This window comes from Phyllostomus hastatus, unplaced genomic scaffold (genome assembly GCF_019186645.2).
Source record: "Phyllostomus hastatus isolate PE091 unplaced genomic scaffold, TTU_PhHast_1.1 phas_scaffold_177, whole genome shotgun sequence".
In the NCBI taxonomy this organism is placed as follows: domain Eukaryota; kingdom Metazoa; phylum Chordata; class Mammalia; order Chiroptera; family Phyllostomidae; genus Phyllostomus; species Phyllostomus hastatus.
The window spans coordinates 957,105-1,088,168 of record NW_025334012.1 but is presented as its reverse complement, the minus strand read 5'-3'; the positions used below and the strand labels follow the sequence as shown (position 1 = coordinate 1,088,168).

The window sequence follows — 131,064 nt, the reverse complement described above, 5'->3', positions numbered from 1 at the left end:
GGGTCTGGCTCGGTGACTAATGTGTATTTGCCAACAGCTTGGCACCAGCTGGGGCTTGTTCAGTAACAGTCACTGGGCAAAAGGGTTCCTATTCTGGGCTCAGAGCCATGTGGAAGGAGGGAGCAGAGCACATGGGGTGGCAAGGCAGTGGGGTGCTGTGGGGGGAAGGACAGGGAGGGACCTGATCAATTTGTTTGTCATCCTACCCCATCACCAGTGTGACCTTGCATGGGCCACTTCCCCGCTACACAGCAGTTTCTTTGTCAGGACTGTTGTTAGAGTTAGAAATTAGGTCAAGTACCTGCACGGGGTAGGTACTCAGCAGGTCACAGCTGTCCTTACAGTTAGTATATTAAATTCAGAAAGGATGCTGAATGTCCACCTAGTGGTGGATGGAGAGTCAGAGTGTGGTCGATGCACACAGGGGAGCATTAGGCAGCAATACAAAGGTGATGGAGCACTGACACGAGCTATGGCATGCATCAGCCTTGAACACTTGAGGCTGAATGACAGGGCCAGTCACAAGAGTCTGCACATGGTATGATAGCCGTTGCTTGTGAAGTGTCCAGAGTAGGCACAGCTCTAGAGGCAGAAAGTAGAGTAGGGATTTCCCGGGCAGAGGGGGCAGCTAATGACTGCCAATGGGGCAGGGGTTTCATGTTAGGGAGACGAAAATTTTCTAAAATGGACAGTGGTCATACCATTCTGAAATATACTAAAAACTACTGAATTAACACTTTAAATGGGTGACTTGTGTGGTATGTGCATTATATCTCAATAGAGATGTTCCTTAAGACAAAGAAGATGCCTGGATTCCTCAGGAAGGGCAGGGAGCACACATCCAGAGTCAGAGATGACTTCTGGCCAAGACGAGTAGGGGAGGAGAGCAGCCGCCCACGTGCACAGTCTGGAGAGCCTGCCTCCTGCAACCTCTTCCATAGCTGGGACCAACTGCTCTTTCAAAGGAGGAAGGAAGCAACCAGGAGTTTCACAAGTCTTGACCTCCCTCTGCAACAGACTCCTAGAGGAACCCTCCTCTCCCCTACCAGCCCCAGCAGAGACTGGCTGGAGCAAAGCTGTCCCCTCTGCAGGAGGCTGCCTGCCAGGCAGGGCCATCCCCGGGGGACAGAGGACACTTCATGAGCTGGAGGGCACCTGTCCTTCCAAGGACAGCTGACAGCATGAGTTAGGGACTTTGTGTGACAGTCTCGGTCCTCATGCCCTGTTTGCAGATGAGGCAAGTCAGGCTGCGAGTGGCCCATGGTGTCCAAGATCATCCAACTAGCAGGTTGTGCGGCTGGTGTTTGAACCCAGGTTTGTCTGACTCCTAAGGTCGGGTCTGCTGCAGGTGTTCCCTTCTCGTCACATTCACCCTTACATACGAAACACCCGGGGGTCATAAGACAGGTCGGAAAATACAGAACTAGGTGAAGAAGAAGTCCCACCACGGAGAAACAACCGTGGCTCACACGTTGGCACGTGTCCCCCACAATCATGTGAACATGTGCAGGTGACACTGGAAATAATCCTGTAAGCTTTTCTGGGTGGCATCCAAGAGTTGCCAGAAACGTGATTGTAAACAGCTGCTCACAACCCATCCCATGGCCACATCACAGCCAGTTTATCACCCACCCACCCGTCCTGGCGGGAGGTCCCCCTTCACATAGGAGTTGGGACACTGTGCCCCCCTCTTCTGCTGACCCCCTCTGCTGCCTGAGCAGGGCTCCCAGATGACAGTAGCCAGGAGAGCCACCCAGGTCATCAGACGGGAGAACATCAGAGATAATAGAGTCCAGGGGCCAGCTGCTGCCAAAGAGCCACTTTAGAAGTTTCTAGGGACTGACGATGCATCCATTAATCATTGTTGGTTAATCTAGTGTTTAGCTGAAGGTGTTGGCTGCTGGCTTCCCAGGGTCCCCGGACCCTCGTCCCCAGGTTGGAAGCTTGGGCAAGGACTCCAGTGGGTATTCCTGGAGCCCCATTTTCTGCCAGCCCCTCAGAGGCCCGAGGATTCCAGGTGCATCGGGTGTGGCTCGGGCACAGCAGGGACCACATGCTCTAGTATTCTTTGGGAAGGACACTTCCAAGCAGCTCCAAAGCACAGGCTCTGGTCCTTTGTTCAGCCATGGGGAGGTCCCCAGGTAGGGACATGTCTGGTGGCCACTGGGTACCTGGCAGGTTGCTGCCCACAGTGCAGGTACTCACCAGCAGGCAGGGTGATTACACCCAGGACCACCTCCCCAGGTCTTCCAGGTGGCTGTGATCTGCTGCCAGGAGGTTGGACTATTTTCTAACCATGGACAGTGGCTTCTTGACCCCTTGTGTTACCTCCCAGGCCTGAACATGGACTCCAGTAGCAGGTGCTGAAAAGGCTCTGGGCTTTGCAGGCACTAACCAGCTCTGGGCAGCCTCAGTTTCCTCTCCTGGAACAGAGGTAAGAAGTACCACAGGGCTGTGGGGAGGACCAGAGAGAAGCTTAGGAATAAAAAGTAGAGGCAGCTTGGGCTCTGACGTTGGGCTGTCCAACACCAACTCCCAACTCTTCCCTGTGCAGGCTCTGGCACTCAGGTACCTCAGTTTCCTCATCTGCAAAATGGGAATAACAGGGATACATCATGGAGCCATGAGGACTGGGTGAGTCAATGAACCTAAGGCACCACAAACCTGACACATCATTCCCGGGGCAGGCAGCAGGAATGTGTGTGGGTGGATGTGGCTGCACATGTTGTCGGGAACAGCTGTGATGGCCTGGGGGGAGAGCAGAGAGAGGTGTGCCCACCTTTTGCTCCCCATGCCATGCTGTGGCTTTGGTTCAAGACAGAAACCAGCCTGCAAGCATTTGTCCAAGCTGGCTTCTGCCTGAAAACATGGCAGAGGTTGTCTTGTGCTGTTTAGAATAGGAAATGTTCAAAGGCAAAATCACTCAGTCTTAAGCCAAAGTCAGTGATAGACATCAATCTTCCTGTTCAGTTTTAGTGCCACTCTTTGCTTCCCCAGCAGTCCATGCAGACACAGTCCATGAGCACAGACACGCCAATCACCGGGGCCAGGGCTGTGTGTTCCTGGTGGAGCCAGGGACTTGGGTGCACAGAGGTCTGGGGCACCTTGGTTCTCACCTTCTCAGGTCGCATGCCCTTGAATGAGTCTAGCTTCTCAGTGCCATGTTCCCTCACCTGAAATGGAGGTCAGGGTGCCCACCTCTGAGAGTGGTGAGGAAAAATGAGTCCCCACATGAAAAGTGCTTGGTCCTGGCACACAGTAGGTTCTTAATTAACAGCAGCTATTAATAATTTATTATAAACAAAATCACATTAAAGTTTAGAGTGCTATTTAAAGTGAACTGGTTTTATTTTCCTTGCCTGGAATGTGTGGTTCCGAACCCCTAGGGAACTCCTACAGTTCCTCTGCTCCCAGTTTGGATCTCTTTTTCTCTCCTTCTGGTCTGTTAAACTAGCAACAGGGTTTCAAAGCACCAGGTCCCTCTCCCTGAGAGAGCTAGTCACAGTGACAGTTTACATATGATTTCAACAAATCAGTGTCTTCCATTAGGCTGGGGACTCCATGTGGGCAGTGACTGTATCCTTTATCACCCACTGTATCTCCAGGGCTTTCCACCTGAATTGGCTCGGAATGGAGGCTCAAGAAATACTGAGTATAGAAAGGAAGGGTAGAGAGACAAATAGGGATACAGAGAGAAAGAGGGAGGAAAAGGAAAAAGGAAAGAGGGAACGTGAAAGAAAGAGGAAGAAAGAAAGAGAGAAAAGGAAGAAGAAAAGAAAGGGAAGAAAGAGGAAGGAAGGAAGGAAGGAAGGAAGGAATAGAGAAAAGAAGGAAAGAAGAGAGGAAGAAGCCTCCTTAACCTGCCCCCACCCTGAGATTTCTGGTCACCCACTCACAGGGCCTTGATTGCAGAAACTGCTGGCTGACCTGAGCCAGGAGGCCTTGCAGAAGGTTGGTATTTCTGGGGTGTGGTGTTGGGGAAGGGATGGAAGGATGGACAGTTTGAGTCAGAATGCTGTCCCCTCACACCTGGCCAACAGAGAATGGACTATGTAGGTGGAAGAGCCTGAGCTACACAGTGCCCTCTGGAGGAGTCTTCCTGTATCTGGCAGAAGCTGCCTCAGGGTGATGTGTGTGGCCAGCCTGGTGCTGACAGCAGCATACCAGAAAGCCCATCACCACTAACCATGGCCAGCCTGCCTTTCCCATTCATTCCACCAGCCTCTGCTAAGTGGGTGAGTCAGCTGTAAGGCATGGGCACAAACCTCCCTGCTGTGTCTGTGTGTGCCCCATGCCTGGGTTCTTCCCACTGATGGAACCTCCAATCTTGTCTCTGAGTTTCCAGCTGAGGGGAGCAGAGTTATAACTCCAAGTGCTCATGACTTGGCTCCCTTGGTGGGGGGCTGAGAGTTGTCCCATGCAGTGATGGGTATGTAGAGAATGATCAGAAAATCTCTTCTCTTGGGTGACAGATGAATTTCAATCTCCACCAATTGCTAGGATGAGAAATTTTAAGTATCACTTAACTCTTCTGAGCCTCCCTCTTTCTGGTCCTAGAATGGGGAAAACATGGAGAAGTGTTTGTTTACTGAGGACCTACCATGTGCCAGGCATTTAGTAGATTGTTGCACAACCAGCTTCCCAGTTCACCCTGCCCAAACACTGTGAGGTGTCATCCTTAACCAAACTCTCAGACTGGTCAATAGAGCCTGGGAGACGAGGTGTCTGCCTACTGAGCTCACTCCTGAGTAATCGAGCCAGGAATGGAACCAGGGTCCTTTTAATTCCAAGAAGGACACTCTTCATGCCTCCCAAGTTGTCACCAGCCCTCAGTAGCTTCTAGGGTCCCTATGAGCACTCTGTGCATTGATTCTGCACATTGGAAGGGAGCTGTGGAGGGTTAGAATGCAGGCTCTCCACTCAAATCCTGGTTTGATGCTTACCTGGCAGTAACATAACCAGTCTGAGCTTCAGTGTTTTTGTTTCCAATTTACAGATGACAGTGATACTTGCCACCTAGAGTTCTTGAGGAGATTAAATGATATGGAGCACCACAAATACTGAGCACATAGAAAATGCTTCCTCAGTATTATCTGCTGCTGTTATTGTTATGAAAATTCTTGCTTGTGATCTGATTTCAGGGTGTATTTGCCCAGCTCATTCTGTAGCAATCTTAACTAAGAATCACTTTCTTCCATCATTCATTATCTATGAGATTTCAGAGCATATTCTTTTCACCACTGGGATTCCACAGAGGAAACGTTGGCTGCCTCTGGTCCATGATCCTGTGGGGATGGGGCACTGTGGGGAGGCAGGCATATTCTTGGGTTCATTGTGAGGCATAGGACTGCAACCCAGTTGGGCATGAGGGAGTCCCAATCTCCAACTTCCCTTCCCACAGGAATGGAAAAGGGCATTCTGGACCCTTTCCCCACCAGGAAGGTGGTTAGAAAGTCTGGGGTCCATTGCCTGGACTCCTCAAATTCTGAAAATTCTGACGATTAAACATGGGACCAGGGTCATAGAGGGAGGCAAGTCAAGAATTTTCATGTTTTGAGTGTGGCCCAGCTCAGAGAAGCTACTTGCTCAAGGCTGCACATTCAGTTGGGGAAGAGATTGCAATCAAGCTGAGGCCAACTGTAGCTGTGCCACAGCAGGTTGCCGATAGCAGAGTTGGTGGAGTCATCTCTGAAATGCTGTGCGGGGGTCAGCCTCGTGCTGGCTGCTGTGCAGGGTGGAGCCAAAGTAGATGTGTCCACCTGCCACACCAGCCCTAGTGGACTTCACATCCTGATGGAGGAAGGCATTGCTTCCCTTTATTTGGTTATTGATGATCATGAACAAGAAAACATTGCATTTATTAAGCATTATCAGGTGCCAGGCTCAGTATTAAGTGTTAGGTAGACTTTGTCTTGTCCCTCATAAATCCTCTGTTGGGTGTCTTTGTTGTGACAGAAGTGTGACTTCCAATCCATAAGAATTCCTTTTGGGGCATTAATGGGAAGAAGGGGGCACGAAGGAGGAGTCTGCAGGTAATACTCTGTATCCCAACCTGGGCATGGTTACTGGGGTGCATTCATTCTGTAAAACTTCCCCAAGAACTTATGAGCTTTACTGGACACATATTACACATCCACAGAAAAAGATTTAAAATGTAAAATTAATGAAATAAGAGGACTGGCCTCACATCTCAAAAAACTGACTTTCCCCTTCTTCAACAAGGGGACAACTAAGCTTTGTGAAACTAGCTCGTGTCTTTACAATGGAATCCCTGGGGCTCCTGGCACCCAGCAAGCACGCTGCAGGAGGGCACTCGAGACTCAGTGCTCATTTGTGGAGAAGGGTCACGTTTCCAGTCCTGCTTCCCACCCCAGCCCCCTGGCCAGGCTCTGTCTTAAGAACGTTCCTGGAAATGATCTCCTTAGAGGTAGGATCTGTCCTTAGCCTCAGTTCACAGATGGAAAACTGAGACATGGAGGGGCTGACTCTGGGACTTGTCCTTCATTTGCATCACAGTGCACTGCCTCTCAAGACAGTGAGCGGGAAGCATCCCCTCCTTCATGTGGGACTGCACTGAATCCTGTGACAAGAGGCAGAGTTTGCAACCCTATGAACATAAACACAAAGAGTAAGCCAGACAGTTGGAGGTTCATGGATGCTGAAACATTGGCTGCTTGCATAGACTGCCTGTGGGTAATGTGGACTGAGGGACCAATCAGAGAAGCAGGTTCATAGGAGTCAGACTACAGTCATAACTGCTATTCCTTTCTAATTGTATGAACTTGGGCAAGTCATTTAACCTCTCTGAACTTCTCTGGAAGGTATGCAGACCAGTGAAGGAAATACCTAATTCATAGGATGATTGTAAAGATGAAGGTTAATGGATGTCAAAGCCTCCATGGAACGTAGTGTTTGGTCTGTGGAGGCCCTTCAAAAATGTTATTTCCAGTTTTAACTCAGACAGCACTGTGGTCATCAAAGCCATTGAAATATCTTTGCCTGGGGTTTGAGTGCAAAGAAAACAGGGGGGAAGGGAAAGGTTTGTAGAGAAAGGGAGATGAGTGAGAGGGGACAGAAGAAGGGTAGGTATGGGGACGGGGGCTTAGGAGCTGGAAGACCTGCTTTGAGACCTGTCTCTGACTTGCTGTGTGATCTGGGCAACTTGTTCAGGCTCTCAGATGCCCATTTCCTCACATGTAACACAGGTTGTTCAGATGAAACAGTGTGTGTAAAACTCATAGAGGGGCTTGCTCTTGAGAGCCACTGTCCCTGTTGGTCCTCAAAACCATGAGTGATGGGGTGCCCCTGGTCTGGGCCTCAGGAGGGAGGAGAAGGATGGGGAGGGGGTCTGGCCCTTCCGTCTCTTCCACCAGGGTGGCCTCAAGTTTTAAATTTCAGACCAAGAATTTGGGGCCCCAGAATTGGTCAATCCCCACCACCCATGTCAGGTTGATAAGCTGAGGGTCTTGTCAGTTGGGCTAGAGAGATAGCAGTCCAGACCGTTAGGGACTCTGCAATGAGGCCCAGCAGTGACCTCTCAGATACTTCTCCATTTGCAAGTGTCCTTAGAGAGCAAGGATAGAAAGAAGCCCAAGCCTCTTCCACCCATGGGGTACCTGTCCCTGGTGCCCTGATCCTGGAGGGCTGGGCTGGGGTTTGAAGAAGAAGTAGGCACTTCCCAGCAAGAATGTCACAGAGCTGAGTCAGCCACCCTGGCAAGGCCACTAGCTCCTGGCAGGGATATCCAGTAAAGTCAGGGCTCCACAGTTGCAGGGGTGTTTTGGGGCTACAGTGCACTTGTGTGGAGCTTGTTTGATTCAAGTTTTGATATTTTGTTCATCACAGATTTTTTGCATTTATTTTGATTTTTCAGAAAGGTTGCATTAAAGTACTTATCTTGACTACTGAATTCTTTGGTGCCCTCTTAAAACTTGCACCTAAAAGGAGTGCCTCACTCTCTTCCCCCAGTCCTGATCCTGGTGGTGATGGAGGGCTGGTGTGAGCTGGGGAGTGGTGGTGAGGGGGGGCAAGTGGCCCACAGGGTGTGTGAGTGATTCTGTACAAAGATTTCCAGTCCAGCTGTGGCCTTTTGGCCCAGAGATTTGCCTTGTGGTTGAACAAAATGGCATATTGTAGATCAGTGATCCTCAGTGTGGCAACTTTGCTCCCCAGAGGGTATCTGGAAATGTGTGAAAAGGTTTTCAATTGTCTTTGGGGGACAATGGGTTTACAATTTTTTAAAAAATTTTATTCTAATTATTGTTCAAGTACAGTTTTCTCCCTTTTACTCCCATTCCAGCCCACCCACCCAACCCTCCCCACTTCCCTCCCATTACCACCCCACACCCCCAGTTTTTGTCCATGTGTCCTTCAAATTTGTTCCTGTAAACCCTTCCCATTCTCCCCTGAAATTCCCTCTTCTCTCTCCTCTGGTCACTGTCAGCCTGCCCTCTATTTCAGTGTCTTTGACTATATTTTGCTTGTTTCTTTGTTTTGTTGTTTAGGTTCCTATTAAAGATGAGATCATATGGTATTTTCTTTCACTGCCTGGCTTGATTCGCTTAGCACAATGTTTTCCAGCTCCATCCACGCTGTTGCAAAGAGTAGGAGCTCCTTCTTTCTTTCTGCTGCATAGAATTCCATTGTGTGAATGTACCATAGTTTTTTGATCCATTCATTTACTGATGGACATCTAGGTTGCTTCCAGCACTTAGGTATTGTAAATTGTGCTGATATGAACATTAGGGGAGCAAAGTTTCTTTTGTCTTGGTGTTTTAGGGTTCTTAGGATATAGTCCCAGCAGTGGAATTGCTGGGTCAAAAGGGCAGATCTATTTTAGTTTTCTGAGGAAGTTCCATACTGATTTCCATAGTAGTTGTACCAGTCTGCAGAGGACAATGGGTTTGACTGGGTGGAGGTGCCCCTGATGTCTATTGGGTAAAGACTATGGGTCCTGCCACACTTTCTACAGTGCAGAGGACAGCTCCCACATCAAAGACCTATTTGACTGCAAATGGTAATAATGCAAAGGCCAGGAACCTTGATCCTGACCCATATAATGGAAGAAAGAGCATAAGTTTTCACACACTCAAGATGAAAAAAGAGGGAGGAGAAGAGTGAGAAAGAGGAAGAGAGGAAGGACAGGAAGGAGGGTGTGGGAAGAATGGGAGAGGGGGGAGATGGGTAGAGGGCGGTTTGGGAGCCAAAAAAAGACTTAGAAATCTCAGGCCCCTCACTTCCTGTGCAACCTTGGCAAGTGACTTTCCCTCTCAGAATCTCATTTTTCACACCTGTGAAGTGAGGATCTCATGCATGCTCATGGGAGTGAGGGTGAAGGTAGGATTCCGGGATGGGATGCATGTAAAATCCCTGGTGTAGACAACCACTCAGGAGAATGAGGCTCCCTTGGCCCCCTCCCTCCCTGCCTCAGAGTCCTTCAGCATCCTGGGATCCTCTACTTTATTTGCTTGGATATTGACCAGAGGGAGGTTGCTGGGGAGTAAAGGCCGGGGCCCATTTGGGGTGCCAATGGTAAGTAAGTGTGGACAGTAGACATGTGGGGTCTTCTCTAGCACCTGGGTGTTTGGACACCCATGTGTGCCAGTAAGCTCTGGGAGGCAGGTCCCTGCAGTCCCAGCAGAGAGCATGTGAGTTGAGCAAATGTCTTCTTATCAGCTCCAGTGACCAGCACCCCTAGCCTGAGGGCAATCATTCTAGTTTCTTCCTACTTCCCCAAAAGCCTAGTATAAGGGCTGCCTTGGATGCTCAGGAGCCAGAGGCACTGAGAGTGGAGGCACGGACTCTTGCAAGGTGAGTGGTCCTCCTGTTTCCCAGGCAGGGTGGGTCCACAGCTTGGAAGAGGGCAGAAGCCTATATGGCTTATCCTTCGGACCATGATGGCTGTTGTTCTTTTACTGCTCCCCCAGTGTGAGTGAAGGTGACTCTGATCCCTAGCAGACCTGCCCCTGCAGAGACAATGGTCTGGACTAAGTGCTGTCCCAGGGACAGTGATGGAACTCTCATGTACAAGGGACTTCTGTACTTGAGCTGACTCCCCCACAATCTTTTCCAAGTCTCCAGGTTAGGTTCTGTTTATTGGGTGAGATGGAAGCTCTCCAGATTGTCCTTTAATCAACTAATTAAACAAACAGTTGCATCTCTGTTAAGTGACAGGGCTGCACAGACACACAGGACATCCTCAAGGAGGGAAAGTGGTGCTGTGTCCCTGTCACAAGACTGAGTGGATATGAAACACCCTCTGCTCCTGCCCCCTTCTCCTGCTGGGGAGTGTTGCTGCTTTTCGTCTGGGTAAGTCCTCCCCTTCCCTTCTCATCCAGATTTTTCTTTCCTCCTCTTTCCTGCACCTTTGTGGCTATCTTGGGGCCAGGTCACAGCTTTTCTTCTTCAGCTGACCCAGCCCTTCTCTGGTAAGATTTCTCCTGGACTCAGAACTGTGACCTTAATTCTTGTCAGGCTCCTTCAGAAGGTAACAACCACTCACCTGTGAAGATGAAGGGCTTCATATCTCACCTCCCCACCCCCAAATACACATGTGTGTCAGCCAGTGGCAGGGTCTCATGCACTTGTGTGAGTTCTCACCTCACCCCACATGGAGGAGATCCTTCCAGTGCTGGCTCCAGACAGCAGCACTAGGAAGGCCCCATTGGGGCTGTGCAGAGCTGTCCACGGTCCTGGAAGAAGGCAAAACTCCACCTGATGGTAAGTTGTCTCTTCTTCCCAGAGAATCATGCTCCCCACCTGCACAGCCAAGACACACAGGCAGACCTGAGCCAGGGTCTGGAAGGTTCAGGGGATCAGGAGGGAGAGTTGGCCCTGACTGAAGAGAAGATTCAGTCAGAAGAAGAGCAAGTGGAGGCGTCTGGCTACCAAAATGACTTTGACGACGAGAAGGCTTTGCAGTTGGACCCAAGTGCCCTCGACACCAACTTGCAGTGCCCCAGGACAGAGGACACAGTCGAAATAGTGGGAAGTCCTGGGTGCAAGACCTGCCGCTACATCTTGGTGAGGACTCCCCAAGTCTTTACAGTTGCTCAGGTAAGTGTCAGCATGGCTACTGTGGAAGGAGAACCAGTGGGAGGGTAAGAGAGTGGATTCAAACTTCCCTATTTCGCTGAGACTAGTGGTTCTCAAAGCCTAAGTACATCAGGCTTTCCTAAAGTTTGCATTAACAATAAAGTCCCAGGTGATGATGGTATTTTTGGTAGGAGACAGCACTTGAAAATCACTGATTTGGATAGAAGGTTTGGTATTAGATGTACTTGTGTTAAATCTTTGCTATGCCTGCCATAGGCTGTGTTACCTAGGCAAGTCACTTCAACCTTTCGGAGCTTCAGTATTTTGTCTTTTAAAAAAGTGTATTTTACTCATTATGCTATCACAGTTGTCCTGATTTTTCCCCTTTCCCCCCACTTCCAACCAGCACCTGCTACTCCTTCAGGCAATCTCCACACCTTGTTCATATCCATGGGTCAGGCATATCAGTTCTTCGGCTACTCCATTTCCTATGCTGTACTTTACATTACCACAGTTATGCTTTAAATACTTGTTCATACTTCTTAATCCCCTCACCTTTTCATCCATTTCCCCACAAACCCCTCCCATCAGACAACCCTCAAAACGCTCTCTATGTCCATGATTTATGTCTGTTCTTGTTTCCTCAGTTTTTTTAGATGCCATTGTTGATATGTGTGTATCTTTGCCATTTTATTGTTGATAGTTTCGATCTCCTTTTCCTTAAATAAGTCCCTTTAACATTTTATAAAATAATACTCTGATGCTGATGAACTCCTTCAGTTTTTTCTTGCCTGCGAAGCTCTTTCTCTGCCCTTTGATTCTAAATGATAACTTTGCTGGGTAGGGCAATCTTGGCTGTGGGTCCCTGCATTTCATGACTGAATATTTCTTACACCCTGGCTGGTGTAGCTCAGTGGATTGAGCGTGGGCCTGCGAACCAAAGGATTGCAGTTTGATTCCCAGTCAGGGCATATGCCTGGGTTGCAGGCTAGTTCCCAGCAGGGAATGCATGAGAGGCAACCATACACTGATATTTCTCTCCCTCTCTCCTTCCCTTCCCCTCTAAAGAAAAATAAATAAAATTTTAAAAAAAACCCTTGCCAATTCCTTCTAGCCTGCAAAGTTTCTTTTGAGAAATCAGCTGAGAGTCTTATGGGACCTCTTCTTAGGTAACTAGCTTCTATTCTCTTGCTGCTGTTAACATTCTTGCTTTATTGTTAAACTTTGGCATTTCAGTTATGATATGTCTCAAAATAGGCCCCTTTGTATCTATTTCATTTGGGACTCTTTGTGCTTCCTGGATTTTCATGTTTATTTCCTTCACCAAATAAGGAAGTTTTCTTTCATTATTTTTTTCAGACAGATTTCCAATTTCTTGCTCTTTCTTTTCTTCTGGCACCCCTATGATGCAAATGTTGGACCCCTTGAAGTTGTCCCAAAGGCTGCTTATACTATTCTCATTTTGGGGGGGATTCTATTTTCTTGTGTTGTCTGATTGGTTGTTTTTTGCTTGTGTATGTTTCAAATCATTGATTTGCTTCTTGACTTCATCCACTCTACCGTTGTTTCCCTGTAAATTGTTCTCTATTTCAATTAGGGTATCATTTATTTCTGCCTGGATCTTTATGCTGTTGAGGTCCTCACTTAAGTTGCTTTAGCATCCTTATAACCAGTATTTTGAACTCTGCATGTGATAGGTTGCTTATCTTCATTTCATTTAGCTCTTTCTCTGGAGTTTTGATCTGTTCTTTCATTTGGGCCATCTTTCTTTGTCTGCTTGTTTTGGCAGCCTCCCCATGTTTGCTTCTATGTTTTAGGTAGAGCTGCTTTGAATCTATGTCTTGGTAGTATGGGCTAATGTAGTAGGTGTCCTGTAGGGTCCAGGGCACAGCCTCCCATTTCACCCAAGCTGGGTACTTGAGGCATGCCTTTTCCTGTGGGCTGAGTAAACCCTGCTCTTGTATTTGAGCCTTGATTACTGCTGGTAGGCCAATGGGGGAGATTTAACCAGGCTAGCCAGCTGCAAGGACTGGCTGTAACCCCTGACGATCAACCTCTGCCCTCCATGGAGCATCAGTGGTGCAGGGGCAGGGTGGTGGTGCTCAGAGCCTCAGTTTTTTTTCACTTGTACAGTGGAGATATACAGTATCAAACTCTTAGAGTTGTGGTGACAATTAAATAAGATAATACATGGAAAGCATTTGTAAAAGTCCCTGGGTTGATGGAAACTGTCAATAAATGGTAGCTATGATTATTCTGAGTATTATTCTTCTTTCCTGCAAAAAGATCCTGATGACAGATAAAGGACCAAGGGATGGGAATGAGGGGGCTAGTAGATCCCTGATTTCTGACTGGACAAGGGATGCAGAGCTGTCTGTCTCATGGAGACTCCAGGACTGGAGAAAAATCTGTGAATTCTCTACCCCCACCTTCTTTCTGCTTCAGCATACTTGCAGGAATTGCTACAGAGGTACCCTCGTCTCCATCCACAACATCGGCATCAATTACCATCTGCAGTGCATGACCAGTGCACTCAACCAAGGCCAGGTCTGGATTGGAGGTGTCGTCAGGGGCAGGGTAAGTGAGTGTCCAACTCCCAAATACAGGAAGGTCTCTCCCATTGCCTCAAGGGAGCACCTGCCTGGCATCAGGCTTCATTTCAGCATTTGAGGTGACCTTGTGTGGGTGCTGGCTTGGCTGGATCAGGAGAACCGGTGATTGTACACATCTCCTCTCAGCTCCTCTGTTCAGTGGCTTCATGCCTGCAGTATGAAATGTGCCACAGTGGGTGTGTTCACACCAAGGAAATTGGCAATTGTTACAAATCAGCATTCCTCCCACTCTCTGCCGTCTCGTCTTCCCCCAGAGCTGATTGTTGAACACTTGCCAGCATACCACTGGGATCAGGAGATAGGTTCCATGCCCAGCTTGGTCACTTTCAGGCTGAATGTCTTCCTCATGTCTAAATGGGGGTGCTTCTCCTCTCTGAGTAGCTCCGGCCTAGTGGGTAAATAAGTGCCATTGTATTTGCTCCTCAAGTGTGGTCCATGGACCAAGCAGTTATTAGCATCTTCTGGAAGCTTGTTAGAAGGGCACTATCTTGGGTCCCATCTGTGAATCCTGAATCAAGATCTGCCTGTTAAAAAGACCCACAGGAGATTCATATTTGCAGAAAAGCCTGCTCTGTGTGATGGCTCTGTTGGCCTTGCCTGCACAGCCTCAGGGGTGGGTCTCTAGGATTTCTGGCTCCTAGCTGGGTGAGCAGTATCCAGAAGGATATTAGTAGGCATTTTCTGAAACCCCTGAATCTGTCTTCCCGGACCTCTGCCTCTGACCCAGCTATTTCTTCTCCAGGGCCAATGCAGGAGGTTTTTCTGGGATGATGGAAGCTGCTGGAATTATTCAAACTGGGCTGCAGGACAGCCTAACTGTGGGGGTGGCAACTGTGTAACTCTATGCACCACAGGTGAGGAGAACTGGGCACCAGGGTAAAGGGAAGGGATGGCAAGATGGACTCTTACATACTGTCCCTTTGAGCTGCCTGAACACACTTTCCCAAACCCACAAGCTCCCCACAACTGGAGAACCAATGTCCAGTCTGTGAGGAGGGCTGAGTTGGAGGGTTAGCGGTTGCCCTGTGTGTGGGTTGGGTGGGGGCTCTCCATTCTCACAAAACTTGGTTCAGAGCCTGGGGGGCTCCATTCTTTCCTCTGTTAAGAGGAAGCCACTGATGTGACACATGAGAGTGACAGGTGCAAATGAAAGGTGTGGATGAGGGATGAAGGAGAGGTGTGGGAACTGGGGATGGCTGACAGTCAGTGTGCCAGCTTCCCCTGCCTGGTTGTGGGACATGTGGAGCTCAGTCCAGTGCTGAGGCCATGTGGGGGGAGTAAGGTGGCCACAGTCCATTCCCATCCCAGCTCTGCACTTGCCTCAGAGCCTCAGGCCCCCTCCCCTGTGAAAGGGGTTGGTGACTGACCCACCCCCTTGAATGGTTGTGAGGATTCACCAGGGGCCCAGACACCCACTTAGCACACTGCCTTCTGGGGTGAAGTCCCAGTGCCTGGAACTCGTGGGGATGTGTGGCCAATGTGTCCTGATGCGTGGTGACAGACAAGAAAGACATAGGAGGAGGGATGGGGTCTCTGGCCACACTGGGATGGGCAGCTGACATCTCTGTGCTCTCCACCCCCAGGGGGTCAGTGGCGACTCGAGCATTGCTGCAGACCTCTGCCCTTCATCTGCTCTGCCTAAGCCAGTGGTCTGGAGACCCTGCCCTGGACCTGCTGCCTGCACCCCTCCTGGTTGCCCCTACCTACCCTGGGCCCTGGCTGGGCCTCCAGCCTCCCCTGCTCATAAAGCCAAACTGCCCACTGCATTTCCTGACTCTTGTGTCTTCATTGTTCCTTTGGAGGACTCCCGGGGTTGGAAAAGCTCGCTCCTGCAGGGTGGGACTTGAGGGAAGTAAAAGAAGGCAGAATGCCCATCCCCCCACCCCCAGTGGTGAGTGAGAGGGGTGGCTGCAAGGGGGAAGGTGCTGAGGTGTTTGACTGCAGCGCCACCTGGGGGCGGGGCCCGGATTAGGTGGCTCTCCTGGTTCCCCTGTCAGCCCTGGCTGGGGCTTTCACCCCACCCCCTCCCCACTGGGGGAAGGTTCTCACGGGGTGGGCGTGGCTGAACTGCCGCCCCCCCCTCCCCCGCTTTGGTTGCTTCTCTTTGGGCTTCGGGGTGGGGTGGGAGTGGGGCGGCTATCCAAAAGGAGGGTGATGTCACTGATTTGAGAATTGGAGGAGTGTTAAAAAAACAAAAATTCAGCTGAGTGCATTTTAAGAGGAAATTGGCTTTATTCAAGGATTCATGAATCAGGCAGCGTCTCATCCAGCAAATAGAAAGGAGCTCTGAGGAGCTGTACAAAGGGAAGGCTTTTATAGGTAGAAGGGATCACATGGAATGTTCTAGCAAAGAACAGATGGTTGAGGTGAGGCCACCTCCGTTTGGAAGTGGTGTATCAAGAGGATTACCTCACTAGTTCTGACCAGATAGTTGCACATTGGCTGGTTAAAGGTAACATTCCTGAGAGAGGCTGAGACTGCAGTTAGGTTAGGTAGTGAGTCTTGGTTTGGGTGGGCTTAGCACAGGTGACTCTGTTTGGGGCCTGTGACTTCCTCCCTCCCTCCCTTCCTTCCTTTTTTCCTTTCTCATCCTCACTCAAGAACATGCTTATTGATTGTAGAGAGAGGAAGGGAAGGAAAGAGAGACAAACTTTGATGAGAGAGAGACAGAGAGAGAAGCATCGATCAGATTGCCCTCATATGCACCCAGGTGTGGGGACCAGACCCACAGCCTAGTCGAGTGCCCTGACGGGAACTCTAGCTGACAACCTTTTGTCTGTGGGACAACATGCCAACCAACTGAGCCACACTTGCCAGGGCCTGGTATATTTTTTCTTTCCTTTCCTTTTTCTTGTTTTCCTTTTCTCTCTCTCTCTCTGTCACTCTCTGTCTTCCTCTCTGTCAGTAGTGAGATCCCACCTGTGGTAACCACATGGGAGGGAAGAGAGAATAGCCTTGTGTGGCCTTGTGCCTTTTTGGCCTAACAGTGGCCCTTATTTCCCAATTCGCAGTCACCTTTGGGTGAGTTCCAAGGCCCCATCTTCTTCTGATATATGTTCCCTATTCCCAGGAGGGTGGCTCCTCCCCCCAATCCTTTTCCTTCTCCCCCAGTCTCTAGTCTAGGTACCTGGAGGGATCACTTTCTCAGGTGGGAGCTACCTCCCCCAGGAGAGCCCTGGGGGCAAAAGTCAGGGCATCTGGTAGCAGTGTGGGTCCCACCCCAGTTCTGTAGCCCCATGCCCCCCACTCCTGCCCCCTCCTCCCACTTTCTCAGACCCTGGGGACACTGAGACTGAACACTGTGGCTGCTGCTTGTGCCAGGTATGGTGTTGGGGTCCAGGAAGGATCTGGAGTTGGTGAAGCGGGAAGCTTGACCTGACCCTGGGTTTTCAGAGGGCAGAGAGCCCTGGGCTGTAGTTCTGCATGGGGACCAGGGAAAGTGTACAAGTATTTCTGTGGGTGCTCATGTGCACATGTGTGTATATGTATCTTGGTGTGTCCACAAGTTTTCTTTGTATACCTGTGTATATCTGTGTATGTGGGAATCTATTGGTGAATGTGCACAACCTGTGTGTGGGTGTGTATCTGTGTGTTGCTTGAGTGTGTGTACATTGTCTACATTCCTGGTTATCTGTGGATAGGCCAGGATGTCCATGTACATCTGTGAATGTGCATGTCTGTGTGGCTTTGCACCCTTACACACCTGAGCCTCTGTGTTCTGCATCTGCGTGTACCTGTGTGTCTTTGGCCAGTATATTTGGGAGTTGTGCATTCATGCCAGTGTGTGCCTCAGCACACCTGTGTACAGGCCTGTGTTTGAGTGTGCATGTGTGTGTATCCATATGGGCATGTGATGGTCCATGGAGTTTCAGGGATAAAAAGAGCAAAAAGGAACAAAAGACAGGTGTGCTTTGTTTCTAAAGACACTGGAGTCGATGCAACAGGACAAGAGTGAGGCAGCTGAGAGAAAGAGGCTGGTGAAGGAGCAGCAGGGATGAGTCCCTTGAACAGGAGCAGGCCTCTGGCAACAGGGCAATGGGCCTTGGCATGACCATGAGCCTCCCCGATGCTGGGCCCCAGGGGCTGCCTCTGGGTGGAGGCACCTGTCCTGTGTAGAGGGGTCCATCTTTCTGCCTTGGATGGAGATTGGGTCCAGAAGCTCCTAATTACAGCATGTCAGTCTCCCCAATGGCATGGAAGGGGAGCTGCCTGGGGGGTCAGCCCCCATCCCCAGGTCCCTGCATTGAGTACTGTCACAGCTAATTCTTGATGCTCTGCCTCCAAAAGGACAGCAAGCCTGGCTGTGGGGGGGGGGTGGGGGGTGGGAAGGGTCCACTGTCCAGGAAGCCCTGCATAGGGAGCTCTGGGACTGGTAATTCAACTGAAGGGTAAGCTCCCTTTTATTAGCCTCCACTCACATCTTTGATGGAAAATGGGCTTTAGCCAGTCCCAGGAGCCCAGTATCCTGCCAGCAAGACCAAGGTAGAGGGAGGGAGGAGAGACGAGGAGGTGGCTCAGACCCCTTCAGTCTGAAGCATGTCTGAGGGAATAGGGTGGATGTCTCTCAGATATCTAGTAGTGTTGTTATGGGCCTCAACTTCCACCATTACATATTCATTCCTTTGGATGTTCAAGGCCTTCCAGTGTTGACTAACCCTTGATTAAAAAGCAAACACTCTGAGAAGAAGAAACTCTTCACTGTATTATTTGTTAATTATTCTGGGAGACTGATTGGTTACTTGCTGAGAACAAGGTTTTGTGAGAAGGAACACAGAAGGGAGGGGGTACATGGAACTCTCAGTGGGCATGAGAGTGGGCTGTGGAGAAGAAAGACCATTAAAAGGAGATGACGAGGCAGGGAGTGCTATGTGCATGCTATTCTCTGCATGGCCACCCTGGGAGACCCTACTTTCTGGGACTCCTTGTAGTAAAGCTGTGCTCTGCACCACGCTGCTGAGTGTGGCCAGTGATATTTGGTTGGAAGTGATGCAAGCCCCTCCAGGCCTGGCCTTTAAACATTCCCCTATGACCCAGATCTCTCACTGTCCTTTTCACAGTGACCTAGGCATCCATGTGGCTTGGTGGCACAGCTACCAGAAGGAGGGGGTGGCCTGACCTTCTTTGCCATATTAAACCTTCAGATTTTGCAGTTTACTTGTCACTGCAGCAAAACCTGGTTTAGCCTAACTGAGGGAAAAGAAGGTGGCAGTTCAGGAGGAGGCATTAGGGTCTGGCTCGGTGACTAATGTGTATTTGCCAACAGCTTGGCACCAGCTGGGGTCTGTTCAGTAACAGTCACTGGGCAAAAGGGTTCCTATTCTCTTCTCAGAGCCATGTGGAAGGAGGGAGCAGAGCACATGGGGTGGCAAGGCAGTGGGGTGGTGTGGGGGGAAGGACAGGGAGGGACCTGATCAATTTGTTTGTCATCCTACCCCATGACCAGTGTGACCCTGCATGGGCCACTTCCCCGCTACACAGCAGTTTCTTTGTCAGGACTGTTGTTAGAGTTAGAAATTAGGTCAAGTACCTGCACGGGGTAGGTACTCAGCAGGTCACAGCTGTCCTTACAGTTAGTATATTAAATTCAGAAAGGATGCTGAATGTCTACCTAGTGGTGGATGGAGAGTCAGAGTGTGGTCGATGCACACAGGGGAGCATTAGGCAGCAATACAAAGGTGATGGAGCACTGACACGAGCTATGGCATGCATCAGCCTTGAACACTTGAGGCTGAATGACAGAGGCCAGTCACAAGAGTCTGCACATGGTATGATAGCCGTTGCTTGTGAAATGTCCAGAGTAGGCACACCTCTAGAGGCAGAAAGTAGAGTAGGGATTTCCCGGGCAGAGGGGGCAGCTAATGACTGCCAATGGGGCAGGGGCTTCTTTTTCAGCAAGATGAAAATTTTCTAAAATTGGTAGTGGTCATACCATTCTGAAATACACTAAAAACTACTGAATTAACACTTTAAATGGGTGACTTGTGTGGTTTGTGCAATATATCTCAATAGAGATGTTCCTTAAGACAAAGAAGATGCCTGGATTCCTCAGGAAGGGTAGAGAGCACACATCCAGAGTCAGAGATGACTTCTGGCCAAGACGAGTAGGGGAGGAGAGCAGCCGCCCATGTGCACAGTCTGGAGATCCTGCCTCCTGTAACCTCTTGCATAGCTGGGACCAACTGCTCTTTCAAAGGAGGAAGGAAGCAACCAGGAGTTTCACAAGTTTTGACCTCCCTCTGCAACAGACTCCTAGAGGAACCCTCCTCTCCCCTACCAGCCTCAGCAGAGACTGGCTGGAGCAAAGCTGTCCCCTCTGCAGGAGGCTGCCTGCCCGGCAGGGCCATCCCCGGGGGACAGAGGACACTTCATGAGCTGGAGGGCACCTGTCTTTCCAAAGACAGCTGACAGCATGAGTTAGGGACTTTGTGTGACAGTCTCGGTCCTCATGCCCTGTTTGCAGATGAGGCAAGTCAGGCTGCGAGTGGCCCATGGTGTCCAAGATCATCCAACTAGCAGGTTGTGCGGCTGGTGTTTGAACCCAGGTTTGTCTGACTCCTAAGGTCGGGTCTGCTGCAGGTGTTCCCTTCTCGTCACATTCACCCTTACATACGAAACACCCGGGGGTCATAAGACAGGTCGGAAAATACAGAACTAGGTGAAGAAGAAGTCCCACCACGGAGAAACAACCGTGGCTCACACGTTGGCACGTGTCCCCCACAATCATGTGAACGTGTGCAGGTGACACTGGAAATAATCCTGTAAGCTTTTCTGGGTGGCATCCAAGAGTTGCCAGAAACGTGATTGTAAACAGCTGCTCACAACCCATCCCATGGCCACATCACAGCCAGTTTATCACCCACCCACCCGTCCTGGCGGGAGGTCCCCCTTCACATAGGAGTTGGGACACTGTGCCCCCCTCTTCTGCTGACCCCCTCTGCTGCCTGAGCAGGGCTCCCAGATGACAGTAGCCAGGAGAGCCACCCAGGTCATCAGACGAGAGAACATCAGAGATAATAGAGTCCAGGGGCCAGCTGCTGCCAAAGAGCCACTTTAGAAGTTTCTAGGGACTGACGATGCATCCATTAATCATTGTTGGTTAATCTAGTGTTTAGCTGAAGGTGTTGGCTGCTGGCTTCCCAGGGTCCCCGGACCCTCGTCCCCAGGTTGGAAGCTTGGGCAAGGACTCCAGTGGGCATTCCTGGAGCCCCATTTTCTGCCAGCCCCTCAGAGGCCCGAGGATTCCAGGTGCATCGGGTGTGGCTCGGGCACAGCAGGGACCACATGCTCTAGTATTCTTTGGGAAGGACACTTCCAAGCAGCTCCAAAGCACAGGCTCTGGTCCTTTGTTCAGCCATGGGGAGGTCCCAGGTAGGACATTTCTGGTGGCCACTGGGTACCTGGCAGGTTGCTGCCCACAGTGCAGGTACTCACCAGCAGGCAGGGTGATTACACCCAGGACCACCTCCCCAGGTCTTCCAGGTGGCTGTGATCTGCTGCCAGGAGGTTGGGCTATTTATTTTCTAACCACAAACAGCAGGTTCTTGGCCCCTTGTGTTACCTCTCAGGCATGAACCTGGACTGTAGTAGTAGGTGCTGAAAAGGCTCTGGGCTCTGCAGGCACTGACCAGCTCTGGGCAGCCTCAGTTTCCTTTCATGAAACAGAGGTAAGAAGTACCACAGGGCTGTGGGGAGGACCAGAGAGAAGCTTAGGAATAAAAAGTAGAGGCAGCTTGGGCTCTGACGTTGGGCTGTCCAACACCAACTCCCAACTCTTCCCTATGCAGGCTCTGGCACTCAGGTACCTCAGTTTCCTCATCTGCAAAATGCGAATAACAGGGACACATCATGGAGCTGTGAGGACTGGGTGAGTTCATGAACCTAAGGCACCACAAACCTGACACATCATTCCTGGGGCAGGCAGCAGGAATGTGTGTGGGTGGATGTGGCTGCACATGTTGTCGGGAACAGCTGTGATGGCCTGGGGGGAGAGCAGAGAGAGGTGTGCCCACCTTTTGCTCCCCATGCCATGCTGTGGCTTTGGTTCAAGACAGAAACCAGCCTGCAAGCATTTGTCCAAGCTGGCTTCTGCCTGAAAACATGGCAGAGGTTGTCTTGTGCTGTTTAGAATGGGAAATGTTCAAAGGCAAAATTCCCCAGTCTTAAGCCAAAGTCAGTGATAGACAACAATCTTCCTGTTCAGTTTTAGTGCCACTCTTTGCTTCCTCAGCAGTCCATGCAGACAGTCCATGAGCACAGACACGCCAATTACCGGGGCCAGGGCTGTGTGTTCCTGGTGGAGCCAGGGACTTGGGTGCACAGAGGCCTGGGGCACCTTGGTTCTCACCTTCTCAGGTCGCATGCCCTTGAATGAGTCTAGCTTCTCAGTGCCATGTTCCCTCACCTGAAATGGAGGTCAGGGTGCCCACCTCTGAGAGTGGTGAGGAAAAAATGAGTCCCCACATGAAAAGTGCTTGGTCCTGGCACACAGTAGGTTCTTAATTAACAGCAGCTATTAATAATTTATTATAAACAAAATCACATTAAAGTTTAGAGTGCTATTTAAAGTGAACTGGTTTTATTTTCCTTGCCTGGAATGTGTCCTTCCCAACTTGTAGGCAACTCCTACAGTTCCTCTGCTCCCAGCTCAGATCTCCCTTCCTTCTGGCCTGTCAACCTAGTAACAGGGTTTCAAAGCACCAGGTACCTCTCCCTGAGAGAGCTAGTCACAGTGGCAGTTTACATATGATTTCAACAAATCAGTGTCTTCCATTAGGCTGGGGACTCCTTGTGGGCAGTGACTGTATCCTTTATCACCCACTGTATCCCCAGGGCTTTTCACTTGAATTGGCTCGGAATGGAGGCTGAAGAAGTATTGGGTATAGAAAAGGGAGGGTAGGGGGAAAGGCAGGGATACAGAGAGAGAGAAGGAAGAAAAGGAAAAAGGAAAGAGGGAACGTGAAAGAAAGAGGAAGAAAGAAAGAGAGAAAAGGAAGAAGAAAAGAAAGGGAAGAAAGAGGAAGGAAGGAAGGAAGGAAGGAAGGAAGGAAGGAATAGAGAAAAGAAGGAAAGAAGAGAGGAAGAAGCCTCCTTAACCTGCCCCCACCCTGAGATTTCTGGTCACCCACTCACAGGGCCTTGATTGCAGAAACTGCTGGCTGACCGGAGCCAGGAGGCCTTGCAGAAGGTTGGTATTTCTGGGGTGTGGTGTTGGGGAAGGGAATGGAAGGATGGACAGTTTGAGTCAGAATGCTGTCCCCTCACACCTGGCCAACAGAGAATGGACTATGTAGGTGGAAGAGCTCGAGCTACACAGCGCCCTCTGGAGGAGTCTTCCTGTGTCTGGCAGAAGCTGTCTCAGGGTGATGTGTGTGGCCAGCCTGGTGCTGACAGCAGCATACCAGAAAGCCCATCACCACTAACCATGGCCAGCCTGCCTTTCCCATTCATTCCACCAGCCTCTGCCAATTGGGTGAGTCAGCTGAAGGGCATGGGCACAAACCTCCCTGCAGTGTCTGTGTGTGCCCCATGCCTGGGTTCTCCCCACTGATGGAACCTCCAATCTTGTCTCTGAGTTTCCAGCTGAGGGGGAGCAGAGTTATAACTCCAAGTGCTCATGACTTGGCTCCCTTGGTGGGGGGCTGAGAGTTGTCCCATGCAGTGATGGGTATGTAGAGAATGATCAGAAAATCTCTTCTCTTGGGTGACAGATGAATTTCAATCTCCACCAATTGCTAGAATGTGAAATTTTGAGCATCACTTAACTCTTCTGAGCCTCCCTCTTTCTGGTCCTAGAATGGGGAAAACATTGAGAAGTGTTTGTTTACTGAGGATCTACCATGTGCCAGGCATTTAGTAGATTGTTGCACAACCAGCTTCCCAGTTCACCCTGCCTAAACACTGTGAGGCGTCATCCTTAACCAAACTCTCAGACTGGTCAGTACAGCCTGGGAGATGAGGTGTCTGCCTACTGAGCCCACTCCTGAGTAATCGAGCCAGGAATGGAACCAGGGTCCTTTTAATTCCAAGAAGGACACTCTTCATGCCTCCCAATTGTCACCTGCCTCAGTAGCTTCTAGGGTCCCCATGAGCACTCTGTGCATTGATTCTGCACATTGGAAGGGAGCTGTGGAGGGTTAGAATGCAGGCTCTCCACTCAAATCCTGGTTTGATGCTTACCTGGCAGTAACATAACCAGTCTGAGCTTCAGTGTTTTTGTTTCCAATTTACAGATGACAATGGTACTTGCCACCTAGAGTTGTTGAGGAACACCACAAATACTGAGCACATAGAAAGTTCTTCTTCAGTATCAGCTGCTTCTGTTATTGTATGAAAATTGCAGCCTGTGATCTGATTTCAGGGTGTATTTGCCCAGCTCATTCTGTAGCAATCTTAACTAAGAATCACTTTCTTCCATCATTCATTATCTATGAGATTTCAGAGCATATTCTTTTCACCACTGGGATTCCACAGAGGAAACGTTGGCTGCCTCTGGTCCATGATCCTGTGGGGATGGGGGCACTGTGGGGAGGCAGGCATATTCTTGGGTTCATTGTGAGGCATAGGACTGCAACCCAGTTGGACATGAGGGAGTCCCAATCTCCAACTTCCCTTCCCACAGGAATGGAAAAGGGCATTCTGGACCCTTTCCCCACCAGGAAGGTGGTTAGAAAGTCTGGGGTCCATTGCCTGGACTCCTCAAATTCTGAAAATTCTGACGATTAAAGATGGGACCAGGGTCACAGAGGGAGGCAAGTCAAGAATTTTCATGTTTTGAGTGTGGCCCAGCTCAGAGAAGCTACTTGCTCAAGGCTGCACATTCAGTTGGGGAAGAGATTGCAATCAAGCTGAGGCCAACTGTAGCTGTGCCACAGCAGGTTGCCGATAGCAGAGATGGTGGAGTCATCTCTGAAATGCTGTGCGGGGTCAGCCTCGTGCTGGCTGCTGTGCAGGGTGGAGCCAAAGTAGATGTGTCCACCTGCCACACCAGCCCTAGTGGACTTCACATCCTGAAGGAGGAAGGCATTGCTTCCCTTTATTTGGTTATTGATGATCATGAACAAGAAAACATTGCATTTATTAAGCATTATCAGGTGCCAGGCTCAGTATTAAGTGTTAGGTAGACTTTGTCTTGTCCCTCATAAATCCTCTGTTGGGTGTCTTTGTTGTGACAGAAGTGTGACTTCCAATCTGTAAGAATTCCTTTTGGGGCATTAATGAGAAGAAGGGGACACGAAGGAGGAGTCTGCAGGTAATATTCTGTATCCCAACCTGGGCATGGTTACTGGGGTGCATTCATTCTGTAAAACTTCCCCAAGAACTTATGAGCTTTACTGGACACATATTATACATCCACAGAAAAAGATTTAAAATGTAAAATTAATGAAATAAGAGGACTGGCCTCACATCTCAAAAAACTGACTTTCCCCTTCTTCAGCAAGGGGACGACTAAGCTTTGTGAAACTAGCTCGTGTCATTACAATGGAATCCCTGGGGCTCCTGGCACCCAGCAAGCACGCTGCAGGAGGGCACTCGAGACTCAGTGCTCATTTGTGGAGAAGGGTCACGTTTCCCAGTCCTGCTTCCCACCCCAGCCCCCTGGCCAGGCTCTGTCTTAAGAACATTCCTGGAAACAACGTCCTTAGAGGTAGGATCTGTCCTTAGCCTCAGTTCACAGATGGAAAACTTAGACATGGAGGGGCTGACTCTGGGACTTGTCCTTCATTTGCATCACAGTGCACTGCCTCTCAAGACAGTGAGTGAGAAGCACCCCGTCCTTCATGTGGGACTGCACTGAATCCTGAGACAAGAGGCAGAGTTTGCAACCCTATGAACATAAACACAAAGAGTAAGCCAGACAGTTGGAGGTTCATGGATGCTGAAACATTGGCTGCTTGCATAGACTGCCTGTGGGTAATGTGGACTGAGGGACCAATCAGAGAAGCAGGTTCATAGGAGTCAGACTACAGTCATAACTGCTATTCCTTTCTAATTGTATGAACTTGGGCAAGTCATTTAACCTCTCTGAACTTCTCTGGAAGGTATGCAGACCAGTGAAGGCAATACCTAATTCATAGGATGATTGTAAAGATGAAGGTTAATGGATGTCAAAGCCTCCATGGAATGTAGTGTTTGGTCTGTGGAGGCCCTTCAAAAATGTTATTTCCAGTTTTAACTCAGACAGCACTGTGGTCATCAAAGCCATGGAAATATCTTTGCCTGGGGTTTGAGTGCAAAGAAAACAGGGGGGAAGGGAAAGGTTTGTAGAGAAAGGGAGATGAGTGAGAGGGGACAGAAGAAGGGTAGGTATGGGGATGGAGGCTTAGGAGCTGGAAGACCTGCTTTGAGACCTGTCTCTGACTTGCTGTGTGATCTGGGCAACTTGTTCAGGCTCTCAGATGCCCATTTCCTCACATGTAACACAGGTTGTTCAAATGAAACAGTGTGTGTAAAGCTCATAGAGGGGCTTGCTCTTGAGAGCCACTGTCCCTGTTGGTCCTCAAAACCATGAGTGATGGGGTGCCCCTGGTCTGGGCCTCAGGAGGGAGGAGAAGGATGGGGAGTGGGTCTGGCCCTTCCCTCTCTTCCACCAGGGTGGCCTCAAGTTTTAAATTTCAGACCAAGAATTTGGGCCCCAGAATTGGTCAATCCCCACCACCCATGTCAGGTTGATAAGCTGAGGGTCTTGTCAGTTGGGCTAGAGAGATAGCAGTCCAGACCGTTAGGGACTCTGCAATGAGGCCCAGCAGTGACCTCTCAGATACTTCTCCATTTGCAGGTGTCCTTAGAGAGCAAGGATAGAAAGAAGCCCAAGCCTCTTCCACCCATGGGGTACCTGTCCCTGGTGCCCTGATCCTGGAGGGCTGGGCTGGGGGTTTGAAAGAAGAAGTAGGCACTTCCCAGCAAGAATGTCACAGAGCTGAGTCAGCCACCCTGGCAAGGCCACTAGCTCCTGGCAGGGATATCCAGTAAAGTCAGGGCTCCACAGTTGCAGGGGTGTTTTGGGGGCTACAGTGCACTTGTGTGGAGCTTGTTTGATTCAAGTTTTGATATTTTGTTCATCACAGACTTTTTGCATTTATTTTGATTTTTCAGAAAGGTTGCATTAAAGTACTTATCTTGACTACTGAATTCTTTGGTGCCCTCTTAAAACTTGCACCTAAAAGGAGTGCCTCACTCTCTTCCCCCCAGTCCTGATCCTGGTGGTGATGGAGGGCTGGTGTGAGCTGGGGAGTGGTGGTGAGGGGGGGCAAGTGGCCCACAGGGTGTGTGAGTGATTCTGTACAAAGATTTCCAGTCCAGCTGTGGCCTTTTGGCCCAGAGATTTGCCTTGTGGTTGAACAAAATGGCATATTGTAGATCAGTGATCCTCAGTGTGGCAACTTTGCTCCCCAGAGGGTATCTGGAAATGTGTGAAAAGGTTTTCAATTGTCTTTGGGGGGACAATGGGTTTACAATTTTTTAAAAAATTTTATTCTAATTATTGTTCAAGTACAGTTTTCTCCCTTTTACTCCCATTCCAGCCCACCCACCCAACCCTCCCCACTTCCCTCCCATTACCACCCCACACCCCCAGTTTTTGTCCATGTGTCCTTCAAATTTGTTCCTGTAAACCCTTCCCATTCTCCCCTGAAATTCCCTCTTCTCTCTCCTCTGGTCACTGTCAGCCTGCCCTCTATTTCAGTGTCTTTGACTATATTTTGCTTGTTTCTTTGTTTTGTTGTTTAGGTTCCTATTAAAGATGAGATCATATGGTATTTTCTTTCACTGCCTGGCTTGATTCGCTTAGCACAATGTTTTCCAGCTCCATCCACGCTGTTGCAAAGAGTAGGAGCTCCTTCTTTCTTTCTGCTGCATAGAATTCCATTGTGTGAATGTACCATAGTTTTTTGATCCATTCATTTACTGATGGACATCTAGGTTGCTTCCAGCACTTAGGTATTGTAAATTGTGCTGATATGAACATTAGGGGAGCAAAGTTTCTTTTGTCTTGGTGTTTTAGGGTTCTTAGGATATAGTCCCAGCAGTGGAATTGCTGGGTCAAAAGGGCAGATCTATTTTAGTTTTCTGAGGAAGTTCCATACTGATTTCCATAGTAGTTGTACCAGTCTGCAGAGGACAATGGGTTTGACTGGGTGGAGGTGCCCCTGATGTCTATTGGGTAAAGACTATGGGTCCTGCCACACTTTCTACAGTGCAGAGGACAGCTCCCACATCAAAGACCTATTTGACTGCAAATGGTAATAATGCAAAGGCCAGGAACCTTGATCCTGACCCATATAATGGAAGAAAGAGCATAAGTTTTCACACACTCAAGATGAAAAAAGAGGGAGGAGAAGAGTGAGAAAGAGGAAGAGAGGAAGGACAGGAAGGAGGGTGTGGGAAGAATGGGAGAAGGGGGAGATGGGTAGAGGGCGGTTTGGGAGCCAAAAAGAGACTTAGAAATCTCAGGCCCCTCACTTCCTGTGCAACCTTGGCAAGTGACTTTCCCTCTCAGAATCTCATTTTTCACACCTGTGAAGTGAGGATCTCATGCATGCTCATGGGAGTGAGGGTGAAGGTAGGATTCCGGGATGGGATGCATGTAAAATCCCTGGTGTAGACAACCACTCAGGAGAATGAGGCTCCCTTGGCCCCCTCCCTCCCTGCCTCAGAGTCCTTCAGCATCCTGGGATCCTCTACTTTATTTGCTTGGATATTGACCAGAGGGAGGTTGCTGGGGAGTAAAGGCCGGGGCCCATTTGGGGTGCCAATGGTAAGTAAGTGTGGACAGTAGACATGTGGGGTCTTCTCTAGCACCTGGGTGTTTGGACACCCATGTGTGCCAGTAAGCTCTGGGAGGCAGGTCCCTGCAGTCCCAGCAGAGAGCATGTGAGTTGAGCAAATGTCTTCTTATCAGCTCCAGTGACCAGCACCCTAGCCTGAGGCAATCATTCTAGTTTCTTCCTACTTCCCCAAAAGCCTAGTATAAGGGCTGCCTTGGATGCTCAGGAGCCAGAGGCACTGAGAGTGGAGGCACGGACTCTTGCAAGGTGAGTGGTCCTCCTGTTTCCCAGGCAGGGTGGGTCCACAGCTTGGAAGAGGGCAGAAGCCTATATGGCTTATCCTTCGGACCATGATGGCTGTTGTTCTTTTACTGCTCCCCCCAGTGTGAGTGAAGGTGACTCTGATCCCTAGCAGACCTGCCCCTGCAGAGACAATGGTCTGGACTAAGTGCTGTCCCAGGGACAGTGATGGAACTCTCATGTACAAGGGACTTCTGTACTTGAGCTGACTCCCCCACAATCTTTTCCAAGTCTCCAGGTTAGGTTCTGTTTATTGGGTGAGATGGAAGCTCTCCAGATTGTCCTTTAATCAACTAATTAAACAAACAGTTGCATCTCTGTTAAGTGACAGGGCTGCACAGACACACAGGACATCCTCAAGGAGGGAAAGTGGTGCTGTGTCCCTGTCACAAGACTGAGTGGATATGAAACACCCTCTGCTCCTGCCCCCTTCTCCTGCTGGGGAGTGTTGCTGCTTTTCGTCTGGGTAAGTCCTCCCCTTCCCTTCTCATCCAGATTTTTCTTTCCTCCTCTTTCCTGCACCTTTGTGGCTATCTTGGGGCCAGGTCACAGCTTTTCTTCTTCAGCTGACCCAGCCCTTCTCTGGTAAGATTTCTCCTGGACTCAGAACTGTGACCTTAATTCTTGTCAGGCTCCTTCAGAAGGTAACAACCACTCACCTGTGAAGATGAAGGGCTTCATATCCCACCCCCCAAAATACACATGTGTGTCAGCCAGTGGCAGGGTCTCATGCACTTGTGTGAGTTCTCACCTCACCCCACATGGAGGAGATCCTTCCAGTGCTGGCTCCAGACAGCAGCACTAGGAAGGCCCCATTGGGGCTGTGCAGAGCTGTCCACGGTCCTGGAAGAAGGCAAAACTCCACCTGATGGTAAGTTGTCTCTTCTTCCCAGAGAATCATGCTCCCCACCTGCACAGCCAAGACACACAGGCAGACCTGAGCCAGGGTCTGGAAGGTTCAGGGGATCAGGAGGGAGAGTTGGCCCTGACTGAAGAGAAGATTCAGTCAGAAGAAGAGCAAGTGGAGGCGTCTGGCTACCAAAATGACTTTGACGACGAGAAGGCTTTGCAGTTGGACCCAAGTGCCCTCGACACCAACTTGCAGTGCCCCAGGACAGAGGACACAGTCGAAATAGTGGGAAGTCCTGGGTGCAAGACCTGCCGCTACATCTTGGTGAGGACTCCCCAAGTCTTTACAGTTGCTCAGGTAAGTGTCAGCATGGCTACTGTGGAAGGAGAACCAGTGGGAGGGTAAGAGAGTGGATTCAAACTTCCCTATTTCGCTGAGACTAGTGGTTCTCAAAGCCTAAGTACATCAGGCTTTCCTAAAGTTTGCATTAACAATAAAGTCCCAGGTGATGATGGTATTTTTGGTAGGAGACAGCACTTGAAAATCACTGATTTGGATAGAAGGTTTGGTATTAGATGTACTTGTGTTAAATCTTTGCTATGCCTGCCATAGGCTGTGTTACCTAGGCAAGTCACTTCAACCTTTCGGAGCTTCAGTATTTTGTCTTTTAAAAAAGTGTATTTTACTCATTATGCTATCACAGTTGTCCTGATTTTTCCCCTTTCCCCCACTTCCAACCAGCACCTGCTACTCCTTCAGGCAATCTCCACACCTTGTTCATATCCATGGGTCAGGCATATCAGTTCTTCGGCTACTCCATTTCCTATGCTGTACTTTACATTACCACAGTTATGCTTTAAATACTTGTTCATACTTCTTAATCCCCTCACCTTTTCATCCATTTCCCCCACAAACCCCTCCCATCAGACAACCCTCAAAACGCTCTCTATGTCCATGATTTATGTCTGTTCTTGTTTCCTCAGTTTTTTTAGATGCCATTGTTGATATGTGTGTATCTTTGCCATTTTATTGTTGATAGTTTCGATCTCCTTTTCCTTAAATAAGTCCCTTTAACATTTTATAAAATAATACTCTGATGCTGATGAACTCCTTCAGTTTTTTCTTGCCTGCGAAGCTCTTTCTCTGCCCTTTGATTCTAAATGATAACTTTGCTGGGTAGGGCAATCTTGGCTGTGGGTCCCTGCATTTCATGACTGAATATTTCTTACACCCTGGCTGGTGTAGCTCAGTGGATTGAGCGTGGGCCTGCGAACCAAAGGATTGCAGTTTGATTCCCAGTCAGGGCATATGCCTGGGTTGCAGGCTAGTTCCCAGCAGGGAATGCATGAGAGGCAACCATACACTGATATTTCTCTCCCTCTCTCCTTCCCTTCCCCTCTAAAGAAAAATAAATAAAATTTTAAAAAAACCTTGCCAATTCCTTCTAGCCTGCAAAGTTTCTTTTGAGAAATCAGCTGAGAGTCTTATGGGACCTCTTCTTAGGTAACTAGCTTCTATTCTCTTGCTGCTGTTAACATTCTTGCTTTATTGTTAAACTTTGGCATTTCAGTTATGATATGTCTCAAAATAGGCCCCCTTTGTATCTATTTCATTTGGGACTCTTTGTGCTTCCTGGATTTTCATGTTTATTTCCTTCACCAAATAAGGAAGTTTTCTTTCATTATTTTTTTCAGACAGATTTCCAATTTCTTGCTCTTTCTTTTCTTCTGGCACCCCTATGATGCAAATGTTGGACCCCTTGAAGTTGTCCCAAAGGCTGCTTATACTATTCTCATTTTGGGGGGGATTCTATTTTCTTGTGTTGTCTGATTGGTTGTTTTTTGCTTGTGTATGTTTCAAATCATTGATTTGCTTCTTGACTTCATCCACTCTACCGTTGTTTCCCTGTAAATTGTTCTCTATTTCAATTAGGGTATCATTTATTTCTGCCTGGATCTTTATGCTGTTGAGGTCCTCACTTAAGTTGCTTTAGCATCCTTATAACCAGTATTTTGAACTCTGCATGTGATAGGTTGCTTATCTTCATTTCATTTAGCTCTTTCTCTGGAGTTTTGATCTGTTCTTTCATTTGGGCCATCTTTCTTTGTCTGCTTGTTTTGGCAGCCTCCCCATGTTTGCTTCTATGTTTTAGGTAGAGCTGCTTTGAATCTATGTCTTGGTAGTATGGGCTAATGTAGTAGGTGTCCTGTAGGGTCCAGGGCACAGCCTCCCATTTCACCCAAGCTGGGTACTTGAGGCATGCCTTTTCCTGTGGGCTGAGTAAACCCTGCTCTTGTATTTGAGCCTTGATTACTGCTGGTAGGCCAATGGGGGAGATTTAACCAGGCTAGCCAGCTGCAAGGACTGGCTGTAACCCCTGACGATCAACCTCTGCCCTCCATGGAGCATCAGTGGTGCAGGGGCAGGGTGGTGGTGCTCAGAGCCTCAGTTTTTTTCACTTGTACAGTGGAGATATACAGTATCAAACTCTTAGAGTTGTGGTGACAATTAAATAAGATAATACATGGAAAGCATTTGTAAAAGTCCCTGGGTTGATGGAAACTGTCAATAAATGGTAGCTATGATTATTCTGAGTATTATTCTTCTTTCCTGCAAAAAGATCCTGATGACAGATAAAGGACCAAGGGATGGGAATGAGGGGGCTAGTAGATCCCTGATTTCTGACTGGACAAGGGATGCAGAGCTGTCTGTCTCATGGAGACTCCAGGACTGGAGAAAAATCTGTGAATTCTCTACCCCACCTTCTTTCTGCTTCAGCATACTTGCAGGAATTGCTACAGAGGTACCCTCGTCTCCATCCACAACATCGGCATCAATTACCATCTGCAGTGCATGACCAGTGCACTCAACCAAGGCCAAGTCTGGATTGGAGGCTGTCATCTGGGGGCAGCGGTAAGTGAGTGTCCAACTCCCAAATACAGGAAGGTCTCTCCCATTGCCTCAAGGGAGCACCTGCCTGGCATCAGGCTTCATTTCAGCATTTGAGGTGACCTTGTGTGGGTGCTGGCTTGGCTGGATCAGGAGAACCGGTGATTGTACACATCTCCTCTCAGCTCCTCTGTTCAGTGGCTTCATGCCTGCAGTATGAAATGTGCCACAGTGGGTGTGTTCACACCAAGGAAATTGGCAATTGTTACAAATCAGCATTCCTCCCACTCTCTGCCGTCTCGTCTTCCCCCAGAGCTGATTGTTGAACACTTGCCAGCATACCACTGGGATCAGGAGATAGGTTCCATGCCCAGCTTGGTCACTTTCAGGCTGAATGTCTTCCTCATGTCTAAATGGGGTGCTTCTCCTCTCTGAGTAGCTCCGGCCTAGTGGGTAAATAAGTGCCATTGTATTTGCTCCTCAAGTGTGGTCCATGGACCAAGCAGTTATTAGCATCTTCTGGAAGCTTGTTAGAAGGGCACTATCTTGGGTCCCATCTGTGAATCCTGAATCAAGATCTGCCTGTTAAAAAGACCCACAGGAGATTCATATTTGCAGAAAAGCCTGCTCTGTGTGATGGCTCTGTTGGCCTTGCCTGCACAGCCTCAGGGGTGGGTCTCTAGGATTTCTGGCTCCTAGCTGGGTGAGCAGTATCCAGAAGGATATTAGTAGGCATTTTCTGAAACCCCTGAATCTGTCTTCCCGGACCTCTGCCTCTGACCCAGCTATTTCTTCTCCAGGGCCAATGCAGGAGGTTTTTCTGGGATGATGGAAGCTGCTGGAATTATTCAAACTGGGCTGCAGGACAGCCTAACTGTGGGGGGTGGCAACTGTGTAACTCTATGCACCACAGGTGAGGAGAACTGGGCACCAGGGTAAAGGGAAGGGATGGCAAGATGGACTCTTACATACTGTCCCTTTGAGCTGCCTGAACACACTTTCCCAAACCCACAAGCTCCCCACAACTGGAGAACCAATGTCCAGTCTGTGAGGAGGGCTGAGTTGGAGGGTTAGCGGTTGCCCTGTGTGTGGGTTGGGTGGGGGCTCTCCATTCTCACAAAACTTGGTTCAGAGCCTGGGGGCTCCATTCTTTCCTCTGTTAAGAGGAAGCCACTGATGTGACACATGAGAGTGACAGGTGCAAATGAAAGGTGTGGATGAGGGATGAAGGAGAGGTGTGGGAACTGGGGATGGCTGACAGTCAGTGTGCCAGCTTCCCCTGCCTGGTTGTGGGACATGTGGAGCTCAGTCCAGTGCTGAGGCCATGTGTGGGGGAGTAAGGTGGCCACAGTCCATTCCCATCCCAGCTCTGCACTTGCCTCAGAGCCTCAGGCCCCTCCCCTGTGAAAGGGGTTGGTGACTGACCCACCCCCTTGAATGGTTGTGAGGATTCACCAGGGGCCCAGACACCCACTTAGCACACTGCCTTCTGGGGTGAAGTCCCAGTGCCTGGAACTCGTGGGGATGTGTGGCCAATGTGTCCTGATGCGTGGTGACAGACAAGAAAGACATAGGAGGAGGGATGGGGTCTCTGGCCACACTGGGATGGGCAGCTGACATCTCTGTGCTCTCCACCCCCCAGGGGGTCAGTGGCGACTCGAGCATTGCTGCAGACCTCTGCCCTTCATCTGCTCTGCCTAAGCCAGTGGTCTGGAGACCCTGCCCTGGACCTGCTGCCTGCACCCCTCCTGGTTGCCCCTACCTACCCTGGGCCCTGGCTGGGCCTCCAGCCTCCCCTGCTCATAAAGCCAAACTGCCCACTGCATTTCCTGACTCTTGTGTCTTCATTGTTCCTTTGGAGGACTCCCGGGGTTGGAAAAGCTCGCTCCTGCAGGGTGGGACTTGAGGGAAGTAAAAGAAGGCAGAATGCCCATCCCCCCCCACCCCCCAGTGGTGAGTGAGAGGGGTGGCTGCAAGGGGGAAGGTGCTGAGGTGTTTGACTGCAGCGCCACCTGGGGGCGGGGCCCGGATTAGGTGGCTCTCCTGGTTCCCCTGTCAGCCCTGGCTGGGGCTTTCACCCCACCCCCTCCCCACTGGGGGAAGGTTCTCACGGGGTGGGCGTGGCTGAACTGCCGCCCCCCCCCCTCCCCGCTTTGGTTGCTTCTCTTTGGGCTTCGGGGTGGGGTGGGAGTGGGGCGGCTATCCAAAAGGAGGGTGATGTCACTGATTTGAGAATTGGAGGAGTGTTAAAAAAACAAAATTCAGCTGAGTGCATTTTAAGAGGAAATTGGCTTTATTCAAGGATTCATGAATCAGGCAGCGTCTCATCCAGCAAATAGAAAGGAGCTCTGAGGAGCTGTACAAAGGGAAGGCTTTTATAGGTAGAAGGGATCACATGGAATGTTCTAGCAAAGAACAGATGGTTGAGGTGAGGCCACCTCCGTTTGGAAGTGGTGTATCAAGAGGATTACCTCACTAGTTCTGACCAGATAGTTGCACATTGGCTGGTTAAAGGTAACATTCCTGAGAGAGGCTGAGACTGCAGTTAGGTTAGGTAGTGAGTCTTGGTTTGGGTGGGCTTAGCACAGGTGACTCTGTTTGGGGGCCTGTGACTTCCTCCCTCCCTCCCTTCCTTCCTTTTTTTCCTTTCTCATCCTCACTCAAGAACATGCTTATTGATTGTAGAGAGAGGAAGGGAAGGAAAGAGAGACAAACTTTGATGAGAGAGAGACAGAGAGAGAAGCATCGATCAGATTGCCCTCATATGCACCAGGTGTGGGGACCAGACCCACAGCCTAGTCGAGTGCCCTGACGGGAACTCTAGCTGACAACCTTTTGTCTGTGGGACAACATGCCAACCAACTGAGCCACACTTGCCAGGGCCTGGTATATTTTTTCTTTCCTTTCCTTTTTCTTGTTTTCCTTTTCTCTCTCTCTCTCTGTCACTCTCTGTCTTCCTCTCTGTCAGTAGTGAGATCCCACCTGTGGTAACCACATGGGAGGGAAGAGAGAATAGCCTTGTGTGGCCTTGTGCCTTTTTGGCCTAACAGTGGCCCTTATTTCCCAATTCGCAGTCACCTTTGGGTGAGTTCCAAGGCCCCATCTTCTTCTGATATATGTTCCCTATTCCCAGGAGGGTGGCTCCTCCCCCCAATCCTTTTCCTTCTCCCCAGTCTCTAGTCTAGGTACCTGGAGGGATCACTTTCTCAGGTGGGAGCTACCTCCCCCCAGGAGAGCCCTGGGGCAAAAGTCAGGGCATCTGGTAGCAGTGTGGGTCCCACCCCAGTTCTGTAGCCCCATGCCCCCACTCCTGCCCCTCCTCCCACTTTCTCAGACCCTGGGGACACTGAGACTGAACACTGTGGCTGCTGCTTGTGCCAGGTGTGGTTCTGGGGTCCAGGAAGGATCTGGAGTTGGTGAAGCGGGAAGCTTGACCTGACCCTGGGTTTTCAGAGGGCAGAGAGCCCTGGGCTGTAGTTCTGCATGGGGACCAGGGAAAGTGTACAAGTATTTCTGTGGGTGCTCATGTGCACATGTGTGTATATGTATCTTGGTGTGTCCACAAGTTTTCTTTGTATACCTGTGTATATCTGTGTATGTGGGAATCTATTGGTGAATGTGCACAACCTGTGTGTGGGTGTGTATCTGTGTGTTGCTTGAGTGTGTGTACATTGTCTACATTCCTGGTTATCTGTGGATAGGCCAGGATGTCCATGTACATCTGTGAATGTGCATGTCTGTGTGGCTTTGCACCCTTACACACCTGAGCCTCTGTGTTCTGCATCTGCGTGTACCTGTGTGTCTTTGGCCAGTATATTTGGGAGTTGTGCATTCATGCCAGTGTGTGCCTCAGCACACCTGTGTACAGGCCTGTGTTTGAGTGTGCATGTGTGTGTATCCATATGGGCATGTGATGGTCCATGGAGTTTCAGGGATAAAAAGAGCAAAAAGGAACAAAAGACAGGTGTGCTTTGTTTCTAAAGACACTGGAGTCGATGCAACAGGACAAGAGTGAGGCAGCTGAGAGAAAGAGGCTGGTGAAGGAGCAGCAGGGATGAGTCCCTTGAACAGGAGCAGGCCTCTGGCAACAGGGCAATGGGCCTTGGCATGACCATGAGCCTCCCCGATGCTGGGCCCCAGGGGCTGCCTCTGGGTGGAGGCACCTGTCCTGTGTAGAGGGGTCCATCTTTCTGCCTTGGATGGAGATTGGGTCCAGAAGCTCCTAATTACAACATGTCAGTCTCCCCAATGGCATGGAAGGGGAGCTGCCTGGGGGGTCAGCCCCCATCCCCAGGTCCCTGCATTGAGTACTGTCACAGCTAATTCTTGATGCTCTGCCTCCAAAAGGACAGCAAGCCTGGCTGTGGGGGGGGGGTGGGGGGTGGGAAGGGTCCACTGTCCAGGAAGCCCTGCATAGGGAGCTCTGGGACTGGTAATTCAACTGAAGGGTAAGCTCCCTTTTATTAGCCTCCACTCACATCTTTGATGGAAAATGGGCTTTAGCCAGTCCCAGGAGCCCAGTATCCTGCCAGCAAGACCAAGGTAGAGGGAGGGAGGAGAGACGAGGAGGTGGCTCAGACCCCTTCAGTCTGAAGCATGTCTGAGGGAATAGGGTGGATGTCTCTCAGATATCTAGTAGTGTTGTTATGGGCCTCAACTTCCACCATTACATATTCATTCCTTTGGATGTTCAAGGCCTTCCAGTGTTGACTAACCCTTGATTAAAAAGCAAACACTCTGAGAAGAAGAAACTCTTCACTGTATTATTTGTTAATTATTCTGGGAGACTGATTGGTTACTTGCTGAGAACAAGGTTTTGTGAGAAGGAACACAGAAGGGAGGGGTACATGGAACTCTCAGTGGGCATGAGAGTGGGCTGTGGAGAAGAAAGACCATTAAAAGGAGATGACGAGGCAGGGAGTGCTATGTGCATGCTATTCTCTGCATGGCCACCCTGGGAGACCCTACTTTCTGGGACTCCTTGTAGTAAAGCTGTGCTCTGCACCACGCTGCTGAGTGTGGCCAGTGATATTTGGTTGGAAGTGATGCAAGCCCCTCCAGGCCTGGCCTTTAAACATTCTCCCTATGACCCAGATCTCTCACTGTCCTTTTCACAGTGACCTAGGCATCCATGTGGCTTGGTGGCACAGCTACCAGAAGGAGGGGGTGGCCTGACCTTCTTTGCCATATTAAACCTTCAGATTTTGCAGTTTACTTGTCACTGCAGCAAAACCTGGTTTAGCCTAACTGAGGGAAAAGAAGGTGGCAGTTCAGGAGGAGGCATTAGGGTCTGGCTCGGTGACTAATGTGTATTTGCCAACAGCTTGGCACCAGCTGGGGTCTGTTCAGTAACAGTCACTGGGCAAAAGGGTTCCTATTCTCTTCTCAGAGCCATGTGGAAGGAGGGAGCAGAGCACATGGGGTGGCAAGGCAGTGGGGTGGTGTGGGGGGAAGGACAGGGAGGGACCTGATCAATTTGTTTGTCATCCTACCCCATGACCAGTGTGACCCTGCATGGGCCACTTCCCCGCTACACAGCAGTTTCTTTGTCAGGACTGTTGTTAGAGTTAGAAATTAGGTCAAGTACCTGCACGGGGTAGGTACTCAGCAGGTCACAGCTGTCCTTACAGTTAGTATATTAAATTCAGAAAGGATGCTGAATGTCTACCTAGTGGTGGATGGAGAGTCAGAGTGTGGTCGATGCACACAGGGGAGCATTAGGCAGCAATACAAAGGTGATGGAGCACTGACACGAGCTATGGCATGCATCAGCCTTGAACACTTGAGGCTGAATGACAGAGGCCAGTCACAAGAGTCTGCACATGGTATGATAGCCGTTGCTTGTGAAATGTCCAGAGTAGGCACACCTCTAGAGGCAGAAAGTAGAGTAGGGATTTCCCGGGCAGAGGGGGCAGCTAATGACTGCCAATGGGGCAGGGGCTTCTTTTTCAGCAAGATGAAAATTTTCTAAAATTGGTAGTGGTCATACCATTCTGAAATACACTAAAAACTACTGAATTAACACTTTAAATGGGTGACTTGTGTGGTTTGTGCAATATATCTCAATAGAGATGTTCCTTAAGACAAAGAAGATGCCTGGATTCCTCAGGAAGGGTAGAGAGCACACATCCAGAGTCAGAGATGACTTCTGGCCAAGACGAGTAGGGGAGGAGAGCAGCCGCCCATGTGCACAGTCTGGAGATCCTGCCTCCTGTAACCTCTTGCATAGCTGGGACCAACTGCTCTTTCAAAGGAGGAAGGAAGCAACCAGGAGTTTCACAAGTTTTGACCTCCCTCTGCAACAGACTCCTAGAGGAACCCTCCTCTCCCCTACCAGCCTCAGCAGAGACTGGCTGGAGCAAAGCTGTCCCCTCTGCAGGAGGCTGCCTGCCCGGCAGGGCCATCCCCGGGGGACAGAGGACACTTCATGAGCTGGAGGGCACCTGTCTTTCCAAAGACAGCTGACAGCATGAGTTAGGGACTTTGTGTGACAGTCTCGGTCCTCATGCCCTGTTTGCAGATGAGGCAAGTCAGGCTGCGAGTGGCCCATGGTGTCCAAGATCATCCAACTAGCAGGTTGTGCGGCTGGTGTTTGAACCCAGGTTTGTCTGACTCCTAAGGTCGGGTCTGCTGCAGGTGTTCCCTTCTCGTCACATTCACCCTTACATACGAAACACCCGGGGGTCATAAGACAGGTCGGAAAATACAGAACTAGGTGAAGAAGAAGTCCCACCACGGAGAAACAACCGTGGCTCACACGTTGGCACGTGTCCCCCCACAATCATGTGAACGTGTGCAGGTGACACTGGAAATAATCCTGTAAGCTTTTCTGGGTGGCATCCAAGAGTTGCCAGAAACGTGATTGTAAACAGCTGCTCACAACCCATCCCATGGCCACATCACAGCCAGTTTATCACCCACCCACCCGTCCTGGCGGGAGGTCCCCCTTCACATAGGAGTTGGGACACTGTGCCCCCCTCTTCTGCTGACCCCCTCTGCTGCCTGAGCAGGGCTCCCAGATGACAGTAGCCAGGAGAGCCACCCAGGTCATCAGACGAGAGAACATCAGAGATAATAGAGTCCAGGGGCCAGCTGCTGCCAAAGAGCCACTTTAGAAGTTTCTAGGGACTGACGATGCATCCATTAATCATTGTTGGTTAATCTAGTGTTTAGCTGAAGGTGTTGGCTGCTGGCTTCCCAGGGTCCCCGGACCCTCGTCCCCAGGTTGGAAGCTTGGGCAAGGACTCCAGTGGGCATTCCTGGAGCCCCATTTTCTGCCAGCCCCTCAGAGGCCCGAGGATTCCAGGTGCATCGGGTGTGGCTCGGGCACAGCAGGGACCACATGCTCTAGTATTCTTTGGGAAGGACACTTCCAAGCAGCTCCAAAGCACAGGCTCTGGTCCTTTGTTCAGCCATGGGGAGGTCCCAGGTAGGACATTTCTGGTGGCCACTGGGTACCTGGCAGGTTGCTGCCCACAGTGCAGGTACTCACCAGCAGGCAGGGTGATTACACCCAGGACCACCTCCCCAGGTCTTCCAGGTGGCTGTGATCTGCTGCCAGGAGGTTGGGCTATTTATTTTCTAACCACAAACAGCAGGTTCTTGGCCCCTTGTGTTACCTCTCAGGCATGAACCTGGACTGTAGTAGTAGGTGCTGAAAAGGCTCTGGGCTCTGCAGGCACTGACCAGCTCTGGGCAGCCTCAGTTTCCTTTCATGAAACAGAGGTAAGAAGTACCACAGGGCTGTGGGGAGGACCAGAGAGAAGCTTAGGAATAAAAAAGTAGAGGCAGCTTGGGCTCTGACGTTGGGCTGTCCAACACCAACTCCCAACTCTTCCCTGTGCAGGCTCTGGCACTCAGGTACCTCAGTTTCCTCATCTGCAAAATGCGAATAACAGGGACACATCATGGAGCTGTGAGGACTGGGTGAGTTCATGAACCTAAGGCACCACAAACCTGACACATCATTCCTGGGGCAGGCAGCAGGAATGTGTGTGGGTGGATGTGGCTGCACATGTTGTCGGGAACAGCTGTGATGGCCTGGGGGGAGAGCAGAGAGAGGTGTGCCCACCTTTTGCTCCCCATGCCATGCTGTGGCTTTGGTTCAAGACAGAAACCAGCCTGCAAGCATTTGTCCAAGCTGGCTTCTGCCTGAAAACATGGCAGAGGTTGTCTTGTGCTGTTTAGAATGGGAAATGTTCAAAGGCAAAATTCCCCAGTCTTAAGCCAAAGTCAGTGATAGACAACAATCTTCCTGTTCAGTTTTAGTGCCACTCTTTGCTTCCTCAGCAGTCCATGCAGACAGTCCATGAGCACAGACACGCCAATTACCGGGGCCAGGGCTGTGTGTTCCTGGTGGAGCCAGGGACTTGGGTGCACAGAGGCCTGGGGCACCTTGGTTCTCACCTTCTCAGGTCGCATGCCCTTGAATGAGTCTAGCTTCTCAGTGCCATGTTCCCTCACCTGAAATGGAGGTCAGGGTGCCCACCTCTGAGAGTGGTGAGGAAAAAATGAGTCCCCACATGAAAAGTGCTTGGTCCTGGCACACAGTAGGTTCTTAATTAACAGCAGCTATTAATAATTTATTATAAACAAAATCACATTAAAGTTTAGAGTGCTATTTAAAGTGAACTGGTTTTATTTTCCTTGCCTGGAATGTGTCCTTCCCAACTTGTAGGCAACTCCTACAGTTCCTCTGCTCCCAGCTCAGATCTCCCTTCCTTCTGGCCTGTCAACCTAGTAACAGGGTTTCAAAGCACCAGGTACCTCTCCCTGAGAGAGCTAGTCACAGTGGCAGTTTACATATGATTTCAACAAATCAGTGTCTTCCATTAGGCTGGGGACTCCTTGTGGGCAGTGACTGTATCCTTTATCACCCACTGTATCCCCAGGGCTTTTCACTTGAATTGGCTCGGAATGGAGGCTGAAGAAGTATTGGGTATAGAAAAGGGAGGGTAGGGGGAAAGGCAGGGATACAGAGAGAGAGAAGGAAGAAAAGGAAAAAGGAAAGAGGGAACGTGAAAGAAAGAGGAAGAAAGAAAGAGAGAAAAGGAAGAAGAAAAGAAAGGGAAGAAAGAGGAAGGAAGGAAGGAAGGAAGGAAGGAATAGAGAAAAGAAGGAAAGAAGAGAGGAAGAAGCCTCCTTAACCTGCCCCCACCCTGAGATTTCTGGTCACCCACTCACAGGGCCTTGATTGCAGAAACTGCTGGCTGACCGGAGCCAGGAGGCCTTGCAGAAGGTTGGTATTTCTGGGGTGTGGTGTTGGGGAAGGAATGGAAGGATGGACAGTTTGAGTCAGAATGCTGTCCCCTCACACCTGGCCAACAGAGAATGGACTATGTAGGTGGAAGAGCTCGAGCTACACAGCGCCCTCTGGAGGAGTCTTCCTGTGTCTGGCAGAAGCTGTCTCAGGGTGATGTGTGTGGCCAGCCTGGTGCTGACAGCAGCATACCAGAAAGCCCATCACCACTAACCATGGCCAGCCTGCCTTTCCCATTCATTCCACCAGCCTCTGCCAATTGGGTGAGTCAGCTGAAGGGCATGGGCACAAACCTCCCTGCAGTGTCTGTGTGTGCCCCATGCCTGGGTTCTCCCCACTGATGGAACCTCCAATCTTGTCTCTGAGTTTCCAGCTGAGGGGAGCAGAGTTATAACTCCAAGTGCTCATGACTTGGCTCCCTTGGTGGGGGCTGAGAGTTGTCCCATGCAGTGATGGGTATGTAGAGAATGATCAGAAAATCTCTTCTCTTGGGTGACAGATGAATTTCAATCTCCACCAATTGCTAGAATGTGAAATTTTGAGCATCACTTAACTCTTCTGAGCCTCCCTCTTTCTGGTCCTAGAATGGGGAAAACATTGAGAAGTGTTTGTTTACTGAGGATCTACCATGTGCCAGGCATTTAGTAGATTGTTGCACAACCAGCTTCCCAGTTCACCCTGCCTAAACACTGTGAGGCGTCATCCTTAACCAAACTCTCAGACTGGTCAGTACAGCCTGGGAGATGAGGTGTCTGCCTACTGAGCCCACTCCTGAGTAATCGAGCCAGGAATGGAACCAGGGTCCTTTTAATTCCAAGAAGGACACTCTTCATGCCTCCCAATTGTCACCTGCCTCAGTAGCTTCTAGGGTCCCCCATGAGCACTCTGTGCATTGATTCTGCACATTGGAAGGGAGCTGTGGAGGGTTAGAATGCAGGCTCTCCACTCAAATCCTGGTTTGATGCTTACCTGGCAGTAACATAACCAGTCTGAGCTTCAGTGTTTTTGTTTCCAATTTACAGATGACAATGGTACTTGCCACCTAGAGTTGTTGAGGAACACCACAAATACTGAGCACATAGAAAGTTCTTCTTCAGTATCAGCTGCTTCTGTTATTGTATGAAAATTGCAGCCTGTGATCTGATTTCAGGGTGTATTTGCCCAGCTCATTCTGTAGCAATCTTAACTAAGAATCACTTTCTTCCATCATTCATTATCTATGAGATTTCAGAGCATATTCTTTTCACCACTGGGATTCCACAGAGGAAACGTTGGCTGCCTCTGGTCCATGATCCTGTGGGGATGGGGGCACTGTGGGGAGGCAGGCATATTCTTGGGTTCATTGTGAGGCATAGGACTGCAACCCAGTTGGACATGAGGGAGTCCCAATCTCCAACTTCCCTTCCCACAGGAATGGAAAAGGGCATTCTGGACCCTTTCCCCACCAGGAAGGTGGTTAGAAAGTCTGGGGTCCATTGCCTGGACTCCTCAAATTCTGAAAATTCTGACGATTAAACATGGGACCAGGGTCATAGAGGGAGGCAAGTCAAGAATTTTCATGTTTTGAGTGTGGCCCAGCTCAGAGAAGCTACTTGCTCAAGGCTGCACATTCAGTTGGGGAAGAGATTGCAATCAAGCTGAGGCCAACTGTAGCTGTGCCACAGCAGGTTGCCGATAGCAGAGATGGTGGAGTCATCTCTGAAATGCTGTGCGGGGTCAGCCTCGTGCTGGCTGCTGTGCAGGGTGGAGCCAAAGTAGATGTGTCCACCTGCCACACCAGCCCTAGTGGACTTCACATCCTGAAGGAGGAAGGCATTGCTTCCCTTTATTTGGTTATTGATGATCATGAACAAGAAAACATTGCATTTATTAAGCATTATCAGGTGCCAGGCTCAGTATTAAGTGTTAGGTAGACTTTGTCTTGTCCCTCATAAATCCTCTGTTGGGTGTCTTTGTTGTGACAGAAGTGTGACTTCCAATCCGTAAGAATTCCTTTTGGGGCATTAATGAGAAGAAGGGGACACGAAGGAGGAGTCTGCAGGTAATATTCTGTATCCCAACCTGGGCATGGTTACTGGGGTGCATTCATTCTGTAAAACTTCCCCAAGAACTTATGAGCTTTACTGGACACATATTATACATCCACAGAAAAAAGATTTAAAATGTAAAATTAATGAAATAAGAGGACTGGCCTCACATCTCAAAAAAACTGACTTTCCCCTTCTTCAGCAAGGGGACGACTAAGCTTTGTGAAACTAGCTCGTGTCTTTACAATGGAATCCCTGGGGCTCCTGGCACCCAGCAAGCACGCTGCAGGAGGGCACTCGAGACTCAGTGCTCATTTGTGGAGAAGGGTCACGTTTCCAGTCCTGCTTCCCACCCCAGCCCCCTGGCCAGGCTCTGTCTTAAGAACATTCCTGGAAACAACGTCCTTAGAGGTAGGATCTGTCCTTAGCCTCAGTTCACAGATGGAAAACTTAGACATGGAGGGGCTGACTCTGGGACTTGTCCTTCATTTGCATCACAGTGCACTGCCTCTCAAGACAGTGAGTGAGAAGCACCCCGTCCTTCATGTGGGACTGCACTGAATCCTGAGACAAGAGGCAGAGTTTGCAACCCTATGAACATAAACACAAAGAGTAAGCCAGACAGTTGGAGGTTCATGGATGCTGAAACATTGGCTGCTTGCATAGACTGCCTGTGGGTAATGTGGACTGAGGGACCAATCAGAGAAGCAGGTTCATAGGAGTCAGACTACAGTCATAACTGCTATTCCTTTCTAATTGTATGAACTTGGGCAAGTCATTTAACCTCTCTGAACTTCTCTGGAAGGTATGCAGACCAGTGAAGGCAATACCTAATTCATAGGATGATTGTAAAGATGAAGGTTAATGGATGTCAAAGCCTCCATGGAATGTAGTGTTTGGTCTGTGGAGGCCCTTCAAAAATGTTATTTCCAGTTTTAACTCAGACAGCACTGTGGTCATCAAAGCCATGGAAATATCTTTGCCTGGGGTTTGAGTGCAAAGAAAACAGGGGGGAAGGGAAAGGTTTGTAGAGAAAGGGAGATGAGTGAGAGGGGACAGAAGAAGGGTAGGTATGGGGATGGAGGCTTAGGAGCTGGAAGACCTGCTTTGAGACCTGTCTCTGACTTGCTGTGTGATCTGGGCAACTTGTTCAGGCTCTCAGATGCCCATTTCCTCACATGTAACACAGGTTGTTCAAATGAAACAGTGTGTGTAAAGCTCATAGAGGGGCTTGCTCTTGAGAGCCACTGTCCCTGTTGGTCCTCAAAACCATGAGTGATGGGGTGCCCCTGGTCTGGGCCTCAGGAGGGAGGAGAAGGATGGGGAGTGGGGTCTGGCCCTTCCCTCTCTTCCACCAGGGTGGCCTCAAGTTTTAAATTTCAGACCAAGAATTTGGGCCCCAGAATTGGTCAATCCCCACCACCCATGTCAGGTTGATAAGCTGAGGGTCTTGTCAGTTGGGCTAGAGAGATAGCAGTCCAGACCGTTAGGGACTCTGCAATGAGGCCCAGCAGTGACCTCTCAGATACTTCTCCATTTGCAGGTGTCCTTAGAGAGCAAGGATAGAAAGAAGCCCAAGCCTCTTCCACCCATGGGGTACCTGTCCCTGGTGCCCTGATCCTGGAGGGCTGGGCTGGGGTTTAAAGAAGAAGTAGGCACTTCCCAGCAAGAATGTCACAGAGCTGAGTCAGCCACCCTGGCAAGGCCACTAGCTCCTGGCAGGGATATCCAGTAAAGTCAGGGCTCCACAGTTGCAGGGGTGTTTTGGGGCTACAGTGCACTTGTGTGGAGCTTGTTTGATTCAAGTTTTGATATTTTGTTCATCACAGATTTTTTGCATTTATTTTGATTTTTTCAGAAAGGTTGCATTAAAGTACTTATCTTGACTACTGAATTCTTTGGTGCCCTCTTAAAACTTGCACCTAAAAGGAGTGCCTCACTCTCTTCCCCCAGTCCTGATCCTGGTGGTGATGGAGGGCTGGTGTGAGCTGGGGAGTGGTGGTGAGGGGGGGCAAGTGGCCCACAGGGTGTGTGAGTGATTCTGTACAAAGATTTCCAGTCCAGCTGTGGCCTTTTGGCCCAGAGATTTGCCTTGTGGTTGAACAAAATGGCATATTGTAGATCAGTGATCCTCAGTGTGGCAACTTTGCTCCCCAGAGGGTATCTGGAAATGTGTGAAAAGGTTTTCAATTGTCTTTGGGGGGACAATGGGTTTACAATTTTTTAAAAAAATTTTATTCTAATTATTGTTCAAGTACAGTTTTCTCCCTTTTACTCCCATTCCAGCCCACCCACCCAACCCTCCCCACTTCCCTCCCATTACCACCCCACACCCCCAGTTTTTGTCCATGTGTCCTTCAAATTTGTTCCTGTAAACCCTTCCCATTCTCCCCTGAAATTCCCTCTTCTCTCTCCTCTGGTCACTGTCAGCCTGCCCTCTATTTCAGTGTCTTTGACTATATTTTGCTTGTTTCTTTGTTTTGTTGTTTAGGTTCCTATTAAAGATGAGATCATATGGTATTTTCTTTCACTGCCTGGCTTGATTCGCTTAGCACAATGTTTTCCAGCTCCATCCACGCTGTTGCAAAGAGTAGGAGCTCCTTCTTTCTTTCTGCTGCATAGAATTCCATTGTGTGAATGTACCATAGTTTTTTGATCCATTCATTTACTGATGGACATCTAGGTTGCTTCCAGCACTTAGGTATTGTAAATTGTGCTGATATGAACATTGGGGAGCAAAGTTTCTTTTGTCTTGGTGTTTTAGGGTTCTTAGGATATAGTCCCAGCAGTGGAATTGCTGGGTCAAAAGGGCAGATCTATTTTAGTTTTCTGAGGAAGTTCCATACTGATTTCCATAGTAGTTGTACCAGTCTGCAGAGGACAATGGGTTTGACTGGGTGGAGGTGCCCCTGATGTCTATTGGGTAAAGACTATGGGTCCTGCCACACTTTCTACAGTGCAGAGGACAGCTCCCACATCAAAGACCTATTTGACTGCAAATGGTAATAATGCAAAGGCCAGGAACCTTGATCCTGACCCATATAATGGAAGAAAGAGCATAAGTTTTCACACACTCAAGATGAAAAAAGAGGGAGGAGAAGAGTGAGAAAGAGGAAGAGAGGAAGGACAGGAAGGAGGGTGTGGGAAGAATGGGAGAAGGGGGGAGATGGGTAGAGGGCGGTTTGGGAGCCAAAAAAAGACTTAGAAATCTCAGGCCCCTCACTTCCTGTGCAACCTTGGCAAGTGACTTTCCCTCTCAGAATCTCATTTTTCACACCTGTGAAGTGAGGATCTCATGCATGCTCATGGGAGTGAGGGTGAAGGTAGGATTCCGGGATGGGATGCATGTAAAATCCCTGGTGTAGACAACCACTCAGGAGAATGAGGCTCCCTTGGCCCCCTCCCTCCCTGCCTCAGAGTCCTTCAGCATCCTGGGATCCTCTACTTTATTTGCTTGGATATTGACCAGAGGGAGGTTGCTGGGGAGTAAAGGCCGGGGCCCATTTGGGGTGCCAATGGTAAGTAAGTGTGGACAGTAGACATGTGGGGTCTTCTCTAGCACCTGGGTGTTTGGACACCCATGTGTGCCAGTAAGCTCTGGGAGGCAGGTCCCTGCAGTCCCAGCAGAGAGCATGTGAGTTGAGCAAATGTCTTCTTATCAGCTCCACTGGCCAGCACCCCTAGCCTGGGGCAATCATTCTAGTTTCTTCCTACTTCCCCAAAAGCCTAGTATAAGGGCTGCCTTGGATGCTCAGGAGCCAGAGGCACTGAGAGTGGAGGCACGGACTCTTGCAAGGTGAGTGGTCCTCCTGTTTCCCAGGCAGGGTGGGTCCACAGCTTGGAAGAGGGCAGAAGCCTATATGGCTTATCCTTCGGACCATGATGGCTGTTGTTCTTTTACTGCTCCCCCAGTGTGAGTGAAGGTGACTCTGATCCCTAGCAGACCTGCCCCTGCAGAGACAATGGTCTGGACTAAGTGCTGTCCCAGGGACAGTGATGGAACTCTCATGTACAAGGGACTTCTGTACTTGAGCTGACTCCCCCACAATCTTTTCCAAGTCTCCAGGTTAGGTTCTGTTTATTGGGTGAGATGGAAGCTCTCCAGATTGTCCTTTAATCAACTAATTAAACAAACAGTTGCATCTCTGTTAAGTGACAGGGCTGCACAGACACACAGGACATCCTCAAGGAGGGAAAGTGGTGCTGTGTCCCTGTCACAAGACTGAGTGGATATGAAACACCCTCTGCTCCTGCCCCTTCTCCTGCTGGGGAGTGTTGCTGCTTTTCGTCTGGGTAAGTCCTCCCCTTCCCTTCTCATCCAGATTTTTCTTTCCTCCTCTTTCCTGCACCTTTGTGGCTATCTTGGGGCCAGGTCACAGCTTTTCTTCTTCAGCTGACCCAGCCCTTCTCTGGTAAGATTTCTCCTGGACTCAGAACTGTGACCTTAATTCTTGTCAGGCTCCTTCAGAAGGTAACAACCACTCACCTGTGAAGATGAAGGGCTTCATATCCCACCCCCCCCAAAATACACATGTGTGTCAGCCAGTGGCAGGGTCTCATGCACTTGTGTGAGTTCTCACCTCACCCCCACATGGAGGAGATCCTTCCAGTGCTGGCTCCAGACAGCAGCACTAGGAAGGCCCCATTGGGGGCTGTGCAGAGCTGTCCACGGTCCTGGAAGAAGGCAAAACTCCACCTGATGGTAAGTTGTCTCTTCTTCCCAGAGAATCATGCTCCCCACCTGCACAGCCAAGACACACAGGCAGACCTGAGCCAGGGTCTGGAAGGTTCAGGGGATCAGGAGGGAGAGTTGGCCCTGACTGAAGAGAAGATTCAGTCAGAAGAAGAGCAAGTGGAGGCGTCTGGCTACCAAAATGACTTTGACGATGAGAAGGCTTTGCAGTTGGACCCAAGTGCCCTCGACACCAACTTGCAGTGCCCCAGGACAGAGGACACAGTCGAAATAGTGGGAAGTCCTGGGTGCAAGACCTGCCGCTACATCTTGGTGAGGACTCCCCAAGTCTTTACAGTTGCTCAGGTAAGTGTCAGCATGGCTACTGTGGAAGGAGAACCAGTGGGAGGGTAAGAGAGTGGATTCAAACTTCCCTATTTCGCTGAGACTAGTGGTTCTCAAAGCCTAAGTACATCAGGCTTTCCTAAAGTTTGCATTAACAATAAAGTCCCAGGTGATGATGGTATTTTTGGTAGGAGACAGCACTTGAAAATCACTGATTTGGATAGAAGGTTTGGTATTAGATGTACTTGTGTTAAATCTTTGCTATGCCTGCCATAGGCTGTGTTACCTAGGCAAGTCACTTCAACCTTTCGGAGCTTCAGTATTTTGTCTTTTAAAAAAGTGTATTTTACTCATTATGCTATCACAGTTGTCCTGATTTTTCCCCTTTCCCCCACTTCCAACCAGCACCTGCTACTCCTTCAGGCAATCTCCACACCTTGTTCATATCCATGGGTCAGGCATATCAGTTCTTCGGCTACTCCATTTCCTATGCTGTACAGTTATGCTTTAAATACTTGTTCATACTTCTTAATCCCCTCACCTTTTCATCCATTCCCCCACAAACCCCTCCCATCAGACAACCCTCAAAACGCTCTCTATGTCCATGATTTATGTCTGTTCTTGTTTCCTCAGTTTTTTTAGATGCCATTGTTGATATGTGTGTATCTTTGCCATTTTATTGTTGATAGTTTCGATCTCCTTTTCCTTAAATAAGTCCCTTTAACATTTTATAAAATAATACTCTGATGCTGATGAACTCCTTCAGTTTTTTCTTGCCTGCGAAGCTCTTTCTCTGCCCTTTGATTCTAAATGATAACTTTGCTGGGTAGGGCAATCTTGGCTGTGGGTCCCTGCATTTCATGACTGAATATTTCTTACACCCTGGCTGGTGTAGCTCAGTGGATTGAGCGTGGGCCTGCGAACCAAAGGATTGCAGTTTGATTCCCAGTCAGGGCATATGCCTGGGTTGCAGGCTAGTTCCCAGCAGGGAATGCATGAGAGGCAACCATACACTGATATTTCTCTCCCTCTCTCCTTCCCTTCCCCTCTAAAGAAAAATAAATAAAATTTTAAAAAAAACCTTGCCAATTCCTTCTAGCCTGCAAAGTTTCTTTTGAGAAATCAGCTGAGAGTCTTATGGGACCTCTTCTTAGGTAACTAACTTCTATTCTCTTGCTGCTGTTAACATTCTTGCTTTATTGTTAAACTTTGGCATTTCAGTTATGATATGTCTCAAAATAGGCCCCTTTGTATCTATTTCATTTGGGACTCTTTGTGCTTCCTGGATTTTCATGTTTATTTCCTTCACCAAATAAGGAAGTTTTCTTTCATTATTTTTTTCAGACAGATTTCCAATTTCTTGCTCTTTCTTTTCTTCTGGCACCCCTATGATGCAAATGTTGGACCCCTTGAAGTTGTCCCAAAGGCTGCTTATACTATTCTCATTTTGGGGGGGATTCTATTTTCTTGTGTTGTCTGATTGGTTGTTTTTTGCTTGTGTATGTTTCAAATCATTGATTTGCTTCTTGACTTCATCCACTCTACCGTTGTTTCCCTGTAAATTGTTCTCTATTTCAATTAGGGTATCATTTATTTCTGCCTGGATCTTTATGCTGTTGAGGTCCTCACTTAAGTTGCTTTAGCATCCTTATAACCAGTGTTTTGAACTCTGCATGTGATAGGTTGCTTATCTTCATTTCATTTAGCTCTTTCTCTGGAGTTTTGATCTGTTCTTTCATTTGGGCCATCTTTCTTTGTCTGCTTGTTTTGGCAGCCTCCCCATGTTTGCTTCTATGTTTTAGGTAGAGCTGCTTTGAATCTATGTCTTGGTAGTATGGGCTAATGTAGTAGGTGTCCTGTAGGGTCCAGGGCACAGCCTCCCATTTCACCCAAGCTGGGTACTTGAGGCATGCCTTTCCTGTGGGCTGAGTAAACCCTGCTCTTGTATTTGAGCCTTGATTACTGCTGGTAGGCCAATGGGGGAGATTTAACCAGGCTAGCCAGCTGCAAGGACTGGCTGTAACCCCTGACGATCAACCTCTGCCCTCCATGGAGCATCAGTGGTGCAGGGGCAGGGTGGTGGTGCTCAGAGCCTCAGTTTTTTTCACTTGTACAGTGGAGATATACAGTATCAAACTCTTAGAGTTGTGGTGACAATTAAATAAGATAATACATGGAAAGCATTTGTAAAAGTCCCTGGGTTGATGGAAACTGTCAATAAATGGTAGCTATGATTATTCTGAGTATTATTCTTCTTTCCTGCAAAAAGATCCTGATGACAGATAAAGGACCAAGGGATGGGAATGAGGGGGCTAGTAGATCCCTGATTTCTGACTGGACAAGGGATGCAGAGCTGTCTGTCTCATGGAGACTCCAGGACTGGAGAAAAATCTGTGAATTCTCTACCCCACCTTCTTTCTGCTTCAGCATACTTGCAGGAATTGCTACAGAGGTACCCTCGTCTCCATCCACAACATCGGCATCAATTACCATCTGCAGTGCATGACCAGTGCACTCAACCAAGGCCAAGTCTGGATTGGAGGCTATATCTGGGGATCGGTAAGTGAGTGTCCAACTCCCAAATACAGGAAGGTCTCTCCCATTGCCTCAAGGGAGCACCTGCCTGGCATCAGGCTTCATTTCAGCATTTGAGGTGACCTTGTGTGGGTGCTGGCTTGGCTGGATCAGGAGAACCGGTGATTGTACACATCTCCTCTCAGCTCCTCTGTTCAGTGGCTTCATGCCTGCAGTATGAAATGTGCCACAGTGGGTGTGTTCACACCAAGGAAATTGGCAATTGTTACAAATCAGCATTCCTCCCACTCTCTGCCGTCTCGTCTTCCCCCAGAGCTGATTGTTGAACACTTGCCAGCATACCACTGGGATCAGGAGATAGGTTCCATGCCCAGCTTGGTCACTTTCAGGCTGAATGTCTTCCTCATGTCTAAATGGGGTGCTTCTCCTCTCTGAGTAGCTCCGGCCTAGTGGGTAAATAAGTGCCATTGTATTTGCTCCTCAAGTGTGGTCCATGGACCAAGCAGTTATTAGCATCTTCTGGAAGCTTGTTAGAAGGGCACTATCTTGGGTCCCATCTGTGAATCCTGAATCAAGATCTGCCTGTTAAAAAGACCCACAGGAGATTCATATTTGCAGAAAAGCCTGCTCTGTGTGATGGCTCTGTTGGCCTTGCCTGCACAGCCTCAGGGGTGGGTCTCTAGGATTTCTGGCTCCTAGCTGGGTGAGCAGTATCCAGAAGGATATTAGTAGGCATTTTCTGAAACCCCTGAATCTGTCTTCCCGGACCTCTGCCTCTGACCCAGCTATTTCTTCTCCAGGGCCAATGCAGGAGGTTTTTCTGGGATGATGGAAGCTGCTGGAATTATTCAAACTGGGCTGCAGGACAGCCTAACTGTGGGGGTGGCAACTGTGTAACTCTATGCACCACAGGTGAGGAGAACTGGGCACCAGGGTAAAGGGAAGGGATGGCAAGATGGACTCTTACATACTGTCCCTTTGAGCTGCCTGAACACACTTTCCCAAACCCACAAGCTCCCCACAACTGGAGAACCAATGTCCAGTCTGTGAGGAGGGCTGAGTTGGAGGGTTAGCGGTTGCCCTGTGTGTGGGTTGGGTGGGGGCTCTCCATTCTCACAAAACTTGGTTCAGAGCCTGGGGGGCTCCATTCTTTCCTCTGTTAAGAGGAAGCCACTGATGTGACACATGAGAGTGACAGGTGCAAATGAAAGGTGTGGATGAGGGATGAAGGAGAGGTGTGGGAACTGGGGATGGCTGACAGTCAGTGTGCCAGCTTCCCCTGCCTGGTTGTGGGACATGTGGAGCTCAGTCCAGTGCTGAGGCCATGTGGGGGGAGTAAGGTGGCCACAGTCCATTCCCATCCCAGCTCTGCACTTGCCTCAGAGCCTCAGGCCCCTCCCCTGTGAAAGGGGTTGGTGACTGACCCACCCCCTTGAATGGTTGTGAGGATTCACCAGGGGCCCAGACACCCACTTAGCACACTGCCTTCTGGGGTGAAGTCCCAGTGCCTGGAACTCGTGGGGATGTGTGGCCAATGTGTCCTGATGCGTGGTGACAGACAAGAAAGACTTAGGAGGAGGGATGAGGTCACTGGCCACACTGGGATGGGCAGCTGACATCTCTGTGCTCTCCACCCCCAGGGGGTCAGTGGCGACTCGAGCATTGCTGCAGACCTCTGCCCTTCATCTGCTCTGCCTAAGCCAGTGGTCTGGAGACCCTGCCCTGGACCTGCCGCCTGCACCCCTCCTGGCTGCCCCTACCTACCCTGGGCCCTGGCTGGGCCTCCAGCCTCCCCTGCTCATAAAGCCAAACTGCCCACCGCATTTCCTGACTCTTGTGTCTTCATTGTTCCTTTGGAGGACTCCCGGGGTTGGAAAAGCTCGCTCCTGCAGGGTGGGACTTTGAGGGAAGTAAAAGATGGCAGAATGTGCCCCACCCCCAGTGGTGAGTGAAGGGGGGCGGGTACAAGAGATAAGGGCTGAGGTGTTTGACTGCTGCGCCACCTGGGGGCGGGGCCCGGATTAGGTGGCTCTCCTGGTTCCCCTGTCAGCCCTGGCTGGGGCTTTCACCCCACCCCCTCCCCACTGGGGGAAGGTCCTCATCGGGTGGGCGTCGCTGAACTGCCCCCCCACCCCACCGCTTTGTTTGCTTCTCTTTGGGCTTCGGGGTGGGGTGGGAGTGGGGCGGCTATCCAAAAGGAGGGTGATGTCACTGATTTGAGAATTGGAGGAGTGTTAAAAAAACAAAATTCAGCTGAGTGCATTTTAAGAGGAAATTGGCTTTATTCAAGGATTCATGAATCAGGCAGCGTCCCATCCAGCAAATAGAAAGGAGCTCTGAGGAGCTGTACAAAGGGAAGGCTTTTATAGGTAGAAGGGATCACATGGAATGTTCTAGCAAAGAACAGATGGTTGAGGTGAGGCCACCTCCGTTTGGAAGTGGTGTATCAAGAGGATTACCTCACTAGTTCTGACCAGATAGTTGCACATTGGCTGGTTAAAGGTAACATTCCTGAGAGAGGCTGAGACTGCAGTTAGGTTAGGTAGTGAGTCTTGGTTTGGGTGGGCTTAGCACAGGTGACTCTGTTTGGGGCCTGTGACTTCCTCCCTCCCTCCCTCCCTTCCTTTTTTCCTTTCTCATCCTCACTCAAGAACATGCTTATTGATTGTAGAGAGAGGAAGGGAGGGAAAGAGAGACAAACTTTGATGAGAGACAGACAGAGAGAGAAGCATCGATCAGATTGCCCTCATATGCACCCAGGTGTGGGGACCAGACCCACAGCCTAGTCGAGTGCCCTGATGGAAACTCTAGCTGACAACCTTTTGTCTGTGGGAAAACATGCCAACCAACTGAGCCACACTTGCCAGGGCCTGGTATATTTTTTCTTTCCTTTCCTTTTTCTTTTTTTCCTTTTCTCTCTCTCTCTCTCTGTCACTCTCTGTCTCTCTCTCTCTCAGTAGTGAGATCCCACCTGTGGTAACAACATGGGAGGGAAGAGAGAATAGCCCTGTGTGGCCTTGTGCCTTTTTGGCCCAACAGTTGCCCTTATTTCCCAATTCCCAGTCACCTTTGGCTGAGTTCCAAGGCCCCATCTTCTTCTGATATATGTTCCCTATTTCCAGGAGGGTGGCTCCTCCCCCCAATCCTTTTCCATTTCCCCAATCTCCAGTCTAGGTCTCTGAAGGGAACACTTTCTCAGGAAGGAGCTACCTTCCCCCAGGAGAGCCCTGGGGCAAAAGTCAGGGCATCTGGTAGCAGTGTGGGTCCCACCCCAGTTCTGTAGCCCCATGCCCCCACTCCTGCCCCTCCTCCCACTTTCTCAGACCCTGGGGACACTGAGACTGAACACTGTGGCTGCTGCTTGTGCCAGGTGTGGTGCTGGGGTCCAGGAAGGATCTGGAGTTGGTGAAGCGGGAAGCTTGACCTGACCCTGGGTTTTCAAAGGGCAGAGAGCCCTGGGCTGTAGTTCTGCATGGGGACCAGGGAAAGTGTACAAGTATTTCTGTGGGTGCTCATGTGCACATGTGTGTATATGTATCTTGGTGTGTCCACAAGTTGTCTTTGTATACCTGTGTATATCTGTGTATGTGGGAATCTTTTGGTGAATGTGCACAACCTGTGTGTGGGTGTGTATGTGTGTTGCTTGAGTGTGTGTATATTGTCTACATTCCTGGTTATCTGTGGATAGGCCAGTGTGTCCATGTACATCTGTGAATGTGCATGTCTGTGTGGCTTTGCACCCTCACACACCTGAGCCTCTGTGTTCTGCATCTGCGTGTACCTGTGTGTCTTTGGCCAGTATATTTGGGAGTTGTGCATTCATGGCAGTGTGTGCCTGAGCACACCTGTGTACAGGCCTGTGTTTGAGTGTGCATGTGTGTGTATCCATATGGGCATGTGATGGGCCATGGAGTTTCAGGAATAAAAAGAGCAAAAAGGAACAAAAGACAGGTGTGCTTTGTTTCTAAAGATGCTGGAGTTGATGCAACAGGACAAGAGTGGGGCAGCCGAGGGAAAGAGGCTGGTGAAGGAGCAGCAGGGATGAGCCCCTTGAACAGGAGCAGGCCTCTGGCAACAGGGCAATGGGCCTTGGCATCACCATGAGCCTCCCCAATGCTGGGCCCCAGGGGCTGCCTCTGGGTGGAGGCACCTGTCCTGTGTAGAGGGGTCCATCTTTCTGCCTTGGATGGAGATTGGGTCCAGAAGCTCCTAATTACAGCATGTCAGTCTCCCCAATGGCATGGAAGGGGAGCTGCCTCGGCGGTCAGCCCCCATCCTCAGGTCCCTGCATTGAGTACTGTCACAGCTAATTCTTGATGCTCTTCCTCCAAAAGGACAGCAGAGCCTGGCTGTGGGGGGGGGGTGGGGGGGGTGGGAAGGGTCCACTGTCCAGGAAGCCCTGCATAGGGAGCTCTGGGACTGGTAATTCAACTGAAGGGTAAGCTCCCTTTTATCAGCCTCCACTCAATCCTTGATGGAAAATGGGCTTTAGCCAGTCCCAGGAGTCCAGTATCCTGCCAGCAAGACCAAGGTAGAGGGAGAAAGGGGAGAGCAGGAGGTGGCTCAGACCCCTTCAATCTGAAGCATGTCTGAGGGAACAGGGTGGATGTCTCTCAGATATCTAGTAGTGTTGTTATGGGCCTCAACTTCCACCATTACATATTCATTCCTTTGGATGTTCAAGGCCTTCCAGTGTTGAATAACCCTTGATTAAAAAGTAAATAGTCTTAGGAGAAGAAACTCTTCAATGTGTTATTTATGTTTTTCTAAATATTTTATTTATTTATGTTTGTAAAGGGGGAGGGAGAAAGAGAGGGAGAGAAACATCCATGTGTGGTTGCCCCTGGTGCACCCCCTACTGGGGACCTGGCCCACATCCCAGGCATGTGCCCTGACTGGGAATTGAACTGGCGGCCATTTGGTTCACAGGCTAGCACTTAATCCACTGACCCACACCAGCCAGAGCTTGCGTGTGTTGTTTATTAATACCCCTGGGAGACTGCTTGGTTACTTGCCGAGTACAAGGTTTTGTGAGAAGGAACACAGAAGGGAGGGGTACATGGAACTCTCAGTGGGCATGAGAGTGGGTTGTGGAGAAGAAAGACCATTAAAAGGAGATGATGAAGCAGGGAGTGCTATGTGCATCCTATTCTCTGCATGGCCACCCTGGGAGACCCTACTTTCTGAGACTCCTTGTAGTAAAGCTGGGCTCTGCACCACGCTGCTGAGTGTGGCCAGTGACATTGGTTGGAAGTGATGCAAGCCCCTACAGGCCTGGCCTTTAAACATTCCCCTATGACCCAGATCTCTCACTGTCCTTGCCACAGTGACCTAGGTGTCCATGTGGCTTGGTGGCATGGCTACTAGATTTAGGGGGTGGCCTGACTTGCTTTGTCATATTAAACCTTGAGATTTTGCAGTTTACTTGTCACTGCAGCAAAACCTGGTTTAGCCTAACTGAGGGAAAAGAAGGTGCCAACCAATTTCATAGTTTTTCCCAGGCAGACGTAGCACAGAGGTCAAGATCCCAGGCTGGGGAGTCATGAAGCTCTGGGTTCGAGTCCCAGTTCCAGCAGTTCAGTTTCTTCACCTGACTGTCTCTTCTGTAACATGAGATTGGATTCGACAAACCCAGTAACGTATCTAGCCCATGGCTTGGCCGTGGCAAGTTCTCACTAAATGTTAGTTTTCTATGCTGGGTATTTAAGGAAGCCACACAGTGTTAGGAATGAGCACGGGTTCCTTCTTTTGTAAGTTTCTTTTTCTACTAAATAGCATTAGTAACAGGCCACAGCAGCCTCATCAGGGTCAGTGAGTGATTACGTTGGTGATTGTGCTGCGGACACCATGAGGCAGCAGAGGTGAGTTAGCTGTAGTTGTTCCTGCAGATATAACCCTCAGCCCAGCACGCAGAAGCGGTAACTCGGTTCAGCTGTGGGGGGGACTGCATCAGGCTCACACTCCCGGGCTCACACTCCTGCTGGCAGCTCACCAGCCGCTGATGTGCCCGCAGGTGGACCAGGCCAGCCTGGAGGAACGGGAGGGGCTTGGGGAGAGGGTTCCTCCAGGACACTGCCGCCTGGCCTCCCCCTCAGAGCACATCCCTGTGTGCCCGGCCTCAGCCCAGCCTCCTGAGAGCTGGGCACACTGGGGATGCCTGTGGGTCTGGGGTGGGGAACACAGTGCCGCCCGTACCGATGTCTCTGCTGACCACATCTCCAGACGTGGCTGCCCCTGGGGAGGTGTTATCCCACCATCCTGAGGCTGGGGCTGGGGCTGAGGTAGGGGTGGGGGCGGGGGAATGGGCTCATGTGGTGGGATCTTACCCCTTCCCCCCACCAGGCAGTATGGGGCCTTTGCCAGTGCCCCCAGCTTGACCCTCCCAAACCACTCCCAAAGCAGCACCCCCACCCACCAATCAGAGTGTTTCTGCGAAGACCTCGTGGTCATGTCCACCCTCCAGCCTTTCCAGAGGCGGATTCCCCAGGAAGCTAGTGGAACATATTCAGGGCTCCTCACTCGCACGAGCCCCTTCTAACACCTAATTTTATATGAAAATTGCCCCGAGTTTTCTATGCTTCAGGCTTCAGGGAACCTAGCTCTCCCCTAGGAAGTGGGAAATGGAGGCAGGGGAGGACATGACGTGTCCTCACGGCCCTTCCAGCCTCCCGTCCTGTCCCCTCCCCTGGGCGCCAGGACACTGACCGTGAGATGGTCATTGTCCCTCTCTGGCCTCGGCTTCCTCATGTGTAATCAGGACAGTCACACAAGATGGTTTCTAACGCTCTTTAGTTTCTGATGTTAGGAGACTGACTGCCTTAATAGGACCCCATGGGGACAGCCCGGCTGGCCAGCTGCCCAGCTCACGGGCACTGGGGCTCACTGGGGCCTTGCCACCAGTATTATAAGGAGGACAACTGGCCTCCAAGCCCAGGGCCTCTGGTCTGGGAGTCACATCCTGCCCTGGATGGCGGAGTCCGTCTCCTTCAGGGACAGGGCCCAGCCGTGTGTGGGTGTGGGTGGGTCCCACAGACAGGGCAAGGATGCCGTGCCCTGGTCTGGGGAGGCAGCTCTGGGGTGAGGTTAGGGATGCCCACTGGCAGTCTCGCCTCCTGCTCCCTTCTGGTGTGCCCCCCACCCCCTGCCACCGAGTCAGAGAAAGAGATCCCACCCTACTGTCCCACTGGTCTCCCCTGAAATGGGGCCCCAGTTCCTGGGGCCAGCGTGGGGCTTACTCTTTATCACACTGAACCGAATCATGGTCAGAGTGGAGGAGGCTGAAGCAGCAGGGCAGACACCCCTGGGAGTTCACCCTTCTCTTGTGGGGTGTGAGCAATGGAGTTAGACGGACCTGGGTTCAAATCCCAGCTCTCTTGAAGCTTGGCTGTGTGGTTTTGGGCCACTGACTCAGTCTCTCTGAGTTTCAGTTTCTGTTCAAAACAGGGAACCTAATATCTACCTCATAGGAGTATTCTAAGGATTAAATGAGATAACGTGTGTGAAGTGCCTGGCACTTGGTAGGCCCTTGCGGCCACTTGGTATTACTATTACTGTGTCTACTCTTCAGAAGGGGGAAGACTCAGGTGCTGCTGCCCAGTGGGGTCCTGGGAAGCAGGGAGGGGCGAGGCAAGGGGTGAACGTGAGATTGAGGTCTCAGCAGGGGCACCGGGAGGTCCAGACCCCGTCTGGGATGTGGCCTCCTGAGCTGAGCTGCAGAAATGAGAGCCCCCCTCTCTCCCATCCCCCCTTGCCTGGTGGGGCCTCCTGTTGGGGGGCCTGGAGCCCCGTGGTGAGTGGGGGGCCCTGGGCTGAGGCCCTAGTGGCCAATGGAGTAGGCCCCCGAGTCTGTGGACTGCTTCTCCTCCGTGGTCTGATCGCTGGGGTACACGGGGTTGGCCGAGGCAGTGACCTTCAGCGTCGTCTCATTCACCTGCAGGAGGGAGGCTGGCATGGTTCTGCTCCGCCTGTGGGTGGGAACTCCCCTGGGCAGACTCAGCATGGGGCTCACAGCCTGGCCTTTAGGGGAGCTTCACAAGCCTGTCTGTCCCCAAGACGCCATCCCTGCACCTCAAGGGCAAACAGAAACCAGAGCCATGCCATAGCAGGACTGGTCCTGCCCAGAAAAGGAGTGAGGATGTGTGGATGGGGACAGTGATGGCAGTGACGCACAGAGCCCTCACGGTCCTTACAGAGCCCACTCTGGGCCAAACTCCCTCTTGTCTGGACCCCAATGTGCGCTGAGACCCAATGAGTTTCCCTTCAGAAGCCCCGGAAGGTGAGCCACTGAGCGTCCTGGGGTCCAGCACGCCCCCCTGCCCTGTCCCACTGCCTCTCTCGGGTCCCCGCTCACCTCCTCAAACTTCTTGGCTTTGTACTGGTCTGCGCCCTTGAGGAAGTTGAGCAGGATGATGTCACAGAGGACAGTCCCCTGGAGAAGGAGAAGAGGCAGGGCAGGCCCTGAGCTGCGGGAACAGTGGGCAGGACTGGCCTGGGGCCCAGGGCAGGTCGGGGGAGGGGACAGTCCTCCTGGAATGCCTGCCTGCGGTTTCCTCTTAGAAAGATGTCCAGGGGCTTTGTGGAGTGTCTCCGTGACCCACCTCCTCAGTGTCTGGGGTCACCCCAGAGCGAAATGCAGGGAGGGGACTTGGGGGAAGAAGCAGAGGGCCTGAGGGGGTCGAAGTCCCTGGGAGCTCCTCACATCTCCTCCCCCACCCTCATGGCAGGATCAGGAACCTTGTAGTACGTGAAGCCTCCTGCAGGGGGCAGGCTGCTGCAGAGGCAGTGAGCTCTCGGTGACTGGAGATGTTCTGGTAAGGGTCCACCTGGGAGCCAGGCGGTGGAGGAGAGTAAGGACCTGGCAAGAGGCTGGGCTTTTCATTCTAGGCTGAAGCAGGGCTCAGGTGGATCACCACTTCAGTTTACCTGGGACACCACCCAGGCTCAGCTGCGTCCGTTCCCCGCCCGCCCCTGCCAGCTGGGGCCCCACGCTGACTGGCCTCCTGGCACAGCCTGGAGGGGCTGAACTCACCACTCCCACAGAGGTGAAGGCTGCCACGGAGCTGATGATGGTGGGGATGATGTTGAACTTGCCAGCCTGTGTGTACAAAGACCAAGGCGAGTGGACAGAGAGTCCAGCAGGAGGGCAGGGGTGAGGCCAGAGGCCAGAGCTTGGACTCCCAGCCAGAGAGAACGAGGAGCAGCAGGCCCCACCCTTTCATGGTACGGAGACTGGAGGTGTGACCAGCTGATGGTCTCATGGCCAGTTGGTGGCTGGACCCTGTCCCCTGGAGCAGCCTCCTGTGGGTCCAAAGTTGGTCTGGGTTTCCTCCCTCCCACCCCGCTGCCCGGCGCCAGGACTCACGTTCCCGTACACCAGCACGTCGAAGCGGATGCCGAAAGCCTTCAGGAGCGTGCGGTATTCGCTGCCGTTCTCCATCTTGTAGTACTTGGCAAACCTGGAGGTCAGAGGCAAAGCTGGCTCCCACGGTGGGCTCCCGCCTGCACCTCTGGAGCAGAGGGTCCTCTGGAGTCTGTGACCGGCACGCACCCCGCAACCCTCACAGATGGCTTGGTGGGACACCTGCCATGGTCCTCCCTGTATGTTCAGCCAGTCCCCCGCACAGGCATCACCTTGGGGGCTTGTTGAAAGGCAGATTCCTGGGCCCCACGTTGACCCCATGGAACAGCATCCCTGTGAGTGGGGCCCAGGACTCAGCCTTTGAAATAATTTCCCTCAATAATTCTGATGTGCATGAAAGTTTGAGCCAGTTCACGTTTCTTCAGTTCTATGTGTTTGGGCATCCCAGGGCCGGGCTCCCTGCAGGCGCTCCCCTCTCCACAGGCTTTCCAGCCCCCCTGGGTTCCAAGCCCGGCTCTGCCACTTAGCAACCACCTAATGCTAAGGAGCAAAGGCTTGGAGAAGAGGTGCTGAAAGCCATCTTCCTGAATATGGTCAGTTATCGCCTGGGCGCGGCAGCAGAGGGCGTCAGGGGCCAAGGCAAAATGGCCTAAATTCAGCAGGAGAGGAGGTTGGACCCGAGAAAGGAAGCATTGCTAGAAAGACAAGAAGGTCCAAGAACCAGATTCTCCAAGGAGGTTGTAAAGGAATTTGCAAAAGCAGCACCTGGAACCGGACGCCTCCAGGAAGTCCTCCCCGTGGCTCTCAGGTTGGCCTGAGGCTGAGTGTGGAGGGCCTCGGTCTCCACGCCACCTCGGACAGAGCACCCCAAACATGCAAATCTCTCGCTGCCTGCGCAGGAGCAGCTCAGTGAGTCCCAGGGAGAAGACGCTGGTGACCTGGTTTGTAGGTGAAGGGGCAGATGGGAAGTAACTGGCCCGAGCTGGGATTCTGATCCACACTGATGGCTCCAAAGCCCCTGCTCTTAACCCTGTCCAGGGCCACTCAGCACACAGGAAGCCTGGGGCCAGACCCCAGAGTCCTTCCGCGTTCTGTGCTCTGTCTCCCACCGCTGCAGAACCCAGGCCTGGAGGGAAGAGTCTCCCTTGCCTGAGAAGTGGCAATGGGTGCCCGTGGGCACTGGGCAGGGGTGGGAGGGCGAGTCGCAGGGCAGAGGCTGGACTGTGTCCCTGAAGCCTGCCATTCCTGGCCACGGGCCGCGGCCATGAGAAATGCCCTGACGTTGACCAGGAGAACAGAAAGTCGGCATCCTGGGCGCTGCCTTTCGGAGAGAGGGCTGGCTAAATTTATCTCGAGGAGGAATGTGAAGGGAACAGGGAGAAAAACCAGAGCGGACTTGGTTGTTCTCCAGCACCTGCCTTCCAAGAGGCAACAAGCATGATAAGATCATTATCTCACCCACCGCCCACCCTCGGAGGAGGCTTGGCAGGGCCTGGCTCTCTGTCTGACGGGGAGGGAGAAGGAACCCTGAGCAGTGGGGGAGGGAGGGGACGAGCTGCAGGCACCAGGACCCAGAAGCCCTGACTTCGGCACTCCAGGGTGGTCGGAGGGGTCACAGGATGCGGCTCGGTGACCATCAGGTCTGGGTTATCTTCCCTCTGGGCACCCAGACCCCTTGCGTCTAGCTGGGACCCCGTGACTGGTTCTCGCCCGTGGAATGTGAAGGGACGTGGGGTCTGCAAACTCTGGGCTGAGGGGTGTCAGAACAGTGCACCTTCCTCATCCTCCCTTTCCTCATGGCCAGCTGCTCGAGGGCCAGGGGAGAGCTCAGGGCCAAAGGGGCGACCGAGTCCACAGTCCACAGGCGGCAGAAGCCCAGACCCCTGAAGGCTGCGTGGAGCGCCCCGCCCCCACTGACCCGCAGGGCAGGGCGCTGCGCCAGGAACAAGGAGCCAACCTGTGTGTCAGCCACCGAGGTGGGGGTTGTTCGTTACAGCAGTTAGCAATATTGGCCGTTACAAACTCCTGCAATTTTATAGGCAGGAAGCCTGAGTTAAAGAACGAATTAAAATTGGAGAGTCGTTCAAGATGAGAGACAGAGAGAGAGAATTCCAATGATGCTGCACTCCTGGGAATAAGCTCTCTGAGAAAGTTCTAGAAGATCTAAGTGTGGTCCTCCGTCTGTATTTAACTAGCTTTTGACCCCATGCAAGTCACTCAACCCCTCTGAGCTTTTTACCTCAATTAAGAGGTGAGCGTGAGGAGGACCAGATGAGAGAATGTCCAGACGCAGTAATTACAGCAAGGTATAGTAAAGTGCTTGAAGCGTGTCTCTGCTCTTTCTTGTCAGAAGATCAAGATAAAGTGAACTAATGATGCCTACATTTTCCTTACCCATCATACCCCCTGTCCCCTGGAGGTGAGAGTATCAGCAGTGACAACAGACAACTTATGCTGAGTGCCTACTATGTGCCCACACTGTGCTAAGGGCTTCCCACGTGGAGACTCACTCAACACTCACAGCCACCTCGAGGAGCTCGGTACCCTTATGTACAGATGAGCCATCAGGGTCAGAGAGGTTAAGCAACTCGTTAAGGTCACAAAACCAGCAGTCAAGTGAGCAAAGCTGGGAGTTAACCTCAGGCAGTGCAGTGTGACAGCCCAGACTCTTAGCCAGCATTTCAGATGGTTCTTTATGTTGCCTGATTTCTGTTGCCTGATTTCTGCTGGGTCCCGGCTCATGTCTTCCAGTTCTCTAGCATTTGCAGGGTGGGTCTCGCCACCTGCAGTCATTGGCTGGGAGAAGAACAGGAGTGGGGAGAGTCATGAAGTGTCAGGAGAAGGACCTCCGACCTGCTCATCTGGAGAGGGGAAAGGCTGAGCTACACCTGCCTGGCTGGAATGCTCTCAAATGCTCCGATTCCCACCTCTCCAGCTTTGGTTTTCTCAGTTGGGCAATGGGGCTGATAACAATGGCATCGCCATTCCACACCTTGCCTTGCACTAGGAGGCCCCTCTCAACCTGGCCCAACCCCCGCTCCTGGCCTGGTTTGCAGAACGCCCCCACTGCCCTGGCCCCCTTCACGCGCCAGCCACATGGGCTGCTTTCCTGTAACCGCACACACTTCCCAGACCTAGGCTCTGGGAGGCCTTTGCCCATGCTGTCCCCCCTGCCCACCCCCCGTTTCCACCTTGCAAACTCCTATTCATCCATCTGGGCCCCGCTCAGGGACTTCTCGTTCTTTCCAGATTTAACAAATATTTAGAGTGTGGCTACTGTCTGCCAGGCACTGGGCTAGGCGCCTGCCAATACCCCGCGAGCTCTGCTCTCATGGGAGGGAGAGGAATACTCATCACGCCATCCCGTAAGTAGCTACAGTTGGATGTCAGGGCTGGGAAGGAGAGGCGCACCGTTCTAAGAGCACAGCCAAGGAAGACATTTAGCCTAGGCTGGCAGGCCAAAGAAGCCTTCCTGTGAAGTAGCACTGAAGCCAAGGCTTGGAGGGTGGAGAGTTAAGAGGAAGGAAGCCAGCGGTGGGGGCGGCTTTCCTGGCTGAGGGGCCCCCAGTCCACTCAGGGAAGGGGGGGCATTTCTGAGGAAGTGGAGAGAGCGCCCTGCACCCTGGTCCTGGGAGGATGGACACTTATGGAAGTGGCAGCATCTGCTCGGCCCCGGCCCGGCAGGCAGAGCCCACTCATGTGCGTCTCCCCCCAGTTCCATGTGCAATGACTTCACACCTGCAGTCTGAAACTGTCCACGGTGGAGCGTTTACACCACAGAAATCGGCGAACACTACAAACCCAGATTTCAGTTTTCCTTTTCTCCGGGGGCAGGGGGAGAAGGGTGTTTCCTAGCACTCAAGCTGTGAGGTCCCTCTGGGCTACCTTTTCTGTTGCTGCTGCCAGGGCCCGGGTCTCCCGGACAGTCCCCCGCCACAGCAGACCACGGCTGGTAATCTGGACTTCTGACTGCGAGCCAGCGCCCACTGTCTCTCTTTGCCCTGGGGCCCCGCGCAGTGAATGCTTGCCGGAGGAACAACTGAGTTTTCAGAGATTCCTCCTGACGTCTCCCAGACTGAGTTTAGCAGCGTTGGCCTCCGGGTGTCCTCCCTCTGACTCTGGCTCCTCCAAATGCACCCCGTTCTCCAGGCGGAGCTAGTCTACAGTGGCAACAACAGCTGTTTCTCTCCCAAACAGAAAACATCTGGATCTGGCAGCTGGCTGCATGGGAAAGTGGGTGCTATTGGCCCCCACATGGGGGTCCAGCCTTGTGGAGGGGAAGCGGGAAAAAAAGCAGGGACAGTCGTATGTGGAGCCCTTACACCTGCTAAGCGCCGCGCTACAGGCTTCCGCACCCACTGTGTCGCTTGGGCCCTCCAGCAACTCCGTGGGGGAGCTGGCGGCTTAGGACTTTGAAATGAGCCAGTTCTGGGCTTCAGTCCTGGTTTTGCCGCTTGAATTCCTTTACGGAACCTGGGGCGAATTACTTCACCTCTCGGCATCTCGGTCTCCTCAAACCTGAGAGGGGGGTGATGGCCGTAACTGCTGAGTGGACACACTCGGTGTGCGGCTGGACCAGAAGGCTGAGCGCAGTGCCGGACACAGAGCTTTGAGTGTGCTGTCCAGCGGTCCTCAGGCAACACCGTCAGACGCCACGGGCTGGAGGAGGCGCAGCTGGGATCTGAACTGGGCCCCCTGGAGCCCAGGCCTCTGCCCACCCGCTGCTGCTTCCCTGCAGAGGAGCCGAAAAGGAGCATCCTTTTGGCCTGGGGGGGGGGGGGGGGGCAGGGAACTTGTGAAGCAGGTGCCTGTGGAAACACCTGAGCAGGTGCAACTGCAATCCTGCCAGAACCACCAGAGGGGGCAGCAGAGCCCGACACTGGCAGGCCCCGAGCAGGGGGAAGGGTGGGAGAGGGAGGACCCTGGGGGTGGTGGGGCTGCCAGGGTTGGGAGGGCCATCTGAGCCCAGACATTTGAACTCTCCACTGCGCTGCAGGCTGGGCCCCCTGGCCTCTGGGGGGTTTGGTCAATGGGAGGATCCGGGTGGGGACCAGAGCAGCACAGACATGGTGGGGTGTTTCTTCTGCCCACGGCTCCCTGCCTCCCCCTAGTACCTGTGGTGGTGTCACTCTGGCTGCTTCTCCAGTCAGGGACCCAGCTCTGGGCCAGCCTCCCATTCCTCCCGCTGGCTGTGGGACGAGGGGTGGTGAGAGCGTCCCACGTGGTCATGCCCCGAAGACCCAGCTTCCCAGGCGTGAGCATTTCTTCACTCGCCCCAGCCGGGAGTGCTTCCCACCGGGCCCCTCACTGGGACGTCTGTCCGTCACCTGGCCGGACGCCCCGACACGGGACCGCACAGAATGAATCTCAGGCCTGACGTGCAGACACATGTTCGAGTGCGGGGGAGTGAGGGTGCAGGGGTGCATGCGTGCTGCCAGAGCAGCAACAGATAAAAGCATGAGTAAGTACAAACGTCAATCAGCATGACAAATCGCTCGTCAGACGTGCCTCCACAGGGCAGCAGCGTTGAAGCCACGAACAGTGCGGTAGTCTCCTCCATAAATACCAGTCCCCGCCCAGCAGCCTGCCTTTCTGAAGCCCTTCCGCGGAAAACTTCTTGCATTGACTCAGACGTCTGCAGTCTGTGGGGGTCTCAGGGATTATCACCCTGCAGCAGCCAGTTTTACCCAGGAGGAAACTGAGGCCCGTGGGAGGGACAGGACTTGCTCAAAATCACATTGAGGACTTGTGTTAAGGTCTAAACCGCAGCCCATGGGTTCTCTGACCCACAGCCCTGGCCCTCACTGCTTTATGTCTGCGTCACCTGAGTTATTCTTGGTTTGTCCCGGCACACAATATATATATATATATATTTTGGTATAAACATATACCAAATGGGTTCAGGTTTATCATTTGTAGTAGGTTAAAACATCTTCGATCATAGGAACTGGTCTTGTGCACCTCTGTATTGGAAGAGATCCTCCCCGCCCTCATCACATTAGCCGCAAGAGGTTTCCCGCCACTGCCTGATTACCTCCAGTGACAGGGAACTCACTACCTGCAGGAGTGGCCCACTTTCAGCTTTGGGTAGCTCCCACCATTACAAATGCTTCCCCACGCTGAGCTGACATTTGCAGCAGGTGGCAGCCCTAAACACTTGCTGAATGGAGAAGGGTTTTTATCACGATGCACAAATCCCTTGGAAGCTCTCAGACATCTGTTTAGAAACGATCCCAGAGAGTGGTGGAAATTCCTTCCTCAAGCAGAGACACGCAACTGTTACAGCAGCAGGGAAAACAGCAACGCGCGCGAGGGGTTCGGGTTGGACTTGCGAGGGAAAACTTGGGCCTGGAATTTGGGTTTCCAAGGGAAGGAGGTGGTGTTCTCAGCAAAGCTTTCTGCCTGGTGGGAAATCATCCTGCTAGCCGACATGTACTCTTACAGTTGACTTTATACCGATGGGAAAACATCGGCTGGCAGGCTCCTTGCATGGGGGGTGGGCAGCGTCCCTGAACAAGCTGGGACTCCTCCTGTTAGAGAAGGGCCCCAAGCCACATTGATTAGTTATATTCTAGGAATCTAGTCAACCTCAAAGACAGGCATTTCAAAAATGGTTTGTTCTCAATCCTTTAAAAAAAAAACACAAAAAACATATGACTATTAATGTATCTTTAACGAGGCAGAGGAAGACAGGTGGGAGGAGAGTTAGAAGATGTACTTGAGAGCCAGGTTACTAGCTGTCTCCTGCAGGAGGTAAGCTTTTTGGCCTCAGCTTCCTCATCTGTACAATGCGGGGAACCGCACTGTCCTGTTAGGATACTGTGGTTGTGAGCACAGGCTCCGGAGCAGCGGGCCAGGGTTAGGGTTGTGGCTCCGGCAGTATTTGCTGGGTGGCCTTGGGCAGGTACAGGAAGCCTCTGAGCTTTCACTTTCTGCTCTAACATCCTCTCTTCACTCGATGAGACAGATAGCCCACAAAGAACCCTTGCTAAGTCCCTGGCTCGCTGGTAAGTGCTCGGTGAGTGTTTGTTGATATTTCCTACCCGGCCTGTTGGTGGTTGGGAGGATGCAGCCGCCATACAAATTGTAAGGGGCTGCATAAATCTGGGGTGGTTCTCACTGCCTCTCCCACCACGCAGAATTCAAGCAAACAGGCCCCACAAAAGCGGGCCTTCGAGTGCTTCTGCGGTGAGGATGGAGACGGCTGCTTTTAAGGCCGTCCTATGTGGCTCCTGGAGGGAGAGAAACCCAGATTGCGGAAGGGGTGGTTAAAGCCAAGGGCGCACTCCGAATCCCTCTCTGTCAATTGGCCTGAGATCGCGCTGATCTGCACATTTCCGCATGGAAGCAGCTCGGCTGCCAAATCTCAGAGCTTCGAGAAAGCTGCTGTGGGTACATTTCCAACGCGGAGCGCTCACCACAAACACCTCCAGCACGAGGAACATTTAGCAGCTGAACAGTGTTTTCTGTCCCAGACACCGAAGGAGGAAATCCAAAACCGCATTGCCTTTTAGGAGCGGAGCTGTCTCAGGCGCTCTCAGGAGTAACAAGAATCAGACATTGCTAAGAGCACCATTTTGCTTCTCTCTCATCATTCCAGGAGTTACTACTGGGTTTCTCTCCTAGAACTGCATATATATATTATGCCTATGTATATTATGCCTATGTATATTATATATAATATAATGTATATTATATATGTAATGTATATGTATACATATGTATATTATATACATATTACATATATATTTTTTTTTTGCAAGAAATGTGGTGGCGGGAGGTTTGCTAGAAGCCATGGCTACAGCTCAGGTCCCTAGGTGGGAGTCCTGATGTTCCTCTTAATCAGGCTGTGCAGCTTTGGGCAAGTCTCAAAATCTTTCTCAGTCCACTGGGGGCTGAGGGTGTGGTCGGCAGTGAGCCGTCAATCCTGTCAAAATAGGCGTGAAAGGGCTCTAGGGGCTCTTAATCTGAGATCCGGGGCTAGGCTTTAAAAGGTCTTCAAAGTCTGGAAATTTTATGACACATAAATACAAATGCAGAGAAGGATACTGACCACAGTGTCCGGGGTGTTAATTTCCTGAAAGGGGGCAGACAGGGATGAAGGCAGTTTCCGCGTGTAGTTACCCTGCATCTGTCCATTTTTCTTGGAGTTATTACTCTGAGGAGGTATTTATATCTTGTTTGTAGAAATAAAGTATCCTTTAAAAAAGAAATTGCCTGCAGCATTGCTCCTGGCTATGACTACGTGCATTTTTCTGGAGCAATCAATGGCACATGCTTTTGTCCGGGGTGGGGAGTTTCGGGAGTGTGTAGCAGAATTAGCGACTTCCAGAAGTTAATGAAAGTCTGTGATTTCACGAATGAAAGTTGTTAGGGCTGGTACTGGACACCAATGCTCCCATGTCCTTCCTCACCCTGCCCTGGGTGGTCTCAGCCGGAGCCTGGCTTCTGGCTGCTGATGGGGCCCACCTGTCCTAGCCCTGTCTCTGGGTTCCAGTAACTGCCACCTGCCTTCGCTCCTTCAGACCGGGGCAGCCACCAGTGTCCAGTTACTAGCCCCAGGCACTGCACGATTCTTTTGGTATCCCTACACCCTGCCCACGCTTCAGAAACAGTCCCTTTCTTAAACTCTCCTCAAATTACCCAATTTGCATGTGCCATCTGTTTCTTGTTGGGACCCTGACTGATACAGTATTTTTAATCTGTCTTTGTGCCCTCTCTGCCGATACACTCACACACACCACGTCTATTCACTGACCCTCTCACGCGCACACACACACACACACACACACGCACCCTCCGGCTCCCACAGTGGACATACACAGTCACTCACGGACACATACCCACACTTACACATTCACCTGCAAACTTGCACTCACCCACAGACACACACCCTCACTTGCAAACTCGCACTCACCCACAGACACACACCCTCACTCGCAAACTCACACTCATCCACAGACACACACCCTCACTCGCAAACTCACACTCCACACTCACGACAGCGTCTGCTCCCAGCCCTGGGGAGCACAGTGCTCTGGTTAAAAGCCTGCTCTGGTGAAGGGAGGGTCCACCCGAGACGCAGGAACCCTGTCTGCCTTCACCGGCGCACCGCTGACCTGGCGACTCGTGCCAGTTCTTATTTTTAGGAAGTCTGCACTCTGTCCATCACTCATGCAGACAAACGCACCGACTGCACACTCTTAAGGTACTTGGAAAGAGGCTTCATAAAAATACCACATTTGAAGAAGGAAAAAAAATGAGTTAAAGCAGCCCCCTGAAGTCTTTATCCATGCAGCATAGACCTGGAGGTAAAATAAGATCTTTCCACCAGATTTTAGGTAGGCAGGGACAGACAGAAACCTGCGGGTCACACAAAGATTAGTTCAGGTGGACAGCGCCAGGTACCTTGGGTGGGCGGTGGAGGGAGACACGTTCGGGCTCCGTACAAGGTCATCTTTGCAATCACTGGAGGCCACCCGGTGACAGGCCACCTTACGCAGGGGCCCGTGTCTAGGGCTGCGTTGCGGGGAGATGGATGTGGGGGTTGGGAGCAAACGACCTCTAAGGCTGCTCTAGGATGCACACCACTGCCCCTTTGAAGTTCCTGATTCCTCATTTGTAGAATGACCCCTCCGTCTGGGTGTCTCCAAGGGATCTTCAACGACTATAGATTCTCTAAATCTCTGATTCTGCAGGCACAGAGCCTGGAAAAATGGTGTGTGGGGGGGCGGTGGAAAGGGGCTGCAGAAGTAATTAGTGATGGAAATGCGAATCTCTAGCCGCCTCTGGATGTCTGAGTTTGCATATTAAAGCAGGACTGGATCTGGGCTGAATGATTCCACTCCCTCCAGAGTAAGAGGCAGCGAACAGTGGGATGCTGGGGGATCCTGGCCTGTGCTGGAGAGGCCAGTGAGTTTTTTGGGGAGACAAAGGCTCTGCACGGGGCCTCCAACAGCTGCTAGCTGGTTAGCCTCCCTGGACCTCAGACTCTTCGTTGGAGACCACAGTCCCAAGCACATAGATAGACACGTTCACCTGGGGATTAACAAGGGCCAACGTCCCCAGCCTTCCTGGCCGGGGTAGAGACCGTCCCAACAAACACGTCTGCATCCCGGCTCCCACGCTCACGGGCTCTGCGACCTTGCAAAACCTACTTAAGTCTTCGAGCCTCAGTTTTCTCCCATGTGAAGTGGGGGGATGGTAGCACCTCCCTCGCAGGGTGGGGGGCTGCGGGTGGAGAAAAATGAACCCAAGCACGGAAGACACCGAGCACACGGGGCGCCCAGGGTTGTGCCTTCTAACAGGGAGCCGAGCGGGACACTCAGGAGCAGCATATGTTGCACCCATCACCTGCTCCGCCCTGTGGTCCACACTGACCTTGGCCGTGGCCCTTTTCCTCTCACCCCAGGATTCAGAAAGGTGGCTCACATAGGCCCTTAGCTTCGCCTTGAGTGCCTGTGTGGTGTCAGTCGCTTGAAGGCAGCATGCAGGTGGGTGGGTGGCCGGGCATCCGGGGAGGGAGTTCAGGGAGCCCGGGCAGAGCCCTCTGCTCGCCAGTGCTGTTCCTCTGGGAAGTCTTTGAAACCACAAGCAAGGATCAGACTGGGCAGCTTTGCCCGCTCCTATTTCGGAGGTCTTTGGCGAGGGATCAGTTAGGTGGGGCCCACCCTTCTCAGACGGTTTCCCTAGGCCCCCCGGGGAAGGGTGCTCGCAGGACCCTTAGAGCCCCTCGGATCTGTCTCCCTGAACACAAGCGTACTCAGGACCAGGCCCGCCTCACGTGCGGCGGTGCGCAGGCCAGGTGCGCATGCGTGCGCCGCAGCACTCCGAATTGGAGATGAAGAACTCCAAACTAATTCTTTAAATGAAAGTCATTGTTCTCAAACTGTATTACACCGCTAGTCGGGGTCTCCCTAATAGTTACAGTTTCACAAGCTTTCCTGCCAAGTAAGTGATTTGGAGGGTTGAAGAATTCCCAATGGCCAGAGAGAAGTTATGAAGATGAAAAGTTGCCTTTTAGATCATGAGAATTTTATTAATATGTTACTATTTTAAGCCACCATACAAAATCCTTTGTATTGATTTCAGTGTGATGTACCCGACTGAATAAATATACCAATTTCTGCCAGGGAGCCAGACAGTATTTTTAAACTACTTTAAAATATGTGTTGTTTCCTATGATTTTTTAAAGTTTGGAGTTGATTATGAAAGCACTTTCAATTTTTAAAAAATTCTTTTTTCCTGAGCTTATACATGCATATTTTTAAACGATTAAACATAAAGCTTAATGGGGTGGATAATTACTTTTTCAAGTTACAAAGAAAGGTTTGAAAAAGGCAAAATAATTTTTTTTTTTGCTTATGCATGTCACTTTGTTGGAAAATACCACTATAACAAAAAAAATTAACGAACAATTCTTTAAACATATAACTGAAATATGTTCTTATATGGGATTTTTTTTCTTTCTGATCACTGTCTGTTTAGCCAATTAGCCTGTTTAGTATATAACATGGTGTCCTTAGGGCTCTGCCAGAAACGTCAGGATCTTCAAAAATTAAGGGAAAAACAGCACAGAGCGCTAAAGCTTTTCAGACATTGGCGGATAGGACCCTCAAGGGCATAATGACACCTCCGCCCGCCCTTCCATGGATGGGGAAGTGAGGAGGCGAGAAGGTCAAGGGCCTGCTCAAGGGCTTTCAGCTGGTTCCCAGGAGCTCAAGCCGTGTTCTTCTCTTTCCTTTTGTTCAAAGGGGAGAGGGTGTGGGGGCTCCCCTGTGTCTCAAGGCCATTGGGAATATCAATTAGACGCTATTAAAGACTGGTTGAGTTATGCAACGGTTTGGAAAGGCACTGAAGAACTAATGACCATTGTCATGGTTGGTGACTCCAGTGACATTTCCCCGGTTCTGGACAGAAATACACTTCCATCTTGCAACATGATACCAGCCATTGCCCTTGCTCTTGGGCATGAGAACCCTTAGGAACTGCAGGCACGGAAGGAGGAATGGGGCTGCCCGGGAGGGACTCAGGCACATCACAGCCTTGCGGACGGAGCGAAGGATGGGCTCAGAGTCCCAGAGCCCAACGTTTCCGGCCAGCGTGGCCGTCTGGCCTCACTGCCCTCGGGAGCGTGGACCCTTGGCAGGGTCCCTCCCTGCGGCGGCGGGAACCCTCCTCTCACAGGACGGCCAGTCCTCCCAGAGGCTGTCGTGGGAGAGTCCCTCCTGAGTTTGAGCAGACCCCTGATGGGGGCGCCTGGGGCCTTTTCTCCCCAGTACACACCGTGGCTTCGGGAGCGGTTCTCTAGAACGACCCTTGCCTCCTTCCCCGGTTCCCAGCATTACCTGAAGTTGTAGCCCGGGGAGACGCTGCTCTTCTGGGAAACGCTGTCCAGGCGGGTGAAGGAGTATCTGGGGATGCAGTGCTCCCAGGCCCTGTCCAGGTCGCACTCCCAGCCGATCTTGATGCCCAGGACTCCGCCCTGGAGAAAGGGGCCGGGTCTGAGCGCGCCCCCAGCCCTCCAAACCCCTGTCCTCGTCCGGGGGCGGGGCGGGGCGGGGCGGGGTGGGGGCCGTGACAAGGGGACGCGTGATTTCTTTACATTTTCTTGGTAGAGGACGCAGGTCGGGAGAGAGACAAGTGACTTGTCTCAGATGTCGCTTAGTACAGAGGTACCGTAGCAGCTCAGGGTGAGAACCCTCGAGTCTCTAAGTCCCGCTTACGGTATCTGCAGTCCCTTCCCTGCCACACGGGAGAAAGTGGCCACAGGTCCACAGCGCCAAGGCCTCTCTATCTGCTGGTGAAAGGTGAAGGCGGGGACGGGGACGGGGCTTGGGGGACACGGCGGCGAGGGAAGAGAGGCCACTCAGGACCGGCGGGCGGGTGGGAAGGGTTCGGGAGCCAAGCCAGGGGCCGGCCTGGGATGCCCCCAGCAGGTGGCGCTGTCTCCCGGCCGCTCGCTCCCCCAGCGCCCCCACGGCCCGCTGAAGGGCCCCTCCCCCCAAGCTCCTGGAAGAGGGGCTAGGTCCTCACCGTGCTGGCCAGTTTGGCAAAATCCTGCCCCGCAAACTTGACCACATCCCCCACACGCAAGATGGGGCAGAAGGGGGCTTTTTCAGGGTGGAAGTGGCAGGTCTTCATGTCGGCCGCGGTCAAATTGGGAAGCATGTTTCCCCTGGGGGGCAGGGGGTGGAGGGAGGAAGGAAGCAGAGAAGCGGGGCCCAGGGTTAAGGCGGAGGCAGACCCCCACCAGGTTTTCTCCAGCCTTCCTGAGTCTCAGGGGCCCCACGTTTGGGGCGGGGACAGGGCGCCTGAGACCTGAGCTCTTGGACGCCCACCATCGCCCTCACCTCTGTCCCTGCATCACTCTTGTAACTCCTGCCACCCTCCCCCCCATCTCTGCGGCATGAGTGTTCCTGTGGAGTGTCCCCCAGCTCTCAGGCTGGGGCTCCCGGGGGTGGGGGCTGGTGGAGAAACTGGCCCCAGGGTCCACCGAATACTTGGTGGTCAGGGCTGGCTGGGAGATCGGGAACAGGAGCCCTGGGGAGACGCAGCGAAGGCGGGGAGGAGGTGGGGAGACCGCTGTGAACGGGCACCTCCTGTCCCCTGAACACGAGGGGCAGAGTGAGTGGGGTGCACTGCCTCCTGGCTTTGGGGAGCTCACTTCTCAAAGTTGAAGAGGGGGAACCGGATGCTGTTCTTGATGAAAATAGTGAAGTTCTCGGCTTCCATCATGACAGGCCTGTGGGTGAGAACGGAAGGGAGAGGAAAAGGGACAGGGGAGCTTTCACCTCAGAGGCCACCCTTGCTGGTGGACAGGTCCCAAAGGGCACGTGGCGGTGGCCTCTCAGGGTCTGAGGGTCAGAGGGCCAGGGCGGTGGCGGGTGAGATGAGCTGGGGAAGGTGCTCTCCTGAGGGTGCTCCTGCCCCAGGTGGACGCTGTGGGGTGGGGGGAGGGTGCCAACGAATCCCCGGCAGCTCAGGGATGTGGAGCCCCGCGCAGTGGTGGGGGAGAGCTGGGTCGGGGTCTCTGTTCCCAGCTGGTCAGGCCCTCACATTTCCACGGTGTCCACCTCGGTGGGGCACCAGCCCTGGATCTCGCAGGTCCGGACCTCGGAGCTGTAATTCACGCAGCGGCCGGTGAGGATCCCTGCGAGGGGGTGGGGGTGGGGGGACAGTGCTGTGTGCTCCTCTGGCCCTTTGCCGGGTCCTTCCCCCACCCCGCCCCTCCTCGTGAGAGATGCCCCCAAGCATACACAGGTAGAGGAATCTTGCAAGTGGAGGGAAAGGACAGACGGGGCAAGGGAGGCCAGCAGGTGTCATGTGATCCCTGCAGAGCTCTCTCCTTCCTCCCCGGCCCCAGGCCAAGCCAAAGGACGTGACAGTCTTCCTCTTACTGGGTCCCCATGTCCCCCAGTCACAGCATGCTCTTTCTCACCTCAGAGCCTTTGCTGCCTCTGTTCCTCTCGCATAGAATGTCCCTTTTAAAGCCCCTCTGTCCTGCCAAATCCTACCCACCTTTCAGGGCCCATCTCAACCGACACTGCCTCTAGGAAGCCATTCGGAACCAAGCTCTCTCCCACCCCTGCCTCCCACAGTACCTCCTAGATGTCACTTGCCACCAAAAAGCATGTTTGTCTGTCATCCCCATCCCTGCACTGGGGGTCCCAATACCACTTTGGGGTTGTAAGAGGGTGGGGAAGAAACTTCACTCACCCCCACCTGGGAAGTGCTCAGGCTTGCACTGGCTGTCGGACTCACAGCGGTACTTGTCCTCGCTCTGTGGGGAGACAGGTCCACAGGTGGGTGAAGGACCCTGGGCCGGCCCTGGGTGAGCCCCTGGGCACCCACTGCCTCCCCACAGCCGGTGGACTCTGGACGGTGGAGGGTGGTCCCGGGACACAGCTCCGAGGCGGCAGCACCTTGAACCTCTGCTTACACCCACGCCCCTCCCTGCCACCACTCCCTCTCCAACGTTTTCCCCTTGACCTGCTTCACCCAGCCTCCCTCCCCTCCCTCCCCTCCCTCTCCTCCCTCACCTCTGGGCAGAATCCTTGCATCTGGTTTTCAGTAACAATCATCTTGGTGATGATGACAAAGACAGAAGTGCCCTTGAAGATGAATGTAGAGAAAAAAGTGACAGCGCCCATTTGTGAGGTGAGGACTACTTTACCCCCATTCTACAAATGAGGAAACTGAGGCTGTGGGTAAGAGATTTGGCCAAGGTCACAAGGCTAATCAAGGGCAGACGTGAGATCCAAACCAGGCCCTTCCAACTACCCACCCGGCCCCTCTTGCTCCCTCTGAGTCCTTGATTGCAGGACAAGCTGTGGCAGAATGAGAAAGGATGCCTCCTGCAGCACTGGGGGGGGGGCGGGGGGAGGGCAGGCCACCCCCCTACCCCCCAGCAGCTAGGGAAGGGAAGCTGTGGATCACTGAGGCCATGGAATCTGGTGTGGGAATCCCATTGGCATCCACTCCCCCAGCCTGCCCAGGGTCTGGGCATCTATCTACACAGCGACCTGGCGTAGGGGGGCCCTACCTGGGGTGGGGTCACATAATCAGGCACGTCCATGACTCTGTTGGCGTAGCGTCCAAAGCCCTTCACCTTGGTTACCACGGAGGACTCAATGGCTGTGTCCCGCACCTGGTACGCCTTCTCATGCAAGAAAACCCACCTGGGCAGGGGAGTGGAGATGGAGAGCAAGAGAGAAGGGCGTCGGCCCCTCAGACAGAGGGTGGGAGGGGTCGAGTTCCTGCGGGGAGGCCCATGCTGAGGGTGTGGGACTTCACAGTGAGCCCTGCTTTGGCTGAGACTGCGGTCTCCATCTTTCCCCCCACTACTTGTTTAAGGAATATTTTTAGACTTCTTTCCCCCTAATTGTCCCCTGCCATGAAATTTTAATACTACACACACCAGTTTATGCATTGCATGAGTATTCGTGATTGACACAAAAAAGTGAGATATTTTTATTCTTCAGGAGCCAGTGTTAACCCTTTGAGGACGCTGTCACCCCGCTGAGAACGCATCATCACTGCTGCTGCTGCTGCCGGGGCCGCCTCGCTGGCGCTGGCGGGAATCCCGAGAAAGAAGGGACAGAGGATCCTAGGTCTCACTCTGCATCCCAGGCCTTGAGTCATGGCGGTGTCCTAAATGCCTGCACATGGTTGGTGTTCACTAAACAAGTCAAAGATGATGCTTGGGAACTGGGCACCTGGCAGAGTGTCCACCTGTGCAAACATTGGGTGAAAAGGATGGAGGAGGAAGGGAGGGGCCGCAGCTGAGCCTTTACCTGGCAGGTAGATGGTGTTGGGTTGGGAGGGAGGAGCCTCTAATCTTATTTCTTGGGTTGTGCTGCCACCTGGTGGACATTTACCTGTACTAGTTTCTTCCTGCGGCTCCCAGCCACGAGGAACCCTTCCCTTCTCCCAACACCACCTGTCTCCTCAGACTCTGCAGCCTTCCCCAGCAGCAAGAAGGGACTGCAGGCAGCTCTTCCCTCTGCATTTCTGTGAGGTGCCCGCCTGCCCATTAGAAATTGCCCATCACAGCCCTCTAGGCTCCGGCCACGTGGCCTCACTACCGTGCTTCCGGCAGGCAACGCGGTCTCATTTTCCCGGACAGCACACCCGGAGGCGGGGGCGGAGGCGGACACTGTGCCCATTGTGCAGATGAGAGAGCCTCATGAAATATACTTGGGAAATGCTGCACACTCTCAGTTTTGCAGAAACACTGGTGATGTCTCGTGGAATTCGGCAGCGTGTGCTTTTGGGAACTCTGGGTTGGGGCCATTTTCTGCATGCTGACCAGGGTGGTACAAGGTAGGAGAACCCCATCAGATGAAGATGGGAGGAAGGAACTGGAGACAGTGTAGGGCAAAGAAGACAACGCTGGAGGCTGGGACGCCGCTGAGGGCAAAACGTGGGCTGGCGGACTTTACAAGGAGCGGGTAGGGACTTCAAGCTCAGGAGCTTGTGTGGGCTGTGGGTGGTGGTGAGTGCCACAGGCCTGGGAGGTCTCAAGAAGCCTGATGCCCACCTTCCAGGGGCAGGTGGGACAGGATGACTTTAGGGGGCCCCCTGATGCTGGAAGGTGCTGCGGGGAGCAGCTCCTGGACCATGCTGGGGGCCAGGCACCGGAGGGCTGGACACCTGCCCATCGTGTTCATTTGGATGCAGGCTGACACTTGCCAGTGGCTACTTGTTCAGGCTCCGGTGAGAGGGCTCAGTCACCCCACACCAGGGCCTCCCTCCTGCCTGACTGCTGCGTGCTCTCCTGCGGGACAGGACGGGTGGAGTCCCGGCCCGTGCGGGCAGACGGCCCCAACCTGTCACCTGTTTTATTGTCTCAGCCTTGCAGCAGGCCACCTCCTGATTTATGCCCCATTAAGAGTGATTCACAGGCTTGTAAAATGCTCTTACGAACACCACACCTCTGTAGAAGTCGGAGCAGCCGTGAGCTGTATGTACTTCTTTGGCGCTTTTCTTTCCTTCTTTTTTTTTTTTTCCTTTTGGAAGGGAAGCAGGGGGTCTTGTAAGCAAGTGTGGCTCACATAGAAATCTCACCCACTATCTCATGTCCCAGCCGAAGAGAAGGGAGCATCCCTGATGCCGAAAGCTGCCTAAATGAGCATTCTTCACTCATGGCCTGGGGCCCTGTGGGGCGGAGGCAGGGAGGTCTCCCGCCAGCTCTGCTCCCAGCTGAGAGGGGTGTTGTCAGCCCTGAACGCTCACCTGAGTGGACGTCACGGCCATCGCCACAGCCCACCCTCCAGAGCCGCAGTGTGCCTGGCCGCAGGATGGAGACAGCTCTGAGCACGGACCTGGCGACATGGTTTCCTGAGCTGTCCCTCCCCCCAACCCCCTGCCAACCCCCCTGTCTTTAAAGTCCAGGAGCCTCTGCTGACGAGAAGCAGAGCTCAGATGAGTATTATCATCCAGCCAACACAGCACGCCGGGAGCTGTATGCGTGAAGGATTCACGGAGTCTTCACCACAGCCCAGTGACACAGCTTCGTTATTACCGCCGTGCCACAGATAGAGAAACCGAGGCGCAGAGCGGTGTGCCGCCCTGCCGCCCACCCAGGCGGACTGCTCACAGCTTGCTTCCTCACTGCAGGGCCTCCCCCTGTATCCCAGGGCAGGGCCTGGCGCCCTGCACTGGATCTGTGTCTAGCTGGTCCCTGCCCATCACCAGGGAAAGCACCTCCGAGCCTAGGGGCATCTCTGAAGGGAGGGCCGAGGGCTTGGAGGAGCAATGAACCAACTTCTCCCCTCCGCCTCCTTTTCCCCTTTCTTCAGGGCTCCTTCTCGTGCCCGGTGGGGAGGAGAGGCCACGTCAGGATTCTCTCTCTGAGTTAAGTAACCAGTGAAAGAATTTAGTGGCCCCGTGGGGCTGGAGGACGCCGTCAGGGCAGCTGGATGGGAGGGGATGCTTCGTTTCCAGAGCGGAGGGGCCGCGTCCATCTCCAGAGGCCAGGGCTGAGGCGAAGGGGCAGGACTGCGCCTTCAGTTCTTGGCATTGACTCTGCTGCTCTGACTTATTTTTTCTCATGTTCCTGGTTTATTATTTATAGAGCGGAAGGCGGGTGGCAGCTCCTTGGCAGGTGGGGTGTGCAGGAAGGAGGCCAGAGCAGTGTCCCAGCACCCGCCTGTCCACCCCCCCCCCCACCCGGGGAGTCAGGGAGGAGGCCGGGGAGTGGGTGTGAGGTGGTGCGTTGTGTGTGCTGGGGGGACGGGGGTCTCTTAGGAAGGCGTGAGCTGGGCAGAGGGACAGGGGGAGGCCTGAGGGGGAACCGATGCAGTGATGATCGCTACCATCTGTTACTGAGTCACCTGACTCAGGAAAGGCACCAGCATGTGACCCCACCTCACCACAACCCCCTGGGAGCGGCGTTCCTAAACCCACTTTCCAGATACAGCGACTGAGACCTAGAGACGTGCAGGCCCTGCCACCAGCTGGCTGGTGTCACAGTGAGGCTTGCAGCCAGGTGCTCCGTGACCCACAGTCTCCCCGTCATGGGGCTGCAGTGGGGGGAGCGGGGAGACAAGAACGAAAGCCACTCCTCTCTCTAAACCTGTACGATGGGGTTCCGGCAGGTCTTCCCACCACACTGCCGCCCACTGTGCCCACAAGGTGCCTCAGGGCACTACCCTGGGCTGAGAGGAGGGGCCGAGGGGCCAAGACGGTTGAATTCCAGCCCTTTCCTTTAAACCAGAGCAGCTCCCCATTCTAACTGTTTGTGCTCATGGTGAGTGTGTGGGTAGGGCCTTCGGGGGCACGGGGTGGGGGGACAGGGCAGGGAGATCGGGGCTGTGGTGGGGTCAGAGGCACAACCCCCCACCACGGGTCCTGCCAGGGGACAGAGCATCAAAGGGCCAGGATCGCCCTCTCCACTAGTTTGAAGAAAACAGCCTAAGGCCATGCACCTGCCAGTGTCCCGGGGACTCAGGCCCCAAGGATCTTCTGTTTCCTCCTCGGGTCCTCACAGGATCCAGAGAGGAGGCTGGCTCTTAGGAAGTCCCACCCCACAGAGGAGACTGCGTTACCACCTGGGCCCAGGAAAGACATTGGGAGGAACACCAGGTGAGTCCTGGTCTCTCTGTGCACCTGAGAAGGCAGGACAGAACCTGTGTTTCTCCCCGAGTCTGCCCAGGTGCACGGAGGGGCCAATGATGAAGTGGTGCCCACCACAGGCGGGCAGGTGAGGCTAGAGGAGCCGGCGTGCTGTACCACCGTGAGGGCGTGGGAGAAATGGCTGGCTCCTATAACACAGTCCCAGGTAAGGCATCTGGTCTACCCGAGAGGCCTACTGTGGAAGAGACCCGAGTACTAGCTAAGCGTTAACATCACAGCATTGAAAGTCCTCCCAGATTCTATTGAGCACAAGGCACGGTACCCTCTCTCCACAGGACTGCCCACCTGTTAACACATTTTCCTGCGTGCATCCCTCCCTGTTCCGATCCCCTGGCATATCAGCCAAAGGGGTCTCCCCAACTCAGGCCTCATCATGTCTGCCTGTCTCTCTCAATCTCTCTCTCTTTCACACACACACACACACACACACACTAAAACGTTTCAGTGGCTTCCCCTCCATTCCTCTTCTGAGGTCTGGCGTCCAGCTGGGGTCCTGTCCCCATCTTACACCGCCCTCCCCTTGCTCCCGCTGCTCCAGCCACAGGCGCCTTCTTTTCTTCTCCCCCTTGGCCAGGCCCTTTGCCTTCGCAGACAGAGCTGCGTTTCTCTGCCTTGAACTCTCTCCCTTCCCTGGGTTGCTCCTACTCGTCCTTCAGCTCTCATCTTAAATGCCCTATCTGCAGAAAACCCTCCCTAGTTCCTGCCCAGGTCAAATACCTCCACACTGCGGCTCTTAGAGCGCTGTGTGCCTCTTTGAACCCTGAGCCCCCATTGAAATTTTAGGTTCGTTTGCGGAGACTGTTTGACTGACGTCCCTCTCTTGCACTGTCTGCTCCTGCCCACCGTTCTACCCTCGGGGCTCAGTGCCCGGCGTGAAGAGCCGCTCGCTCACTTTTTTGCTAAATTGAGGACAATGGATTCAGGAAGTCCTCATGGCGCATGGGCCCATGCGCACAGAGATGGGGCTCAGGCCGGGGGGCTGCACTGCGGAGCGCACTGATGCAGATGGAAGGAGCTGCTCCAGGGGGAGCTGTCAGGCTGGAAGATGGATGGCGCTGGATGCCCAGACGCCATCTCGTGCGGGCTCCGACGAGCCAGGCCCCAGCAGCACCGAGGGTCAGGGTCGAGGCATCAGACGGGATTGCGATGAGGGGCAGACAAGGGCAGTTCAGTGCCGAGCAGGTTGGTCTGGGGGCGGGGAGCCAGCCGTCTCTGCCCACCCTCCATCCATCTCCTGCCTGGAGCCAGCAGAGCTGGGCCAGGCCGAGAATGTGCTGAGGCAGCTTTTGGCATTCGCCTGGACCGACATACCATCTTGAGGCTATGTATAAACAGTCAGCATCACACATGCACGTGAACTTGAACTTTCAGAAACCAACTTTGAGCCAGGCTCCAGGGATGCAGACACAAGACATTTGCAAACATCTCACAAAACCTCAAACTTGGAAGGGAACTTCAAGGCCATTCAATCCTACCCCAAAGCTTGAGTCCCTCCTGTAAAGTCCCCACGAGCAGCCCTGGACGTACAGCGTGTCTGCAACATCCACACGACCAAAGCCTGCTGGCCCGCACCAAGCACGCCAGCCCCAGCTCCGTTGTCCATGTCGGCACACCTTTCCACGCACACCTTCACGCCCTGCTGTGACCTTCAGGCAAGGAGCTCCCCGCCCTTCCCAGCTCCAGCCCGCACAGGATGCCTCCTGCGATTCGCTTGAATTAACTCACGAGGGCTGTCAGTGGTGTGCTGATACACACAGACCCATTGTCTTAGAGAACGGTGTGAACCAGAGACCCGCACACCAGGAAGCAGAACCCTGCTCGGCCCGTGTCTCCTGGTGCCCACCAGTGTGTGCGAGGGGCCAGGAGGAGGACATAACCTGTGTTTCTTCCCCAGTCTGATGTGTGTTCGGTGGCCCTTTGTGCATGTGTGTGTCTATGTGTGTGCATAGGCATGTGGGTGTGTCTGTGTGAATATACATCTGTGTGCATGAGTATGCATGTCTGTGTGTCTGTGTATGCATCTGTGCGTGTGAGCTGGGGGTGCCTTAAAGAGCTGGGGGCCAAGAGGGGAGTTGGGACCTCGCTGGCTCTTACGCATCTCCCAGGATGGGTTGTGTGGTGCAAAGTCAGGCAGAAGTAGGGAATTTAGGCTTTCTGACAATGGGGAGTATTTCTGGCTTTGTGAGGAGGAACCCTACCCCATGTTCAAAAAAGCCACTTTTCTCCTCAACAGCCCTTCCCTTGAGTGTTTCTGGTACCTGTGTTTCTCCCTCCCTCCCAAGGAAAACATCTCCCTGTCTTGTCAACCCTCCCAGAGCAAGGGCTTCTCCCCCTTCCCATTCTCTCCCACCCCCATGCCAGGAGGGGATCTCCTGTTCTCAATCGGCTCCAGTTCTCTCCCTCCCTCCCCCCCCCCAGCTGCTCTCCTTCCAACTCTACAATCAACCTGTCACCACCTCTGTTGTTTCAGTGCCTTCTGTCCCCTTCTGCCCTCCTTGTCTTTTTGAGACCCCAAAGAGTCGGCTGAGGGCAATGGAAAGATGTGTGTTTGGAGGTCTGCCGACTCTGGTTGGGGTGCAGATGAGAGAGGGAGAAGGGAGATGCTACCCTGGGACTTGTCCTGGTGGAGGGTACTGCGGGGGCAAGGACTGCCCTCGGGGTGTGTGCCTAGAGGCCACTCTCTAACTATGGAGGATTTCCTGGGTGAGAGAACTCCTCCTGGGGCCGGATCGCTGATGGGAGCGGCGCAGGCCGGTCCTTGGGACAGGATTCCACCAAAGAGACTGTTTCCCCAAGAGAGAAGCCTAGGAAGCTGGACAGCAAAATGGGGGGGTGGGGAAAGGGAATCAGGATGTCGGGCAGCCCCCCACTCCTGAGACCTGAAGGGCCACAGACTCACCCCACAAAGTAGGAGATGATCAGCAGCTGAACTGCCCGGTTGATGATCCCAATGGTCCAGCTCTTCACAACCACAGACTTGGTGGTCTCATAGGTGAAGAAATCCGACATGCAGTTCATGCCGAAAGAGTGCTCAGGGGCTGCTCAGAGGGACCCAAGGGTGGCCTCAGGAGGGGAGAGGCCCTCAGGGAGGGAGACGGGGGATCAAGGAGTCCTGGAGGGAGCCGCTTAGAGGGGCTTATGGAATGGGGAGCCTGTTTCTTTAAGTCAGGCAACCCTAGCCCAGTGCCCAGGCTCTCCCTGTTCTTGACACTCTGGGCTGCCAAGAGTCCAGGGCCAGGGCGGGGGACCCCTTTTTGTTCGTCTCCACCCCACTCCCCTGTGATGTCACGGCAGGGGTGGGGTCTCCAATCCCAGGCTCCTGATTGCTTGGGATCCAGCTGGTGAGGGCCCTCTGGGACTCATGTTTTATCTGCACTCTGCCTACTGTTTCTGTTCTGTTCCCTTATGCTGCATCTTCATCCAGCTCACCAGCTGCTTTAAGCACTCCTAAAAGCCCCTCGCAATGCCCCACCCCTCCGCCTCCTAATAGCCGGTCAGCTCCGAGTACCACCTTCACTTTTGTCTTTCTAAAGCCACTCGGTTCTGCAGCCATCCGCGCCCTTCCCAAGTTGCCTCCAATAGAATGGGAGAGGGGAGGGACCTCGAACAGTCCTCTTGGTCTCCTGGGAGGGGGCGAGTAAGGAGTCACAGTTCATATTTCTAACTCAAGTTGGCAGAGGTTCTAACTGAAGCTCTACCTGTAGCATAGCATTATTACATTGTTTTGTGTTGTTGGGGTCTTTTTTTTTTTGGTTGTGTTTTTGTTTTCATGTCAGTTTGCTTATCTGAATCGTTTGTAAGATACTGTATGCTCCTGAAAGGCTGGTACTATTTCTAGCTTGCTCACTAGTTTCCTCAAATCCTAGAGCTCTGTTGGAGCGCCATTTGTATTTACTGAATCCAGCTGAACAGATCTCGCTAGTGCTGCAAAGGCCATCAGGAGGTCAAAGCCAGCAGTTCGGAGCAACAGTGGGTGCCCACTGTCTCTCATCCCGTGACGGGGTCAGCAGGCTGGTGTAACTGTTGTAAGTCAGATTGTCAGAGAAATCTGGAGTTTAAATATTCTGTCCCCAGGTCTTCATACAGACCTACTGTCAACCATTCTGGATGTAGAGTCACTGTGCTTAAGACAAAAGAGAACTGGACTTGGGTAAGGAGGTTTGGGTTCTAGCTTCCGGCTTTACTGCCAACTCACTGAGACCCTGGGCAACTCCTCCCCGGGTCTCAGTTTTCCCACCTGCAAAAGGAGGTTGCAGTAGACAAATTCCAACATGTCTTCCAGGTCTGGCCTCCTTTGATTTTGCAAGATGCATCCTGGGACTATACGGGATGTGGTGGTGGGGTGGGGTGGGGGTGGGGGTGGGGGGGGGGTGGGGGCATGGGTTTGGCAATTCAATGCTGACTGTGGTTTCAAATCAGTTCTGGCTCCAAGGTGAATCTGACACCAGCACTTGAACTTGACACCACGTTTCGTCAGCCTCTTCCAGGCGATCCATACATTGTGGTTAGAGGCGTGAGGCTGTTGGCTGCAGACAGTGAACTCGTTTCCAACAGGATCCAGTCCCATGTAATAGGGTAGAGCAGGGCAGTCACGACGACACCAACACCCGCATTCTCTTCGCAACCAGTGGGAAGGGTCGTTTCTCTTCACAGCTCTTTTAGGTATTTTTCTTCTTGTCCCACGGACTGCTTTCCTTTCCACGGGAACCACTGTTGCATCTCTTCAGAACTTAGCCCTTCACTAAAGTGTCTGTGCCTTTTTAAGAGCCCTACGCGTTCCCATTTTCTGGTCTGACGCTACCCGGGTGCGACTTCCTCGCGGCCCGCTGCCCTCAGGTCCTCCGGAGCCGCCGACGCTCTAGGAGACCGCCTAGTAGGCGGGCCGAGCTCGCGTCTCTCTAGCCAGCTCGTCCGCTCTATGATTCAGGTACAGTTTCCGGTGGCGGGACGCTGGGTGCGCACGCGGGAAAACCTTCCCCAGTGTCCCCCACCCCCATCCCCTGTGTCCCCGCCCCCTCCCCCGCGTCCCTCAGCGCGCCCACCGCCCCCACCCGGGCCGTCGCGAGGCTGCTTGTTCTAGGAGGTGGGTGGTCGCCGTCCCCGTGCCCCAGGAGGGTGCGAGTCTCGCTCCCCCGCGGGCCTCTCGAAATGGACTGTTCCGTGTTCGAATCCGCGGGCAGCGGGCGAATCCATTTTAGGGGGCGGGGAGAACCCTGGTCTGGGGCCGCAACGCGGTGGGAGCATTGGGAGGGAGACCCTGCACTCTGAGCTGGGTTGGGGCGCGGGCGAAGTGCGGACTCCGGGAGGCCCTGGGATACCGCTGCTCGTTGCCATGGCGCCCGGCGGAGCGCCCAGAGCCTGTGTCTGGCTGGGGTGTAAGCCCTGCTCCAGGCTCGGTTCTCTAGCCGGGGCCTGGCCCCTCGAGTCCTGTGAAGTCCGCCTGTAGGCTCCTAGGCAGAGCCACGGGTTGCCTGCCACCTGGCCCCGTCGGTGGGCAGAGTGAGGTGGTGTTTTTCGTGCTCACGTGTTTCACATTTGAATTCAGGTTTTCAACCTGCTGAGTATCTGCACACCCATCCAGGAATTGGGGCCCAGCTCCCCAGTTGAGGCCAAAAGGGGCAGGTCATCATGGCAGAAACACTGGAGTTCAACGACATCTATCAGGAGGTGAAAGGTTCCATGGTAAGAAGGGCTCAGGCTTTTGATACAGGTGGGAAGCTGGGAGAGAAATAAACTTTTAGTCCATTGACAAGAGCTTGTGTCCATGATGATGTTACTTTGGAAAATGAGTTCAGAGTATCACGTGTACCTGGTGTTTCCCCAACAAAAGGCAACTGTGGCCGAGTACAAAAGTTACAGGGTCTCAGAGTTTGAAGAGACCATCCCTGCTGCTTAGTCCGGAATCCCAAAACTGAGGACCTGCAAGGGTTCTGGATGCCAGAGCCCAGGTCAGAATCTGGACTTCCTGGCTACTTGTCCCTTTTTACTGGCCCCCACCACTTCAGCTGCGGCTTCTGGATTGATGTCTGGCCAGCCGAGAATGGGTGGGTATTGGTTGGGACTCTACCCCACAGGCACTGTGTACTGTCCCCCATACATTTGGGCCTATTTTTCCAACAGAATGATGGTCGGCTGAGGTTGAGCCACCAGGGCATCATCTTCAAGAACAGTAAGACAGGCAAAGTGGACAACATCCAGGCCGGGGAGTTGACGGAAGGCATCTGGCGCCGTGTGGCTCTGGGCCATGGGCTTAAATTACTCACGAAGAATGGCCATGTCTACAAGTATGACGGCTTCCGAGAATCGGTGAGGTGTCTTGTTGCCGTAAACCCTCTCCTGTGGTGCCATCTTATTTAATTTTAATTTTCTAGGGAGTTTGGGGCTCTTTCCTTTGATAACTGACCATGCAGCGGCTAGTTTGGGCCGCACAGAGTGGGGCCATCCAGGCCACAAAGCCCTTGGCATTCCACTTTGGGTATCTCGGCATTCCACTTTGGGTATCAAATCTGGGGAGTGTTTTTGTGTCCTTACTCCAGAAGGTTTCCTGCCATTGTGATTTTTTTTTGTGGTTTCTGCTTGTTGCCTTTATCCAGGTTCGGAATCTTAGCTTGATGCTTTGGTTTGGGTTTTGTTTTTCCATTTTGAACTGCTGGAGTTAAGGACTTCATTTTAATGTCCACTTTCATCAACGCAGTACGCACACAAAGATTGCAGTGAGAGGCTGGTAGCTACGAATTGTCAGTTTCTTATTCTACTTGGGCCTCCCAGAGATCCAGTCCCCAGAAACTCTCTCTTTCAACATCCTCTTTTAGCATTTTATTTTTTAAAAAGATTTTATTTATTTACATTTTTTTACTTATAGAGAGAGGAGAGGGAGAAACATCAATGTGTGGTTTCCTCTCAGGTGGCCTCCTCTGGGGACCTGGCCTGCAACCCAGGCATGTGCCCTGACTGGGAATTGAACTGGCAACCTTTTGGTTTGCAGGCCCACGCTCAATCCACTGAGCTACACCAGCCAGGGCTCAACATCCTTTTAAACAATGTTATAGCTGAGACTCTTAAGTCAGTATGGATATCTGATCAAAAGGTATATTGAGGCAGTTTCTCAGAAGTAGAAAATCCTAGAATGTTTAAGTTTGTGTTAAAAACATCAGGGTTTACTGGGATTGCTCTCTTCACTGCATCCGCAGGAGTTTGAGAAACTCTCTGATTTCTTCAAAACTCACTATCGCCTTGAGCTAATGGAGAAGGACCTGTGTGTGAAGGGCTGGAACTGGGGAACAGTGAAGTTCGGTGGTGAGTCCTGGGCCAGGCTGAGGTCTGGGGAGAAGGTAGGGTGAAGGTTGTCAGCCTTCAGCTTGTTTTGTGCTGTTTTTGTCACTGTCTCTGATTTCCTCTCAGTTTGTAATTCGTCACATACTTGTTGAGGACCAACAGTGTTTTGGGCACTGTGTCTGGTCTTGGGGGTGCAGGGTAGATGCAGCAGCCATAGCGCCCTGTCCTCAGGGGACCTATCTCTGACGGAAGGGGGTTTATGCACACTCAAGGGGAGATGCTGTGTCTTGACAGCCCTTTCCCCACAGGGCAGCTGCTTTCCTTTGACATTGGCGACCAGCCGGTCTTTGAGATACCCCTCAGCAACGTGTCCCAGTGCACCACAGGCAAGAATGAGGTGACACTGGAGTTCCACCAGAACGATGATGCAGAGGTCTCTCTCATGGAGGTGCGCTTCTACGTGCCTCCCACCCAGGAGGATGGCGTGGACCCTGTGGAGGTGAGGCTGCCCCTAGTCACCTTGGGGGCAGGTGGTGCTGAACAGGCGCTGGCTGGCCTGGGAGCAGGATCCCTGCTGCTCTGGTACCAGTGTGTGTTTTTGCAGGCCTTTGCCCAGAACGTGCTGTCGAAGGCAGACGTGATCCAGGCCACGGGAGACGCCATCTGTATCTTCCGGGAGCTGCAGTGTCTGACACCCCGAGGTCGGTATGACATTCGGATCTACCCGACCTTTCTGCACCTGCACGGCAAAACCTTCGACTACAAAATTCCCTACACCACGGTGCTGCGCCTCTTTCTGCTGCCCCACAAGGACCAGCGCCAGATGTTCTTCGTGGTGAGCAAAAACTACTGCGGGTCTGCTTGAGTCTTTAGTAGATGGATTCCCCTGGGGCTTAGTTAATTAGCAAATTCTCATGAGGCATCAACTGGTGCTAAGTCTTGTTGGCTCTTCCTTTTCAGATCAGCCTCGATCCCCCCATCAAGCAGGGCCAGACCCGTTACCACTTCCTGATCCTCCTCTTCTCCAAGGATGAGGACATCTCCTTGACGCTTAACATGAATGAGTGAGTGCCCCCTGGACCCAGGCCCTGCCACGGCCCTGCAGGGGTGCTCTGGAAGCCAGCTGTGCTCGTGACCTCATCTTCCTCTGTTTGTAGGGAGGAGGTGGAGAAGCGCTTTGAGGGGCGGCTCACCAAGAACATGTCGGGATCCCTCTACGAGATGGTTAGCCGGGTCATGAAGGCACTGGTGAACCGCAAGATCACAGTCCCGGGCAACTTCCAAGGGTGAGCGTGCAGGCCTGGGCTCCTGGGCTACAGGGACGGGCCGTGCCGCCTCTAGGGGCCTGGTTGGGTGGTATCTCGATGGTGCCCGTCAGCTCCCTCAGAGCCACTTGGTGAGGCTCTTGGGCCTGCGCACACGCGTTGCTCCCGAGAGGTGGAGCCCGCTGCTGCGGTAGGCACTGACTGGGCTCCCCGCGCCCTCCGCCAGGCACTCCGGGGCCCAGTGCATCACCTGCTCCTACAAGGCAAGCTCAGGACTGCTGTACCCGCTGGAGCGGGGCTTCATCTACGTCCACAAGCCACCCGTGCACATCCGCTTCGACGAGATCTCCTTCGTCAACTTTGCCCGTGGCACCACCACCACTCGCTCCTTTGACTTTGAAATCGAGACCAAGCAGGGCACTCAGTACACCTTCAGTAGCATTGAGAGGTGAGAGCCTTTGCCAGTCACTGCTTGGGCATCCTGGTTGTGACCCAGCCTTGACCCGGAGGCTGGGGCCCCCTCTAGGCCTGCGACTCGTTGCCGACTTTGAGCTGTGAGCAGAATTTTTCTTTTGCTTCCCTGAGTTTTGGTTATTTTCCTTGGAGTGCTCAGCCTTTGGAAGCCTTTATATTGCTTTCTTTTTGTACTGAAAAAAAGTATTTGTCTTCTATATTACAAAAACTCTGCGCTCAGTACTAGCCCTTCTTCTCCACTGCCCCTGTGGTGGAAATGCTATCTCTCTCTTTCCTGGAATGAGCTTGGTGCCTGACAACACAGCAGCTAATGTTTATTGAGTGCTCACTGTGGGCTAAGCAAATTAGAAACCTCTTTGTGCTTAATCCTGGTGACAGCTGTGAAGTGTGAAGTACAGACCAGTAAAAAGATGAAAAATCTCCTCCCCCAACATCCTCCCCCTGTTTGGTGCATATTTGGTAAGGAGGTACACACTCCTCCCCACCTTTTCTCAGAACTCAGAGCTGCACAGGTTCCTCCTTCAGGACTAGTGTAGGACCCCTCACTGCTGCCCTCCAAGGGGCCCTGAGATGTTGGGGTGGAGAACACGGTCAAGAGCTCTGGGCCCCAGCGTCTGTCCTGGCCCATGGGTGTCTGAACAGTGTGCTGTTCTCCCCTCAGTGACCTTGCCCATCTGGTAACTCTGCATCTCCCCTCACAGGGAGGAGTATGGGAAGCTGTTTGATTTCGTCAACGCAAAAAAACTCAACATCAAAAACCGAGGATTGAAAGAGGTACCTCTGTGTTTGGGAAGGGTGAGCCTCTCCCCTTCCTTCTGTGGTGGGGAAAGGGGCAGGGATTCTTCCGGCTTCTTTTTCACTCTTTCTTCTTTTCTTACCCTTATAGAAAAAAGAGGTGCGTGTGACCCTTCCCCCCCTCCTGGTGCAGGTTTTTTCAGCATGACCTTAGCTCAGTCTCTGCAGCCCCTCAGGATCCCTCAGTGGGACTGGGAGAGGGAGGGGCTTGGACTAACCTTGCTGTCAGGAGGTCTTCAGGGCGTGAGCCCTGCACGCTGGCTGTGTGTGGACAATTCAGCCCCAGGGTCTTCTGGGGGCTGCCGCTCTGATCTTACAGGCATGGGGGAGTGCTTTTGAGTGTGCAGGGGTTCTGGCACCAGGGCCAGTTGGCCCTTACTCCCAGCTTATCCCTGCCCAGGGCATGAACCCAAGCTACGACGACTATGCTGACTCTGACGAAGATCAACACGATGCCTACTTGGAGCGCATGAAGGAGGAGGGCAAGATCCGGGAAGAGAACGCCAACGACAGCAGCGATGACTCAGGAGAAGAAACCGGTGGGCTAGCCTCGGCGGTGCTGGGGTGTGGGGGCAGTCCGGCTTCCCGGTGGCCAGAGCTGGGTGTCTGGGGAAGGGGGTGGGATTTCCATGGGATGAAGCTGATGCGTCCTGTGTTCTTTTTCAGATGAGTCATTCAACCCAGGTGAAGAGGAGGAAGATGTGGCAGAGGAGTGAGTTTTGGTTCCACCTCACGGGAGTGAGGTGGTGGCTTAAGGGGACCAGAGATTTCTGGACATTTATTGTGTCCCAGCATAAGCTACTGACCCAGAGAAGACACGTGACCTCCAGTGAGGTGGTAGATGGAAATGCTTTGAAAATGGGCAAGGGCTTTGGAAGTGCAAGGCACTTTGTGAAGCCAGAAAAGTGTGGTGGGGAAAGGCCAGAACTTTGTGTGTTCGTGTAAGTGGAGAGTCCAGGGATGAGGTTGGCTCTAGGCACCTGGATCAAGGTGCTCAGAAGCTGTGGGGGATCTGTTTCCGTTTGTTCAGATTTCCTTATTTGGGGTAGGTTTGCCCCATGTGGTGCCAAATGACCTTCAGAAGCTCTGGGCAGGCTTAACACCCAGGAGCGCCTCCTCTCAGAGCAGTAGTAAGCCGTGTGCTTACGTGGCCCCTCCGAGGCTGAGTTACGAGCATGTGCGGGGAACTGGGCCATGTGTCCGTCCTCAGTGCCTGCGGTTGGCTGAGCCTGTCCTGAATGGCGGCATGGTGGTTCCCAACAGAAAACTGGGACTCTCTTGATCCTGAAGTATTTGGAGTAAATGTTGGACAGGAATGAAAAAATAAAATCGATAGCAGTCCACTCTCTGTGCTTGCCACGTGCTTCTTCGTAGTGAGTCAGTGAGTCAAGACTTAGGAAATGTCTTGAAAACGGTTCAGTGCCATGCAGGTGTGGGCAGTTCTGCCTTCTGTGAGATTTCTCTGTGTTTCATTTAGGACTTTAATTACATGGGTGTGTACTGGGTTAGACTGGAGCTGGTTTCCCCCACTTCTTTTTAGTAACTGTCTCTTTACCAGAAAGATTACAGGGTAGATTAAGATGATTAACTCAAAGGAAGTGGTGAAATGGACGTAGGCATGCCGATGAGACAGAGTTTCTGTCCTCAGGAGCTTGGGGATGCAGCAGGACCTGGGTGAGGCTGAGCCCAAGGAGAGCAGCTGAAGCCCATTTGGTTTTCTTGGATTGATTCACCCAATGGTCCATCGCTATGGCTGGGTGGTGGAAGCCACCCTAGCACAGGGGAGGAAGCGGGGTTGGGGATGGAGGTGGAGGCTTTGTGGTCCTCCTCCCACTCTCTTTTTTCAGATGATGTTTTTGGACTTAATTTTCTTCCTGTCCTGAGGCCATGGGGTGCCGTCCTCCCTTCCGGAGTCTAAGCCCCACTCTCCTTGGCAGGTTTGACAGCAACGCCTCTGCCAGCTCCTCCAGTAATGAGGGTGACAGTGACCGGGATGAGAAGAAACGGAAACAGCTTAAAAAGGCCAAGATGGCCAAGGAGCGCAAGAGCCGCAAGAAGCCCATGGAGGTACGGCCTCTCCTCTGAAGGGGAGGGTGCTGGGTGGCCATTGTCTGTCTCCGGTCCACCACCAGCGGGGCCTGTCGACTGGTCCTCCTGGAGCTGTTTTTTGTAGTTAGTGAGTACGGCCTTGACTAGTTTTCTTCTTGGAAGCGTTTCTCTCTGGTCCTTCACGTAATCAGCTTCTGGGGGAGATCTGAATCAGGAGACCAAAGACAGGGGCCCCTAATGAGCTGGGCACGGGGGTGCGGAGGGGAGGAAGAGCTGCCCTTAGGGAGTTCTCAGTCCAGCTTGATGCTGTTTAGTCCTTTTTACACTTTGTGCCCAGGGAGGTGACACAGATAATTTTGTGGGGAGAATGCAGGGGTCTGTGGCGTATAGACAGCTGAAGGCATTTGGGTTGTCGTGCAGGTGAAGAAGGGCAAAGACCCCAATGCCCCGAAGAGGCCCATGTCTGCCTACATGCTGTGGCTCAATGCCAGCCGAGAGAAGATCAAGTCAGACCATCCCGGCATTAGTATCACGGATCTTTCCAAGAAGGCAGGCGAGATCTGGAAGGGAATGTCCAAAGAGAAGAAAGAGGTGAGCAGCAGCAGAGATGAGGGTGGTGAATCTTGTAACCAATAGCGGGGCGGGGGCCCATTGGAACTTTTTTGTGTAGGTTTTGCCTGCACCTGGGGGGAGACCTCATTCTCTGTTCTCTCTGTGTGGTGGTGTGTGTGTGTGTGTGTGTGTGTGTGTGTGTGTGTGGCAGGAGTGGGACCGCAAGGCTGAGGATGCCCGGCGGGAATACGAAAAAGCCATGAAAGAATATGAAGGGGGCAGGGGTGAGTCTTCTAAGAGGTGAGTGTTGGGAACAGAATGGCCCAGTAGCCGCCTTTTTAGCAGATAGTTTTGCAGGCCCAGGTTGAGAACTGGGGTGTCGAGGAGAACAGAGTAGCCTCCGACGGCAGCAGGACAGTGCTTCTCGAGGCAGGGCAGGCAGGTGCCTACACGTGGGGAGTGTGCCAGGGGATTCCTGGTCACTGAATAAATATGGCCCATGTTCCTAGAGGGTCAGTTTTATTTGAAGGTATAAGATAAAAATATATATATTATTACAGATCATAATTCATACAGATCTTGTTTTTAAAGAAAAAGCAAGAGATGTCAAGTATGACATTTGTGTACGACCAGGACATGGCCTCTCAGTCTTCTGGTTACTCACAATGCTTTTCCTTGGGGCCCTTAGGGCTGATATGGCGGGCTGTTGACTCTAATGTGATGGGCACTGTGGCTGGGACCTAGAGAGGCCTTGTGAAAGCTGGGGAGGTTTGGCCTTGGCGATGGGGTAACCTCAAGGCCTAGCCCCTTTGCCTTCTTGCTAATGTAGGGACAAGTCAAAGAAGAAGAAGAAAGCAAAGGTAAAGATGGAAAAGAAGTCAACGCCCTCTAGGAGCTCGTCATCCAAGTCAGCGTCAAGGCAGCTCAGTGAGAGCTTCAAGAGCAAAGAGTTTGTGTCCAGTGATGAGAGCTCTTCAGGAGAGAACAAGAGCAAAAAGAAGAGAAGGCGGAGCGAGGTGCGGCAGGAGTTTGGGGGCTGTGGGGCCTGGACGGGTGAGGGGCATCCGAGTTGGGAGATGGCAGATGTTTCTGCGCCGGGGTTTGTGGCTGGCCCATAAGAGTAGTGGGATGGAGTGGATTGGTGGAGTTCTGGGGCTCGGAAGGCTAGTGCTGGAATTTAGGGACCGAGGTGGGGACCTGGGGGCCCTCACCACTGAACAGTGGCTGTGAAGGCAGCCAGGAACCTACCATTTCCCTTAAGAGACATTTGGTTTTCAGGACTCCGAAGAAGAGGAACTGGCCAGTACTCCCCCCAGCTCAGAAGACTCAGCATCGGGGTCTGATGAGTAGACAGGAGGAAGATTCTCTCTCCTGGGCTTCTCCGGTCACACGCCCAGTCTCCCTGCGCCCCACCCCCCCATGTTTTTGTACCACTTTCTCATACAAAATGTAGCGTTTGGATTCTGTGCCATCTGAACAAGCCGTCCCGGGGTGTGCACTGTGCTGGGACAGCAGGGGAGGCATCTTCCTTGACTGCTGCTTCACAGGGACGATGGCTCTTTGTAGTTTGGGGAGAGACTGGGTGGGAGGCAGGGCAGTGCAGGGATTCAGATCCTCATCCTCCTTTCCTGACCTTGGGGACATAGCTGCTTCTTGTCCTGTTCAAGTTGCTGCAGCAGGGCTCGTGTGAGGTCAGGCCTGTAGCTCCTAACTGGGGCATATTTCTACTTTTATTTTGTATTTCTGGTCTGTGAAAAATGAACATTTAATAAAGGGAACTGACTTTGGAAACTGTGTCCATGTGCCTTCTCTCTGTCCTATCTGTCGTGTGGCTCTCATTGTTCTCGGTGTTGACTGCACTGTGGACTGGGCAGGGCCCTGCTGGGCAGCCGGGAAGCGAGTCTTCAGGTACATCCTGTTCTGTTCCCGGCTGGACAAGCATTGGTTTTCACCCTCGTCTGCCGTGATGGGCCACCTGAGAGTCTAGAAATGAGAGCTGATCTGATTAGGCAGTCTCTCTCACAGTTCACTCCATTAGCCAAGCTAAGGGGAGGCAGCTACTGTCTCCATCTCCAATCACCTACGAATCAAGGGTCTTCCAAGGTTTTAGATAATGGAATCAGGATTGACTGGCCTCTCTGCAACCAGAATGGAAACCTGAGCCCCGAGAGTTGGGAGGGTGAGTGCGGTGTGGGAGTGGGGGCGCAGTCTGATGGGGGTGCAGGAAAGACGTGGAGTACGCTGAGGCTTTTGTTTTTCAGGGAGCAAAGGGGTGCACCAAGTTAGAAGAATTTGTATCTGGGAAGCGGGCATAACAGAAGATAAGTGAGGAGAGTGACCAAAATAGAGCTTCCACTCTTCCTCCTAGTGGCTGTAAATCTGAATTTATACACGTGCAGTGGCCACGTTGCATACGCTCTCAGGTGTTTGCCCCAGGAAGTCTTTCCAAGCAGCCAGTGGTTACCTTCTTTCTCGCCTTGACTCTATGGTGCTTCAATCAGATCAGGCCGCTAGGCCTGAGGATTGGGCGGTGCGCCTTAAATCTCCTCTCTAGCCGGTCGTCTCGGTGGCCATTTTGCCGGGTCGCTATTAACGGCTGAATTGCGTCAGTTTCACCCGCGTCTGATCCTGGGGCGGGCCCCTTCTTTGCGAAGCTCATGAATAATTGAGTACCTGGGCTGTGTCTATTTGCATACAGCGCGGTGAGTTAAGCACGGGCTTCCCGCTCCGGGTTTTCACTGACTCATGGATATTCATGAGGCACTCTGGGGGTGTGGCCTGGGCGGGGCTGGGGGCGGGGCCCCGCCGGGGCTCGCAGTGGCTAGGTCCACGGTGACGGCGGCTGCAGCGGTGGCGGCGGTGGCGGTGACTGCCGGAGCCCGAGCCCAGCGAAGCCAGATCCCGGGGGAGCCTGTGAGTGCGCGGGGTGGGGTGGGGAACGGGAGGGTGAAGGAGGGGGCGGGGTCCAGCATTGGGGGCGGGGGAGAGGCATGGAAGGAGTGGGCGCTTTCCAGCCCAGACCTTGGCTTGGGGAGGGGGCGGGGGGTGACCGGGAAAGTTTGCAGGGGCCGGGGGTGCTAAGGGAGCAGGGAGCACGCAGGGAACGAGGGGCACGCTGGAGCTGGCGCGTGTGCGCGGGGGCGGAGGGTGCACGGCCTGGAGCTCGTGCTGGCTGAGCCAGAAGAAAGGGGGGAAGGGGCGCGGACTTGGGGCGGGGCCGGGGGGCGGGCCGAGCTGCCAGAGGGACCCCTGCCATCCCCTTCCCCTGGGTCCTTGCTAGCCCCCTCCCCCGGATCTCTCCGCACGTCCCCAGCCACCTCAGTCCGCCTCCACCCTGTCTGCGTCTCCAGTCCCTCGTCTTTTCCCCGGCTGCTTCACATCCCGCACACGAGTCTTGCGCTTCTGCTGCCCCCTCCTCTTCCTCGTCCTCCTCTTCTTCCTCCTCTTCCACCCCACCCCTATTCCGTACCCCCACCACCACCTCCACCCCCACCCTTTTCTACTCCTCCTCCTCTTCGTTGGCTAATGCGTTCCCCTCTGTGTCCAGAGCTTCCCACTGGGCCCCTCCAGACGGCCCCTTGTCCCAGGCTGTTCTGTCCTCCCGTTGGCCCTCCCTCCTCCAGCAGTTTCTGAGCTGTCCCTGCCGACCTCTCTGGATCCGGATCTGACCAGAAATCCTGAGGTCCATGGAGACCACCCCTCCTGCCCCGATGTCTCTCTCTAGGCCCCTTGTCCCGGACTGGAGGTGCCCACCTCTCCCCAGCCCTTGTGGCCTTTCCTCCGGGGTCTCAGCCAGTCTACTCCGGCTCCTGAGGTGGGGAGCGCTCAGAGCCGCTGTGATTCTGCAGCTTTTGGCTACGGACTTGGGCACCTGGGTTTCCTGGCACGGGCTTTGAGCTGCTGTGGCACCTCTTCATGTGGGGAAGTGGAGCCCCTGCTTCATGGCTTAGCCCCCTCATACTGCAGAGGTGTCTGTCAGACCCCCAGATGGAAGAGTGTTTAGATTCTGGGCCAGTTCATCCCCGTTTCTAACCACCCACACCATGTTCCTTGTAATAATGTTCAAGGACAAGGAAACAATCTTGTGTTTTAATTTTATATTTTCTATCATGTACCCCTCCCCCACGCACACTTGGACTGGCTCTGCACAATTACTCACCCACCCACAGTGAGCAGTGCTCCGTGGAAGCTGGCTGACCAAGGGAACTGATGGTCTTGGGTTTCTCTTTACTCTCTTCCATCTTTGAAACAAACTGGGGCAAGGTCAAAGGTGAGGGGTGGGTGGGCTTTGCAAAGGTTGGGCATCAGAGGGCCCTTTTTCGATTTGGTGTTGCCTTCCTGGACCTGCTGGAGTGGGTTGCTCTGAGGAAGGGAGCACCCATTGTAGGTTGGAGGGGGTTAGATCATTCCCAGAGACTCTGCATACCAGGTGATAGGAAAATCCCCCTTCCTCTGGAACAAGAGGGACCAGGACTCTGTCCCCTAGGTTGGAGAGTCTGGGGGAGGGGTGTTGTGGGTGGAATGGTGCTTCAGGAGCCGGGATGAGAACTGAGGAGGTGGTGGAGCGTCTGAAGAACAGGTGACAGGACTGGGCCTTGTGGGAGTGAAAGAATGGTCTGGGGAGAGGAGGAGGTGGTTACCAAGGATGTTAGCTCATTGGTGACACTGAATGGAATTGTACTAATAATGGCCAACATTTGTTGGGCATTTCTGCAGTAGGCATTATGCTGAGTGGTTTACTTGCATTTTGTGCTATAAACCTCCCAACAGTCTTGGTAATACTCCCCTTTTCACACAGAGAAACTGAGGCTTGGAGAAGTAAGCACTGCGCCTAAGGGCACACAGCAGAAAGTGGTAGACCCACCCAGCACTGAATCAGACCCCAAGCCTGCTCCTGGTTCAGGCTTAGAGGAGGGACACCCATTGGCGTCTACCACAGGGCTCTGACACTTGGTTTAAAATTTCTCCTGCTGCCCTGGCTGGCGTAGCTTAGTGGATTGAGCGCGGGCTGGGAACCAAAGTGTCCCAGGTTCGATTCCCAGCCAGGGTACATTCCTTGGTTGCAGGCCATAACCCCCAGCAACCGCACATTGATGTTTCTCTCTCTCTCTCTCTCCTCTCTCTCCCTCCCTCTCTAAAAAATAAATAAATAAAATATTAAAAAAAAAATTTCTCCTGCCACTCAAAGCCCCTGAGGCCAACCCTAGGGTGTTGAGGGCTGCCCACAGAGCCCCAGTTCGGAGGCTGTGGCTGTCCTACCCTGACTGTCCTAGGAGAGGGAACCCCAGGGAGTTTTTCCCTCCAGGCCACCCCACCCCCCGGATGTTCTCAAGCCCTGTCCCATTCTCCCAGCCCAGGCCTGGGGCTCCTCCTTCCTCTTGGCGCGGCTCTGGAAATCCAGTGGGAGGCCATTGCTATGGCAACAGGACTAGGCCCTGGCTTTACCTCATCAAATTCCGAGCTGAAGCCAAAGCAATTGAGAAATTAAAGAAAAAAATGTATTCCAGATGTTTACTTCTTATTCCTTATTTTTCCGTGTTTGGATGAGACAGCGCCGAGGGAGGTGGGAGTAGGGCAGGGATGTGGAAGGAGGAGGGGGAAAGTGGGGAGAGGGAGCCACTCCCAGCTGCAGGAGGGAGGGAGAGAAGGAGGGTGAGCAGGAAAGGGGAGGCAAGCAGTGAGGCGGAGCCCCAGGTTGGGGAGGAGCGGGTTTTTCCCGTCTCCCTTGAGGTGATTCATGAAGAGGCAGGACTTTGGGGCCCTCTTGCTCTGCCCCTGAGTAGATACCTCTAGCGGGGCTTCGGCATCCAGGGGGTGCCCTGGGAACGGTAGCTAGGGTGCCTTGGAGAGCTCGCCAGGGGAGGGAGGAGTGGCCAGCTCCCTGCAGCTCCAGGACTTTGGGGTTAGGAGACAAGAGCTGGAGAGTGATCTGGGAAGAGTTAAGGATAGGCTTTTGGGGACTACCCTTGACCTCCCCACCCCCTCCGAAGTTCCCTCTTCCTGTCCACACTCTGCCTCTGCTAGAAGTACCAGACTTCCCCTGGCCAAGCCTCTGCCAGCGCCCAGCACTCTTGCCTTCTGTCTCTTTTCCTGGGCCTTTGCCCACCCCAGCTCACACCCCTCTGCTTCCCAATTCTCACGCAGGTCCCGCCGCATGTGATGAAAGTGTCTGCTCTCAGGGAAGGCACGGCCATGGCTTCCCCACCACCCCGGGAGATGGAGGAGGAGCTGGCATCTGCTGGCTCTGAGCCAGGTAGGTGCCTCTAGGTGCAGGGTGGAGTGGGGTGGCTGAGAGGACGGGGAAGGGGCTGAACCCCCATTCTGTCTTGGAGAGGGGTGGTGAATGATGGTTCTGCTGAGGTGGGCGTGAGGGAGGAGTGCAGAGGACGTGCAGGATGAGTTTAAAAGTTTGAAAGTTTCTCAGTTCCTGGTGAGACCCTTCAGAACTGTTCGAGGTCATAAATCTCCCACAGATAAGAACAGGCTCACCTTCAAAATGATGTGGGTAAAGCGGAGTGTTCTAAGAGGAGGAGAGTGGGGCCTACACGAGAAATGATGTGTACCTGTGGGGGTTTGAATCCAGGCCTCCTGGCTGCTGTCTAGACTCCTTGCTTAGGCTGAGCCAAATGAGTGGGTGATGGAGGTTTCTATTAGAAGGGCTGAGTCCATGAGTAATTCCAAGGTCTTTTATTTGGCTTTGGAATGCATTATATAGAAGGTAGGTTCCTGGTCTTGTTTTTTTCCCTGTAGCAGATTTATATACTTTTGTGTGGGTTAGGTCAATAGCAAGTTTGCATTCCTCATCACACACCGGATGGCCGTGCGCAGGTGGCCTGGGTGTGTAGCTGCGGGTGGGGCAGCCGGGAGGCAGAGTGGGGAGGCTCAGCTGGGATAAAAGGGTTACTGTGGGTGGTTGGGTGGAAGAGTGATCTGCAAGAGGACAGGATCCGCCTGGGGAAACGTTGGGCTGAGGGCTCGAAATGGGCAGGTGGGCATTTATTTATTGGCTTATTTGCTCATTCATTCATTTGCTTGACAAGAACATGCGTTAGATGCAAAGCAGGGTACAAGAAAAATAAGGTGCCAGCTGGGTCCTTAAATAGCTTTAGCTTATCGGAGGAATTGACTAAACATTTTGGGAATTTGGAGACAGGAGAAGACGGGCTGTGTATGGAAAATTAAGGAAGGCTTCATGGAAGAGGTGACAGTTGGCTTGTGCCTAGAAGGTTGTCAACATTTTGAGTTCATAGGGTGGGAAATAAAGTTCTGCTTCCTGGTTCTTCTGACAGCCTCCCCAACCCACTCTTTCCTTTTGGTAGGTGACCCTCGGGCCAAACCTCCTGTCAAGCCCAAACCTCGGGCCCTGCCTGCCAAGCCAGCCCTGCCTGCCAAGCCCGGCCTGCTGGTGTCTGTCGGGCCTCGGCCGCCCCGGGGTCCCCTGGCCGAGCTGCCTTCTGCCCGGAAGATGAACATGCTGGCGGGACCCCAGCCCTATGGTGGCAGCAAGCGTCCTCTTCCCTTTGCTCCAAGACCATTGGCCGAGACCTCTACTGGAGGAGAAGCCACCCGAGAGGCTGGGAAAGAAGAGACGCCTCCCTTGACACCCCCAGCTCGATGTGCTGCCCCGGGGGGTGTGCGGAAGGCCCCTGCCCCCTTCCGTCCAGCCTCAGAGCGCTTTGCAGCCACCACGGTGGAAGAGATCCTGGCCAAGATGGAGCAGCCGAGGAAGGAGGTCCCCGCCAGCCCCGACCGCCTCTGGGGCTCCCGCCTCACCTTTAACCATGATGGCAGCTCAAGATACGGTCCCAGGACCTATGGCGTGGCTGCTGGTCCCATGGATGAGGATGGTGGGACCCTCTCCAGGGGATGGTCCCAGGAGGGGCCTTCAAAGTCTCCCCCAGAGTGCCCAGAAGAGCGCAGCCAGACCCCTGAGGAGAGGTGAGGGGTGGGGGGCTGTATGTTTTGTTGCATCTTGGAGGACAAAGTGGTTGGCCCCATCTGGGACCATGACCTTCACTTTTAGTTTAGTTGTGTGCTGTGAGTGCTGGCAGATCCTGCTCTAAGTCACAAACCTTTCTGCCAGCAGACAGTGTTATGCCTATATTCTCTTTAGGATTATAATTTTCTTTACGGAGTTGATGTGTGTTTATGGTAGAGTTCAAATGCCCAGTATGGAAGTTTAGTTTTTTTTCATACCAAGAGCTGAATTTTGCCTCTTTTAATCCACAGCCATTCTGTGTAGTAAAGAGAATATTAGATCTGTTTTAGAGATGAGGAAGCCCTGGCTGATGAGGCTCAGTGGGTTGAGCGTCAGCCTTCGAACTGAAAGGTCATTGGTTTGATTCCCGGTCAGAGCACATGCCTGGGTTGCATCCCTGATTGGCAGCATACACGAGAGACAACTTACTGATGCTTCTTTCCCTCTCGTTCTCCCTCCCTCTCCTCTTTCTAAAAAAAAGTAATAATTAATTATTAAAAAAGAGGTGAGTAAACAGATTCAAAAGTGACTTCCCATGGGTCCTCAGCAACAAGGACAGGGGTTTGATTTCAGGTCTATTTGATTCCAAAGCATATGCTCTTAACTGCTCGCTCCTTCTGTGTGTGGAGCCGTGTGCCAGGTGCAGGTGTGTGTGTCAGGATGAGAAGGGCACAGTCCGCCCGGTAGGAGTCTGATGGGAGAGATAAGATGTGAACACACCTTGATGCCAGGCCAGCTAGTGTCACAGAGCGGAGATTACGGCCAGGTTGGAGACTGTTGCATGCAAACCCTTCTCCAGAGCTGGTGCCAGTGTAAAGGAAGGCTGGCCAGGACCTCATGGGGTGGTGGGCACGGGGCCTTGGACTTGGAGGAAGAGGCTGAGGGGTCTCAGGTTCTATCAGCTGCACAGAGGCCGTCCCCAGGGCAGGGAGAGCCCACATGAGGCACTTTGGACCCCTGGGCCCTTGGTGGCTGTGCTGGGCCCAGAGGCTCCCCGCCCCCTCCTGCTGCTGGGAAAGACAGTGCTGTCCTGGAGCGAGCGAGCCTAAGGCCTCTGCCTTACCCTTCCCTGTAGCCCTGACCCTTTCCCACCTGAAAGTACCTGGAGGGCAGGGCTCCTGGTTAAGGTTAACCCGTCTTTGTCCCAGGGCTCCAGGCTGGGTCCAGCCCTCTAGCCTCCCCTCGCTGGCTGCAAGTGGAGAGTGAAAGAGGAACAACTTCAGCCTTGGAAAATCACTCTCCCCCTCTCCCTCCTGCCGCGATCCTTCTCCTTCTAGAAGTATTGGCAGGGCGGCCAGACCAGCTGTGCTCTCCCTGGCTGGTTAACCCCTTAGGGGCTAGGGGAGGGAGGGGCAGACTTTTAGGGGCCTGGGCTTTCAGGATGGTTGTTCCAAAGGGACTAGGGGAATTTAACCCTTGATGTGCAGGCAGGGAATGAGCACTCTGTCCCGGGACGCTTTCTCTGGACACCGTACAGCTTCCATGTGCCAGGGGTTCTAGGCAGGGCGCAGTGGAAAATGCCTCGGAAGCGGGGCGGTTACCTTTGGGTGCTGTTAAGTCAGGCGGGCAGACTCTTATCAGACAGCTCTGTCCCCTTGTTCATCTGTTACTGGCTTCTTAATTCTGTGCCTCGACTTCCTGTCTTTCCCCCTCCCAGGAGCCCTGCTGTGGACCGGCCCTTCAACGGGGACCTCGCTCAGCCCGCCAGTTCTGAGCTACTTACTGACGTGAGTTGTCCGGCTGTTATAAATCGGAGTCGTGGTGTTGTAGAGCTGGAAGGGTCATCTGAGATTGCCTGTTCTCTCTCTCTGTAGTTCAGGGGGGGCACTGAGGGTCCTGGAGGAGGTGACTTGCCCAAGGGACTCCCAGGCCGGTGCTCTTGATCAAGGGTGGTTCAGGCCACGAGGCTGCTCGCTACCGAGAGTAATTGCCCATCGCAGTTGCCATTGATCCAGTACCTACTGTATGCGGGACCTGTTCCTGGATCATTGACTAACTTGATCCTAGTGATCACTTAAACCTAGTAGAGCCTGTTGGTCCCACAGGAGAGGTGAAGCTGCCGGAGCTCACAGAGATTAAGCGATTTACTTAGGGGCTGAGGCAGGGTCCGAATTGTCTGACTGTAGTGCTCTCCTGCCTGGGCTGCCTTCTCAGGGTGCTGAGGAATAGTCCCTCTCCAGGGCTTTCTTGTTACAGCCCCACAGCTCCCCATCACAGGGTGCTGGCAGGGTAGTCAGCCTGCTCTCCTGAGTCACTGAGCCCCGTCTGGCCGCTGGTGGAGACCTGACTCCGCTCGTCCACCCGGCCAGTATTTACTGAGCACCTACTCTGAGCCGGGTGCTGGGGAAACACCAGAGAGCAGGCCGCACGCCGTCCCTGTTCTTTAGGAGCTCCTCTTCCAGGACGAGAGGCCAGCATGAACCAGGACATCCCTGTGAACCCAGCAGATGTGTAGTCAGACCAGTGCTGGGAGACCCGAGAAGGGAGAGAGGTCTGGAGTGAGGGTCGCTGGGGAAGACCTCTCTGCGAACACGGTGAGGGGGAGAGCCGTGCGGACGTTTGGAGGAGAGCATTCTGGGCAGAGGCAGCTACAGGGACAAAGGACTTGGTACGTCCCTGGCAAGGAAGCCAGGCTGTGTGAGTCCAAGTGACAAGGGAGGAGCTGGGCGGTAGTGAGGATTGAGAAGCGATGAGTGAGGGATGGAGCCTTGCTGGCCAGTGGCAGGTCCTGGGCTTGAGAGAGGGGCAGGAGCTGCTGAGCAGTTTGGAGGAGAGGTGTACAGAGTCACCTTGCCTTTTTGGTTGCAGGGGGCTGCGAGCGGCAGCAGGGGCCAGCTCGGGGGCTGTTGGGATAATCCAGGGGTGAGGTGATGGGCCCTGGAGGTAGCCGGTGCTGAGATGGTAAGAAATGGTCGCTCTGGGTAGAAACTGAAGGTGAAGTTGAGGACAGGATTTGCAGGCAGATTGATAGCAGAGAGAGAGACAGAGAGAGCTCGTGCGAGCGAGTGTGCCTGCAGAATCAAGGATGCTGCCAGGGCTTTTGGCCGGAGCAACCGGAAGGATGAGGTTACCACTTAGTGAGACGGGGACTTCTCAGGGTGAAGCGGGATGGGAGGACGTGTGAGGAGTTTGCTTCGGGAGTCACCGAGTTTGAGGTGGCCTCTTAGACAGCCTCATAGCAATGTCAGTGGGCCCTTGACTGAGTCTGGAGTTCCAGGGACTCGTCTGCATACAGATGGCAGCGAAGACTGGCTGAGATCACCAGGGGAGTGAGTGGGTGAGGCAGTGGAGGAAAGAGGACCCAAGCACAGCCCAGGAGCCAGGACGGAGCAGCGGCCAGGTGGGAGGGAAGGTGGCGAGGGTGGAGTCCTGGAGGCCAGAGGAAGCCAGCTCCCAGGACTGGAGGAAGGCAGGTCAGCCGTCAGGCGCTGCTCACGGGTCAAGGGAGGTGAGCACTGAGAAAGGGACTTGGCCACAGGGGAACATCGTGACTTCGTGGCTAGGTGGCGAGGTGAAGAGGGCAGCCTGTGGGGGGTGGGTTCACGAGAGAATGGGACGAAGTGTGGGGACAGATAGTGAATGTGGACCGTGTGTCTAGGAAAATGAGCGGTAGGTAGAGAGAGAGGTAAGGGCAATAGTGTTTTTCTTTTTTTAAGGAGGAAGAAAGAAAGGAAAGCAGTTTGTGTGCTGATGGAAATGATCCAGGAGAGGAGGAAAAAAATCAATGATGCAGGAGAGAGAGGAGGGTCTGGCCTTAGTCCTGAGCAAGGACAGTTCACGGTCTGGTCTCACATCAGGTAGTGGGCTGTGGCCGGCTCCTCCCCTGGCCTCTGTGTTCCCAGGGAAGCTAGGCCGGCAGCTGAGAGAGGGTGGGAGGAGGTGTCTGAGGTTTGAGGAGACAAGTGTTGCCTGGGAGCCTTTGGGAACAGTGTATCAACGGGCTAGACAGGAGGATGCAGGAGGGAGTTGAGGGTTGTGTAAAAAAAGTGACTTTAATGGTGGTAAAGAGAGATGTAAAGATAGGAGGTGACTGGGAGATGGTGAGAAGGGGGGAGGGTGAGTGGCCGTGAAGGACTGAGGGGCGTGAGGGGGGTGGACAGGTGGACCCGGAGAGACCGGAGGTGGGGGTGGGTGACGGGGAGACTTCAGTTGAGATCTTGCAGGGCTGCAGTTGTGAGCAAGGGCGGAGTCCCGGGGGAGGTGGGGCACAAAGTCCTCAGAGAAGGGGAGGGGTCGAGGGATTGAGCCAGGATGCTGGGAGGCTTGACCGAAATCGCTGCAGACTCTAAGGCAGGGGTGGTCCAGGGGGCGCCGCACTGATCTGGGGTCTACACTCATCGGGGCTCGAGGGGTCTGCAGGGGCTCTGACAGGAGGGCGGGAGCTATAAGCTAGAGCTTTGTAGACAGGAGGGAATATGGCGGGAGTGGGAGGGGCCTTGAGAAGCAAGCAGGACATGCCTTCCTCTGTCCAGGCCCACAGTCCCACAGAGGGGACAGCAAGGGAAGTGTGGCCTCTGGGGAGGGCAAAGGTCAGACAGAATGAGACTCCCTTCTCTGTCTGGGGCCAGGCCGCGTGGAGCAGGGAAGGAGTGCCGGCTGCCTGGCGCCCCTCCACTCCCATCCTTTCCCACGCCTCTGCCCCCACCTCCCCCGCCCCTCACCATTCGCCTGCACCCTAGTCCTTCTCTTGCCGCATCCCCCTAGAGCGTCCATTCTTCGCAAGTCCCGTCCGGAGAGGGGCTGTGTGTGCAAACCTTACTTTCCCCTCCCCTAACTCTGCGAGAGGGATGTCGCTGCCACCAGCCCCGATGGACAGAAGGGGAGAGAGGCCGAGGCTCGGAGAAGCCGAGTGGCTGCCACCCGGGAAAGCTTACAGCCTAGGAGAGGCAATGCCGGGTGACTCCGTGCCAGGGCGTTTCACGCCTCCCAGTGCCTTTGCCCGGAGCCTGAGGCCTGCCTGCTTCCTCGGGCGGCACTGGGACCTGTGGGTGCACAGAGCAGGGTGGGCAGGTCCACCTCCCCACGCCCCCAACCTCCACTGTGCGGGGCTTGGAGTGTCCTGCTCTGAGGTGGGACCCCTGCCTGCCCGGGGGGTCAGATTCCCACATTTCCTTTTCCCTTTATAAAGCCACTATTCTCGTCCACGGACCATGGACTTAGGAGATCCTTTGACGAGCTTTGGGTTGGGTAGGCGGGAGGGCTGGAGCCCCGTGAAGTGGTGTGGGTCCTATGTGAATAGGACTTACATGGGTTTTTCTGGGGAGATGGTCTGAAGGGGGGGTCTGTGAACTCTGAGGAGTTTAAGAAGCCCTAGAGGCCCTAACTGATCTTTCCCAGCCGTCCTGAGAGACAGCCCAGTTTTCTCCCCCTGTCTGCGGAGGGAGAGTGTGAAGAAGCAGCTGACCTGTGGTCTGTGTCAGGTTGGCAGGGGCCTCCCCCGCCCACCTGAAGGTGAGTGATGGCTCTTGACCTTTCTCTTGCAGGTTTCCAAGCCCTGGGTCCCCTCAAGTCCAGGCCCCACCTCAGAGAATGGAGGGTCCACCCGCCCAGGCCTCCCTGCCGAAGTCTCCGGCCCAGCCCCTGGCTCTCCCAGACTTCACTCCCCCGACGGGAGCTCTCCCCGCCACAGTCATCTTCCAGAAGTCCGGAGTCCTTCAGCCTCCGGGCCTTCTCCCTGCCTCCCCGTGACTCCCTCAGCCCCTGCTGTGGCCCTGTCCGACGAGGGCCCCTGCCCCACCCCTAGCCCAGGGCTCCCTGCCTGGGGAGCTCCAGAGGCCCCCAGCCCTGGCAGCCCTCCTGCGGAGAAGGTCTCAGGGCGCCACAGCCCAGAGCAGCCTCTCGTCACCTCGCCCCGGCCCCTGAAGGAAAGGGGTGAGTTGCTTGATCCCGATCGGACGTTTCCGTCTGGCGAGGAGGCGGAGGCGGCCGGGGCTGACGCAGCCCTCCGCCCCACCAGCCTGGCCCAGCGCCGCTTTTCCGAAGGTGTGCTCCATCCGCCCAGCCAAGACCAGGAGAAGCTGGGGGGCTCGCTCGCTCACCTGCCCCAAACCCAGGGGAGCCAGTCAGCCCTGGATCGTCCCTTTGAAAGCGGGACAGAGTCTAACTGGAGCTTGTCACAGTCCTTTGAATGGACTTTCCCCACTCGGCCTTCGGGTCTAGGGGTGTGGCGGCTGGACTCCCCACCCCCATCCCCCATCACCGAAGCCACCGAGGCTGCAGAGGCGGAGGCTGCCGAAGCTGGGGCCACTGAGGCACCGGACTGGGCTGCATCCAGTAGAGAGGGAGTGTCCCAGCAGGGGCAAGAGGCCCGGTCCACTCCAGAGGGACCAGGAAGACCTGGTTCTGGGGTGCAGACGGAGGATTCAGGCGTTTCCCTAACCCAGAAAGGTGATGGGGAGAGTCAGTCTCCATTCTCAGCTGCTCCCCTCAAGCCTCTGCCAACAACAAGGGGCGCACCTGAACCGGCCTTGCTACAGGCAGAGGAGAGGTATGAGGAGCAGGAGTCCATGGCCGGACAGCAGTCCCTGCTCCCTCTGGCCACCGAGGAGGCTGCCCTGCCCCTCCTGGAGCCAGTGCTGGGGCAGCAGCAGCCAGCACCCCCTGATCAGCCTTGTGTCCTCTTTGCTGACACCGCTGACCTGGGGCAGGCATTACCTGCTGAGGAGGAGACTCTGACCCTGGCCCGGGCTGAGACTACCCAACCCAGGACAGAGGCTCATGACCCCTGTAGCAGCTCCCGCTGGCTGGACGACCTCCTGGCTTCACCACCACCCAATGCCGGCAGTGCACGTCGGGGAGCTGGATCTGAGCTGAAGGACACACAGACGCCAAGTGCCTGCTCTGAGGTGAGGACTGGAGCACAGGGGGGTTGGGGGCTTCAGGGGGTGGGAGCCAGGGCTTCAGTGGTCTTCGTTCTTTCAGCGCGGACTTTGTGTCAAGAACTTGGGGTACAGCGGTGAGCAAGGCACCTGTGGACATGCCCCTCACAGCTGTGCGGTCTAGCAATGCTGTTGGCAGGGGCCACTGGATGGTGCTTAGGGTCTGGCCAGAGCTCCTAGCTGATTCCAGCATCTCCTAGTTGAGTGGTTTTGGGAATGTGCTCTAACCTCTAAGCTTCAGAGTCCTCTGATAATAACATTCTCCTCTTAGGGTTGTACTGCAGGTAAAGTGAGATGTGGGCTGTGCTCAGTGCTTGGCATCCACTGAGTGTTCAGGCCATAATTAGGGTGAGTGTTGTGAAGGGCAACGGAGCGTAGCCACTCGGAGGTGGGCACTGGAAGCAGGTGGCCTGGGTTCGTCTTGGCTCTGCTACTTGCCCAGGTGTGCCATGGAGCAAGCTACTTTTCTGCCTGTGCCGCAGTTTCTGTATCTGTAAAATGGGAATAACTACCTCATAGGGTGATTGCGAAGACTAAATGAGCTATGAAACTTGTAAAGTAGTGACAATAGCACCTGGCTCCTTGTGAGTGCTTGGTAAGTGTTGGCTTTTATGAGCGTTGTTGCCGTTGAGCCCCAGACCTGCCTTGTGGACAGGCAGCCAAGGCCCGGAGCTGGCAGAACCTGTGCGAGGTTACCTGGCAAGTTGGCAGCTGGGCTTGGGCCCAGTGTCCTTTCTCCTACCACGATGACTCTGGTTTTAAGGGTTGGGGTCCAGGTGTCTTTTGAAATGTGTTTTTCAAGCCCAGCCTGGACTGGTGGGGGCGGGGCTGGAGGGAAGGAGGAGTCAGGAGCCTCTGAGGGGAGGGAGTGTAAGAGGAGGAGCAGGAAGGAGTTAAGACCGGCTGGCTCCTGCGGTAGGTGTGTCCATCCCAGGATGTGGGTGACTCAACTGGCTTCTGGGCGGGGCCACTGGAGCTGCAGCTGCTCTTGAGCGAGCAGGGCCAGGGTGAGCCCTGAGCCAGAGCGGTCAGACAGGTCCCGGCGAGGGGAGCGGCCCAGCCCTGTTCGGGTGCCTGCCGTACCCAGCTGCCTGGGGCGGGTGTGGGGGGCAGGGACCATGGCCGGGCTTGGGGATGGGGAGCACAGCATGTCTATTTTGAAGAGGCTGCTGGCCAACGCGGCGCTTCGGGATGAGGCTGGCCGGCTTCGCAGCCCTGAGGCCAGGGCTCGCCTGCCCTCAGCAGTGAGTCAAGGAGCATGGGGTGTGGGTTGCAGGGAGCCCTGGCTGGGTCTTTCCCCTGTGCCAGAGCTGGCTGTCCTCTCTCAGCACTGCACCCCGCCCCCCTCATCCCCTAGGGCTGACGGGTGGCTGCACTGTCTTCCTGGGGAGGGCTGGGCAGAGGGTGCTTTCCTTAGGGAGTGCGGGGCTGGGAACTCGTGGGGACTGGACTGGCCAGGGTGGTGGTGGGATCTCACCGTGGGAAGGAGGTCGTGGAGGGGCTTCAAGTCTTGTCCTCTCCTAAGGTAAGTGCCCCACGCCCTGTGAAGACCACAGGCAGGTAGCCAAGTGTTGCCCAAGGGCTGTAAACATGACCTCAGGGTCATCGATTGAGTACCGGTTGTTGTTGCTGGGTGCTCCTTCTGTGCCTGGCACTATGCTGAGAACTTGGCTTCAGTGCTCTTGTTCAGTCCTCCCTAACCACCCATGCAGTAGGAATTGCCCCTGTTTAAGGGTGAGGACCCCGAGGCCCCGAGTGGTTAAGTGATTTGCTGAAGGTCACACAGCTGGGATACAAACCCAGGCTTTCTGGTGCCAGAGTTCGGCTGTCGGGCAGCAGACTGTACTGACTCTCATTCTCGATCGACTCTAAGCATTGTTTCTCTCTCTCTCTTTCTCTCTGGTTCTCAGGGACTCCTTGGCTGGGCCCAGCGAGATCTGCAGAGTGAATTTGGGATTGCAGCAGATCCACAGCCCAGCAGTTTTAGCCCTTCCAGCTGGTGCCAAGACACTGCTCAGGACTACGGCCTCGGGAGTGCCAGCCCCAGAGGGGACCCAGGCCTTGGAGAGAGGGACTGGTCCAGCAAGTGTGGGCAAGGAGTGGGAGAGGGGAGCACCAGGGAGTGGGCCAGCAGGTGTGGCATCAGCCATGAGGAGCTGGAGGTCAGCAGCCCGGATGGGAGTGCAGTGTCCGCCCCAGGTGGGCTCGCGGCCCAGGACCGGGTGATTGGAAAGCCAGCCCCACTCGGCGCTCCGCAGAGCCAGGAGGCGGATGTTCAGGACTGGGAGTTCAGAAAGAGGGATTCCCAGGCCGCTTTCTCCAGCCGCGACGCGGAACTCCAGGACCAGGAATTTGGGAAAAGAGACTCGCTGGGTTCTTACAGCAGTCGGGATGCGAGCCTTCAGGACTGGGAGTTTGGGAAGAGAGATTCTCTGGGGGCTTATGCCAGAGAGGAGGCAGACGAACAGAGTCAGGAGGTGGGGAAGAAGGACCACCTGGGCAGGTTCAGCAGCCAGGACGCCGACGGGCAGGACCAGGAGTTTGGGAAGAGAGACTCGTCACTTGGCACCTATGGCAGTGGGGGTTCTGAGCAGCCAGACCAGGATTTCGGAAAGAGCGCCTGGATGAGGGACTACAGCAGCTGTGGCAGCCCCGTGGCCCTTGGCCCCCAGGACAGAGGCTTCGGGACGAGAGCCCTGAGCGCCGGGTTCAGCCCCGAGGAAGCCCAACAGCAGGATGAGGAGTTTGGGAAGAAGATTTCGAGTGGGGGAGACAGCCTGGGTGAGGCCAGCAGGGATGCAGGCCGCCCAGAGGAGATAGAGTCGACGGGCCTGTTCAGCCCTAGTAGCACCCCCCAGTTGCAGGATGGGGCACTGGGGCAGAGGGGCCAGAGCAGCTGGCAGGACAGTGGTGCCAGCCAGGAAGCTGGAGGGCTGCAGGAGAGACGGCAGGCCGGGGGCCGGAGCCCGGGCGATGCTGACCCGGAAGACAGGGAGCTGGGGCAGCAAGGCTGGCCTGGCGACATCGGCCTCAGTGTCGCGCCCCAGCCAGCGGCAGCCTTCAGCCCAGGGCAGCGAGACTGGAGCAGTGACTTCTGCACGGAGGCTGCTGAGAGGAGCTATCAGTTTGGCATCATCGGCAACGACCGGGTGAGCGGTGCCGGCCTGAGCCCTTCCAGCACGATGGGAGGTGGCCACTTCGTGTCTCCCGAGAAGACCTCGGCTGGGCCCCTGGACTGGACTGACCAGCTGGGCCTCAGGAACTTGGAAGTGTCCAGCTGCGTGGGTTCCGTGGGCTCAAGTGAGGCCAGGGAGGATGCCATTGGACAGATGGGCTGGTCGGACAATCTGGGCTTGAGAGACGTGGACCTGGCCAGCCGTGTGAAGACCGGGGGGCCTGAGGAGCCCAGGGGGATGGGAGTTGGGGAGAAAGACTGGACTTCTGAGGTTGGGGTGAGAGGCCGAGATTTGGCTGGGGTCGGGGACGCAGGAGGTCACAGCCAGGCCAGAGAGAGTGGCGTAGGGCAGACCGACTGGTCAGGTGTGGAGGCTGGAGAGTTCCTTAAATCAAGGGAGCTGGGAGTGGGCCAGGCAGACTGGACGCCAGACCTGGGTCTGAGGAACATGGCCGTGGCGGCAGGTAGCAGCTCCAGGGAACTCGGGGTGGGCCAGGTGGACTGGGACAACAACCTGGGCCTGAGGAATCTGGAGGTGGCCTGCGACCTGGAGACCGGAGCGTCTCGGGAGCCGCGGGGATGTGGAGTGGGGCAGACGGACTGGAGCCAGGACTTGGGGCTCCGGAGCGTGGAGCTCTCCAGGGCCCCGAGTGCATCCAGGGAGCACGGGGTGGGAGAAGTCAGCCGGTGCCCAGAGCTAGGTCTCGGGGACACTGGCATGTCGAGCCCTGGCCTGGAGGCCAGAGACCCCATGGAGGCCAGGGAGCTGGGGGTCGGCGAGACAAGTGGGCCAGAGACCCAGGGCGAAGATGACTCCTCACCTTCCTTGGACACCTGCCCTGAAGGCCCCGGAACGGAGACGGGAGAAGTTCCAGGCTTTGGAGCCAGGTAAGGGGAACACCATCCCCGTGTGGGAGGGAAGGTGGTGCCGGCTGCCCGAAGACTTTTAAACCGTTCTGGGGAGGGAAGAACCAGCTTGCCCCATGGATTTTTACTCTTTGGGAAATTATGACAGTTTGGGCTGTGAATTTTTATTTTGACTTTTACTTTTTTTAAAAACCGAACTCTGACATGCACCCAGATTGAGTGTCTGCTTTGAATGAGCGTGATGTGTGGGGTGTGACTCTTCGCAGCCCACGCTTCGGGCTGCCTCGGTGACGTTGCACTGTGATGGGGCTGGAGGCACCGGCGTGGCACTCATGTCACATCTTCGGGGGCGGTTCCTGGTGGCCTCCTCTCGAGCACAGTGGCTGTTCCACAGGCCTCTCAGCTCTGAAGCCACAGGTGCTCCTGGGCCAGGGACCACGGAGGCTATCCTGAGAGCAGAAAGAAGCACTCTGTTCTTGGCCTTGGCCATTCCAGGGCCGGAGTGGAGCGCACAGTGGCCCTCACTGTCTCCCAGGGGGTTAGGGACACGGTGCTTCTTGCCTGCCTGGTGTGAATGCCTTGAAGAAGCAACAGTTTAAGAACCTGAAGGACATGGGACCTGGCCCCTGGCCCTGTCACCCTGGCCCCCACACACACAGTTGCTGAAAAAGAGCTTTCCAAAGGAACACACTGGTAATTTTACCAGCCAACCATGGTCTGTCTCAGGGATTTTTATGTTCTAAAACCGATTGAGGTGATTCCTCGCCTGGAAAGGGTGCGAAAAGGCATTGTATGTCTCCCGTTAACATTTCCATCCACTGAGCTTTGGATTCATCGTCTTGACTGGGTAGACAGTTTGCCCTTTCCCAACCCTGGAGCTTCTCACCTGCCAGGGAGGAGGGGAAGGGGAGGGGGGCTGTGTCATAAGTGGAGGGGCTGATGGTAGTGGGAGGGGGCAGGAGGGGCCAGGAAGGGTCTAGAGCAGGGGTTTCCAACCTTTTGGCATCTCTGGGTCAGGCTAGAAGAAGAAGAGTTGTCTTGGGACACACATTAAATATGCTGTGACACATAATCACCAAAAAAAAAAATCTCTAACGTTTTAAGTAAATTTAGGATTTTGTGTTGGGCTGCATTCACAGGCATCCTGGGCTGCACGTGGCCCGTGGGCTGTGGGTTGGGCATCCTTGATCTAAGAGTTAGGGTGGTGGTGTAGGGGTCGGGAAGGCATTTAGGGTTGAGGAGGAGAAGGAGAAGAAAGGGTGATGGGGCTCTGGCGCTGCCCAGGGGAGCTGAGGAGGGAGTGTTCTGGGGAACCCTGGCTGTGGAGTGGGAGAAGAGGGGAGCTTGGGCAGGGGGTGAGGACTGCAGGGACAGAGGTGAGTTCACAGGACTGGGCGTCCAGAGGCTCCTGGGTCCCTGGGCCTCTCTGAGCCTCATGCTGTAATGATAGACACGGGAAGCGTTAGCATTCCTGGTGGCAGGAGACGGGCGCCCAGTGGTCTCCCTGATTCCTCTTCCCAGGACTCAGGGAACTCTGCGGTCCCCAGCGCTTGGCCGCACACCTGACCTCCTTGGTCTTCACAGCTGCGGGTGAACAGGGAGCGGTGATTAGCATCTCCAGTTTGCAGGAGAGAGGGTGTGGCCTGCCTGAGGCCACAGAGTCAGTAGTGCGTCTTTCGTCTTTCCGACGTTATCTTAAAGGCTGTCAGGTGCGGCCGGCGTGGCCTTCAGGATGCAGGTGTGAGTTTGGTGAGAGCGTGCGTGCCCTGCATGTGTGTTTGTGCTGTGTTTGGAGGGACCAGCAGGCAGAGATGCATAAGCTGCGCTGAGATGCAAGGGGGCCCGGCTTCTCATTCACTGGGCAAATGTTTGCTTAGTCCGGCACCTGGCCAGGCCCTGGGCCAGGTGCTGGGGGTACAAAGGCAGAAGTGGCTGTGTCTTTGCCCTTGAGTCGCTCACAGACTGGCAGTGGGGACAAAGAACCTGTGGGGGCGGGCGGAGGAGGAGTGGTGGCTGGGGAAGGGGAGCAGGCCAGTTCCACAGAGGAATTAAGCTGCAGAGAGTGAGAGTGAGCGGAGAGGCGCTGGTGCAGCTTCCTTGGCAGGGAACCAGCGTGCTCAGATAGACAGCCGTCTGCAGGGCCCAGCAGGGTCCGTGAGACGGGGGCACAGGGAGGCATGGCATGGGCAGATGGCCAGTGTCTGGCTCATCCCAGGGCGAGTGTGCCCCCAAGCAGGGGCTCCTGGGAGGGGGGGATGCACAGACAGCGTCCACAACGTTGACGGCAGTAGTGACCGTAGCTGTTATTCATAGGGCATGCTCTGAGTGCCAGGCACTGTGACTTGAGCTTCACATTCTCATTTCATACCCCCAACAACCTGATCAAGTTAGGAGCTTTTGTAGGTGAAGGAACTCGCCCAAAGTCTCAGTAAGTAGAAGACTGAGGATTTGAACCTGACAGGCTGGCGCAGCTCATCCCCTCTGTGCTGTGTGGTGTGAGGCCTTGACCGTGTCCTTCCTGAAGGAGCCTGGGAAAAGCATGGAAAGGAGGGAGAGGCTTGGGGAGAGGGAGGGACAGATCTCATGACAGGGGCTTCGGGAGAGGGAGATGTGATCGCATGGTGACCTTGTCCACGGGCCCATCTCCTTGCAGCCCCGGTGGGTGCCCGGCCCGCTCGCCGCCCTCTGGCTCCCAGGCCCTGCTCGAGGAGGTGCTGGCCGTCAGCAGCTCCAAGGCAGTGGCCCGCAGGGAGTCCGCAGCTTCGGGCCTGAGGAGCCTGTCGGAGGAGGAAGGAACCATGGCAGGGGATGACCAAGGGGAGCCCCCAGAGCCCGGCAGGGACCCCGTGTCCTCCTGGAGGCCGCAGCCTGATGGTGAAGCCAGCCGGACAGAAGAGGTGGACGGCACCTGGGGGCCCCCGGGGGCCGGGCGGGGTGACCAGGGCCCGACGCGCCCTCCTCGGCGGCCCCCCCAAGGCCCTCCCGCCACCTCCCCCAGCCAAGACTTCTCCTTCATCGAGGTCAGTGGAGGGTGAGCCCAGGGCAGCAAGTGGACTGTTGTCAGGGGTGAGGGGGTGGAGCCAGAGCCTGGGTCCTCCTGGGGCTCCCCAGCTGCTCCGAGCTCTGAGTGGTCTCCATCCAGTAGGCAGGAAGTGGGTGAGGGGTGAGTTGGGTGAGCAGGGGGCTCCTGGCTGCAGGAGGGATCCACTCACAGCCAGCTGCTTCTGAGAGGCTCCTGTGGGATGGGGCAGCACTGTGGGACGGTGATGGCAGTGGTGTTGGCCGTTGTCTTGAGCAGGACACCGAGGTCCTCGACAGTGCCATGTATCGGAGCCGTGCCAACCTGGGGCGCAAGCGTGGGCACCGGGCCCCGGCCATCCGGCCAGGCGGTACCCTGGGCCTGTCGGAGGCGGCGGACTCGGACGCACGCCTATTCCAGGACTCCACAGGTAGAGCCAGTGTGGTGTCTGGGACTGTGCCGGGAGGCGGGGGCGTGGGGTGGCTGCCTGTGCTGAGCCCTTTCTGGGCCCTTGCAGAGCCACGAGCTTCTCGTGTGCCGTCTTCGGACGAGGAGGTGGTGGAGGAACCTCAGAACCGCCGGACGCGAATGTCCTTGGGCACCAAGGGACTGAAAGTCAACCTCTTCCCTGGCCTGAGCCCATCAGCCCTGAAGGTACCATCCGATTAGTCAGCAAACACATCCAACCACCTGGCCAGCTGGACGCCTGGCATCCGGCCTTCTCCCCACCACCTATTCATTCCCCCGCCGCCTCCTTCCCCTGTTTCTCCTCATTCTGCTCTCCAGGGAGGGCCTGCCGCACCCCGTGCTGTGTGCTAATTGTGATAGAAGGACGATCGAGGCCGTTCTGTGTTCCAGAACCTCGTGGGGTGGTGAGGGACAAAGCCGTGTCCATAGTTAGATGTGGTGAAGGGAGAAGTTCAGGGGTCACGGGAAGGGCTGGGCCTGTTCGGAGAGAGAGAAGTTGCTTTATGACTGTGGGAAGCCTCATGCAGCGTGTGCCCGTGCTTTGAGGCATGCACAGGGGTTGGCCAAAGAGGGTGAGGTGGTGGGAGGCCTTCCAGGCAGAGGAAAAAGAATAAGCAAAGGCTCAGGGCCGAAAGCCGCCTCAGGCCTGAATTCAGTTCAACAGTACAATACCTCTTTGAGGGGCTACTGTGTGCAAGGCAGCGCTCAGCTCTCCGGGACGTTTGTCGTTAAGTGCCTTCCTGTCCGTCTGGCTGAAAGGACTGCAGAGGCGTTTGGGCCCGACTGGGGACTGCTTGCCCTTTCTGTGAATCCTCCTGCCTGTCCCTCTGACATCTCTGTGCACCTGGACTTGTCTGTCAGGCCAAGCTGCGCCCCCGGAACCGCTCAGCTGAGGAGGGGGAGCCGACGGACGGCAAGGCGAGCCAGAAGGAGTCCTCGGTCCAGCGCTCCAAGTCCTGCAAGGTCCCGGGGCTGGGGAAGCCCCTTGCGTTACCTCCCAAGCCAGAGAAATCCTCAGGGTGCGTGATGTGAACTCAGGGCGTCGACTGACCTCAATGTCTTGGCCTAAAAGGGGAAACCTCACTTTATGTAGAGGAAAACCAAAGCTTGGGGAGGAGGTCGACAGGCCCCAAAGTAACTTTGTTAAGTTGGTGGCAGGGTTCCTGTCTCGGAAGCCAGGCCGGGGGCTGCGTCTTCTGGGTGGAGCCAGGGGTGGGGCTGGGGGTGGGGGTTCTACTGCTGCCACTCCTCATGTTGTTCCGCCTTCCTCAGGTTTGCTCTGTGACCTTGCCCTCTGCCTTCTAGGTCAGAAGGATCGTCACCCAATTGGCTACAAGCCCTGAAGCTGAAGAAGAAGAAGGTCTAAGAAGTCAGTGAGGTGAGGGCAGGTCCCTGGGCTTGGGGAGAGGGGTCCAGGGATGAGCAAGGCGTGCCCTGGAGGACGCAGGAGGCCCCTCCCTTCCCTCTCCGTCCCCCTTTCTCTGTCAGGCTGGGAGCAGGCAGGTGGAGCCAAGCCCCAGAGACTTGGTGTGTCCCTGGACTTTCCCTCAGTTTTGCCCACAGACAGGGTGGGCTTGTCTGGCCTTTGATGGCCTGGGAGGGCTTCTATCGCAGCCTTCCTCCCTGCGCTCAAGGATGGTCCCCAGGCCCTGTGGCTGGCCCGAGTGTGCTCCGGCAGCCCTTCTGGCCTGGGACCTCTGGGAGAACTCTCCAGGAACCTTCCTTACAATGGGGCTCAATCTGGGGAGCCAGGACGGGCACAGGGGAAGGAAGCTGGGGCACCCCCTCTGTCCCCCGTGGTCAGCTGCCCTGCTCTCTTCTCTCCTTCCTGGTGCAGGTCCTTCCCGTCTGGCAGTCTCAGGCAGTGCCCGCTCCTGTGGGGTCCCCGGCAAGGAGATGGCTGGAGCTCCCCATGTCCCAGGCTGCAGCCTCTGCTCCCCTGCACCTCTGAGGAGCGTCTGGGGAGGCACATTTATGCACTTTGTATCACCTTCCCGACTTCCCCTACACCTTCCCTCCCCGCCTGGATTCCGGCCTGGATTCCGTCGATAGTGGTCCGAGGTTCTGGTCCTTCCTCTGTGCACTCTCTGCCCGCCTTCCTCCTGCTTCCTCCTCCAGCCTACCCTGGGTTTTCTTTTGATACCAATTTATAGCATTTTTTATAAAAGCCTTTGATTTTTGTAATGGGTGGAGCCCAGCCCCACCCCAGGTCTCCTCCACCCTGCCAGGTGCCCCACAGAGACCAATAACATTTTGCCACTTGAAACAATAAAGTTTTTTGGGAATTGGTGTTGCCCAGTTGTGGTGTGTGGTCATCGAGCCCTGTCCCCCTGTCCAAGGGCTTGCTGGGAAACGCTGGTTCTAGCCCTAACCCGCCGGGAACTCAGTCTGCTGTTGGACATGTCATACCCTCGTGCTCCTGGGCTCCAGGTCCCTGAGGAGGGTGTATTGGTCGTACAAGGCGGATTGCTGATGGAAACAACCCCCCAAACCTCAGTAGCTGAACACAAAGGTTTATTTTCCATAAATAAAGCTCTCAGTCCACGTGGGTTGGTGCTGGGGACACTGTGCCTTGAAGTCATTCAGAGCCCAGGCTCCTTCCGTGTTGTGGCTCGGCCACCTGCAGAGGCCTTTGAGTCCTCCACAGCATCTCGGGGAGAGGGGAGCATGATGCAGGAGACCCACACCCCACTGGCCCGAATTTAGTTTACGGCCCCTGCTCACTGCAGGGGAGACTAGAAAAGGTGGTTTAGTGGTGTGGCCGCAGAGAGAGAAAACCGGGTATTGGTGAAAACACCCCCTTCTCACCAGCGGGTTGGTTTCTGTGAAGGGTCCTTTCGGCCTTTCAGCCCGTGCATGTCCCCTGGGATGTCCCCTGGGTTCTGGCCTTCCCCACCCAAGCCCCCGTCCCTGAGTCTAGCTCTCTGTCATCCTGGGTTCCCCAGACTTGCCCCGAGGTTTGGTAAAAGGGGAGGCTCCTGTGGACTTGCCCTGGTGGACCTTAACCGAGTCACTGAGTTCAGACTACGGCTGCATTTAGAGGTCAGCTCAGTGACCGGAACTGCTTAGCCTTTTGGGTTTTTTATGGGGTAGGGGAGCTATCAACTTAATTTGAGAATTTGACCAAAGCTGTGGACTCACTAGAAAAACACACGTGTACAGAGATTTCACAAACTAGCCCGGAATTCCCATCGTTTGCTAGAGCGGTGGTTCTCCGCCTTCCCTGAGCACCCGTTTCCTGGGGTTTCACGGTCTCCCGGGATTTCAGTGTAGTTGGTGGTGCCAGGAATCAGCATTCTGGGAATGCCATGGAAGTGGAGAGGACAGAAAGTCGGGGGCCTCAGATGGGTGCCCGGCCGCGCCCCTGGGTGGTTCTGTGCCGCACAGCCCCTGTGCCAGCCCTCCCGGGGCCCAGCACAGCCCAGCTGGTGTGAGCTTTGTTCTGTTCTCTCCCATTCCCCCGCCCCCTTGGGGGTAGGACTGGCAGGAACCCAAGCCAAACACTTAAGGCTCATTAGTGGGGCAAATGGAGCCAGGGCTGGTCCCAGTGCCTGGGCTCTGCTGGGAGGGAGAAGGGACAGGGGCCCGCTTCCAGGGAAGGCAGAGCCAGACCTGGTGAGTGGGTGGGCGTGCCTCACACGCCCTCTGTCAGAGGAATGGTTCAGGGCCTTGGACGGGAGGCAGGGAGAGCCACTCACAGGAGCGTTGGCCAGGAAGGCAGGTGTCTGAGAGCAGCCACAGTTGGGAAAGTCACATGATTCTTACCAGGCAGCCATTCCTCAGACTGTGCCTGGGGCTGTTGGGAGTGGCCTCAGAGGGGCAGGTTTCTGTCTTTCGAAACTGGATTTGGGTTTTGGAGACAGTGGAAAGACCCCTGGATGCCTGCATTGGGCAATACGTGGGGCAGTCAAGCAGGCTGATCAATTTGGGTCAAAGGTGACTCCGAAAGCCTTTTCTGAAGAGTTGCATGAGCTCGGGAAGAGTGATTAGAGTAAGTGCACAGACCGCTGGTTAGGCAACAACTCAACGTGATCGTAAAGGAGCCAAACCCTCTCTGTACGTGTTAGAGAGCTGAGCAGTCCCTTCCCAGGCTATTTGTTGAAAATTCCCAGGGAAGTTGGTCCCAATCCCGCTGCAGTTAGAAATGACTCAACACGGCCTCTCCCCTATTCCTTGCTTCTGATGCCCTCACCAGCAGCTGGTTCCTGCAGGAACTGGGTACCAGATGGTGGAGGAAGCCTTGGAGACTGGACAGGAGGGGAGCCCACAGAGCAGGCCCTCATCCCCTGTGATCCCGAGCTGGAATTGGTGTTTGAGATGGGTTGAGGCTGACAACAAGCTGGCCTTGGCCCATGGCCCTTGGGATTCGGGAGGTGGTGGCAGGTCGTGTGGGAAGTCTGATGGTTTGCTGCCCACCATTAGCACTTTCTTCCTCCAGCATCCCGTCCCCAAAGGTGGTCCAGCCATCTGCCAAGGTCATAGGACATCCCCGACAGGCTCAGAGACTGGCAGTTCTGGTGTAGGAGTGAGCAGATCAGTGTATATTCTGCTTTTGATCTCAGGGACCCTGTCCGAGCGTCCCCTTTAAAAGAGGTGCAGTACGAGGATACAGTAGTGCCCACTGATCCACAGGGGATACTGTCATTGCAAGGCGCTCAGTGAAGGCCTGAAACCTCGGGTAGTACACAACTGTGTGTGTGTATATATGTACACACACACACACAGTTTTTTCCTATACATACATACCTGTGAAAAAATTTATAAATTAGGCATAGTAAGAGATTAATAACAACAAAATAAAACAATTATAACAATACACTACGATACAAGTTATGTGCATGCAGTTGGTCTTGAAAAATCTGACTGTGTATGGTACTCACCTGTTCACTTCAAGGAAGCACTTTATGGCTTTTCTCTGGCAAATCCAAGTTGCCAGCACCACGACTCTTGCACTTTGGGCCTGTTATTAAGTAAAATCAGGGTGACTGGCACACAGGCGCTGCAATACCGGGGCCGTCCACGTGATAACCGGGATGGAGGCTGGGTGAGTAATGTGTTGGCAGCGTCTGCGGCGTGGCGACACCGGACGGGGGGGGGGGCTGATTCACGTTTCAACTGGGGCGGAGCAAGATGGTGCGAGACTTCATCATGCTACTCAGAACAGCGTGCTATTTAAAGCTTATACATTGTTTATTTTTGGAATTTTCCATTTATTCCTCTCAGACTGTGGTGGACCACGGGTATCTGAAACTGTGGGAAGCGGAACAGCGGATGAGGGGGGACTACTGTGTCTGCTTCACAGAACCGTTGGGGGGCTCAGTGGTGGTGGGTGACCTTACCTGGGACCAAGCAACCGATGGGTTATGGCTGGTCTGGTCCTGTCTTTCTTTGTACGGTGGGAACCGAGGACCATGTTTGGTTTTCTTGACTCCTGGAGCAGGCCGGCCATGGCCTGGAAGCTGTTGAACAGGATTTTCTAGGGGCCGCTTTGCCTGAGGGCCTCCCTGAGTCAGCAGTGTCTCCTCACCTGGGACCGGTGCTCTGGCCCTGCAGCCGCTGCCCTGCCCTGCCCTGCCCTGCCCTGCCAGCAAGAGCCCAGCACAGCCGGGAAAAGTGCTTGGCAGGTTTCGGGCTCACCACCCACCCCTGGGCGAGTGCCAGGCCCTGGTGGCGGGAGCCTCCTGGGAGCAGGATGATAAAGTGGGTTGTAATCGCCGCCCAAGGACCGACTCTAATTATACTTTTATTTATGCAGCACTCTGTCTCCAAAGGGCCAGACGCTCATTCATTCATTTATTTTTTTTTTAAACAAAGTTTGTTGAATTTCTTTCTGATAACAAAAGCAAAGCATGTTCATGATAGGCCACTTAAAAGACACAGGGAAGTAAAATTAAGAAATTGCCTGGAACACCACCATTCAGATATACTGTAACATTTTTTTAAAAAAGAATACTTTTTATTTTAGAAGAGATTTAGATGTAGAGAAAAGTTGCAAAAACAGTATGACAGTTCCCCTGGGCCCACACCTGTGAATGCGACTATCAAACATTAGTACGGGTCATTGTCACAACTCATGAGCAATATCGACACATTGATATTAATTACGGTCCATTCTTTAGTCACATTCCTTACTTTTTTTTTCTTTTACCTAACATTCCTCTTCTCTGCTAGGATCCCATCCAGGATCCCACATTATGTCGTTGTCATGCCTCCTGAGGCTCCTGCAGACCGGGGCGGCGTCTCAGGCCTTCCTTCTTTCTGGGGACTTGGACATTTTCGAAGAGGACTGATCAGATACTTTGTAGGATGCCCTTCAGTTTGAGTTGGATATTTTCCTTGTGATTAGGCAGGGGTTCTCGGTTTTCAGGAAGTAGAAGCCAAGTGCCATTCTTTTACCAAAGGTACATATACTATCAGTATGACTTCTCACTGTTAGTTTTGACCTTGGCCGAAGGAGTGTGTGTCTGTCAAGTTGCATTTGCCCCTTTCCATATTAGACTCTTGGGAAGGAAGTCCCTGACTCTGGCATTTTCCCATATTTGCTTCCAGTTTCAGCCTTTCCCCTTCTCCCCCCAAACGAAACAGAATTCCATGAGCACTTCTTAGCTCTTGGCACCTGTTGATCTCGCCAGGAACTGGGATCTGGGTTTTAGCCTTGTTGAAATTTTTAGTTTCTTAATTTCTAAAGACTTCAGCACATAGGCGCACAGTGCCATTTTAACCGAGTCTGAGCCTTGGTTCCATCGGTCAGAACAGAGTTAGCAGGCAGTTAGTCCACCCCCACAGTGTGCCAAGTGCTTCCCACACCCTACGAATCCGCACACGGCCAAGGGTGGGGGCGCTGCTGCTCTCCTCATGATGTGGATGGGAAAACTGTGATTTGTGCAAGCGAAGAGTTGCCCAGAGGCACACAGCTTGCGAGTGGCAGAGCTGGAACCCAAACCAGCTCTGGTCTGTGACCCCAGAGCTTGGTAGGAAACCACGCTTAAGTGGACTAGTTGTTAAGAGTGGTCCCAGAGAAGGGAGGTATAGCGTGGAAGTCCAGAGGGTTGAGTCAGCTCTTCCATGTATGAGCTGTGTGGCCTCGGGTAAGTCTCAGCTCTGGGCCTTAGTTTTCTCACCTGTGAAATGGGGGCAGAAACATTACCTTCCCCATAGGGCTGTTGTGAAGATTCAATGATTTAAAACGAGGCTCGGCTCAGGGTAGGCTGTCAGTGAGGGTTCTCCTTACTGTCTGTCTGTGCTGTTTCTCACTTTCCCACCCATCCACCCATCCAGGAACAGCATTGCCCACTCTGGGCCTCAGTTTCCCCACCTGCAGTGGGAAATAGGAATTATCCACTGCACATGGGGAATAGGAACTTTTAACCCTTTTTGTGTCATGGGCCTTTTGGGCAGGCTGGCAAAATAAAATGCATAGGATAACAAAGGAAACTATACTGAAATACAGTTATCAAAATATTAAAAAAACAAATCTGTGACACAGTCATACATGTGTTCATTTATTAACACATTAAACTAAATGTAGTCGCAGGTCCAACCACCCTGCCAATTTTGCGGTAGGCAATACTGGTCATTATTCTTAGGGACAAAGTCCTAGGTAATCCTAATTCTACCGTGGTTTGCTGCTTGTGTTCATAATAGAAATGCTAAATTCCAGTTACAGATTAGCGAACTTTTTCCCCCCTCAAAGTTCACAGGTGGCTGAATTCTTAACACGGACCCCAGATTCAGAACTGAGCGGGAGGAAGCCCGGGTCCGTTCCCACTCTCACACCCGTGATTGGGGTCGGACCCCCCCCCCCGGGCCCTGGGGTTGGGGAGAGGAAGCCTGTGCTCTGAGGATGATGGTCCCAGGACAGACGGACCGCGGGGCCTTTCCAGCCTCAGCCTGGCTTTCCCGGATTGCTCTGGTCTGGATGTTTCGGAGAAACCGCCTGGCAGCTCCCCACAGATCCTTTGCCCTGGCGGATCAATGGCTGCCTCTGTAGCTCTATTGATCCAGCCTTTTGTTTTCCAGAAACAACCAGCCTTTCTTTTGTTAACCCCTGCCAGCCTGGCCCCAAGTAGGGTGGCTTCTGTGCCCCAGGCTCAGTGCTGGGCCCAGACAGACTTCAGGAGAAGGAAGGCATCTGTGGACGAAGGGCACCCACCAAAGGCCAGGAGCGGTGCAGGGCGTTCTTGCCTAAATGTTCAGCTCGTTTAATGGTCTGACAGCAAAGGAGCTGGACTTCAGGTCCCAGGTCCATGTGACCTTCGAATGCTGTGCTATCTTCAGGTTACCACCCGTGTCTATGCCTGCCTCCCCATGCAGGTAAGTGTGGGGTCTTTTCCATCCCTGGGTGCACACATATACCCCCTGTTCACTCACACACACACACACACACACACACACACACACACACACACCCTCAGATTCACAGACAGGCCAGGGCTGGTTTCACCCACCTGAGAAGGAGCCCTTTCGGCCCCTGGCAACCTTATTGCTATCACTAACCACCCCTATCTTGGATATCTTGTGGTTTTTTCATTTTAGAATACACAATCTCTTAGGCAGTGCTAATTCTGACCTTAAAGCCTTTCTTTTTTGGAGTGAGCAGGGCAGAGGCACCAAAAGAGAAGCCAGGGGTCTGACAGCCGGGGACCCCTACAGGACTAAGCTGGGGCACTCAGTACACCCCTCGATTCAGTTCAATCAACAGACATTCTATCAAGCCGTCTGTCATGCATGCTGGGGATGTGGCGATGAGTCAGGTACAGCCTCTGGGTCAAAATCTGGCATAGGAGGCAGCTACAGGACATAAGCCAAATTGTGGTGTCACAGAGATGACTGTCGGCACAGGTAGAGTGCAAGACCGTTCGAGAGAATTTGCCGACGCAGGGGAGCTTGAAGGGAAATGTCACCAACCAGTGAGTTAGCCAGGCCTGGAAGGTGGATCTTGTCGAAGGGTAGGAGGAAGGGGGAAGGAACGGCCCCCCAGGTGTGGTGAGGGGTCAGCCTGGGCAAAGGCCAGGTGCGGAAATGTGTGACATCCTGACGATGGGAGTGGTCTGGTCTGCTCCAGCTGCCACAGCACAGACCCCCCAGCGAGGGCCTGAAACAGCAGGTTTTATCTCCTCACCCTTGTGGGAGCTGCAAGTCCAAGATCAAGGTGTCAGCAGGTGTGTTTCCTCTGAGGCTCCTGTCCTTGGTTTGTAGATCGTCGTCTCACCCTGTGTCTCCCTCTGCCAGTGTCTGTGCCTAAGCTCTAATCTCTCTCTTTTTAAATAAAGACACTGGTCATATTGGATGACAGCCCACCCACATGACCTCATTTTAATGTAATTACCTCTTTGAAGACCCTGTCTCCAAATACAGTCATGATCAGATGTTTTGGGGTTAGGACTTCAACATGCGAATGGGGGGTGGGTAGGGGGACAATCCAGCCATAACAGGGATTGACTGTGCAAGAGGAAAGAAGTACCTGGGTGGGATGCTGGGGTGGGGTGGACAAATCAGGAGACGCCTTATGTTGGGTTGGGCTTCACATAGCAAGACTTCCAGGCACCTGCTCTGGCCTCAGGAGGCCAATTCGAAAGTGAAAGCACTTCTCCCTGTCCCGGTGCTCTGGAACTTCTGGGAATGGTCTGATTGCTCAGGCAGGCCTACAGTCCTCAGGGCTGGTTATGGGGCGAGCCCCAGAGAGGGGCCAGCTTTGGACTTTTGCCCTGGCTCTGTGGGAACCCTGCCCAGCTGGGTGGGTCCCAGACACTTATCGAGTAGGAAACGTTCCTGCTTTCCAGAAACTCCCGTCCAGATGGGCCTGGCTGTACAGAGACCTCACCAAGCAGAGGTCCTGGCAGGCCACGGACCGTTCCGCCACCCGAGGGAAAAGGAGCGGAGTTCTGCCCTCATGGCTTTCGCCCACCCTGAGTGACAGAGGCACCCGGCGTCCACAAGTGGTGCCGGCGTCTCGTGCTGGGAGTCAGGAGGTCTCTCCACCTCTCTGTTTCCTGCTTTCCTCCTCCATAAAGTGAGGGGTCAGAACAAAATCTCTGAGGGCCTGGCCTCTGGCACTGACTTTAGGATCCTGAGGCTGGGAAGGAAGTGGGGGCGGGAGGCCAGAGGAGGGGGTGGAACCACACATCCACTTCCACCCACCAGCCAGGATGGGGAGGCCTGGGAGTTTGCTTTTCCCAGGCACAGAAAGCTGGCTGGGGCAGGGATAGGGGTGGAGACCTCAAGTGTTGATAATTGTTTCACACATTGTTGACCTGGCGTGTCCATTGTGTGAATTTTCAGTGTAGAGCTTGATGGACTTCTAAGTACGAGTACACTTGTGTATCCACCACTGTGACCTGAACATAGAACACAGCAGAGCTCAGGAGGCTCTCTCCTCCCTACACTTTCGCACCCTGCCCCCAGGGTAGCCACCATGCTGACCATCGATGAGTTTTGTCTGTTCTCGACTGTCATGTGAATGGAATCACACAACAGCACTCCTTTGTTCTTTCGCTGGTTGTTATGCCTGAGAGATCCTCCCACGGGATTCCACAGGAAACAGGGAAGTCCTTCCTCAGACAGTCTCTTCCACGTGTACCCCTGAGCTTGCCTCCCCCTCGCAACATTCCTTGACATTCGTCCCATCAAGATGTCCCTGTCCTTGAATTTGGGTGGGCTTGTGACTGCTTTGTCTAATAGGGCAGGTGAGGAATGACACCGTGAGACTTCATAAAAGGCTGAGGCATGAAAGGTGGTGCAGCTTCTGCCTTATTGGCTGGAACACTGGTGCTTGGAGCACTGGGCCCCAGGTGAGAAGTCTCACTGCCCTGAGGCCGCCGTGTTGTGAGGAAGCCACGCCACAGGGGGAGGCTGCACGGGGTGCTCTGTCCTTAGTCTGACTTGGAGCCTAGCAGCCCAGACACCTGCAGGTCCTGGCTCTGTCCAGCACTGCAGTGAAGACTAAAAAATATTATAATAATACATAGACAGCACTTGCTTAGTACATAGGAAGCCTTCAAGACATGTTCGCCAAGCAAAACAAAACAAACCGGAAGGAGGGGAGCTTCTATGAGAGGTATTGTTGTTGAGTTTTTTACAGGGAAGAGCTGAGGTCATGGAGCTAACAGGCGGAAAGGTCGTGGTGCCGACGTGGGTCTGTCTGTTGGCAAAGCTCATGCTCCTCATGCTCTGTTTGTCTCTAGAGCAGGTGCCTGGGGGTCTGGAGCCCATGCATGACCTTGCAGAGCTCCGTGCTCTACTCAGGCTCACAGCCACGTCCAAGGCTGGTAGAGTCACCTCAGTTTCCTTCGGGCATGGCGGCAGCCCTCCCTAGAGCATCCTCTTGCCTCAGCGACCCTGGCCATGCTGGCCACTGCCAGTGAGCTAAGGCAGCTGCTGAAGGACCCTCTGGGCCCGGGGGTTGCAATACCACTGCTCTGCCTTCCAGGAGGCCCTGTTTTCTTCTTTTCTTTTTTCTTTTCTTTTCCTTTCTTTTCTTTTCTTTTTTCTTTTCTTTTCCTTTCTCTTTTCTTTTCTTTTTCCTTTTTCCTTCCTTCCTTCCTTCCTTCCTTCCTTCCTTCCTTCCTTCCTTCCTTCCTTCCTTCCTTCCTTCCTTCCTCCCTTCCTCCCTTTCTCCCTCCCTTCCTCCCTTCCTGTTTCTCTGTCATGTAGACTGGATGCAGGGACTTGGAAACTGCCCTTGTCTCAAGCAGGTATTCAAGAAAGACACTGATTTATTTGATCATTTTAACAGCTTTACTGAGATATGATTCACATACTGTACAAACCCCCATTTAGTGTGTAATTCAATGGCATTTAATAATAGTCACAGAGTTGTGCATCTATTACCACAATCAATTTTTGAACATTTTCATCAGCCTCTAGACACCTTGTGCCCCTTGAGCATGATCTTCCACCCTCAGCACCAAGCAACCCCTAATCTCCATTCTGTCTCCATAGCTTTGCCTGCTCTGGACATTTCACATGAATGGAATCATTCGATATGTGGTCCTTTGTGTCTGGCTTCTTTCACTTAACATGTTTGAAACATTCATCTATGTCGTAGCATATATTTTTATTGCCAAATACTATTCCTTGTATGGCTGTACTACATTTTATTTGATAGGCACCGGGGTTCTTTGCACTTTTGATTGTTATGAATACTATTTTGAACATCTGGGTGCATGCTTTTGTGTGGACATAGGTTTTCATTTCTGTTGGGTGTATAATTAAGAGTAGAGTTGCTGGGTCACAGGTCAACTTTATGTTCAACCCTTTGAGAAACTGCTGGGCTGTTTTCCAAGCAGTTGCATCACTTTTCGTGCCCACCAGCAGTGTGTGCAGGTCCCTATTTTTCCACAGCCTCACCACACCTGCTGGCCATCCTGGTGGGTGTGCTGTGGTGCGTCTCCAGTACTGCTCTGCATTCCCCCAGTGGCCAATGATGTCAGTCATCCTTCCATTTGTGTGTTGGTCTTTGTGTTTCTTTCTTCTTTGGAGAAATGCTTATTCTCACCCTTTTCTGATTTGTCTTTTAACTATTCCGTTGTAAGAGGTCTTTAGGTGTTCCTGATACAGTCTCTTACCCTGGTTTATTTCTAAGTATCTTTAGGAAAGGCCATTTCATAACTTCCCTGTTCCTGTGTTTACTGGTTGGAGAATTGCATCACAAACTAAACTTTGGCTCATCCGTGAGGCAGAACTGACTACCCCCGCCCCCCACCCCCCAGAAGCAATAGCTCACATGCATTCCTGATGCCCAGTTCCCCTCATTTTTCTTTTCTTGAGTTTTGTCTAATCACTGTGTCTCAAGTAGCATAGCATGGAGTCACATATCAGAGTCATTTCTGGGACTCTTGCAATCCTCAGAGCCTTACCTACCCCAAGAGTGGCTGTGCTTTCCACCTCCTGCTTCATTTTGAGAACCACTGTCCTCAAAGGGACACTCTGAGAGTGACCCTGGCATGACGTGAAATGGCCCCTGGAGGGCAGCAAAACTGAGACGAAGGCCCAGGGATTGGTGGCAATGGCCGGTGTGGATCCCTGGGCAAAGAAAACAGAGAATAAAAATAGGGCTACTACATGGTCCAGCAATCCCACTTCTGGGCTATAGCCAAAGGAATTGGAATCTGGATCTTGAAGAGCTATCTGCCCCCTCATGTCCATTGCAGCCTTATTCAAAAGTGGCCAAAATGTGGAAGCAACTTAAATGTCCTTTGATGCTTGATTGGATAAAGAAAATATGGTTATACATATGTTGGAATATTACTCAGCCTGAAAAAAGAAGGACATTCTGCTATTTGCAACAACATGGGTGAATCTGGAGGACATTATGCTACGTGAAATAAGCCAGACACAGAAGGACAAATAATGATGGTCTCACTTACATGCAGCATCTAAAATAGTCAACCACACAGGAGCAGAGAGGAGAATGGTGGTCACCAGGGCCTGGAGGGAGGGAGAAATGGAGAGGTATCCATCAAGGGGCACAGGGTTAGGTTCTATGAGACTAATAAGTACTGGAGAACTCCTGTATGGCATAGTGCCTATAGATACCCACATAGTGCCTATAGTTAGTGCATACCAGAAAAGTTGCTAAGAGGGTAGATCTTGTGGTAAGTGTTCTTATCACACAAAAATAAGGAGGGCATAGGTCATGGTGATAGTCTTTCATGGCTATATACTTATCTCCAAACCCTTCGAGTTGTAGACATTAAACAGGTACAGCATTTTTAAACACCTTAACAAAGTAGTTTTAAAAGAGAACGAGAGAAAGAACGTTCCCTTCTTGCAGGCAGCTGTGTGTGAAGCTGGGTTAGGGGGTCAGATTGTTCTCTGGCGGAAGCCAAGGGTGTCATGTCGTGCCACACGATCATGCCCTGGGGAGGAAAGAGGGGACAGTGGCATCGTTTTCTCTCCAAGAAGGATCTCAGCAGCATCGCTGAATGTTTATTAAGCGGTAATGTTGAGCCAAGCACTGTGCTAAGCATTTTATATTCCTTATCTCATTAAATCCTCACCACAACCCGAGGGGTTAGACACACTTCATCCTCGTGTTACAAAGGCGGAAAGCGAGCCCAGATAGTTTAACTTGCCAACTATCGCCCAGCTAGCAGGTGGCAGAGCTGGGATCCAAACCCAGGCTGTCTGCCTTCAACACCTGCACTTTTAAATCCGTCCGTCTTGATGCCCAGGGCACAGAGCCTTTGAATCCAAATCGGGTTGCTGTTCATTTTCATACCATCAGTTTCCATAGAAATTTGCATGGGAGGCAGCTGAGCGGTGGAGGCAAGAGCTCTGAGCAGGGATTCAGAAAACCGGCACCGGGAAGCACTCCAGCACGCACAGGTTTTGTGTGGCTTTGGTCCATTACATCATCTTTCTCTAAATTTCCTTACCATACAATGGAGATAAAATACCCACGTCACAGGGTTATTGTGAGGGTCGCATGAGATTATGGCAGTGGGAATGATTTGTAAACTCTCAAGTTTGAAAAGTCAGGACTGTTATTCTTGTTACATTGTTCTCTTAATTCAGGTCAAATCCTGTAATTAGCAGCCCCCAACTTAGATAACAAGAGTCCTGAGTCTTAGCCAAGAAGTTCAGTGTTGGCTCACTTCTTCTGAGCAGTATTTAAGACAATGGAAATGGGGCACTGCCTCCAGCGCTGGATTTTGGAGCTTCTGGTACTTGGTTAATCGCAGCGTCCTAGCCAGCCCTCCCACTGCCCAACCACCAGCCTGAATCTTGGTCCTTGTATCTTCACCCCCGCCCCCACCCCTCCCTTCTGCACTGGCTGGCTGAGCTGGCTGTGTATTGGCCTGTTGCTGCCGCCTTCGCAGTTGTGTGGTTCCTTGTGGCAGAGACAGAATGTGTTCACTGAATGTCCACACAACAACTCATTGGTTGGGTCGATGAAATGTAAGCAGCCATGACATGTGTGTGTTCTAAGCCGAGGCAGGTCAAGAGCCCACTTTCCCCACTGCACCTCTCCTTTCCCCTGCTTACAGAAAGGGCCACCTGATTCAGTCTGTGTGTGACCATGAACAAGAAAGAAGTCTCTGTTGTGGTAAGCCACTGAGATTTAGGAGTTCATTTGTTAAGCGGTGTAGCCCAGACAAATGTATTTCCTGCTCTCAGTCTACGTAGAGGAGGAGAAGAAGGACCCAGTTCTAGGCAGAGCAGCATGAGCAAAGAAAGGCAGAATGAGAAACTCGGTGTGGATGGATCTGAGGATCCTTGCTCACAGGGCGCTGGAACATAGCGGCAAAGGTCACAGGCGTGGAGTCTTGGCTCTGCCATTGGCCTCGGACAAATTACTCTCTCTGAGCCTTGGTTTCCTTGACTGTAAACTGCGGACAACAACAGCGCCCAGACCTTGGAGTGGCTGTGAGGTGAGCAAGGGCTTACTTAGCTCAGTGCCTAAAAGCAGGGCAAGTGCCAGATAAAAATTAGCCCTGTTAAACATCAGTCATGGTTATAATAAGAGAGGACTAGGGAGCTGATTTCCAGACACAGAAAAATGCTTTCTATTCTTGCAGTAAATCTGGAGTCTCAGATGGTAAACAGGACAAGACAGGGGGATGAGGTGTTCTGAGGGAACCTGGAACTAATTCATCCGCCCTGCATTCCATCCATCCATCCATCCATCCATCCATCCATGCATCCAAAAGACTAACACACTTTAAGATATGAATATTCCCTAAAGCTACGAGAGAGTCTCTAACCAATAGGGAGATAGAACCTGAAACACTAGGGTTATTGGAGATGCCCTTTTATGGACCTGAAGCCTCCTTAAATAGGAGCTGGAAAAAAAACAGAAAAGTCCGGAAGGGAGTCAAGGCCAATGACGTCTTGGTAGGAAAGGCAGCAACAGGAAACCAGCATCAAAGTTAAGTGCCTCTCCTTGGGGCTGGTCCTCCGGTGTGAGGAGCTTGCTGGGAAGGGTAGGGGGACCTCCATCCCAGAGCACCATGGCCCAGTGCTCTGTGGCTCGCAGTCCGCTTGC

The 131,064-nt window shown here is 53.3% G+C and overlaps 5 protein-coding genes and 1 pseudogene across 6 annotated transcripts; 5 read left to right on the top strand and 1 right to left on the bottom strand.

The window, feature by feature from the left end:
• Positions 1 to 10,246: 10,246 nt before the first annotated feature.
• On the top strand, positions 10,247 to 15,399 carry LOC123831504 (proteoglycan 3-like). The gene is given in 6 exon segments (XM_045858386.1): positions 10,247 to 10,267; positions 10,269 to 10,308; positions 10,742 to 11,055; positions 13,480 to 13,611; positions 14,389 to 14,500; positions 15,230 to 15,399. Coding segments are annotated over 6 exon segments (678 nt in total). The 3' UTR covers positions 15,289 to 15,399.
• Positions 15,400 to 29,112: 13,713 nt separating this feature from the next.
• Positions 29,113 to 32,766, top strand: LOC123831440 (annotated as a pseudogene).
• Positions 32,767 to 47,512: 14,746 nt separating this feature from the next.
• On the top strand, positions 47,513 to 53,091 carry LOC123831503 (proteoglycan 3-like). Its single transcript, XM_045858385.1, has 6 exons — positions 47,513 to 47,529; positions 47,887 to 48,026; positions 48,458 to 48,771; positions 51,178 to 51,309; positions 52,086 to 52,197; positions 52,926 to 53,091. Exons 2-6 carry the CDS (start codon positions 47,966 to 47,968, stop codon positions 52,982 to 52,984), a joined length of 678 nt encoding a protein of 225 aa, XP_045714341.1. The 5' UTR covers positions 47,513 to 47,529; positions 47,887 to 47,965; the 3' UTR covers positions 52,985 to 53,091.
• Positions 53,092 to 59,062: 5,971 nt separating this feature from the next.
• P2RX3 (purinergic receptor P2X 3) lies at positions 59,063 to 83,482 on the bottom strand. Its single transcript, XM_045858364.1, has 12 exons — positions 83,181 to 83,482; positions 76,188 to 76,323; positions 75,685 to 75,756; positions 75,362 to 75,425; positions 74,702 to 74,795; positions 74,310 to 74,387; positions 73,679 to 73,820; positions 72,991 to 73,127; positions 60,647 to 60,740; positions 60,314 to 60,379; positions 59,636 to 59,713; positions 59,063 to 59,215 (listed from the first exon to the last, which is right to left on the bottom strand). Exons 1-12 carry the CDS (start codon positions 83,297 to 83,299, stop codon positions 59,102 to 59,104), a joined length of 1,194 nt encoding a protein of 397 aa, XP_045714320.1. The 5' UTR covers positions 83,300 to 83,482; the 3' UTR covers positions 59,063 to 59,101.
• Positions 83,483 to 85,289: 1,807 nt separating this feature from the next.
• SSRP1 (structure specific recognition protein 1) lies at positions 85,290 to 94,482 on the top strand. 2 transcript variants are annotated; one of them, XM_045858387.1, is made up of 18 exons: positions 85,290 to 85,364; positions 85,827 to 85,963; positions 86,402 to 86,587; positions 87,472 to 87,577; positions 87,865 to 88,055; positions 88,161 to 88,391; positions 88,517 to 88,620; positions 88,714 to 88,842; positions 89,048 to 89,269; positions 89,997 to 90,069; positions 90,182 to 90,190; positions 90,491 to 90,629; positions 90,757 to 90,802; positions 92,028 to 92,157; positions 92,560 to 92,730; positions 92,903 to 92,991; positions 93,521 to 93,707; positions 93,970 to 94,482. In XM_045858387.1, exons 2-18 carry the CDS (start codon positions 85,910 to 85,912, stop codon positions 94,039 to 94,041), a joined length of 2,139 nt encoding a protein of 712 aa, XP_045714343.1. In that variant the 5' UTR covers positions 85,290 to 85,364; positions 85,827 to 85,909; the 3' UTR covers positions 94,042 to 94,482. The 2 variants fall into 2 exon arrangements, with proteins under 2 accessions (XP_045714343.1, XP_045714344.1); XM_045858388.1 differs by lacking the exons at positions 85,290 to 85,364; positions 90,182 to 90,190 and having other exon boundaries at positions 85,491 to 85,963.
• Positions 94,483 to 95,477: 995 nt separating this feature from the next.
• TNKS1BP1 (tankyrase 1 binding protein 1) lies at positions 95,478 to 117,365 on the top strand. The gene is made up of 12 exons (XM_045858286.1): positions 95,478 to 95,604; positions 98,836 to 98,944; positions 100,011 to 100,629; positions 102,327 to 102,396; positions 106,153 to 107,514; positions 109,458 to 111,610; positions 114,243 to 114,609; positions 114,888 to 115,038; positions 115,126 to 115,262; positions 115,938 to 116,095; positions 116,382 to 116,454; positions 116,914 to 117,365. Exons 2-11 carry the CDS (start codon positions 98,851 to 98,853, stop codon positions 116,440 to 116,442), a joined length of 5,172 nt encoding a protein of 1,723 aa, XP_045714242.1. The 5' UTR covers positions 95,478 to 95,604; positions 98,836 to 98,850; the 3' UTR covers positions 116,443 to 116,454; positions 116,914 to 117,365.
• Positions 117,366 to 131,064: the final 13,699 nt, after the last annotated feature.

What these genes read in the sequence shown, in the direction of transcription:
- LOC123831503 (XM_045858385.1), top strand. Translation starts at nt 47,966, where the DNA reads ATGAAACACCCTCTGCTCCTGCCCCTTCTCCTGCTGGGGAGTGTTGCT. An exon ending in AAGTCTTTACAGTTGCTCAG is followed by an intron (nt 48,772 to 51,177) that starts GTAAGTGTCAGC and finishes TTTCTGCTTCAG; the next exon opens with CATACTTGCAGGAATTGCTA. An exon ending in TGTAACTCTATGCACCACAG is followed by an intron (nt 52,198 to 52,925) that starts GTGAGGAGAACT and finishes CTCCACCCCCAG; the next exon opens with GGGGTCAGTGGCGACTCGAG.
- P2RX3 (XM_045858364.1), bottom strand. Translation starts at nt 83,299, where the DNA reads ATGAACTGCATGTCGGATTTCTTCACCTATGAGACCACCAAGTCTGTG. An exon ending in TGCAAGGATTCTGCCCAGAG is followed by an intron (nt 75,426 to 75,684) that starts GTGAGGGAGGAG and finishes GTCTCCCCACAG; the next exon opens with AGCGAGGACAAGTACCGCTG. An exon ending in GAGGTGGACACCGTGGAAAT is followed by an intron (nt 74,388 to 74,701) that starts GTGAGGGCCTGA and finishes TCTCACCCACAG; the next exon opens with GCCTGTCATGATGGAAGCCG.
- SSRP1 (XM_045858387.1), top strand. Translation starts at nt 85,910, where the DNA reads ATGGCAGAAACACTGGAGTTCAACGACATCTATCAGGAGGTGAAAGGT. An exon ending in GGGAACAGTGAAGTTCGGTG is followed by an intron (nt 87,578 to 87,864) that starts GTGAGTCCTGGG and finishes CTTTCCCCACAG; the next exon opens with GGCAGCTGCTTTCCTTTGAC. An exon ending in GTCCCGGGCAACTTCCAAGG is followed by an intron (nt 88,843 to 89,047) that starts GTGAGCGTGCAG and finishes GCCCTCCGCCAG; the next exon opens with GCACTCCGGGGCCCAGTGCA.
- TNKS1BP1 (XM_045858286.1), top strand. Translation starts at nt 98,851, where the DNA reads ATGAAAGTGTCTGCTCTCAGGGAAGGCACGGCCATGGCTTCCCCACCA. An exon ending in AGCCAGACCCCTGAGGAGAG is followed by an intron (nt 100,630 to 102,326) that starts GTGAGGGGTGGG and finishes TCCCCCTCCCAG; the next exon opens with GAGCCCTGCTGTGGACCGGC. An exon ending in CGCCAAGTGCCTGCTCTGAG is followed by an intron (nt 107,515 to 109,457) that starts GTGAGGACTGGA and finishes TCTGGTTCTCAG; the next exon opens with GGACTCCTTGGCTGGGCCCA.